This window comes from Corvus cornix, chromosome Z (genome assembly GCF_000738735.6).
Source record: "Corvus cornix cornix isolate S_Up_H32 chromosome Z, ASM73873v5, whole genome shotgun sequence".
In the NCBI taxonomy this organism is placed as follows: domain Eukaryota; kingdom Metazoa; phylum Chordata; class Aves; order Passeriformes; family Corvidae; genus Corvus; species Corvus cornix.
The window spans coordinates 6,658,002-6,789,285 of record NC_046357.1 but is presented as its reverse complement, the minus strand read 5'-3'; the positions used below and the strand labels follow the sequence as shown (position 1 = coordinate 6,789,285).

The following is a 131,284-nucleotide window of genomic DNA, read 5'->3' as shown; positions in this document are numbered from 1 at the left end:
TCATCTGAAAGCATCAGAGAAGTCAGTGCAAGAGCAGAGGTGAAAGGCTCAGTGAGTAGCTCTAATTCAGAAGGAAATTAGTGCAAATTACAAACGTTAATTAAATAATATTTCACAGGGCAAGAAAATACTGGATAGCATTCCATTTTTTTTTGAAACAGGAAGAAAGGTGATGGAAATGATTAGAGTACTCCAATATGAAGATCCTGGATAAACTCAGCTTCGGTCCTTCAGGCTTTCTCAAATGACATGACAGGATATCTAGCACAAAAACATGCTGAGAAATGTTCAGATTCCAGAAACACAGTGACTCATGCATTTCCAAAACAGTGTTACAGCAAGCTGCTGTCCAAATTTCCTGCTGTATTACATGTAATGCATGTTGAGTGGTGCTGCTGACCCACTTCCCTCTAAGTCAGTGTAGAACCACTGCACCAATTCAGAGTTAGGTGACCCCTGCACAGCCAGTGCTTCTGTCATTGCAAACAGATGTGAAACAAATGTCCTGATTCCTCGTAGTCCTCAGGATCCTTTTACAGATGGCAGAGTCTACTTAATCTCTGACAAAGTGACAGTGTACGAAATAGATACTTGCCTTCTACATTTCTGTGCCTTTCCATCTGATTACAACAGTTTTCAGTTGGATTAACATTGAGCTCTGGGGACATGGACTCTAAGTTAGGGAAACAGAAGGGGAAGTTGGAAGGGAGCATTACTTTGTACGTTTTCTCTTTGTTTCAGTACCTAATGCAATGGTATTATGTCTTAATGCTGCATGTCCTTTCCCATGGACCCTCCTTGCACTGTGTGTTTGACAAACTCTTAGGAAGCACAGGAAACCATGTGGAGAGGTGAGAAGGAAGGTTTAAGTGGAGAGAAGGACAAGTACTGGCCTTAACCATATTGACATGAAGGGATTCAGTGATGCCAGGGAACAAAACAATTTGTCTGCTCCACAAACCCTGGAGTAATCCTCCTCCACAGTGATTTCTCTCTGTTCTCTTTTTTCTGTTCCTGGGTCTTACTGCTGAAGAAAGGCCTTTCAGTCTCTGGGAAATCTCGACCTATGTAGGCGTTTACTGCAGCTTGTAAATGAACTAGAGGAAAGGGTAATGATAATGAACAATTAACAGCATTGAGCCTGGACTTAAATAATCATGATCCATCTGTTGAAAATGCAAGAAGTAAGAGACCTGAATGCAGTAATGGGATCTTCTCCGATCTTTAGATGCCATCAAAAAATATAGAGGAAGAATTGCACAAGCCTTGTTTTGTTTTTCATTCTTTTTAATGTACTGGTGGACCCCTTGAACAAATGAAATCACGAGGCTTTACGTGCCTTCCTAGTAATACTTTTGCCCTCTGTAAATGCCACTGTTTCATACCATCTGGAAATCTGGAAATAAAAAATTCTATCCTAAAGGCAATTTATTTGAACTGAAGGAGTCAAGTTTGAATTTCTCCCAGAGCACATTACATGTCTCCTGAAAAAGAGTGAATTTTTTAAAGGTTAGGTGTTGCCCATTGTATGCTGGAAAAGCACCTTTGTAGATTTGCATGGAGGCAAGATGGTATTTGAATCTGGTATGCTTTACATATTCATATGGCCTGAAGGCTGGGAACTTTTTATCACCAGAGGAGTAGCAGAGATGACAGTAAAGATACAGTTCAGTCAATGGAAAATGAGATAAAAGCAGTTGTTGAGACCCAAATTTTCTTCAAAGCACCTCCCTCCCTCCCCCTCCCTCCCCCCCTTTTTTTTTGCATGTGAAAGTCTACATCTCTTTTTGTGAGATGTACTGATTTGCAGGATATGTTGTACTGGATCCCAGGGACAGCTCCAATAAGTACAGTTTGATCCCTGAATGGACTTCAGATGTAAATATGGAAAACATAACAGCTTTTCTTGGCTATAATGAGAAGAGTGACATGCCATGTCCTTACAGCTCTGACTAAGGTAACCCCCTACAACACTTCCTACAGCATTTCCTTTTCTACAGCATTCTTGCTGGCTAGATCAGAATTCATTTTTTAGCAATGATGGTTTCCACAGATCTTACTCTTGGAGATACAACTCTCCCTCCAAGAACCTATCCTGAATGACATGGCAGTAAAAATTAGACACAGTACTGAAGAGCACCCTAAATCTCTTGTCTTATTTAACCTAGAGCTAAGAAGTCCAAGAGAACCAGATGATAATCTGGTTTAGTCCTGTCTTGAATGATCCTGGTAACTTCTTACAGTTGTTCATTTTTTTTGCAATGATTTTTCTCTAACACCACTCTTAAAAATTTAGTTACAAAATCAGACAGGCTAATTTGAGAATAGAGATACTGAAAGATGAAGGAAGGACATGGGGTGATTTTTATATTAGTGCTTAGTTTCTGTTTCTGCAGAAACAAGATCCATAAGGTTTATTGATGTCTGGAGATCTCTGGGTGTGTGCAGCCATACTCTGATGCACACAATAACTGGAAAAATTGCTGTTGCAGCCTTGGAAAAGATGACTTTTCTTCACAATTACAATTAATTTAAACAACTCCAAGACACAAACCTAAGATCACAGCTGACAACACAGCAAATAATTAGGGATGCTCTACCTTGTGGGATATATTAATGAGTCATATTAAATAAAGAGTTATGCACTCACATTACATAAGAATATTCCATTACGTGATATTAAAAAAACCCAAACAGCCAAATAACAAAACACAGAATAATGCAACATCCAAATACCTAGGAAAGGAAAAGAAATAAAAGCTGTAGAATAAATAGTGCTATAAAAAGCAGTAAAACTTTTGCCAGAGACCTTGGTCTTTTGCACAGGTTTACAATTGTGTTTGATCCTCCTTCTTTGGTTTCTCATGGAACCCTTGTCCAGCTTTGTCATTCTTTATTACGAGACTGACATCAGTCAGCTGGTTTGTAGCCAGTGGCACTAATAATAAACTGGCAAGGAGATCAGAAATTACTGGAACTATTTGGTCATCTTGAAACTGAAAATTAAGAACTACTCCAAAATTCTTGAAGGCAAAAAAAGACACTCTTAAATGCCTTTTGTATAATAACTGGTTCACAGCATAAAAAGTCGACAAAGTTCAAATTGTTTCAGTTTATTTAGTGCTATGTTGGCCTTAAAAGTTGTAAGGAGTTCCAGCCAACAGAATCTATCTTCTCCAAGAGAGTTTCATTTAATATTAGCAAATATAGTTGAGGACCTTTAAAACCTTTTTAAACCTTTAAAGCTGTAGAAATAATTTATTAAGGAGAATGACTTTTCGTACCATATTTCCTACAGCATTCTAAGTAACATACTCCATTTGTCTCATAAGGTTTATAGTCTAATGTGGAGCCATTAAGAGACTGGGTAGGCTTTTGAATCAGCTACATGAGCACAGTGTGGGATTTATTTGCATGTTTGACTGCCCCACTTGCAGGTTTTTTAAGAAATTCAGCTCTCCTGTGCTGAGGTCATTCACTTACAACTTTACAGTTCTAACCTCACTCCACAGGAGTATGGAGTGAGAGCTTGGTGAAGTTTGTGAGCATGTTAATAATGTTCTTGTGAAGATGGAAACACGGATAAAATGTTTTTCTCTGTCTTTGCACATCTAGGCTTTTGGGTGGAACTGCACATGTCCTCAGGTAGCTTTTGCTAGCATGCTATCTTTCTATTAATCTTCTATTATTTCTTCTACAGCTTTGGTGTGCTCAGTAAGGCATTTTATCCCCTTTGAAAGTCCCCAAAGTAAGAACAGCAAAGCAGTCTACACAGTTATACCAATTTTAGTGGAGATTATGTATTTGGCAGCTGGAGGGCACCCCCCTCAGTGAGTGTCTGAAACCTGGATACAGCCTGAAGCAGCTGTGGCTGTACCTGTGTTATACCAGTCCACTAGTGATGCTCCCACCCCTCTGTTGGCAGTGTGAAATGCACCTCTGGTATTTGCTCAGGCCAGGATACAACATGAGCTCAATATCCCTAGAGCTAGAACCAGGACGTTTCACTATTCCTGAGAGCCAGGCTGCCAAGCTGACTGCCACCACAGACTCACCCTCTTGGTGGACTGGATATCAGGGTGACCACAGGAAGCAACTGATCACAGCCCAGCATGGCAAACTTCATGACCAAAGAGTACCTCAGGGGCTCAAGCAACAGCAGGTAGGTGCATGTTACTTACGTGTCAGGTATACCCAGTGGTGCCCTCTCCAAAACAGGTCAGCACCAGAAGGTCTTTAGATCTCCAGAAGAGACTCCTTCTACTTTGTTGCACAGGTCAGTAGCTCCGCTGAGAGCCCTGATGGGCCAGATGATGTCCATTCATCTCCTGAAGAACTGTCATCAGGAGTGCCAGAATGGGACAGCTGGTAGTGAGGTTAAGCAAAACTAGACTAGTTACTCTAAAATGCAGTGTGATACAATGAACAAGTGATGGGACTGACGGAGAAGGAAATGGCAGAAAATGGAATTCTGAGTCTTCCATGACTTCATATATACTTTGGCTAAACATTTTAAAATAAATGTGGTCAAAAAATTCACAGCTTCTCTCCAGCTGTCTGTTGGCTTGAGGTTTGTGGGTCTGGTCAGTAATGAAGGCGGTGAATCGCATGGAAATTCACACAGCACTTAGAAGAGGAAAGATCTTTTAAAGCTCTGTGACCATTCCTTACAAGTGTTTTTGAAGAGTACAGAGTGCCCTTTAGTGGGTTTTTTCTTCCCCAGAAATACATGACAAGATCTACACACAACAGATTATTCACCAAATTTAGCAGTGAAGCTTGGTGCATACTTTCCATGCGGTTTAAGTGCTATAAAATACTCCATAGAGAAATGCTACTAACAAATAACTAACATGCAAAGAACAAGTACACAGGGGCCCACAATGCAACTACACACAAATCCCAGAGTGTGAGTAATTTTTTGCCCAAGGAGTTAAGAAAAACCAACAAAACCAAGATCCACCCTGGAATGACATAGCCCGCAGAGGGTACTTCACATGTGTATTCCTGTATGAGTTATCACAGCACCCCTGCCCCGCTACAAAAAAAACCAAGCAAATTCCCTTTCCCACTTACATTCTTACTTTAGTGCTTACCATGTCAGTGAGTTTTTAAAGAAGTAAATTTGTTATTTCATACTCAACAATATAACATGCAAACTGTGATGCAGGTCCAACTGCATCTGAGTAACAGCTGCTGAAGTATACCCAGCTCCTTGCGTGGAAAGCGGAGTCCTGCTGTTTCTGATGGAATCTTCCCTTAACTGCCAAAATCTTTTCAAAAGCAACTTCTCCAAGGGCTGAATCAGTGCCCACTAAAAGCAAAGGGAAAGATTCCTATTGATGGCAAGCATCCCAAGTAAGCCAGAGGTCTAGGTTGCCCTTGCCAGAAAATTTTATGTGCATTTTGATGACTCTTAAAGCTTCTCTTTTTGTAGTTGTCTTTCATATGGATCTCACCATGTGATTTTTTTCTGGACACTTCACTTACTGAATAAAGTGAGGTTGATGTATTTCTATCCCTGACTCAACAGAGAACATAATTTTATCAAATTAATTTTTAAGAGACCTGCTTTATTCAGGGTGCAGGGGGAAGCATATGCAATGTTTAAACATTCTGCTGTCCAATGGCCTGATTTTCCCTGTATAAACACATGGGATGAAGGTAAAAGACTCAGTCATGTGTTAAAGAAAACGATGTGGTGCCCTCACAATAAAACCACAGAAGCCAGGTTATTCACAAGTTTACTCAATGGTTGAAGTTTACTTGCAGTTTGTCCTCAGAGGTAAGTATAGACATTCCAGTGCAGATGGGGATTGTGGAATGAAATGAATATGTGGAACGAAGTCTCCTAAGCTCCCAGGGAAGGTGTGGGAGCCTGTGGTCATGTACATTCTCCTTTGATGCCACTAAATGGCAATTTGTTACCAAGGTGCAAATCAGGTAAATAAACCTGTCTGAAAGGGGTTAATGGGAGCATGAGTTATCTATGAAAACAGACAGGAAAGGAATGAAAAACCGTGCACCTTTAGGTAAAAGTTTATTTATGGAGAAGCTCTAGCCCATCATTTATTGCAATTGCTGTGATGGGGTAGCTGGCTGCCAGCAGGAAGTAATATAAACAAGCGCACGCAGAGAGCAAAAACTGTCCCCTTTTGTTGCTCTTTAACTAAACTCAGTTTCTTCTGTTGGAGTAAAAGCAGGAACAGTACATGCAGTTGCAACTCATATTTTCCCTCTTTTCATAGACCAAGATTGTTTTAGGCTAGATCAGTTCATTTAAAAAAATGCAACACTCTCCTGCTGCTGCATTAAGAATAGCAAATTTTGTTGTATCTTTGATACCACAACTAATTATCCAGAGAAGAAATCACAATTAGTTGGAATTTTGGCTACAGACTCTACCCCTAATTTTGCACTCCTTTGGTATACAGTGTATTGAGAGGACAGACAAGATGACACTTGAACCTGAGCCAACCCTGTAAAAATAGGGAGCTGGTGGCATCATAAAGAAACACTGAAATTATTTCAAAGGCTTAGTGAATCTAGTCTCAGGAACACCACAGTCAAGAATAATCTGCCCATGGCAAGTTTCACAGAGGCAGGATATGATCTTTTGCCCATTGCTGTGACTCTGGCTGTACCCTACATAGCAGCTATATTTCCATAACAGAGGACTTTAGTTATGCAAATCCTCCCCCTTAAGCCCAAGGATGGCAGACAGGGTAGGTGAGATTCAGCCTTCCTTTAGTAGAGAGTGTTGCACTTCTATAGAAGAAGAAATGCAGTGCAACCATGAGCTCTTCTAAATTCCAAACACACAGAGCCAGCACAAAGCATTACTGGAAATCATCTTCACTGTCTCTGCCACTCTGTACTGGCCAGACTCCTTGAACTCTTATGCTGGAAGGTGAAGGGATGTACATGAGTTTGCTTATGCTAACTTGGGCTCTTATTATACAAAAAAAAATAAAACAGGTATTCACTGAAGAGATAAATAAAAGCCTAGCAAAACAAACAAAACAAAACAAAACAAAAGCCTTCAGTTTCTTCCTACGACCAGCCTGTAATTTGAATGCCCTGTGGTAATTTCATAAATCAACCTCCTTTTGCTCTAAGAGAAGAAACCAGATGGGCAGTGGGGACAATGTCTCTCTTTGGTGTGGCATTTGGTATCTAGCCTGGTACTCAAATGTGTAGGCATTTCTCCTCCCCTTGTATTGCAGCTGAATGACTTTGCTGTGTTGATTTGAAATGACCTGACTAATCTCAACTTCCTCTAACAGTTTAATGAAATGTCAGAAGTTAACAAGGTTCATGGAATTGAAAAAAGGCCATTCAAACAATGATGAAAAGAAACACATGGACAGCAGTTTTTAAACAGTCTTTGGGCTATTGGAAATAATTCAATGAGCTTTAGCCAAGCTGCAGTACAAACATACTGAGATGCGACCAAAAAAACCCTGCATTTTTCATCTGGACTATTTAATCTATTTCAGGATTACAAAAAGGAGGTATTTAAGAAAAGCCATAATTATGTAAATTTGAAAAAAAAAGAAAGAGACCCTTTCTGCCCCTCTTGGATCATCTGGTGTTTGGAAATACAAACCACAGAGCAACAGTTACGTGGCGCTTGTTCCACTATCTGAAATTACAGGAGGCAGAGGTAGTGATGATCTGGCAAGTTGAGTCCTGTTCCTTTCCAAGAGAAGTTTAATGGTGTTCTCAAGGGCAAAGGAATTGAATACACTGATCATGGTTCCAATCTCGTAGAATATCAACTCAGAGGAAAAAGCTTACACTGTACTCCACCACTAAGCATGGTACAATGAACTAGACCAAACACATTAGTGCTTCGTCTATCATTAGTATTTTACTTCCTATTAAGAAGTTATTGAAAACTCTACTAAAATAGCATTTCGTCACTGAAGACAGCTCCCAGATTTAGCGAACTGCCCACAGGAATTAATTTCTGCTTCCAGCTGAAGGAAAGAGAGACACTGTTTTGCTGGTACCAGTACCAGTTATGGCCAAGCACTAATCCTTTTCCTTTTTTTGATTTTTCCTCAGGGTAGGTACCTTCATATCTGTTATAAAGGTGACAGAAATTTAGTACAGCTGTCATCTGGAGCACAACATCCTGGAAGGCAAAAACATGCTTTCCAGAGGCTACCATCTCTCTCACATCCCCCACTACCATTTCACTGCAGAACCTGGCCACTGCAGCATCAGTCTGCCTCCTGTACACAGGAGTCTCTAGGACTTCAAATAGCACAGACTGTATATCCTAGCTTCAACTGTTTCAGTATTCCAGGAAGTCTCTTCTCCCTCCCATCACAACTCCAGCTGTGATGTAACTCCTTTATACTGCTGCTGCCACTCAGCTTTCCGGACTTGGATGGATGGATGGATAGAAACTTGGTTCAATAAACTCCACAAAGGAGTTTTATCAACCTTAGGGCTGACTGCATGTCCTTGCACGTTTATTAACACTTGGCCAGAGTTGAGCACTCAAAGCTGGGAGACGCCAGGTTACCGCAGTAATGGGGAACCAACTGCCCTGGCAACCTTCGCACTCTCAAGCTGACTCCCTATGGAAAAAAGGTTACATGAGCATGTAAACAGAAGATAGCCCTTGTGCAGAAGCCTGGTGATGGAGGGAGCAGTCTGGAGGTCAGGCAGGCGAGCTATCAACACAAAGAAGAGTTCAGTGTTGCAACCAAAGGCTATTATCTTCACATATTTTTGCACATGGAGTTTAAATAGCTGAACCTTTAAGAAAACAGGCAATGTTACATAAAATATCCTCCCTGAGACCCTCTGTTTACATGATGCAATGTTTGGATCCCAAATGCTCGTATTTGGTGCACAGATCATCTCAGCTACATGATTTAATAAATTAGCATTACATTGCCAGTCCAGGCGGAACAGGAGAAAATTATTTATGGGAACAGATGCAGCTGTGAGAGACTGGAAGAGCAAAGGCAAACTGAGAACCAGCAAGCATACGAGAAATTATGAAGACCACTAGGAGCTGAAAGGAAGAATCTGGGCCACAATAACATTACAAAATGATGCTAGGCCATTACAGAGGGGTCAACGAGATTAGTACAAGCATATAGAGAAGGTAGTTCTTTCTCGTGTCGTAAGAGATGACAGACTTACAAGCTGTATCATCTGTCCTTGTCTTTAGAAAATACAACTACTTCGGTTCATCACAACGGTCCCGCTGAAAAACTAATCCCTTAGCATCAGCGCTCAGAGTGTGCAATAACCTACAGACATGTCCACAAACTCACCACACAGGCATGTCCACAACTGCTCGTGGAGCTTCCTGGGAATTCCCCAGGCTACTTATGCTTTGGCAATGTCTGAAGGTCATGCTGGTTAACACCTTATGTATCTTGAGATCTGGATTTTAGCTTGATGGTATCAGCACAGAGGATTGACTGCAACTGCTCAAACCTCATGCAACAAGAATTTCAGTTTGCATCACTGAGTTATCATGTAATATGGATGGCTGGATCGTCAGAGTGCAATGAGTTAGGGATGGTGACAAAGAGCCTGGTACTGTTAGGAAGAAAACCTTAGATTCTTAGTCAATGCCCAGAGCCAAAAGTGTTTCACCTCACAGCTTACTTCAGCAAATTCAGTATTTCCAGCAGAGATTATTCTTCTTCTGTGAGAAGGTAATAAATGACATTTCATAATATACTACTGGGTCAATATGTTACTTTTTGCTTTGCTAAATCACATGATGATATCCTGGAACACAGAACCTAAGGAACTGAAATTAGCTGGCCATCACTGCAGGTGAAGTGTGTGTTTGTAAAAAACTACATTTTGTGCTTGCACTAAAAAAGACACTGCAATCCACCTCTGGTCTTTTAGGGCATTTAAGTTGCCATTAAATTTTAAGACATTATTTAACTTAGGATGCTGACAAAGAAGAGAACACCTGAAAATCACAATCTACTTACACAGTCATAACTTGCTTCTGATGCTTGTGAAAATCTCAACTGCATGTAGTAAAATTTAAAAATACTTTATTATAAGAAGGCGTGCTTCAGGAGATGACAGTTTAATGAAATATTTGCTATCACTCTAATGCTTACCAGTCTGTAATTGAAATCAAAGTTTTAAAGGCTTGTGTAAATAAACAGTGCAGCAAGAATCTATCTCTGTGACACAGAGATGAAACAGTCTTTTAAAAAGGTTCTGAATAATTTCCTTCTAAATATTAACTCAGTCATTGCACATTGCACAACTGACAAAAGAGCCAGATACAAGATGCAATCAGGACACTTCAAGAATTCTGTCTTTCTTAGAGATTTCTATTGACTACTAGATCCTAACAGAATTTAATTCTGCTAAAATCAATGGGCATTTTACTATCAGCTTCAATGGCAAGGATATAAATCATGGAATCAAATACAAATGGAACATGGAAGGATATAATCTAATTTAATTACCTGCACTCACTGGGGTTTGTACCTAAGTTAAGCACTGAATCTATAATAAATAAGCACAAGAGCTTAATGTATGTAAGCCAACAGTGCTAGGAAGTCTGTGTCTTTTGTCCTTTCCTTTTGGTTTTTAAATACTTCTCTTGTAAGAGTATACACAGGAAAAAATGACCAGGACAGGGCAGATAGTTCTCTCTAATATAGAACAGATGATGGATGTATTCCCCAATTCTAATTTAAAGGAACAGAAAGTTTCACAAGAAAAGAACAATCATAAATAATCATTGTAGTCTGCAGATAGTATTCCAAACCCATATAATACTGTATTTCTTACAAATCAAAGGATATTTAGGAAAGTGAATGTACTTTACACAGTTTGAGGAGCCTAAGTAAAACAAATGGATTTACATCATTATTTAAAAAATCCACATAATTTCCCAGAGAAGCATGGTAATAACCTAGTTTATGTTTTTCACTGTCCTTCTGATGAAAATATGAACTCTTACCCTGCAATGTAATTATCTTTCCCAACTCATACTTCACAAAGATTGCACCACTCCAACTTTTTTCCTCTTTTACTTACTTTGGAATTTAGCATAGCTCAGAGTTCTCTTTCAATTATTCTATTTGTTGATTATTTTAACGCACTGAAATTCTACACAAAGAGAAGTTTCTACTCTCTGTCCAACCACAAAAATGACATTCCACTAGTGTCTGGCAACTTAATTACTGCATGTTTTGGGTTAAGACACAGACTTACAGAAGGTAGGTGAAGAGAGGTGTCTGTGTGCTTACGCATGCACAGCCTCCTAATTCGTAAACAAGAAGTTAAAAAAAACCCAACCCCACAACAAAACCTTCCCAGATTCTTCCAGCTTCTGTTAGGAATTATTTAAAAGTTAAATTCTTTGACTTCATCCATGATTCTGAAGATGGCTGGCTTTGTCTCTGCTCACATCCAAAATGTCTGGAGTAACATAGTAGGAAAGTGAGAGACCACCAGAGGAAGACCCTACAAGGGAGGGAGCGGGCCTGTGATGAACAAATGCTGTGCACACCATGCATCCATGAAACCACATCCAGCTCCTGACAAAACAACTTCACAGCACATAATAGCCCAGTAACAGAGTTGAACTGAGGTCAAGCCTGGAATACTAATTTTAATTGTCTTGTTCTAATTTTTTTCCTCCTGACTTTTTTGTATTGTAAGATCACAAATAATTTGTGCACATATTGGTTCTGAATAAAACACTGAAACATGAGTTTATTGTTTCTCTTTGTTGGAATTTCCTAGAGGAAAAATATTGCCAAAACAATTTAATAGCGTATTCAAAATTAAGAGTGCATTTTGACCCAAATGACTATAAATTAACCTAAAAAAAAAGAGGAAAGACAATAAAGTCTTAATTTTCCAAACAAATCAAGAAAATAACTACAACAAAAGAGCATTTCAAAGAGTCACTGAACAATACTGAGAAAACATGCCTGCTAATCAAGGTAAGGACAGCTCCTTTGGAGGAAAGACTCTCACAGCTTGAGGCTGGAAACTTTGTATTTGGAGAAATGTGCTGTAAAAAATTAAAATATTTGAGCTTCATTAATTTTTGATGCACCTTCAACAAAACCAGGAGAACTGTATCACTCACATCTGAACCATTCCACTTCTCACAAAACTGTGTTTTCGAAGAAGCAATACATGTTTCCTGTAAAGCACCTGAATGATGTGGTTTGAATTTGTTTGAATTTGCAGCTTTTCTCAAAATCCTCACATTGAGAACTGTTCTCATGCCTAACAGTGTTGCTTAAGGCTGTTGCCAAATACTGAAGTACCACTTGTGACAGCCACGGGAGAAGGGGGAGTTTTCACAATAGGAATTGTGCAATCAGATTAGCCAGTCCAAGGAGGATTATAAAGATGTGAATGATCAATGCTGGGCATGTCAGCTGCCCAGCACGGTGCAGGGAGATCATGTAGATGAGTGATGGATACACGAATACAAAGGCCAGACCACATGTTGCTCCGGAGTATCTGAGGAAAGAGAGGGAAGAGGGGAAGAAGAAGAGAAAAAAAGAAAGAATGCTTTGCATTGATTCTTATTTCTTATTGTCGTTTCCCCTGCCAAACCAATGAACAGTCTGGATGAACACTGACTATCTGCAATTGCTAAACATTGATTTCTGTTCCTTGCCGACTCCACCTCCTTCACTAGCATTTAATGATCATCCTCTGTGTTGTCCAGCCCCCTGCTTGCCTGTACCTGCACTCTGACATGTCTCTGTCCTTTCAGTCATACCCTGTGATGCTGTTGAGGACCAAATCCCTTACTTTGACTTTATGTTTCTACTTTGGGGAAATCTATCAACATGCAACAGAAAGAGACTGGACAGTGCACCCTCTGTTACACATCCTTTACTGTCAGAACTGTAAATCTCATTGCAACCCAGCCACCTGAGGACACATATTAAAACATTTAAATATAGAAATGTTCCTGAATCTGCAACTCTTATTTTAATTTATTTAATGAGCTTATAGAAAATTATTCTCCAGACCTAAGAGGAACAACATGCCCTTCTGGTAACATGATCAACCACAGCAAGGTTGCATTTAACTGTTCTTTTTCTAACCTCTCCCTTGCTTACAAAAACGTTCTCATTATTTTCCCTTACTAAGCAGCCAAATATTATTAAGTAACAATGCTTTTTTTTTTCATATATTTGAACATTCCCTTCAGAGGAAAGACCATAATACATGAAAATCATCTGCAACACAAAATCAGCAAACATGCAAGTTAGACTGCATAAAGACAATTTATCTGCTGGAAATCCACTGTTATACATGTTTGGCTACTATGCACAATATAGACACATTACAAGAGATAAGCACCAGCTTGGAAACAGAGACACGTATTGCACAATGTTTAACTAAATTAGATATTAGGAAGAAATTCTTTCGTGTCAGGGTGCTGAGACACTGGAACAGGTTGCCCAGGCTGTGATGTTCTATCCCTGGAAATGTTCAAGGCCGGGTAGGATGGGGCTCTGAGCAACCCGGTCTAGTCAAACGTGTTCCTTGCCCATGGCAGGGGGGGGTTGGAACTAGACGATCTTTAAGGTCCCTTCCAACCTTAAGGTCCATTCTGTCATTCTAAGAGTCTATAATGACGATTAACTAGACCATCTCTATTACTGGAATACAAATAATTTTACTACAAGGAGAGACAGAAGAAAAAGAGGAAATGGGAAAAAACCTCAAAGATCAGCCACTGAGCGAAAGTAAATTATTTTGCTACCTTGGTCAGACCCAAGCCTGTCATTCTGGTTTTATAATTGCAGATTTCTGTATTTTTAAACACCCCCCTCTCCTGGTTACTTAAGGAAAGATGCAAACCAAGAATAAATGACAATGCATATAAATATGTTGATGTCAAATGTAGAAAATAAGATTATTATTTCCTCTAATATTTTCTAATTATAGAAATCCTAGCTTTTCATCAACATAGTAAATTTAAGATATCATTTAGAGGTACAACTTTGATGCCACTTTTCCGTTTAAAGTTACTTGCCTTCTTGGATTTTTATTATGGAACGTTTTTATTATTTGAACCTTCAAACCAGGTTCAAATGTTAACACAAAACAGAAACTTGAGAAAAAGCACACAATAATGCAGCAACTTTTCTTCAGGCACCATATTCTTTTATGAGTATAGTTATAAGGTCCTCAGATCCAGCTCCAGTAAAACTCAACCACCTCAGACACAGAGGCACAATTACAGATAGCCGCTTGTCAGAACTTTGCAAGCCGATTGTTTACACATCTAAATCATTATTTACAACTTAAGAAGGCATAAGCGTCACAAAATATAAAGGTACAATTATTATTGCTTCTTTTCAACATCAAGACACAAATGTAGTAACACCACAGGGAAGCTGCAAGCAACACTCACCTTATGATACCTCCTATATTTGGATAAAATCTTGCCATTGCTACTCCAGCTCCTACAATGGCTAGGTTCAGGATGAGCACATGGAAAAAGCTAGGGGAAAGTGAGGAAAGAGTTTTAAAACCTGTTCTATTTATTACAAAATACTACCACTATCCTTCATTTACACTAACATTTAACTGGTACATGGGTGGTGTTTTCATTTGCATGACTCTATTAAAACTAATTAATTTCACAGCAAACATATAATCCACTGAATATTCAGAGTGCCAATTTCTAAATATCTCGTATTTTGACTCAAAATATTCTTAAGGAATAAGAATGTGTAATTTGGCAATTCTTCCGAAAAACATCATACGTGATACTCAGCACTGAAGTATTTCAGATGGATATTCAAATACCAAAGAAACAATACTATACAACTTAATTCCCACACAAAAGAATTAGCTTGTTCACAGAATGATCTGAATTGCTCAAAGTGAACTAATGGAAACCAGAAGAAAGGCAAAGATGCATCAAGTGGAAAACATTACAAAGACTACTGGGGGGGAAATAAAACCTTAAAATTTGAACTCTACTGCATTTCGATAGAGGACAAACATTTACAATGTTGGATGTCTTGCGGTACATGAACTGTGCCCTATTTATGCTGAATTTTTTGCTGAATTTGTTTTTATAAATAAATTCCTGTTGCTTTCCTTTTGCATTAAGGATGAGAAAAACAAGTATTTGCTTTCTGCAAAAACAGCTTTTACTGAATGAGACAAATTCAGTTCAGTTATGCACAGAACTGAGACTCAGGAAAGTATCACTTTTCTTTCGAGAATATGAAATGTTGGCATATTTTAGCATAAAGTCAGGAAATATAATAAAAACCTGTGATATTTTGGTCACACAGCTGTTTCTATGAAGGGAAAAAAGAATTCTCACAGAGGAAACATACATACACTTACAGGTTTTGTTTATTCTTCTGGAGGATACAATTTCCTAAAATATACAAAACCTATAAGCCGAGGCTAATTTTTTCTTCACTGTAGAAAGTATGTGTATTATGGAGGATGTAACTAACTAACAACTTTTAAAAAGTGACAGCTTCCATGGCTATGGCTGAAAGGCTGCCTGCCACTTTCCAAGTTAGGAAGATTAGGGACATAGAATAGTGTCATTAAAGCTCAGGGAAATTAAGGCAATTAAAACACAAAGGAATAATTTATGTTATGGACGGTTTTTAACCATCACTCTTAAAAATTGATTTCAGAAAGACAGAAAAAACATCTTTAATTTTATATATGACATTTTAACAGTGGTACAAGAGGGGTACTTTAGAGATTGACAATTGCAGTGAGGCTACAGCAGCTGTTTAAGTTTAAAAAACACTTAATTGGATATAAACCTGGTAAGACCCCGCGAATAAAAAATAAAATTCCAAGAATCAGACTTCTTAGGGACCAAATGTGTACAGCTTCTCTAGTATTGCTAAGGAAAGTTAGTTAACTAAACTGTTCACAAAAAAATGCCATTAAAAACTACTTCCTCTTTCCCCATATATGTGGCAGATTGTAAATCTTACTATCACGCAATTGAAGCAGAAAGTTTATGCACACAGAAAATGACAGCACTTCTTCCATTCTTTTTTTGCTGAGATTATTTTTTTAGCAAGAGGGACTAAAAACAGTGCAGGGTTACTAATTCAAAAATGTTTTGCATATTTGTGTCAGTTTGGAGTATTTTAGCAGAAAACCTGAAAAATTGCAGAAGTATTTTATTCAGGCATGCTTTGAAGACACGATTTTGTTGTTCAAAGCTGCTGTTTAAAAAAAAAATTAATTCTCAATTCTTCTAAATTTTGAAAGCAAGTAGGCATGTCTGCATGTTTGGTATGAAATGAAACATTTTACAATTTCTTGATCTGGAAAAAGATTATTGGGTTGAGGGGGGACACAATGTGTTCTGGCTCAGTTGAAAACAATGGTCCCCATATGCTGAGGCCTCCAAAGTAATTCAGTACTTGTAGAGTATTACTTTGCAGTTTTAATTGTTAAAATTAAACAGAATCCTCAAGAACAATACCAAAATCAGAAGGTCTGAAAAGCCTTTGCATCTACCTGTTTCAATGTGAAAGATTTCACTCCATTTCTCCCCTGGAACTTCCTTGCTTCTTTTTCTACCTTTTGAAACAGCCTGAATTGTAACTATGTCATTGGACGACAGGTGTTTAACCTGCAAACCCTTTCTTTTACCTAGGCAGACATTCACAGCTCAGCTCATCTCATCTCCAGGGTGGGAAAAAAGCCTCAATCTTAATGGAGAGAAAGGCTTTATCATTTAGGAAAAAAACCCTACCCTTCCGAATAAAGTAAAATCTGATACCTAGGGCTACTAGGAGGTACATTATTCGAGACAGTACTTTTTCTAAGACTGTAGAATTCTGTGCATGTGTGTTCCAGACAGGACAAGCATTTCTCATAGCCTGTGACATTTTAACAAGTTCTGAATTGCTCAGGTTTAGGCTGACACTGGCTTACAGTACAATTAGCAGTCACCACACATTGCAAAAGGACAGTCAGAAAAACAGCATTTGGAGGCAGGGGACATAACCATACCACCCTGCTTTTTACAACCATACAAAGAAAAGTACTTTAGAGGATATTAGAGATTAGAAAAGATTCAGCCTGTTTTGCCTAATCACCATGGTCACATATAGATGTTTTCTAAGTGGTATAACTTTCTTCCCCATGGTCAATGGCAGCAGAGTTGGGTGGCCCATGCCAGGGCTGGACTGCCTGCCCGGGCAGCCTGGTTAGGGCTACTTCTCTGAGGCACAGGTTGGGTTGCCTGAAGGAGGCTGTAATTCACACAGGAGGCACACCCATGGCAAGTCTTTTATATTCTGTTCTCAGTCTCCATACTCTCAGCTGGGCAGATGAAGATTCTAGCTCTTTTCTATAAAGGGAATCATTGCTCACCTGCAAAAATCCTGCAACCCCACAAAAATGATAACAGAGAGGAGAAAAAAAAAAAAGATTAAAAGTAAATGCAAGCTTTCCCCTAAGTCTTGCTTTTCTCTCATGGCAAGGCTATCCTTTCAGATTGACAGAGTGGAGAAACAACCTTGTATGCCAGAAGATCATTAAAGGGCTTGCTCCATCAAGTTCTCTCCTGTGGAAGTGGTAGACACTTAAGTCACTGAATAGCAGTGACCGTATATATCTAATTAACTTTGGCATCCTCAAAGTAAGAATCATATCAAAAACAATGAAACCAAACCCTAGCACAGGTGAAATTTAAAGATAGAAACTATTTTTAAATCCTGTCAGCTTTTAAGCTCCCTCAGAAGTTTTGGACTCAGCATGGAGTCACAGGATGAACATAACACAATAAGGGAAACTGGAAAGCCAGGAAAAAAGCAAATCAGGATCATTCAAGTAAGAAATTTTGAGAGGTTACTGTATCTAAAAATGCATTTTCTTCCTGGAAATCTCACTCAAGTGACATTGGTCAAAAGACTATGAATCACAACCTTTAAGAAGCTAGACAGAGACTACGTGAAAAGCAGACAAGCAAACATGCATATAAACAGAAGAAATGTGTTTCATTGCATCAGAAGACATACATCTGTGGGAGAAGGAGAACTGGCAGGTCTGCTGGGCTACCATGGAGTAAAGGAAGGACAATCATTAAGAAAAGCTAAGTGATTTTTGTCCATCAGCTTATTTAAACTCTCAGAACAGGAAAGACGTTTAAAAAGTTTTTTAAAATTATCAGATGACTGTATAAAACACTTTATGCACACCATATAATTAATCAAGGGAATCTCTGTCACAAATAGCACTGTAGCCAAGAGCCAGTAACAGTAATAAAAAAATTGGCTTTCTGGACATATAAGAAGATCCAGAGTCAAGCAAGAAACAGCAGATAAAGCACATGCCTCTGGCCCTAAATCAGCTGTTAAATGATGCCATTACAGACAGATCTCATTTTAGGAAAGAAAGCAGTTACCCAAAACACTAAATTTTGGCCTTCCTTAACACCAGGGAGAGCAGAGAGAATGAACAGTTCCTTGGGGTTTTGTTCCAGTACATCTGGAACAGTACAACAGTACTTTCTCTGTTGTAATCTGTATACTAGCATACATTTTGCAAAATAAAAGAAGGAATTAGGATGTCTTCTCTTGTTTTTAAATCTTCTGTAGGTAGAGAAAGTAGAGAAAGGCTGAAGGATTTGTAGATTGAGTGCACTCTCAGCACCCAGCTGTGTATGATGCAGTGGACATGCTGGAAGGAAGAGATGCCATCCAGAGGGACCTGGATAGGCTTCAGAGGTGAGACCACGCAAAGCTCAACAAGGCCAAGTGCAAGGTCCTTCACCTGCATTGGGGCAGTCCCAGACGCACCAACAGGCTGGGCAGAGAAGTGATGGAGAGCAGCCCTGCAGTGAGAGACTTGGGGGTTATGGCTGATGAAAAACTCAACATGGGCCAGCAGTGAGTGCTCACAGCCCAGAAAGCCAGGGGAATCCTGGCCTGCATCCAAAGAAGAGTGGCCAGCAGGGCAAGGGAGACGATTTTGCCACTCAGTTCTGCTCTGCTGAGACCCCACCTGAAACACTGCATCCAGCTCTGGGGTCCCAAACATAAGAGAGACATGGAACTGTTGGAGCAAGTCCAGAGGAGGGTCATGATGTTGGTAAGATGACTGGAGCACATCTCCTATGAAAACACGCTGAGAAAGTTGGGGCTGTTCAGCCTGGAGAAGAGAAGGTTGTGTGGGGACCTCACAGACACCTTCCAGTATCTGAAGGGGCCTACAGGAAAGCTGGAGAGGGACTGTCTGACAGGAACTGGAGTGGCAGGGTAAGGAGGAATGGGTACATACTGAAAGAGGGAGATTTAGGTTTAATAGATGGAAGAAACTCTACTGTGAGGGTGATGAGACACTGGAAGAGGCCGCCCAGAGAAGCTGTGGGTGCCCCATCTCTGGATGTGTTCAAGGCCAGTTTGGATGGAGCTAAGAGCAACCTGGTCTAATCAAAGGTGTCCCTGCCCACGGCAGGGGGGTTGGGACTAAATGATCTTTAAGGTCCTTTCCAACCCAAACCACTCTATGATTCTATGTGATGATGCCTGTGAGAAGACTCCTGTGTCTAGCATGTATTTGATTTTAAGATAGGCAGAGACGCAGGTGACTGGTACTTGTACATAAGAGCAAGGAGAATCCTCCTTCTTAGAATCAAGGATGTTTTTACTCTCCTCCTGACTGTTGGAAGACAAAACACTCACTTCCTCTTTCAGACAAGCATGCTTCAACTGTTCAGCTTATGCCTGTTGTGAAACCTGAGAGAAGGAAAGTTACATATGGTCTGTTTAAGCTTTTAAGTTTGGAGAGCATGAGCTGCTTCATCACTCAAGACTATGGATTAATAGGATACACTATAGGTACATACAGCAAAGGACTGTTCACAGAAAAACAGCACTACAGAGTATCTAAAAAGCATGGGACAAAAGAGATGAAAATCAAGTTTTCAGACAATAAAAGCTCCCTTGAAGAGGAGTATATAGTTTTTTATTATAATCCAGTTATAATCCATGGTTTACCAGAAAAAAAATAGGATACAAACCATGATGTTGCTTTTGGTAGAATTTGCCCTGGATTGGATCAAAAGTCAAGACTATGAACAGCAAAACAGCAAACAAATATCTTGGTACTTTATTATAACTAGTAACAGATAAATAAAAAGGAGTAAAGCCCAGAGAATGAAATTGATCTGAGCAATACAATCACTCCTAGGAAATAAAAACTATCTGGCAGCCCTGCAAACATGTGCGAGATCAAGCTATCTGCTTTAAAGTTGCATCCATCCAAAATTCTAAGTACTCCATTTAATAACTTAATGGCTATTTGTTAACTCCATCCACACCAGTAGCAGGTATCCACACTTGCAAATAACTGCTGATATGAAGAAGTCTGGCTTTTAAAATCAGTGAGTTTCCAAGTGAAGCAACCAACAGCTTAAAAATGAAGATAGGAAAATTTCTAATGGAGACTAGGACCACAGGAGAAGGTGTTTCTGTTAGACTTTGTTGGTGGTGGTGATTTGTTTGGACAATTATAGCCAGATGGCAAATTTATAACATTCTCTCAGGTGCAAATGAAACTTAATATAGGAAATACACACCTATAAAAAGACATAGGATTTAGCACACAGAATCACAGGGTTAAACTAGGCTAGGTTGCCAACAGAGATCATGCTCTTTTCCTCCTGTTCCATCCTTTGGGTTCCCTAGTCACACAAAAATTTTCTCCAGACACATGACCCAGCATATTCTCCTCCATATATTCATCTTAGACAGACATATTCATCTTACACAGACATGTAAGACTAAAGCATGGATCTCTGCAGGTCAATCTTCTTATTGCCCAAGAACTTACTGCCCTGATTAATGAGAATTTTGAGAAAAGAAGCCAAGTATATACTATTACATATAATCAGCTTATTTTCCTACACAAAAAGCCACAGAACATAATATTTCCAGGTAGGTTCTTCAGAGTGAATCACCAGGCTCTCCAGTAGACATCAGCCTATGTCAGTAAGAGCAACATCTTTATATTTGCAAAACATTTCCCTACAAAAGCAGGTCTGGGAAAAAATAAAAGTACTTAAGTTTTTCCTAGAGAGGTGATAAAGTGCTACTAAAGGAGCTTTGTCAGGTTAGGTGACTGGTGAGAACCAGTCATGAAGATACATTTCACAAGCAGGTAGCAAATCTTTACTATCCTTCCAGATACATGTCCTATGGTTTCTACTAGCCTTCAGTAACTCTTCACTGCATAGAGAAAAATAAGGGCTGACCTTGCAAATGCACAGAAGCCAGAGCCTAAAGGTTAACTGAATGATTTCTGTGCCATATTTGAGACACCTGGGATGCTAGAAAGCGAGTGACAGTCCACTAGGCAGAATGTGCTACCTCATCACTACAGGTTGGAGTGACTTATGTGGCTTCCTAGAAACCATTTCCACTAGGCAGAATATGCTACCTTATCACTACCGGTTGGAGTGACTTATGTGGCTTCTTAGAAACCATTTTTGACTTCTCAGAAGCTTTAAATACCTCAATATATGGAGTCTTAAAAAAAATTAAATTTAAAAAGGAGTGAAGCTACCCACAGGACATCCTGGAGACAAGAACCAAGCAAGTATCTGCATCATCAAATTCGTCATACCATGAAGGCTTAAAACAGCAAGCTGGAATTAACTCGAGAAGAGTCTGGCATAAAGCTGTAGGTTCTCAGAGAGGCCATGAGGGAAGTGAAAACCATTCTGGTTGGAGAGTAACTGGAGGGAGGAGATAGGAAAAGGCACATCCACATAATATAAAGGACATGACTATTTCCCAGTGGCTGTGAAAGCCATCTTTAGCACTTAAATAAATGGCCTTGTTTCCAACAGTAACTTGCAGCAGTTCCTAAAAATCTCAACGTTGAACTGCATACAATTCAGCGTCAAAAAAAGCAGGCACTTATTTCACTGTCTAATTTTAGGCATTCAGTTTCTAGAACTTCTCATACCTATTTTAGGACTCAGAAGAAACCTTAAACTTGGAACAACATCTCTGCAGACCTGAACTGCTGATGCCACTGAGGAAATACACATCCCTTCCTGAGATTTTTTTTCCTTTCCTCCATCAACAGTAATTGAAAATATAAAATAAGACACTTGGAGATAAATGGCAGCTTCTCAACGGTGACAAATTCAGTACTCCAGTACTCCAAATATAAATGTCCTAGGTTTCATTTAAAAAACCAAACTAAAACTGAAATCTGCATCAGCTCTTCCCTGGAGTACAGACACTGTACAAATGCAAGGGTGTGGCTCATCTCTGAAATTAGCATGTGAAAAGCTATTTTTATAAGCATAGCAGCAGCCCAGATAGCACAACTAACAACTCACTTAGCTATTAGCTCTGTTTAAAAACAGATGGATGATTACTAATCATGCACAATCAAAACACAGATGGCATGCTGAAAGGTTAGTATCTGGAGTATATGTCTTTCACAGCTTAAGGATTGCTAGATGAAATGCTTCTGGACTAAACAAATTTTTTTTCCTGTACAACTTTCCTTCTGCCATATAAAAGGGAGTGTGTTGACAAAATTCCTATTTATTGAGAAAATGAAGATCTAAATCAAAAGAAACCCCCTTACCCTGCTCCGGCAAACTGTAGCAGACCTGATCTGCAGGCAAGTTTATTTTGCATGCCTATTCACCCCAACTCTACAAACTGTGAAACTAGCTTATGAAATGTACCTAATGCACAAAGAAAATCCTCAAAAACCTAGCCAAATTTCTGACAACAGAAAGCCAGTTAAGCAAAGTGTGCCAAACTATTGTCAAGAAACAGACTTCTTACCTTGGGTAAGCATTTCCAAAAAACTGTCTTAACAGCTGAACTCGTGCCAGATAGCCCAACAGTGGGTATACCGTCATCATTTGGAACAGCAGGAATATTCTTGCAACAAATGACATGATGTCATCACTGGGAAAGTTATCTAGAAAATTCTAAACATATAAGTAATGTTACACATCAGTGGCGGCTTGTTTACATGTATCTGCTGGTTTTTAGTATCTGTGTGCCAGAAAGAATGGGATAAAATCCAAACAACTACAATTGCTAAATGAACTCCACAACATGAAAAACCCTCTCCCTCTTTTACAACTGCCTTGCCACCAAATAACAACTGATTTTTGAATATTACTAGGCTGATGTCAGTGTTAATGCTAGTATTACATAAGGAATCACTTTCTGATCTTCTGAACATCCTCAAATAATCCAGGCTGTGGAGGGGCCACCTAACCTTTTAGGCAGATGGATTCATATGCTCCTATTATCTGTTATATCATACCTACTAATTAAAAACTGTTATTTAGTAAGTAAAACTGCATCACATACAAATGAGGAAGGGATCATACGCTACAAGTGGAAACATCCAAAGAAGTATTATAAGACTTAAATATCAAGAAATATACAAATGGCTTCATAAGCACTTGAGATAACTACAGAAAATAAATGGGAAGAAAATCACTCATTATGTTATTTAACTGTGGATTTCATCCTGTGAAATTATTTTAGGTGGTTAAAAAATCGTTTAATGGTTTAACATGGTACTAGTTCTAACTAATCCACAGTCAGAGGAAGCCTTTAAATGCTGCTTTATTGCTAAATATTATGCCAGAGTTATAGAATACCTGGCATAAAATGGATCCCCCCCCTCGATAACTGCTATCTCTGAAGCAGCTTAAGGGTGTGGAAATTTGCCTATAAGCAAATAAGAGTTTTTAGCCTTCACACGGTGTTTCATGTGATGGTATTATCTGAAGAACTCTGCTGGCAAGGCTCACCAGAATGTCAGACTGGAGTGTCAGACTCCAAAATACTTGAAGTGAGGACTCCTATCTAAACAAGCTTGTTTTCACATTCTGTTTCTTCTAGAGTCCCAATGAGTCACTGCACACACGTCTCAGGATTAAAGAAGCTAAAGAAATGAAAGGCTCAACTGTTCACTTATTCATTTCAGTCCTTCTTCATCACTTTCACAGAGTATTTATTGAATGTTTGTTTTTCACTGAAATATTGGGAACCATTTATAAATATAAATGAGATAACACAAGCAGTACTCATCTGTTCATGGTAGTGCCCATGAGGTGTCAAGCAACTGACCACAGTCAAGGGCAGATGTGTCTGCTAGAGTGAATCACGAACCAAGAAGCAGAAGCTGGGGTTTATTTATTGCATATTTTTAAAAAAGTTAAGGACAAATATGGCATCTTAATGCGTATTAGGAAGAGCATTGACAGCAGGTCAAGGTAGGTGATCCTGCCCCTCTACCCTGCCCTGGTGGGGCACATCTGGAGTGCTCTGTCCAGTTCTGGACTCATCAGTACAACAGACACATGGAGCTCCTGGAGCAGGTCCAGCTCAGGGCTACAGAGATGATCAAGGGACTGGAGCATGTCTCTTACATGGAAAGGCTGAGGGAGGTAGGCCTGTTCCTGTTGCACCTCATCAATGTATACAGGCATCTAAAAGGAGGGTGCCAAGAGGATGGATCCGGATCTTCTTGGTGGTGCCAAGCAATAGGACAAGAGGCAAGGGGCAGAAGCTGACGCACAGAAGTTCCACATGAACATGGGGAAGAACATCTTTACTGTGTGAGTGACCAAGCACTGGAACAGATTGTCCAGAGAGGTTCTGGAGTCTCCCTCACTATGACAGAGCATATCCAGAGCATATTCCAGAACCATCTGGACACAATCCTGTGCTATGTGCTCTGGGATGCCCCTGCTTGAGCAGGGAGGTTGGACCAGATGACCCACTGTGGTCCCTTCCTAAAAATCCATTTTGTGATTCCATGAAATACATACTGCAGTGAAGTATCTCACCTGTTCAATGCACTCTTTGGATAATGGTGGAGAAGGAAAAGATGCAAAAATTATCACTCCAACATAGAGATACGTTAGTCCAACCAGGAAGTATGCAATAGAGAGGTCTCTCACCTGAGAAAAAACAAGACTTTATTTTGGCCAACACTGACACACAAAACCAGATGAAATAAAAACCTCGTGAGATTTCTATTTCATTTATTACTGTTGCTTTTATATGCATTACTTTTTTATATTTACTACTATCACTTAATACATCTTTACTTTTACTTTCTACTACTTGAATGGAGACTTCAGACCTGGTCCTGATCAGATCAGAAAGGTGCAAGGAGATACCCCAAAGTGGAGCTAGACAAGTATTATTTATCTCTCAACACACAAAAAAGCCACCATGAAAGAGATATACCAATAGATGTAGCATGTTATTCCTGATGCATAAACATACACTGGTTATTAAAACAAACAAGAAACTCCTTCTACTTTCTTACATTCACCTATTCCTACTAAGACCCTTGGGACACAGACACACCTGTCTAAGACAGAAAGCCCAGCAATACCCTATGTTAAATTTCTTGTCATGAATAAAATCTTGCAATCAAAGACATCAGTGTACCCAACTGCAGATATAAAAAAAAGGAATTTAACCAAAGGTTTTAAGGATAGAGTGCTGAAGCAAGGGTCATAAATCCCTATTTAACTATACTACATACACTTAAGTATGGATTTAAACCTAAACTTCAATGCTCAGTTCTGAAAATTTTGGTTATTTTTATAAAATATATAATATATACAAATATTTTCCATTACTCAAAAATAATTACGTATTTATTACAGGAAAATAACCAGCAAAAAAAATTAAGTACTTTATGAAACTACAGAATCCACATATACATCAGAGTGACCTCACAGAAATGTACTTGGTGGGTTATTCTTCTACATCAATTCCTTCCTTTGGAAATAAAGAGGGAGACCATTTGTTTCTAGTTATTAGCTCTATTCTGTATAGGCTTATGTTACAGTACAAAAGACTCATCACCTTACAGCAAACCATTTGTTCAGCTACTGCTAATCATCACTTCTTAAAGAATTACTAGTAATGTTTCAATACATGGCCCTATTTTCTTAAGACTGAGAAGCAAATCTTACTAGTTCAGGGACAGCACCAAATTACTAGGATTATACTGGTTTCCAGCCAGCTCACTGAGCATGAGCAAAGCCTGCTCACATCTGTGCATGAAAATTTTTCCCTATGTGCTTCTTCACACTATCTTGTTGACAGAAGAAGCATATCCTACACCATTCCAGCCTCTGCCAAGGGCAAGGCAATCCTTGAGGAAAGCATAAAATGCTAGACTATGAGTTTTAAGAGAAATTCAGATGGAAGAAGTGGAATCTCCTACTGATTTTGCCAGTGTTTTTGGGGTAGAAGATTGCTGTTTGATAAGGAGTATTATTTGCCCCTTAGAGGCTGATGGGAAAAAGGCATCAGTGTTCTCTGAACACGTCTCCCACGGTGGCCTTCAAGCTCCCAGAAGCTGCACATTTCTAGCTGCAACCTCTTCCTCCTGCTGACCACATGAAAGCACATGAAAGATGATTCCCTAGATTTCACTCTCCTCATACTGGTCACTGAGTAAGGACTATCAACTTTCACCAGAAGCTAAGCAGCAGCATTTTCTTTAAATTATACTCAGACTTTCTCCTCATGACATGTGAAGTTGTACAGCTATATGTTTCTATATAACATCTACATCTTCAAAAGCATCAGTGCTCACCCTAAAAACTGATTTTAAGAATACAAAATCTGAGCATCCAGATTTCTTACAGCTATTTATCAGCAACTTCCATTAACTGCAGGACTCAGGCAGTTTTGCAAAGAGATACAGACTCTCGTCTCTTGAGGACAGGACTTGGACAATTTTTCAAAATGTATCCAAGACCTTCTTAATGCACATAATCTACCAAAACCTCCTTTAAATTTGGTATTTTAGATGTATTCCTAATGCATAAAAACAGCATAGCTACTCACAGTTGTTATTTGTACTCTGCCTACACATAAGTTCTAGAACCAACTGTAAAACTATTTTTGCTGTGACAAGTGCATGCAGTTGTGAGGGCAAGAAATCTGAAATAAAATTCTTACTGCTTCCTTTGGACATGAAAAATGGTAGATAGGTGGTGTGCTATTACTTCCAACTATACTAACCAGTTCATGATTCTTTCTTAAGGGTGTATGATTTAATCTTCACTGAAACTAAGTGCTGAGATAATTTTGATAATTTATTTTCATAGATGTAACACAATAGACTGTTCTCTTCAGGTGCTGTCAGCATACAAAGAGTACGCAGATTTCAATTTCAATAAGCTACTAGAAAAGAAATAGACAACTTGAAAACCTGGATTTATTTTTTTCTCAAACATCCATCAGCTGCCTTCCAAACATATGCTGCTGTGTCTAAGATGGTTATCTTTGTACAACATGTGTTTGCTTACATAACAGGAACATCATTTGATTAATGTTCATTACTCCTCAAGAGACCTGGGTTCACTCCCTAAAGACCTTGACAGTACTGTTTAGACAGCATAATTCCAGATAAAATCAAAGGACACATGGGGAGAGACAAAAGGATTAATTTTAACTAAGAGCAATAACTACACTTTTCTATTTTAAATTTGATACTTGAGGCATTTACATTCAAAATGGACATCGCTGTGGTGAAAGCTGCCTAAGCATAAGAATATAGCGATTCTTACAGCCACAATTTAAGAATCAAATGTAGAAAAAACTATGTCGGAAGCAGGAAGTACTTTGTAGAATCACAGTGGAAGTCTCAAGGTAAGTATCTAAGGTAACATGCAGGTCACAGTCCATAAGGATCACAGACTGATACCTGCCAAACGCTTGTCACATACACCAGAAGTAACAGGCAGATTTTGAGACAGAGCTTGGAGAACCTATGTTAGCTGCAGTTCCTGCTGATCAGGAGCTCTCCTGGTCAGATACACAGAACAAAGTGTTAGAAGTGGCACGGGAAGAAGAGAAAATTGGGTAATCAAGGCTGGCAGCAGCAGTAGAACAAAGGAAGAAACCAGCCTCCTAACAAAAGGATGAGTCTGATAAATCAGGCGGAGCTAGCAAAGACAACCCTGAAAGTACCTAGACAATACTGTATCATACCCACAGACCAGTCAGTACTCAGCTGCTAGATGGACCTGCAGCACAGGACTTGACACAGCATAGAGAAAGCTCTGTGGCTCTGTGGATATTTCTTATGTGGTGCTGCAAAGAACAGGCTGCTTCCAGGCCTTGATTTGCCTGTTGAATGCCATGGAGAAAACAGTTCACTTTCTTCCTCAGTACCAGTGAAAGCTAGCTTGTAGAGTTGCTTCTTGGATGGAGAAGCCTGTATCAGTGCTTAGTAATGGTTACCACATTCGAATTCAAAAGGCACCTTTTGATCATTCCATTTCAGATTAGTGCTTCTCAAGAGAGATGCCGTCTCTGTAATATCTCAACAGGACTCGATCTATATCATAAAACCAGATTTCTGCATCAAGGGCAAGTGATAACATTTAACTGGGTGACAAAAAACGTATTTCACCAGGATGGATGATGCTGTGCATAATTTTGGCTGGAAAAGAAACCAGTGGTATGGCACCATCAATGGAAGCTCACAGTGTTTCTTTCCATACTGCAGAAAATAAGTACCATTTGCAGCTCCATGCCTTCTGCGTTTAATACCTACACAAAAAACATCTCCCCACTCCCAGCCTTTCTCTCAGGTACATCCACAAACAACTCTTAGGCGACAGCATATTCAGCACTAGCATATTCATGCCTGCAGATCATGCTGGGCTTATGTAGCATCTGTACAGATGCTCAGGGAAACTGATCACAGACATGAATCAGGAAAAAAACCAACCAACCAAAACCCACAACTAAGCCCCTTTTTGTGGCTGGCTTATGTTTCCTATGCAATTTGTTTCCAAACCATTTACCTGAGCACTGTACAGAAACTCAGGCTGATAAATACAAGGAATTCTTGGTCTGAACTGCAGACTAAGAACCTGCTCACAGGGCTTCTCCAGGCTGTGCTGCTGACATTTGGCTTACTCTGGTACACTGCTCTTCTCTTCTCACACCCACATCACTGTACAGGAATAGCAGCCAGAAGAATCCTCCCCCATGTGCGTTTTAGCTTTGGGCTGTGATACACGCCTGTGACCAGAATGGAAGCTGCTATTGTTTTGAATTTCTGACTCCGTAAAAGGAACGTTATTGTTTGTCTTACTTTTTTCCACCTCCCCAATGAGTTGTTCTATGACCACTAGTTTCAGCAAGATTTGTTCAAGACCAAAACAGTGTTTTTTCAGCTTGCCATATTCTGTGCCTTTTCACAGAATTCTGATGGAACTGACATGTTAACAGGTCGATCAATAAAATAGTGAAGTTTTTATCCATGGAGTTATATCAGTATCACCCTATCAGATACTGAGAGAAGAAAGCATCTTGTTATAAGTATATGGGAAAAAAACCCACAGAGGATGAGACCCCTATACATATGTAAATCTCCCACTTAGCCCAGCAGCTTAGTGACATAATCACAAAACGACTCTTCAAGAGCATAGGTGCTTCATTAACATTTGTAAAACATTTTTGAGACATAGGTGAAAGGCTCCTACACAGCTACAAACATGAAAAGAAATCTCCAGCCAAATAAAACTCCTACAAGAACTACACAGATTTGATATCCACTAAAAATCTTTCCTGCCATACTTCAAAGGTGTCCTTTCTGAGCAATCTGAACATTCTTCTGGAATGCATAATTTTTTCAAGGGCTTGAGATCCATGCTAGGGCTGACTTGGAAATTCAACTTAAGCTCCAGGGAGGGTATTAGAAAAGTTGATTCAAATGCATGCAGCAGTTTTTTCCTCCTTCACACAGGAAAAGCAAGCTGGAGAACACTCCAGGTCCTGCTTGCTCTGATGTAAATGGAGCAGGAAAATCCACAGAAAAACCTTAAAGATGGAATGAGGGTATTAGGCCACCTCTGCATATAGAGCTGATTGCTGGAGATCTAGCCTTTAGAATTTGAAAGCCACAGCTAAAGAGAAGTCTCGTCCTTCTCCACATCATAAGATTTTCTTAAGGAAATCAAGAAAAAGCTTACTTATCTTTCTTTGTCCAGTCCTCCAGTTGTTAAACTAATTTCTGAGAAGCCTATAAACCTCCAGAAGCTTTCCTGGAGGAGAATTCATGACTCCTTAGCAGATATGGTCATTCACAAGCTGTCTTGATTCACAGGCACAAGGAAGTAACCATGCAGATTTCCAAAGAAGTCATCTCGTAAGAGGTCATCTCATTGCATTGGTACATAATCTGCACTTCACCGTGAAATGATCAAATCTGATATATTTTATCTGATATGTTATACAGGCATCTGACTCTTAGTGGCCGATCTACCCTGATTGAGTAGGGGGACAAGATGACATCCAGAGGTTCCTTAAAACCTCAACCATTCTGGGATTCTATGATTTCGTACCAGTTTTTCATGTAGCTAATACTCTAAAATTTTTGTATGTTATTGCAGGTACCTTTACAGCTAACAGTTTAATGAAGTTGGACAAGAATCTTTAGAAGTAGGGAGGAAAAAAAAAATAATAAAAATAATTACAGTAAAAGTTAGACTCTGTGTACCGTGTTTACTATTTTGTATTTTATAATGGGAAGATATTAACAAAGAGTGAGGTTCCATCTGGAGGAGCAGTGCTTAACTTTTTCAAGGGCAAAGCACCAGTCCAAAGACTACATATCACAAAGCCTCCTGATCCAGGCTTCAACTTTTAGGACTTCCTAAATTGTGCCAAGTTTCTCTATGGACCTTGCCTTGGATTGTGACACAAAACTACTGAAGCAACTCTGAGAAAAGGTATTAGCTAGACCTCAAAACTACTGTTCAGGACTCTGCTAAAATTAGTCTTGTACCAAACATTTTTCACCATTTTTTATTCTAAAAGTGGGCAGTTTTCACTGAGTCTTACAACATTGTCAAGTCACCTGCCTCATCTGCAATTTGGCCATTTAATACCAGCTTGACCAAAAGTAAGTTTGGGGCATTCCTCAGGGCTCTTATGTGAATAAATTTCTAATGTGTCTGTTACTCCCTGATCGCTAGGAAAAGAACGTATAACTTTTTTGTTATCAAATCATAGGAAAAAAATCACTGTTGTCTGGCAATCTAGATACAAATGAGCACAGTCTTGTGAAGTTACTTACATTGTTTTCTTGATTCCTGTTATTCTGAAGAAGTGTGATGACACAATTGTGGATGAAGAAGGCAAGCGTTAGAACCCCTGTGAGCTGAGGGAACAGAATTCTAAACTCTAAAGGAAGAAAAAAAAAGTGTTTTTAAGTTACTTCTTTGAAGCAAGCAATGCTAAAATGCAGATGACATACAGTGCTGTGGAGGGTACTGGCAAACTCATGCACTTCCACCTTGAATTAGAACAATCTATCTCATCTTTGACCATAGCCAATGCAGATATTTAATCAGGAAGTACAAAATGCATGAAGACAGTAGTTACTGTAGAATACACTTTCCAGCAAGGCTTCTCTGATAGACTCCAACCATCAGTGATTGCTAGATTAATTTGACACATCCAAGCTTTTCTGGTCCTCAACAGTTTAACTGGAAATCATTTGTAATATTGGAATTGAAAACAGTAAGGCTGTATACCTATGGGTTCCTGAAGAGGGAGATGGAGGGAAGGAATCATTTGCCCTGTGAGCACTTTTAGTTATTAAGAAGTCACTTATGCTATCAGAGGAAAAATTACATCTGTAGATATTTAAGAGGCTCTGCTTGCAAGCCAGGGCAGAAAGAAAGGTAGAGCAATTTCTTATCATGCTTCACATCATGTATGAAAAAATTTCTTTTTTGTCTTAATGGGAATAGCATTGTTCTGTTTCTTTTAATTGTCAAAAGATGTTCATATCTTAACTTTTTCGAAGGCAAAGCACTGGTCCAAAGACTATATATCACAAAGCCACCTAGTCTAGGCTTCAACCTTCAGATTTTCTACATAGTGCCAAGTTTCTCCATGGACCTTGACTTGAAAAAGCACTGGAAGTGCTGCAAATGGTCTAGGAACTCACCAATGTGTAACATCATTAAAGCACCGTCTTAGTTTGTATTACCTAAGAATGTAATTAGAGACCCCTAAGATAGCTCAGCTTCTGGGAAGCATCCAGCAGTATAGCACAACACTAATCAGAGGTTCAGAAATCCTTACAGAACAAACCACAGAGAGCTCCATGCAAACATATTTAAAACAGACTTCTGTAAAGTGCTATAAAGTTAGAAAAGTAAACACATGTAGCAGGGGGGGGGTCCCGGGAGCAGGGAAATCCAGCCAGAGTCACGACACGGACACCGATACAATTTGAGCATCGTGCTCCAGTTTTATTGTTCAGTTACACCAAGTTATGCTTTTTTCCAAAGTTCACGCCCCTTTCCCATGAGAAAGCCTCTAAGCAGCGGGGGAGCTGACCAGTGTATACCTTTTCCCAAGGCTGTTCAAGGCTGCCAGCCAGCAGGTGCCTTGCAAGCCTGTTTTCAGCCTGAGGCCCCTTCAGGGGTACTTCTGCAACAGCCCTGGGATGCCCAAGCCCTCCTGGGGTATCCTATATTCCACAAGGAATCCCTCTACAAACACACCCCAGGCAACTAATGGAGGGCTTATCCAAGCTGAAAGAATATGCTTTCCCTAGGGCTGGATTCACTGTACCTTCAATACCTAATTAGCATGATGCACTGCTGATAGACTTGAGAGTGCAAGCGACTTTTGGTCTTGTTTTCCACCCACTACTTCAATCTCAAAAATTAAAAGCAAACTGACAGTTTCCGAATCTCTTGTAGCTGCATTTGTACATGTAGTATTAGCTACATGCTTTGTCTATCTCCTAGCAGTACTAGGAGATTTTGCCAAAATAATTGAACTACTGGGTGCTCTACTTCTCAGTGACCTGTGGCACGTGTGTCACTATAACTCATTTTTCTCATTTGTTTCTGAGAACAGAAGAAGCGATACTATTCAAATGTACAGGACACAGCTCCCTGGAGATAACTGGTCATTCAATTTTGCCTATTGTAAAGGATTGGGAAAAACAGCTAAGACCTAACCCTGGTTCTCTTATTCCAGGTTCCTTAAAACAAGAAACTTACCTCTTTAGGCTGTCTGTTCATGCAATAACAAATGCCACTTGCTTATGACTATGGCATCTCACAGTGTAATTTATAACAGTAATTTGGAAAGAACAAATAGCCATCAAACGACTTTCAAGAAAATAAAATCATACTGGAAAGCTAACGTGTGTTTAAAAGAGAAGACCTAAGATTATGGCCTAAAACCTGAGATAGATGGGGAAGTACACGAAAACTGTACTTGCTAATTATGGTGAATGAGCTATTTCATTTAAGTAAGACACTGTGTAGGGAACTTGAAGTACCTTTAACAGTCAGTCTCTCTACAGTTTGTCATTTTTAATTGCTAGTGAAACAGGCATAATCTGAAACTGGTGCTACCAGAACTTAAAATAACACAGGTAAAACAGGACTATGGTAAGCTCTCTGTCACAAGAGGTATGTTGGAGATTCCTCTGACAGGCACTCCTCCTCTTCCCCTCTGTTGGTATCATCTCTTAACTAAGGAACATCGCTGGGAAAGGGATTCCTTGCCACTTTGTCCAGAGGGATCTTTCCTCTACATGCATCATCAGACAGCATTTCCTCACTCAGAGGTGTCTCAGAGGTGTTAAAAGATGAATGAGAAAAAAATATCTTAAACTCATCAAATACGTGCTTCATTACTGCATTTTAACTATCTTACCTGGTACGAAAAATTCATTCTCTGTAAACCAGTTGAATTCTAAGTGTATTCCCAGATGAGCAGCCTTTACTGTAACCATAAAAACTAAGTAGACAACTGAAACTGTACCTGGAAAAAAATGAGAGCCAAACAAATACCATGATGCAGTACAAAGTATTTATGCAGGGTTTCATTTCTGCTCCACCCAGCTAGTTAGTAGTAGTCAAACAGCTATGGTTGGTATTCATTTTTAACAGCAGACTAGGTCTAAACATTTTCTTTACTTCTCTTAGAGGTCAGAGAGAAAAAATAATGCATATGCACACAACATAAACTTCCAGCAAATTTAGTATTTTCCAGGTGCTGGTGACAGCAGAGGAAGTACTGTGTAATCCCTGTTGCTGGGAAGGTAGAAAGATCTTCAGGCACTAACAGACCAGTTCCAGCTTTCACTGCCAGGATTTCAATCTAAGCTGAGACAATGTTGATCACAGTACTCCAGCTATTACAATATTCATCTAGTCATTGGCTTTTTTGAACCAAAGAGCTCCATGAAATGTGAAATTACTGCACTTGTGAACTTAACACTGGAAACTAGAAGCTGATGATGACATTTCAATGCTACTGATCAAAACACTGTGTTAATTGTAACTTTGGATAATATTTATTATAATACTGGATTTGCATTCCATCTCATTGGTTCAGAGGCATCCAGCAGTACTCTGCACAGCTAAAGGACAACAAATGAGATCACAGATGGGTATAATGCCTTGCTGTGTATACCTGTGGAATGGAGTGTATATGGACTTGGGTCGGACCATTTGAAAGAGACAAAGATAGAATAGTAACTACCTAAAAATTGAAGGAAACTGAGCAACAATAATTACGGCTACTGCAATGCACCTCATGGCCAATAATGCTGCTAGTGATCAGACAACAGGCTGTAGTTAACCAAAGACAAAAATCCAGCATTTTTACCATTTCGAATACACATTCAAAAAAGACATCATTTCATTCTAGCAATATCTGCAAAGTTAAAAAATAAACTGAAGAAATTATCATTCGATTATGCAGAGCACGGTCAAGAAATTAGGAAAATAAAAGGTTTTGTACATGAAGATCAGCTAAAATATTCTATAGTTTCCTAATGACTCCTGTTTCCATGGATATCAAGAAAAGTAAAACTCTACTGAGATAAATTTCAGCATCTCAAAATTGCCTTTCATTTTTTCCTGTTCTATAAACTTTACAAAAATTAAGGCAATTTTGAACAGCTTCTGAATTATAATAATCTACTGAAGTGATGAGCAATTAATAATCAGGTTCTTTTATTTCTGATGTTATATCTAAATACATAAAACCCACACCTCTTGCACAGAAGCAGTATCAAGTACCCAAATTCCTATGTGGTACTTATATCTAATGGTTTCAGCAAGAGCAGATCCAAGCTCTGATAAAGTGTTACTATGGAACAGAGGAATAAACTAGACCTTCAAATCCCTGTCCTCTACCTCCTTTACAATGCATCTTCAACTTTTCAACCTCTGATCCCCGTCTGCTTTTCTCTTTCTCTTCACTGTGGGCTTCAGTGCTATCGCTCAGACCTCTCATGCTCCCGGAATCCTGACCAGCTCCACCCATCACGCATGTGCTTTACTCACTTTACCAGCCTCAGCCACCCTGGCCTTCTATCTCAAGACATGGAAGCTAGAAGTCACAATTGTTGCCTCTGCAGCACAGAAGAGTCCACAATACTGGAAGCTGGGACAAAGAACAGCAGCAGGTCATACTGACTGACTGATACTACGATTAATTAATCACCTGATTGGCAGCAGCTGATTTCAGGTCAAAAGCATCTAGTCTTTGGGACTAACTGCTGGTTTGAAATGTTTACCAGAGGAGGCGGAGTACACCTGACTATAACAAGATAGTATGTATCAAATGCTGCACAGCAGTAGGTATGGAATCATTTGGGAAAATATGTTGTAACGGAATTTGTTTCACAGGATCATCAAGCAAGCAAAAGGAAGAAAAATGAACTGCCTATTAACTGTAAGATTCAAGCAAAGCAGCACAGAAAGCCTGTGGGGTTGATAAACCAACCAACAACCCACTTCGAGGCACAATAGGAACTGCCAGCAAATACTGGAAGAGTGGCTGGAAAGCTGCCCAGTGGAAAAGAACCTGGGGGTGCTGGTGACAGCAGTTGAACATGGGCTGACAATATGCTGACAGGTGGCCAAGAAGGCCAGTGGCATCCTGGCCTGGATCAGCAATAGTGTGGCCAGCCAGGACCAGGGCAGGGATTGTCCTGCAGTACTTGGCACTGCTGAGGCTGCCCCTGTGACGTGAATATTGCCAGTTTTGGGCCCCTCAAGACAAGAAGGACATCGAGATGCTGGGAAGTGTCTAGGGGAAGGAAATGAAGCTAGTGAAGAGTCTGGAGCACAAGTTCTATGAGGAGCAGCTGAGGGAGCTGGGGGTGTTTGGCCTGGAGAAAAGGAGGCTCAGGGGTTACCTTACCACTCTCTACAATTGCCTGAAAGGAGGCTGCAGCCAGGTGAGGCTTGGTCACTTCTCCCAGGCAATCAGTGACAGGATGAGAGGACACGGCCTCAAGCTGTACCAGAGAAGGTTCAAATTTGGAAAATGTTCTTCTCAGAAAGGGTTGCCAAGCACTGGAACAGGCTATCCAGGGTAATGGTCAAGTCACCACCCCTGGACATATTTAAAAAATGTATAGATATAGCACTTATGGACATGGTTAAGTGGTGGACTTGACAGTGTTGGGTTAACAGTTGGACTCAATGATCTTACAGGACTTTTCCAACCTAAAAATTATACGATTCTACTCACTGGAGTAGATTTCACTGTCTTCTGAACACTTCAGTCACAATGAACGAATGCTTTAATAGTATTTGTTACCTACCTAAGACATTAAACTTCGCAAAGAAGGATGGAGACTTCAGATTTAGCAGGGGTAGAAGAACTGCAATCAGGTAAAATGGTACTGTTTGTGATTTGTCCCACCATTCCTCAAAGAGCTCAAAACCTGTTCTGTTGCCAGACGAGAACATCACACTCCTGTTCTGTGGCAGGTGACCACTAGCAGCACTTGGACAAATGACTGGAAGAAAGGAAAAGAAAAATATCTTCAGATGAAAAGGGTTTTACTTGCACAGAATATTCACAGCCAAGATCCCACAATTGCTGGTTGTGTTTTACCTACTGAGGATTTCTCAAGTGCAATGTTCAGCATTCAGTTCCTAACTTCTCTTTGTTTTTTTAATCAGGAATTCATTGCTACAATTCCACTACTAGGCACCTTGCACTCTAATCTGACAGTGCTACAGTTCTTCCAGCTGAGCAGAACAAAGATGATAATTTATCTGAAGTCCAAGTTGTGACACAGGATCATCCTTCAAGGTCACATACCTATAACAAGGTCTGTTCAGTTCCTACGTGCACCTGCTGGAATCAAGTCATAGCAATGCTTCTCTGCATCTGGCTGCATATTTAGCATCCTAATCTGTCCCGGCACACTTCACTAAGATCATATCAACACCTCTGTACAGAAGAGCCTGAATTACTGTAAACTGCTCTACAAACAAAGGATTGCAAAAAAGCTACTGGCAGGTCAAAACCTCATGCACTGAACAAAAACACTCTTGTCATCTTTGTGCCATGACAGGGGCAAGTACATCACTGCCAGACAACACAACAAATTTAAGATGCGCTCCAGTAACATTCCTAAGAGGGAACATCTTACATGGAGGTTGAACAATGGCAGCACCTGAACAAGTGACTGGAACAAAATCAACCAAAAAGACCCTGTGCAGAACACATGCCTATGAAGCTCTGTGTTGAAATATAAAACTGTCTTATTGTGCTCATAATGTCTTATTTTAAATCTTGGCCTCCTGCAATACTCAGCAGCCATTATCCTACACTGTCTGCATTCCCATTCTGTCACAAAACCGAAGGTGTAAGAATCATTCTGACAAATTTCTTGCTTAAAAGAGGATTGTTTTACAACCCTTGAAAAATGCTTTTGTTCTTACTGATCTCATTGGTAGCCCTGAATGTCCTGTCAAGAGTCACTTGAACATCTGGCAGTCCTTAATTTTGTGTAACAGTTGCTTTAAATCTTCTAGTTGGTGGAGGATAGTGTGGAATATTGTCTACTTTGCCTCCAAGTTATACCCCCTGCTGCATAAGAATGGGAGAGAACAGCAGAAGCCGGAGAGAGCACAAATTGGTGCCTTGCTGGTAAGGACTCAAGAGAAGCAGGATTCATCACTAGCTCAAATGCAAATCAACTGGTTTTCAGAACTATTTCTCAACTCCTTGCCTGACTCCAACATCTGCTCTCCAGAAACACAGCTGCAGCTAGTGTTACATACAGCTGCCCAGCTGGTAGTGATATGTTTCCCCATTCCTCATGCACTCAGGATAGAGAAAGCTTTCTGCTTCCTCAGAAAGCAGTACAGATTCAGTCACTATTACAGAAGCAGAAAGATTCAGGGGTTGACAGTGCCTGCCTTGCTCCTGTCTTCATTCTACATTAAGAATGTAGAATGCCTACTTAAGAACCCTGAGCAGATCTATGTTCATACTTGACTGAAGTTTCTTCCCTTAGTTGTGTAAATGTCAGATGCTCCAAAAAGCACAAGCGGAGGCTCAAGTAGCCTGACACTTATTTCTTTTTTGCACTCAGCATCATTAAAGCTGTTCTTATGTAAGTTTTTAAAAAAATTATCTTGCTGCAGAACTGGTGAGTAGCAAAGCTGCCCCAGTCGAGATTTTAAACAATGAACAGAACTAAGGTGCCTCAAATTTAGGGTGTGAAAGTTAAAATTCCTTAAGGCAATTCCTCATTGTGCAACTACTGTTAAAAAGTTAACATTCAGGCTTTTACAGAGGATGTATCTGGGCATACAGAAACTTGTAACTGACTTTTTAATACTTATTCCCACCTCCATTTTCTTTACTTATTTTTCCCTTCCCCAATTATTAAGATCTCCAAGTGTGTGGTTATTTGTGGAAGTACAAATCCCAGATAGGAAATTACAGGTTTTTAAGAAACACATAGTTACAACTTACAACATATACTTTGTAACTGGTATGTGGTTAGGCATTGAAACATGATGACTTGCCTTCAAACCCCCACCCCAAAACTGGAAACACAATACTACAAGGGCTTCTTACCTTTGTTACTTCCATTGGTGCCAGGAACAATATCCGTTACATTAATGTCATGAACAAAGTCTGAAAAGAAGAAAATCTCACTATCAATGTCCCAAACCTGCTACTAGGCTTTCACCTCTTGACTTGACTAAAATTAATTAAGAAAATACTTTGGAAAACTACATCAGAGGCACAATACAGCAGCTTGCACTCCCCACAGACCCAAGTGAAAATTTTCAAACTATTGTAAAAGTGTTTTATAGTAGCCCCACACTCTACTACTTTCTTCTCAGTAGCCCTGTCCATTTATAAATTTCCCAAGACTCCCCACTCCTAGGATTCCTGTTCCACAAGCACACCTCCCGTTCTCCCAGCTACTCGGTTGGTAGTGTTGAACAGTAGGCCAGTGACAGATGCATCTTAAATCCAGAAAAAGAGGGCATGCAACCATACCCCTAGTCCAGATGGTGTTATATAGAAAAAGCTTCCCTTACTCATTTCTCTAATATTTTCTTTTTCAAAAGAGGCTCTGTGGGATGCTTTTTCCATGTATCCACAGACAATTCTGGAAAAAGGTTTAAGCTTTACTGTCTACATGCATTTCTAGTACTGTCTTATTTCCAGTACACTCCTGTGCTACTTTACTGCTATACAACACCAGTTACTTCCAAGTTTCTGCAACCTCACCTTTAAGAGGGTATTGGATAGCAATTTCATTATATTTATGCATATATACACAAAGAAAATGCTCCATCAGCTTGGAAACTGAAGTAGCATGTCACTGGTTAAATTTTGCTTCTGTTGCATGTGGGTGTGTTATGCACACAGAGAATCGACTGGGGCAGTTGGCCTCAGATTTTTTAAATGCAATTAAAAGCAGCTTGTTTCTCATAAAGAAAGCAAAAAGTCTTGTGGGAAGAAAACTGTTTCTTCTTTCTTTATTTTGATTTATGACACCCTGAATCACAAATAAGTTTCTCATACTTACTTCTACTAGTTCAGGGTATACACCAATCAGAAGATTTAACTAAAATCACTGATCACCTCCTCACTTAATCACTATTTTGTGTTCACCTCCTCACTTCATCACTAATTGAAAAAAAGTACCTAGTGAGAATCCATCAAAATTAATAGCTCTTACAGAATTAAAGCACTTTCAAAGTAGTTAAAGATGTAACTTTTGTTTCTTCTGTATTTAAAAAGCAGTTTAGGACTAGAAACTGCATTTGTGGATTTCTTTTTTTTCATAAAACAAAAACTGAACAAGACCATGCGACAGCATGTTAAAGAAAAGACATGATATTGCACTCAGTTAACAATTCTTGCATTCTTGGTGTACTACAGATTTCTAGACCATCCTCCCTCAGGAAATCAATTTTTTCCCACATAAATTGTATGTGCAGATGTTTTAAAAAGTCATTGGAATGTATTAGAATTAAATACAGTAGCCTTAGAATACTTAGAAACACATGGCAGGAAGATGCCATTGTGTCAAACCTACATCCTATTACATATTTTATTACCTAGTAATTAAGTATGAAAGTTAAAAGAAGCCAGTGATTGTTATCTCAGACCAAACAACTTAAATAAGAACTCCAAACAAATAGAGGTAAGTGATAAAATAACATGCCAGACCCATGAAAAAGCAGGACTTTTCTCCTAGAAAAGAAGCTCTTTTCACCATTTTGAATTTTGCTTATAAGAATTGGCATTATTTCATTTAGAATAATTTAAGATTTAAGTGTTAATCTTCTTAAAAAAACCCCAAAGTCTAAAATGAAATGGCTGTAACAACATATAAATTAGGTCAGCTATAAAATACATCAGTCATTAACCAACATAGCAAAGTATGTCCTTCAGGGATGGCGGGAATTCTAATTAAACACTGTTTAAGAGGTTTAAGTGTCTGTGCTGTTACTTGCCTCAGAGATTTGTTAACTACCTTCAAAACAGAACCTCTTAAATCTTAGTCAACCTATTCAATACTATGAGTCAGATTTTCAAAGCTCTCCATTCCATCATCCATTCCCAGAACTCTACACTGATTACATGCACAAAGGCTTGTGTGCCTGTGCATGTACCAGGGTATAAAAACCCAATGTGTTTTCTTTTGTAGCAGTGCCACACTAAGAATCATTTTTACTGTGATACAGTTCACTGTTCCCTCATGGACACTTGCAAAAATTTCCTATATGGCAATACTTTCAGCGTGTTTGTTAAAATCTATAATGAAACTATAGTTTTTCATTATCCTGAATAATTTCAACAGTCTAGCCTGTTATAGGGCTGTTGAAATAGATACGCCCATGTAAACAAAGGGGGACTGAGAAGAGAGGAAACAAGCAACCAGGTTTAGGTTGTTTAAACTATACCAAGAAAACCACACTTTGAGAAATTGAAAAAGTGGCTTTGAAAACACACAGGACTTTGCCCATAACACCACACACAGTTACTTATTCTCAACTAATTTTTCATGCAATGTAGCAGGAAAATCAAGATTACATAAATGGACCATCCTGTTTAAGTATAAAGCAGTCTTGATCTTTCTAAAGGTTTGCTGTTAAAACTTAACCAAAAATGTATACTTACTGTATATAAATTTCCCTGTGTTGAACAAAAAGTTGGACATAAGTACCCAATAAACAACCATGGCTCCAACAAGTGATACCATAGAAAATATGAGGCTTGACCATTGACCAAAGGATCCAAAGTAATACTTGCAAACATCTGGGAATTCCCAGTTTGAGGTATCTGTTAAAGCTGAAAAAGATACAAAACCCAAAAAATATATCTAAACAAAATGTTACTCTAGAATTAGTAGAACTATTCATGACAAAACGTGGAGGGTTTTTTTAGAATATTCTGACACATATTCCCAGCACTTTCAAGGACTAAGAGAATTGCCAGTAACTTTAAAATATAGCACTCATAAAGTGTTTGACTGAAGAAGCCTAAAGTAGAGACTTTTATGGGGCCATACTACTACTTTTGAATACTTTCAGAAGCACTGAAATAAGACATGGCAAAAATGCCACCATGCATTTGCAGCTAAAGCCCCTTGCAGGAGTTATAAGAAGGCCAGACCATGAACTATTCCTCAACAGTGCCCTGAAATGAGTCCAGTCACAAACTGAAAGTCTTAATGGCCTTTATTTGAGCAAGTTAGAGGTTAATTTATGCACAAAAGCACCAACCAAACAAGAGCCGCAAGATGAACTTTTGAACAATACAAGTACATTCTAATTAGATCCACTGTCAGTGACTGCTTCAGCTGCTGACTGTACTTAAAGTGCTTTCAACACAGGATATACACAAATATTAGGGCAATACAGAGCCCACCCTGTTCCACTGTGCAAGCTGATCAGATATATAGAGCACTGGACAGTGCTTATGGAGAAAAGATACCTCTAACTCTCCAGGTCCCCAAAAACTTAGTAAGTGAACATCTGAAACCATGCTTGCTGACTGTTTGTGTTTGGCTATAATACTTAGGTCCCAAACAACTGAAGGAATACCTAATAAGGGAAGGCAGGCATTTAGCATACAGAGCTTAGACACAGACTACAAAAATAGAGAGATATTCAATGGAATAGCTTTTATTTGCAGATCAGGTCTAATGTATAGTAAAGACACATACAAACAGAATCTATTGCATATTGGTATTTCACACAATGGAAATATTTGCATTATGAAGCTTTGGATTTCTTACGTATCATTTGCCGTGATTTCACAACTCTGTAACAGCAATAAAGAGTCAAAATGCCCATCAGTAAGATGAGAATAATTCCAGAAGTGAAGCCTGCCTGTTAAGAATGAGAAATACAGTTAATACTACAAAAAAATGAAGAGTTAGCCATGTTACCAAAAGCATTTTCATATGCATACATTTTTCATAGTTTACCTGTTTTATTCCCCATGGGATACTTAATATGGATGTACCCATCATGGTATTCCATATCATAAATCTAGGAAGAAAAAATCCAGTCAATATTTTAAGAACTACTCTTACCTCATATTGTCTTCTTAGTTAACAACAGTTACATATACTATATAGAATATTCAATAATAATGCATTTTGTGGCTAATATATGGCAAGGTGTTTAACATACATTGTCACTAGACTGGAGTTTTTACCATAGCCATCTGTGCAATTGTCAACTTTAAAAGCAGTTCCTAATGGACTGTACACGTAGATTTCATCAGGAGCTGGGAGTACATGATCAGGAGCAATCTAAAAAGTGGATAAAAAACAAGACTTATTAGTAACATCAATATAACCAATTGTCCTGAATACAGCAAGTCAACTATTTTAGGTCACAAACGTTTCCAGGAAATTACATTAAAAAAAAATTTAAAAAAGAAAGAAAAGGTTGTACTATGCTAATTCTCTTCCTGGGGGGAAAAACCCAACAAACAGTTGATAGAATTTCTAGAGAGCAGAAAAATGCATTTTCCTTCTGCAAAATATGTGTAAACACACTATGAACAGATCATGCTAGCTCAGCAGTTCAATTACTGCAGCTACTTAAACTGCTTAAATCTTATAGAAGGGAGAAATCTGGGTAGCCTGGGTCACTCTTATAAAATTCATGTTGTTTGTATGTTTTCTTTTAATGGTGAAGGCATTGCACAGGAAGTAAATAACAGCTTGTGATAAAACAAAACCTTTCTAAGGCACTCAGCTACTAGATACTTAATTCAAAGCAAGCTGCAGAACAATTCTCCCCCAACCTTTATTTCCACTGCTTATATAAATCTAGGCTGTGTAAGACCCAACATGCCAGAGACCACCCAGTTAATGAGGCCCTGTCTTTGCCTTACCAATGCCTTGTCTGCAGGGGATGTGAGCCTGCTATAGTAATGAATTCGCTTATTCATTGCTGAAGCTTCATCAGTGACTCTTTGCATGTCATCATTCACACTGACTATGTTTGTGGGCTCCACATGAAATGGTCTAAAGGAGGGGAAAAAAAGGGAAAAAAGGAAAACCCTTAAAACCGTGGAACACAAGATCTAACATACTACTCAGAGAACAGGTCAGCAGTACTCAGGATGGTTTTGTCATTCACTGACACAAGGCAAATGCAAAAATACCAATCAATGCCATTGACAGAAGCTGCCATCCATGAAAGAGCCATGAGTTTATCATCCATATTAAAATGGCCTCCAGCCCAGATTCTGTAGAGCAACCTAACATCAGACCTAATATCCAACTGTTAGTTTTCAACAATGAATCACACCAGAAATACATGTTAATAAGCTTGGGCAAGCTTATTAGTGCTTATAACTGGTGTTGCCAGAACTACTGCAGAGGAACAGAGGTAGAAACAGAAAGCATAAGAAAGAGGAATGAGCGATGGCAGTAAGAACCACCTCTGAAAAGATTAGGAACTACTAATCTAGCTGAAAACTCTACATAGAATTGTGTTCAGTGGGGAAGGAACCAAGACAAAATAAGTCCATGTGCTCACACTATTTTTAAGCCAAAGCAACAGGGAATGGACTTTGTCTCGCTTCCTTCTTCCCCACCTTAGTTAGACTGCAGGCACGGTCACAGCTGCTGAAGGAGAAAGTGGGCAAACCCACATGCCCCCCTTGTTCTCTCTGCACACACAGGGGTACAGAGCAAGCACAGTGAAAGCTGCTCCTAAAGTTAAAACACAACATAAATCCAGCTTCGTGCAAGGAGCACTACCAGACAAACATGTCTGAATCAAGGTATTGCTGACATTTTCTTTTCTAACTCAAGTATAATTTACTTCCATATAGGCATATTATGCTCTTGCTTAAAACCAATATTGATTCCTGGCACTGAGAGGCTAATTTCTCAAACAAGACAGAGGACACTAGTGGCCTCTAAGCCCTAACACACTGGGTTTTTTTTTCCTTTCAGCAGTGCTTTTAATTTTTAAAACTACCTCAACAGCTTTCTGATCTTCCTCTTCCAGGCTGATGTTTAAATCACTCAAAAACCCATAGAAACAGAGATCACAAGTTTCCAACTACTAGGAACAGGAACTAGGTCACCAATAAAGCCATGCCATTTATTCTGCAATATGAGCAGAATCTATTTGAATTGACTGGTTTTCAATATTAATTTCTGTTTCAGACTACAAAGGAACTTGGGCAACCTCTTCAGCTCCAGCTGTCAATACCATCCATAAAAAAGTTCCCATTCTCTTTCCCAGTTAATCATTAAGCATTTGTACTATGACACCACATTTTATCTGTAAGGAAGATAGGGAACACAGTTCTTTGCTCGGTCTTTGGAAGAGATGAAGATAGGTTCCTATTCCTGTGTGCTTAAGGGGAGACAGTATGTGGGAGCACCTAAGAAAATAAGAAAACTTGAGTCACAAAAGTGGAAAATAGAGAATACAAACTTCCATCTCCACAAATTCATTCTTTCTTTTATCTTAATTAATTCTTACATATTCCTTCATCATGGAAAAAATGGCTTAGACTTTCTAAGTTGTTTCCTACTTACTGAAATGAAAACGAACACTTTTAATTCTCTAAAACATTCTCAATTGACTCTTCTTCCTATTAATATGACATGATGGGGGAAATACGTGTTTTGTGTGTGCTCTTTTGTGGTTTTCTTATAAACAATTAGAGAGAGATCTCAATTTAAGAGAAAAAAATTTTAAGCAATAGCTTTATTACTCAGAACACAGGCACAAGGGGCTAACATTCCACATGTAGATGAAGTACAAAAATACTCATGGACTGTCAGTTCCTAAGGACTTCACTTGTTTTAGCATAAAATTTATTAGGTTGAGCCAATCATTGGACACAGCTAAAATATATTTCATTAGAAGACCTGTAAAATAAAAACTGTAGTTCTGAAAAGAGGAAAAGTAACTTGTTTAAATGCCACCCCACCTCCACTCAGCTCTCTGCTGTTTTCTGTTTGGATCTCTGACATGCATTATATTTAGAACACTTAAAAGTATGTGTTTTGCTAATTACATGGGAGCTGCACAGTGTGTAGACCTTCACCCCTCTCCTCATCTCCATTTAATAATATTAGTACATCCCCATAAAATTCCACTGCAATTGTGGAAAGGTTAGTGAGACAAAGTCTACATTTTGCTTCAAAGCAAGTAGATCTGTGACAAAGATTTCTTTCAAGATGGTGTTCAACAGCTGCTAACATGGATGTTGAAGAAAACTTCCAGAGTGTAAGACAGCGAGATTATTTTTTAAAGCAATTCAGGATGAAAGCTAAGGATGATTTTAAAATTAAAGTAACAGAAAACATGAATACAACATCCTATTTTATGGGGAAAGCAGTGTTGTTAGTCCAGTGACCAAACAAATATAAAGAAAATAAATTATGTGTAGCAAAAACCTATCTGTAGGTAAAAAATTGTTTAAAGAAAGACATTTCATTTTCTTCAGTATTATGAACAGAGTCTGGATTAAACAAGCAACTTATGGTCTAGCACAAAACAAATGGGTATGACCCAGAATCTAATCTATGGATGAGGAAAAGAAAACAAAAGTAAACAATCCCTAAGAAATTCTATATACCTATTGCTTCTGCTTCCTGACTAGAGGAATGCATATGTTTATTGCTACCAATACTTGGGCTACTTCCCCTCTTGATCTCTACTCCTGTGAATCTGTTGAGAATGAAAATTATGTAAAGCAGCAGTTAATTATATTTCTTCTGGGGTACCACTGCACCACTCGCCCTGAGCAAGTGACTGCTAAAACAGACTGACCACCCATCAATTTTATGTTACTTGCAGGTCTCTTTGAAAACATCAGTCTGACTTGGAAGCTGTGTGAGCAGGCTAGGAGGCAACCTTTCTCCCTGATCTCCACTAGGAGAGGGTAGCACCTTGTTTAGGATCAGGGTCAAGGTATTGGTCCCAGCAATACCCAGATCAAAGACTGGTTGTAGGCATAACTCAAATGGCAGTCTGAGAAGCTCTCTCAAAAGCTCAAAGAAGTTCTCAAAGACTGAGAATTTCAAAGCTCAAAGCAGGTAGGATATAATCTGGGATATATTTTGAAAAACTATTTAGGGACCTTATGTCTAACAGGCAAGCACTCTGTACGTGCAAGTATTAGCAGGTACAATACATTCCTACAAAAAAATCTGATTTATACAGGCAATTATATCATATCTCTCAAGTGGCAAAATGATTATGAAAAGAATGTTGGACAAGATGATCTGGGGGAAGGGGAGAGATTGCATGACTGGAGGGTGTGACTATGACGTGAAACACTGCAGATAATTTTCATGCACTGAGATAAACTATAATGTCTCTTGAATTTCATCCACACTAAAAGACACAATTACAATTACTATTTTATCAGCTAGCCTGAAAAACAACACTCTTTTACCAGGGCAAACATACCAGTAAAACAGAGCTGTTTTCCACAGCACCATGAGTATGAAAAACTTGCAGGACCACATGCAGGAGGTCCAAATCTTCCATACATTACACTCTGTAGGGGTATTTCAGAAAACATTCCCAGAAAACCTGCAGCTACACTCATCTTTTCTTACTCACACAAAGGTACAGTTAATAATAATTCTCTAGAGCCGGTCCAGGAAAAGAAAGAAGAGTGATTCTGTCCAAACTTCCTCATGTTTTGAACTTCAGTAGCAATTTTTGCAAGCAAAGAAAATGAAAAGAGATGCTCATGATTAAGGTTTTTCCCAAATACTGTGATAAGCAAAGGAGGGCTAGCAAGAACAGCATAAAAGGAACACTGGCCAAACACATACAATTTTGCATAAGGATGGTGCATTCATCTTACGGATATTTTCAGCAATGTACTACATCTTGCAGGGCAATGAAGGAGTAAGACTAATGCGTATCTCCAGAACTTCTAAATTAAATAATACTGCTTTTCAAGTACCTTTGCTGAAGTATTTTTAAACATCAAACAATTAGTTCTTGAGATCTGATCAAAAACATGGTAAGTATTGAGGTGATTTTTTTTGTAACACTATGTCTTTTAGCTCTACATGATGCTCTTAATGACTTGACATTAGACAAGCTTTACATTTTTAAACAAATAGGCAAAAACCTTCTTTACAGGATGCTTTACAATTTCTTTCCTCCAAAGAGACCACAAGGAGACACTTTAGCTTACTGCACAGATTACTTTGAACCCCACATCAATCACTTACTTTTCAGGGATGTGACAGGATTGTCACACAGAAATAAAGCTAGTAAATTCCTACAGCTTTATTGTCTTACTGAGTTACCAAATTATTATAGAAATGCTGTTTAGGGCAGAGAACAAACTAAGGAGTAAAACTGATTCACTGTATTGGAAATTAAGATAAGGAGAAAAAATAATAAGAATAGGTGGCTATTTCATAATTGGCAACTGCCTATCTGGATAGGAGCACCAGGCACTGGAAGTTTCCCCAGGGAACTGGCCATGGTACCAAGCCTGTCAGAGTTCAAGAAGCATTTGGACACCAGTCTCAGGCACATGATCTGATTCTGGGGGTTGTCCTGTAAAGGGCCAGGAGTTGGATTTAAGGATCCTTGTGGGCCTCTTCCAACTCAGGATCCTCTGTGATTACAGTATCAGTGCGATTCTCTTAAGGAAATCTGTATCAAAGAATTCCCCAAGTGACTTGGTTTCTACTTTCTAAGCTGTCTGAATTTACTGAAGCATTAGACAGCGTGCTTACAGTTATTCTGTAAGATCTTCATTCTCTTGGCAATACGCTTTACCTAAATTTTTCCGCATGGATATCACCATTATAGTAATTACAGCACGATCCCACAAGTTTCTTAACTTGCATGCTGGATGCAGAACTAAAATACCCTTTCAAAGCATAATGTCATTGCTTGCACACTTTAACAAATTAGAAATCACAAGTTTTACCACAACACATTTCAATCACTGTTCCTCTTCTGTGTCAAAGACAAAAGCTATTTTACTTGTGACTTACCAAGAAATATGAAGGTTCTTAATTAAGGTTACAAATTTTTCCAGTTAATAAGAAGCAGTATTAGGAATTCACAGAAGTGTTGGCAAGAGAGAAATACAGGGAAAGGAAGCCATGGTGTAAAATTATCACATTCGTATGGAGTAATAAAGGCATAATAAATGCAGAAAGGATAGATTTGCACAGGTTGCCGACCATTGCCTACCTTCTTCTAAGTTAAAAGAACTTTGAAAATAAAGGGAATCAACCACTTTTGCATGAAAAAGGCTTCTCTGACTGCCATCTACAGACACTGTTTAATTTATAGCTGTTGAATTTAACTTACTGATGCCTCCTACATTCTGGGAACCTGTGGGACTTCAAAAAGAATAAGAAAAAAAGGCAGAAGTCTTGATCTCCCTTTAGCAGGAAGCATTGTCAAGTTTTTTCATATGCAAAATGAAACATCAATTGCTTCTTTGAAGATTCAAGTATTCCCGACTGACAACTGCAGTATCTGTTGACAGTGAACAGATTTTAAGAGCAGTTGGAAGAAAACAAGAAACTCCCTCTTTTGCATACAATAACTACCAACAAGCCACTGCAGCAATGATATGATGTCGCTGTTGGGGCGGTCACCACACACACACACACACACAAGGACAGTGCCCCTTTCAAGGGCCAAAAAGCCGTTTATTAAACAAAGCAGCCTCTTTTATACACTTCTTGTATGTTATCATTCGTGTTATATATTCATTGGCTGCTAAACTACTACAATAGACTCATTGGCTAGTACTAACTACAACATACCTATAGCATAAGCATTCAAGCACTCAGAAAAATTACAGGTACAGATATGTTGCTGTTTTCTCCTTCTATTGTTTAACTTTCATGCTTCTGTTGATACTGCATTCTCATGGGTAAAAACTAATTGTTTTTCTTCTCACAGACTTTTCTCACAGTCCTTCTCTAGCCAAAGTAACAGGCCTGAGCCATAATTTTACAAATGCAACAAGGCCTTCATTTTATAAGGTTTTACTTAAATGCCACAATATTCTAGTTTCCAAAGGGCCCTACAAAATGGGAAAAACACCCTGAATACCGTGTGAGTAATTCGGGTCACCACGAAGAACAATAACATCCTCCTTAAAAGGATTAAAAGTGGCTTTATATTTCCCCCAAATTAGCAAAACAATACTAGACAAAGTAATTTACAACTCCAAAAAACAATTAGCTCATTGTTCTTATGTAAACACTGAAAAGCATTCCTTTCAAAAATCCCAAATCCTCCAAGCTGTTAAGAAAACCAAATAACTATGCAAATGCCTCAAATCTCAAGCAACCCAAACAAAAGTGCAGAACAGCACTAAAACAGACAATCAGTAATTACAGCAAATCACACAGAACACTTGAAGAGCTATCTCAATCAAAGCAAAGTGACCAAGCACCCACTTGGGTCCAGTTTCTGAATAGTAAGTTAAAAAAAGGAACAGAGCAAAACCACACTGCATTGTACTACTGGATTTGCACTGTTTGATACTTCTATGTGTAATAATCCTCCTTCCCTGGAGCTGCTAATCCCTAAAGGTTTAATGAAGAAGCCCTTCAAACTGTCCACTGCTCTGACCATGACTGACACAGACCCCAATGGCCTCTTCTTCCTTATTTCTTCTTTTAAAGTGTGGGGGTTGCCTGTTCTAGTATAGAAATGGAGTTCAAACTTGTTTAGCCCCTCTGTGATTTCCAGGTCTTTCTGATATCCCAGGCCTCATGCCCTTCATCCTTGTGCCTCTGCATACCTGAAAGACAAAAACCCTAGGTCGTAGAAAATGGGAGAATGAACTCAAGAGAGGAGCAGTAAGGACATTTAGGCAGATCTGCAGAGCTAGAGGCCGTGAATGTGGGCACACAATTCAAGTACACACTTCTGCTTTTAGGAAGGGAACCAAATGCCAGAGGCTATGACCTTTTATGAAGCTGAGTATCCAGACTTAAGAAATCACAGGGAAAAAACCACAACCACACAATATGGAAACAATACCTAACCTCACTTAGAAAAGTGAGTCTTAGCATTTAGGTATTTCAAAAAACCTCTCTCATTGCTACTGCATCACCACAACACCTGAAACCCACGGCTCCTCAAACGGAACACATACTTCCTCCAAAACAAGTTGCTCCAGAAAGTCATACAGATTAGCGGTCTTCCTATGACAAGAAGGCCATGAGGGGCTCAGATACTCCACAAAAAGAGAAAGACTTCATTTACGTTCATTCACAGTTGCCTTTTCTACCTGAAAGTACTCTACTGTTTCCTAGCCTTTATACACACAATTCTGTATGCTTCTACACCTGTGCTCCCTTTGTTCCCTCACTCAGACCCTTATCCTCCTTCCTTTACTTGCAGAGAAGAGCATGTAAGTAGGCTTTCATAGCTTTCCAAAGCTGGAGGCTGAGATAGCATCAAAGCTCTATCCTCAAGAACGCTTTTTTTTTGCTGAAGTGGCCTCCAACAACGTGATTTTTTTTGTATGCAACACCGCCATCTTCAGTTCCTTCAGGAAAACTGCGTTACTGAAATATGATGGCTGTAAAGAGGAAAAAAAGAATCATAAATAGGTCCAAGAGGTGCTATGGTGGTATTCCTTCATCTAAAAATGCAGAGCTGATGCCTTCAGCTAGTATTACAAGGGCTGTTCCCAGACTGATTTCAGTTTTGGTTCCATGACCAGCCCACAAAAATCTTAACTGCAGCAGAGAAGGTCTCCGATTCCAACCCCCTTTGTGGAGATGTTAAACTCTTAGGAAAAGATGTAAAATAACAACTTAGCTAGAGATATAATTTTTGAAGGCATAGTAATAAGGCTGGACTGACGAATTTTTCATATTTGCTCAATCTCAGAATGCACTACACTTTTTTTTTCTTAAAAAGCAGTAAAGGTCACTCAGCTCACTTAGTACTAGCAAATAATGTATTTTTCCAGCATCACCTGCAGAATGCATACAGCACCATCTACACATACTGATAGCCATTTATCTACAACATCTAGCAAACTTTCTTGCATAGTCTCAACATTTCAGTTAGTTGTTCTAAATAAAAAAAATCATGCTCTAGTATACACACAATATTCCATGTTTGAAGAGCACTTTAAAAGCCTCATGATGAGTTCTTAATGGAGAACTCTCTCTGAAATGATGGCAATAGAAAAATCTTACCCTTGTAAACAAAATACAGTATCTGTTCACCAGGTACTTGGAAATAAAATATTATCATATAGTGATGAAGTAGGAACTGTTTGTACAGAGATTCTGGTTTCCAAATGTGCACCTTCTGTCTTTGTAGGATTCTGTTGTCAAAAGCAAAGATTAAACAACTCTTTGCTACATAGTAATTCTTCAGGTTCATCTTTCCTCATACCTTTTGCACTTATAGTCTTCTGGATTAAACTGTATATTCATGATTCCATAATTGCTTTCATCACCACCCACAGGAACCAAGATAGGTTTGGTATCCTCTTCCATATTTGGTGAATATGTCTCCTTTTAAATTCTGTCAGTTACTCCAGCCTAAAAAAAAGGAAATAAAGAAATGAGTCAACTGCAGTTAAGCAAAACTGTGTCCCTCCTATAAATTTAACACTGGTAGAGTCCCACAGCTTCAGAAGTTCCTGGGGTGAAAAGCACCAGTAAAGAACTTCAACACACCACTTGAGAATTCTCATTCCATAATGCAAACACCATGAGGCATATACTGTGGGGACAGCATTTTTTTAAAACACACTATCCAGTCCTTAATCTCTTTTAGCACCACAAGGCAGTATGAATTAAATATAAATTTCGAAAGGACCTGTATTTCTAATATGTAATGGTACAGCTGAGAACAATCAGTTGTAAGAGCGTACTGTTTCACTAAATTACTTCAAACTTTGCAGCAGACACATATGCAGTTTATTTCAGTTCCAGTATACTTCCCACAATAAGGATCAGACTATTGCAGTCCACTGTATCCAGGCTTTTTGAATTAAAGGCAATAAATGGTTTAAGAATGCATTAATAATAACTATTATATGCATTTAGACCACTCCTGGCCAAAGAGTGGAGAAGAGATTGCTTTTAAGCTAATGGATTTCTACTCAGATTGAATTACAGGGACTTTCTGTGGTCTCGTGGGCAACTGAACATATATAACGGCTTAACAGCTCTCATCCCTGCTATCTTCTGAGGAATTCCTCAGCCAGGACTCCTTCAAACAAAAATGCTAGAAGTCAGGACACCTTGAAACAACAATGGTAGAAGTATCTGTTCTTTCATCATTTCAGAATGCTTCAGAATGTTAGGCTGATGGAAAGACAAATGACAACCAGAGATGGCACATAACAAGGAAGGGTAGGTGCTGGATGTTTGAAACCTGGAACGGCAGTGGAAGAAGATAAGATAGAAAGAATAAGGCGTGTATCATCCTTCTGCATCCTCATGGAAATACACCATAAGGGCCCAATCTCAGAAATCACACCAATCCAAGTTAAGCACTGACACAGTTCTATCCCCTCCTAGCTGCATATTGTCAATCCTCTTCCATTAACTTATCCTGCTAATACCTCCAGCAAAAAAAACCCCAACAAAACAAACAAACCAAAGAATCCGAAGGAGATGGTGAAAAAGGAAAGTTACCAGTTTTCAACCACATCTACTCTCTGGGGTTGAAAAAACTGAAGGAGGCACGGGAAAACACTGATGAACAATGTGGCAGGAACTGTAGAAGCATTAAGACTGGCTCAACCTGCTTTTAAAGGAAGTGCTTTTTAGAAGATAGATGCAGGTTATGTCTCTCTGCTCTTAAGGGGAGGGGATCACTAAAGGACCCAGTTTATGGAAATTGTACTGAAAGCTTAAGTCCTGCTTTGACAGCTCAATGGCACTTGTGTGATCCCATACTGAACTGGACAGGGAAGACTGACACAGATGAAAATTAACCATTCTTTCTTTTGCTTTAAACCCAGATCATTGTTGAGCTTGGGGCTTGTTATCTGTATGCCAGTATGCCTGTGCAAGGGAGGGACAGTGCCATAGAAGCCATTTCATCTTGCAGTGCTGACAGATTCCTCCTAGTTTCAACATCCATGACAAGAGATTTGAAGTTACTAAGTTTAAAGGCATGGCTTTGAGTTTAAAGGCATGATTGTATCTTGGTCACTTCAGCTCTTTGAGAGGATACAATAAGTAATCAGTGGTAATAATCAAGGGAATCTTAAGAAACTTACTTGCACTTGCTGACAACATCCTTTCTCCTACACTAATTTTTGCTGTTACACTCTCTAAAGCTTTATTCCTTTACCTTTTTCATGCCCAAGGGATCCTGTTATCTCTTTTAACTTACTGCCTTCTCTCCTTTGCCACTCCAGCCCTCTAAAACATCAGTTTTGATCCTCTACCCAAAAGTCCTTCTATTCCACAATACTGCTTCTAGTCCTTTGGCCCAGCTAAACATACTCTTACCCTTCTTAGCTCCTCTGGTGATGCTTAGCAAATAGATTCCTGCTCCTCATGTCCTTTCTATTTTCTGTCTCTCCTACACACTGTCAAAATTGCTTTCCCAACCCACCTTTACTAAGCACTACTTACAAAGCAGTATCTTAGTTCACACCAATATTTTTACTTCCTTTCATGTGACACACTCTTTCTCTCCAAACTCTGTTTGCAGCTCCCCTTTTGCAAACTTCTTTTCTACTGGCTTCTCTAATTTTTCTACAGCTCTAGGGTTTCTCCTTTCTCCCTACCGATGCCCTTCCAGTCAAAATTTACCCTGGTGCACATCAGCTTCCTGCAACAGCAAATACTTCTGAAACAAAAATACAGGCCCCAGAGATCTCATACACTGCTACAGACATGCACCCAGTCCTTTGCCATTCCCATTAAAATATGGTATAACCTTGTTTTAGTCTATTCTATTCTTTCTCAACTGAACATCCTGTATTCATTTTACGAACAGACAAACCTAGGTGTCAAACTTGAATCCCTTCACTTGTTCTGCATTTTGCATCTCTCTTAAGAATTTAAATCACACTTCAGATCTAGCCATAAAAATGCAGATGGAAATTTAAATTCCTAGTGCCTGAATTGAAAATTGAAATACATTCAAATCCCAAGTAGTCAGCGTTTTTAGCCAGAATCTTCCATAAGATCGCAGTACGGACAACCCTTCCTTCTACAGGCCATGGTTTGTGAGACAAATTAAGCAGATAAAATGAGCATCCCTTCCTTAAAACTTGTTAATACTTGTGCTTTATGAGTCAACCTGACAAAGGCTGACAACACTGATCACCAGTTTGATTTTTTTTGCACTACTGCCATAAAGAAAGAACCCAGATTTTATAGGAGTCCATGAAGAAAAATAATCCTTCCAAAATATATCACACACTAAGTTTGGTTTGACAGCATGATTGAGGCTTGTGGAGCTGTTGCTCACTGACACTTTACGGTCACTTAGAAACTGGGTCTGCAAAGACAGCTTTATTTTTTAAGTACTTATTGTTGATAACAATGAAGTTTATGACCAGCAAGCTTATGACCAGGAAAAATAGATGCAGCTATCATACATGTAAAGGCTGGAGCTGGAGCCAGTACAGTTTAAAGGACAACTGTAAGCAGAAGAGTAAAATGAAGAATTAACGTGGTTAATCTCTCTTTTATCTACCATCTATGCCTTTTGACTGGACTGCATTCTCCATAAACATTTTTAATACATAGAATGGAGTGAGTTATGCTATCTGAAATTATTGCCTGTTTCCATTACAACAACTTCTTCCCAGCTGTAACCTTCATAGTGTAGCAGTCAGCTAAAGATTCTTCTGAGTATCTGATCTATGTTCATCTCACTCAAGATGTTTCTTTCAAAAACCTGTGATGGGACACGGAATGTTGTCTATACAGTCTATAAAGCTTATAATCAGGGCTGGGATGCCAAACAGAAAGAATTTACATCAAAAACCAAAGTTGTTTGACAAGCTTCATTCTGCTTATATATTTTCTGATACACCATAGTTACAGCTTCTATGAGACTACTCTTGCATGCAGACAATTACTATGGGTCTCTGGGAATAAAAGTATGGCTGTTTAGAAATTGAGAAGGCTGTTATAGGGGATACCCCACTCATTTGTTGTCAAACTGGATTTTCCTGCAAGTGGAAAAGAGGTTCCTGTTAGCTGCAGTGTAGCAGAAGTTGGAGATACAAATTCATGGTACTTTCTCTTTAGCTAAGTTAAAAGTAGTGCTGTTCATTCTCAGTCCTTCCTTCTCCTGTTTGTGGTGGCACAACTACTGGTCTTCTTTCCTGTCTTGGTAGAGAGCAGGACTGGGGAAAAGATCTAAAATAGATCTAGCTGAAAGTATAAATCTGAAGGGGGAGGTAATTGTTTTGGTGCTGGTTTGGGATTGTCTGGGCTGTAGAACCAGCAGTTTCACTATCCAGTTGAAAAGACACAGGTATAGTCTGCAGAGGAAAGAAGGCAGCACTAGAGCCACAGCCTGAGGGACCACCTACCTCTTAGAGTATGTTACCTCTTTTCTTACCCTGCTGCTTAAAGTCTGCTTCATACAACCCTGGACAATACAAAAGAGCATTTGTGTCATGCACCAGTGAATCATGTTAGCTATTTTGAAAGCAATCAAGTTGGTCTCAAACTGAGCTTTCAATATTTGTGGATTGTTTTCCTGTGTTTTAATCCCTATCCTTAAAATACGGATAATGCCAGTACTTGCCTTAGCTCATGGTATGTTGAGAAATTAACTGTTATATAAAACTTAGTGATCTGTAGTAAGCACTGCAAAAAAACATCCAAGACCACAGTAATGATTTGCTGAGCAGCTGGTAAAGCAGATCACTTTTATGCGCAAGTGAACTGAACACCATTAACTTTGCTGCTCTAACAAAACATTCCCTATGTCTCAAGCCAGACAGTGAGAACTGTCTGGCTTGAGAAAAACAGTATCATAATCCATACGTACCAAGATGACTAAAATCACCTAAGTAACTAATTTTCATTGTTTAATGCTCCAACCTTTGAATAATTGAACTTTGCAACCTCTGTCCTTTTAAACATGTTTGTGTGTTTAATTATCCTTGCACAGAATTGCTTTGTAGTATATCTGGTAGTGAATAGAGATTTTCTCCTCAATATATTGCACCCAATATTCCCCTCCAAAAATCCTTTTTGTCTGTCTGGATCTTCTGCCATTTGCTTGTCACTATTCTACTGTTCTGCAAGTTCTCTTTTTCCCCTTGCAGGGATCTGCCTTCTTCTTTCCTCTACTACAAGCATCATACCTCTCCTAACTTTTACTAACACAGCCGTGGTGAAGCTTAGTATGACCTGTTGCCCTATTTGTAATTCTCCTACAAACACCTGAAGCAGTACGTCAGAAGGGCAAAAGGGAACAAGTGGATTAGAATTTAATAATCCAGGTTTTCTGTTGCTGGTCATAAACTGTGATGCAATACCTTACTCTATGCAAGTTATTTTTCCCCAGTCTTATTTTGGGCTACATGCCACGTGACTTTCAGATGGTAATGTAAATAGGACTGGACCTTCATTAATCCTCACTGGCTCGCCCCTACCCTGCTTTGACTGTCTTCAGGTTCTCTCTCCTGGTTTCAAAGTCTAAAAAGCATGAAGGACTGAAGACAAGGACAGAGCAGATTCAGAAACCTCATTGTAGCCTGGTGGCTGTTCTGTGATCTAATAATGTTGGCACTGAAGGGCAAAACTGTATTAGTTGGCTTGCACTTAGAATTTACCAATGGCAGTTTATGGCTTAGTTACAGACGTGCGTGATGAAGCTTTAAGATGAGAGACCCACCTTGACAGATCACTCAGAGTTACAGCCCAGGCTGTGCAAGAAGGCTACCAAACCGGTTTACCCCACAGCAGGAACAAAACTGTGTTCAGTTACTCAGTCATCCCAACCATCCCATGAGCACAAACTGTGCTTAGCTGGTATTTATCAGAGAACCTCCCACAGCGGGCAGGAGGAGAAAGGCTTAGAGGATCACTACCCCCACACCCTCCACCATGCCATCATGGTGCTGTAAAAAGAGCAGCTGGAGCACTGAGAACTAGTTGTACTTCATTTCCTGTTTAAAGCCACTACTTCTAAAAACCACTTGATCCTCATGGTTTAAATACCAGAATATGCTAATTGAAGTATTTAGTTCAACAAGGAAAATTTTTTTATAAAGTGCCATTTGGTATAATCTGGTCTCCAATTCTGAGGAGGATAAATACAGTTCAAGGCATAACTGTCAAGTAAGCTGCAGTCTGTGTACATATAAATTATGAGAAATAAGCACAGTCTACACTGAAAGACAAGAACTTCAACACAGGACAGCAGAGTTCCTCCATTCCTGGAGTGAATCCTCCATCAGAAGGGACTGAAGGATGTTATACTGGTCATGAAAGTAGCAACATACATTAAGAGCTCCTTAAAACGAGGACAGCATGCTGCCTCTTGTGGCACCTTATAGACACCTTAGCTACACCTCCTAGAACTCCATTGGTTGAAGGCGATTAAAACTGTATAAGCAAGGCAAGTTACCAACTTTTTGAGGAAAAAAAGACTATTGAATATACAAGCTGAACCTCTGCTGAGCTTTTGTGTTGCTCTGACTGAACCAACAGGTACATGGTCAATGCTAAATGATAAATCTAAGTAAAATTAAGAAGAAATGGAATGTTCAACTAGATTTGTCTTCAATGGATAAAGCTTGTGTCATTTATACATTTGTGGGGACTGTAGATAAATAGTTACAGAAACATAACACTATCACCTTAGGAACTAACTTACATTTTAAACACGATTTTTGTTTTTAACTTAACGGGTCCTCCCTCAGGCCCGTGAAAACCGATATCAACACTTCCCTGCTTCACGGACAGCCCGAAAGGCTTCCATGCCGTTCCTGTACCTCCGCCCCCGCTCTGACGATACGCCCGTGTTCCCACGAACACGGCATGGCCGCTCAGTGCCCGCGGCCGATCAGCGCCCGCGGCTCCTGCCCGGCCCCTCCGCCCCGCAGGCCGCGCCCTCAGCGCCGGCAGGCCGAGCTCGGCGGGCGGCGGGGGACACAGCGGGGGACATGGAGGGGACACGGCGGCGCCGCCACCCAGCTCTCTGGAGCCGCCCCGCGCCCCGAGACCCCCGCGGCCGCTCCCGCCGGGCCGCCCCGCCCGGGCGCCGCCGCCGCCCCGCCTGACGCGGCTCGTCTACCTGCGGCTCGGCCCCGGCGGCGCCGCGCTCCCGCCGCGGCCACAGGAAGCACGGCGGCGGCTCCGGGCGTGCCGGGCCGCGTAGTTCCCGGAGCGGCTGCGCCGAGGAAGCCGCCCGGGTGCTGTGGAGCGCAGGACTACGATTCCCAGGAAGCGGCGGGGCGGTGTGTCTGCCCTGGCTGCTAGGCGGGATCCTACCGTACGGACAAACGTGAGCCGAGTGCCGGGAAGAAAGGATTTGTTCTTGCTGGTGATGAGATGCTGCTAGTAAAAAAAAAAAAAAAAAGGGGGGGGGGGGGAAGGAGGATCACTCATCTGCTTGCATGCTTTTGCGGTCAGTGTGCTGACAAAATGCATACATGACCCTTGCCAAAATTAACCGAGCTGGTCTGCACGTGACTGGCTATAGGGTGATGTACCGTGGGCCTCCTGACCTGCTTAGCGAGGTATGAAACACTTGCTAAGCAAAGCACACTAAGCAGACCAAACAACAGGGACAATCTGCCAGCCAATACCTTTTAGAAAATCACTAGTTTAAATCATGGGTTGGATTTTTTTTGTTTTAGTTTGGTTATTTCTGAGTTTTTTGTTTGCTTGTTTGTTTTAATTTGGTACTACTTAAATCAAATTGAGATGATCCTTTTCATAGCTGAAACCCTGGTTAATATCAGAATCCAGGGATATTTATAGTTCATGCTTGGAAAAAACGCTGAATTGCAAGGAAGACAGCAGAGAGAGCTTCCCCATGTGACAATACTACAAAACAAGCTACAGACAAATCACCCCCTGTACTTCCTCTTCAAGTGAGGCCCAAAACAGAATATCGATAGCAGCAGGACTGCAGGACTGTTCTGCAAGAAAATTGCTGTGTAATTCAATTTCAGACTGCTGACGGAAATGAGGCAGCAGAGACTGAACACTGCTCATCATCCTGAAATCCAGCTGCACACAAGCTCATTGGGACCAAAACTCTTGCTTCTGTATCCAGAAAATTCACCATCTTTTGCCTCTAAGTCACTCTGAGAATCCAAGTGTATGTTGTGGGTTTTGGCCATTAGAAGATTTTGGTCGATGAGTCAAAAAGTCCATCCAGCTGCTATCACAGGAACTTGAAATGCAATGCTAACACTGTGTGCTGGTGCTACGAAAGTAAATTAAACTGAAACCCACAAAGGTAGATGTGTGTGAAGAACTTTTTTTCACCATGCAAACTTCTAGTCTTGCTCTCGCAAGCCTGTCTTCTGTGTCCTATTCTGTGAAAGATTTGCCTAAGTTACTACTATAGCAGGCAGATGATCTGTATTTCATTGCATTCTTGGTCACCCACTACTGTTCGCAAGTTACGCATAGGAAAAATGTTTTATTGTAAGAACTATAACCCTAGCAGAAATGTAGCGATTCTTCCTGCTCCCTCATGAAATCTGCTGCCACAGCTGACTTCACAAAAGGCAGTTCAGTCTCTGTCCTGCAGTGTTTGTGTTCTGGCTTTCTATTCTGATGACATATTACCTCCTGGGCAAAGAATGTCTCTTCCTACATGCTTGGACAGGGTCTAGAAAAATGGGAGCCTAAACTAATTTTGAAGCTCTTGGTAAATCTGTAAGACAAAGGGAATACTAAATCCAGCTCTTTAAGAAATTTCCATCTCATGCTATGTTGAATCTTCTTTTTACTGCCTTAAGGCATACTTTACTCTGTACTTGCAGATATAATTGTAATATGCAAATTCATAAAACTGAGGCATTATAGAACATTATAGTGGATGAATTAATAACCTTCCCCATTGTTGCAAACAGGGGCATGGTCACATAGCTAACAAACTTAGATGGATGTCGCATTCTGTTAGAGAAAACTCCAGGTTTTTTTCTGAAAGATACTGAAAATATGTCAGGATAGCATTTAAGATACAGAAACTATGTTACACTCAAAATCTTGTTTGTTGCCAAAGAGAAAGTAGACCTCCTATTTGACTAAGACAATAATTTGTTGAAAGTGTAACCAAAATTCTAGGGGGTCCAATCGTTATTAGTCCAGAGCTTTTACACAAAAAGAAAGAATAACGGGTTTTATGCACACATTTACTTCCTACCCCTGTTCCTGGTGCTATGCTCACACTTCTACAGCTGTTCTGGATCATAAGGTTGATGGTTTAATTCTTGGGCAGTGGTGAGAGGAGAGGACATTAAAGCAGATTGTCAGCATCTGGAGCCCATCTCTCAGCGGAATATGATGTTTACATTGCTGATTTCTTCCTTCTTTTAAGGGGTTGCACTTAGACTTGGGGTAAATTCTTACAGGTTTTTGTAAAATACTTCTATATGTTTTTCTGGTTAGCGGCAACTCCATATTATGTTTCGAAGTATTACATGAGATACTGTTTATGTGTGTTGGATAAAATTTTATTCTGTTTTTGCTCTAGGTGACTCTGCTTGAGTGGGGCTGGTTGGGTAAAATTACCTCAAGGGTAGTCTGTAAAAATCTTGTGCAACTTGTTCACTGCCACCATGGTTTACATTGAATTGTTAGCAGCCTTAGGGGGAAAAAAATTTAGCTCCCCAAAGAATCCTCTGAGTTGAAGAAATTAGTTACAATTACCATGTAATTTCTTGCTATTCACAAAATTTCATAGTTTGGCTTCTCCTGGTGTAGTGGAAAGTAATTTGGAGGCAGTAGGGAGTGTCCTACAGAGAGCAGAATCAAAGAAAAAAAATAACCTTCCAAGTCTATCTACTAGTTAGAGGCTGTGACATCTGATTGTAGTTAAAGTGACCCACCAGTGATTACAGATCTGCTACTATGACTGTATTCATAGTAGCTGCCCATGTCTACCATTAAAAGTATGAAGCTGTACGGAGTGCTGAACATGAAGTTACACCGGCAAAGCTGAGGAAATAGTAACCTGCTCATGGAAAGAAGGGGGAACAATCTGAAAGTTTTCAGTTTGGCTTAGATGTGTCAGAGTAGCACATCTGCCACTAATTTAATTTATGGAAATTTCTCAGGAGAACAGACACACTGCTGTTTTTCATTACGGTCATCCAAAACAGAGCTCCAGTACAATGCAAACAGAAGCCATTTTGGCTCCCAAAGCAGCTGACTCTGTTTCCTTGTTTAGACAAGAAGTAAAATGGTTACCACAGTGGGTGAAATTTGACTCGTGGGATTCCCTGCTAGTTTCAGGTGCTGCTTTGGGAACTCGTAAACAGGTTAATACACTTCCCACAGAGATGCTCCCACTGCAGATTCTTCATCCTTGGACATTATGTGTGTGAATACTTATTGAAAGCTGGTAACTCCCAGCATTAAGCACATCATACACACACACACACACACACACGTATACACACACATATATATAAAATCTAGTCGTGCAGGTTTAACATCACTGTGGGACAGAGAAGCTGGTTATGTCTCTTACTCACTTTGCACTCTAACCTGAGTCCTGTCTTGATGCTCCTGAAAAATGAGCAGCTACAAAGGGTAGGGCTTAATTGATGATGGCTAATGAGAAAATAACAAAAGCATTAGTTCAAAGTCCACTTTCCAAAATCTTCCAACTGCTGAAGGAATTTGCCTTGATGCTCAAAGCCCCTGCTAGACATTCACTGCAGAAATACGGATCCCGTGTCACCTCTCTACAATAGAAGGCATTAAAGTTCTTGAACAGACACACAACTTTTCAAATTGTTTTTCTGATGAGGAAAATCTGTTGAACATGGTGGAGCAGGTTAATGAGTTTTACCATGTTTATGAAATGACATAGGACATTCCTTAATGTTTTTATGAATAAGCATTGCTGTGTTATCTCACAGCATGAAGAGAGGTACAGAGAAGACACACACTGCACTGGTAGCTTGGAGACCCAAGCTGGAGTGCCAGACTACTTGTTACTAATTTTAGTAGATGCATTGAACTGATAGGAGTGGAACCCGTGTTCTCCTCCTCTCCAGCATCACGTCCTGAGCCAGGAATTCAGCTATCTTTCTTATCTATGACAAGTCTGGTAAAACAAAAACCAGCGGCAAAGAGTCATTCCTAAGTTTGAGCTGTCCGGGGAGGTTAAATCTGTTTCGTTTTGTTTTTTAAACATGTAACCTGCCTAACACAATTTAACCTTTTTTTTTCTTCTTTTTTTAATTCCAGCAAAAGCACATGTCCCGTTACTATTACACTAATGCTTGACAAAGGTGTCCGTAGTAAAACGTTCGCTGTGCCAGCTGCGGCTCGGCGGCTCCTGCCCCGCCAGCGCCGACAGCGCCATTCCCGGCCCCAGCGGCCGCACGTGAGGCGCCAGGGCGCGCCCGCGGAGCCCGGGCGGGCCGCGCGCCCATTGGCTGCCGGGCGCGACACGTGACGACGCGCCGGCAGCTGCACGTGTGGCCGCTTTGAGGGGTGTAGGCGCAGCCGCCATCTTCTTTTGGTGCGCAGTGTCGTGGATCGTGGGAAGGAGGTAGGAGAGGGGTTGGGCGCTGTCCTGCGGGAAGCGGGATGCTTTTCAACGGGAGCACCCCCGCCTCGTCCATCCCCACCAGCGCAGCGCCCGGGCCGGGCACGCGCATCCCCGCCTGCAGGCGTTGGCAGCGCCGTGTTGGCGAGTCTCGGCGCGGGGCGCCATTTTCTTTTCGTTTGCGGGACCCTCCGGAGCCTGGCGGGGGACGGGCGCTGATGTGTTCTGTTTCCTGCAGGCAGGTCTGGCAGGGCGCAGCATGTTTGAAGAAGACTGGAATGCGGAGATAGGGGACGAGGCGTTATTGCTATCCCTTGAGAAGGTAGGAGTGGGAATGGGGGGCAACTATGGCGATGTTTGCTTCTTTTCCCTTTCCTTTCTCCAGCCCATGTTCCTGCAACCTGTATTGCTGTTGGTTAGTGGTGTCCCCTGTTCAGTGATTTTTGCAAGTATGGTAGGCAGCCGTAGGAGTTCACTGTTACTGAGGAGTTTTTCTCTGCACTAGCAATTCGCTTGCTGCTGTTTTGTTAAGATATTAGTGCCTGTTTTATGCTTAAGTGGGCTTGATATGTTGGCTGTGTATAATGTGATTTTTGGTAACATTCAGGTGCAAACAGTATGCCACTTAGTATACTGAAATTCAATAAACTGGAGTAAGCAGAAGGATGTGAGAGTTTTAATTTCAGAAGGTGCAGAAGGCAACTTCTTTCAAACGCGTGACTTAGTAGCTGTGTTTGTATTTACTTATTTTGCTAGGCCTGAAGTCATCATGATGTTGTGCCTTTTTTTCTTTCTGCAGGTTAGCTTACTTGAGACACCAAATGACCCCTCATCTGTTTTCAGTCCAGGTGTAGATTCATCTGGTATGTGAAAGGCACTTTTGACTTTACTGATGTTTGGAAGAGTTGATCCCTTGGGCATTGTACAAGATTAAAGGAAAAGACAATGTTATTGTGCTATTTTCATGTGACCTCCATGGAATAGCAGCATCAAATTATATAGAGAGCATTATGAGTAGGCTTTCCGTTTGACTGTCAACCCTTCTTTATTTACTGCAGTTATGTAGTAATGTACAACTTCTAATGCGTCAAAGATTGCTTTGAATTTTAACTTAGTTCTTTTTTTTTTTATTATAGGTACTGATGAATTTGTGAACACACAGTGTCAACCAGTGAGTAGTTTTGGTAGAGGAAGAAATTTTGGAGCCACAGGTAACTTCCAGTAGTGGTTTTCATTCTAATGGCTAGTTGATTATGATACATTAAATTTTGCTGTTCACCAATTTCAATCAGCAGGCAGGTTCAACTCCATGAAAGTAGAGCTCTGTCGTGCATGACCATCATTCTGAATGTTCTCCTCTTCCTCTGTCTTTCCCTGGCTTTATATATTGAGCCTGATACCACATGGGATGGGATCAGCTTTCCTGGCTCTGTCCCATCCCATCTTGTGCTCCCTCTTTCCCTTTGCTGGTGAGGTGGGGTGAGGCATGGAAAAGGCCCCAACTCAGTGTGAGTACTGCTCAGCACTAACTGAAAACATCCTTGTATTATCAACACTTTCTGGCAAGTCCAAAGTACAGCCCCGTGCCAGCTGCTATGAAGGAAATTGACTCTATCCCAGTCAAACACAGCACAGTTTATTCTTTGAAAAAATTCTATACCATTTCTGCATCCTTTGGGTCGAACTGCATTATGATGGGGGAATGCTAGATTTGTTTGATGGAGGGCACTGATGACAAGCAGTTTTACTGTAGATTCTCCAGCAGCAATTGTCAAGTAACTCACAAGCTGTATTTAAGATCGATTGTATTTATAGGTACTTAGGATACTGTCATTTGCATGTGGGCCTTTAAGATGTAATTTTTGTATCTCTTTGGAACTGATGTGGAAAAGCCAAACTGACTGACATACTGGTAATAGACACCAAGCATTGGTGGAGAAGAAGCCACAGATGCTGTGCTAGGAGAACTTCATGGTGTCCTGTACCAGATGGTGCTCTTTGTCGTTACAATATGATAGAGCAGATGTTCAGCTGAAGAAAAAGGACTAAAGAGTAAATCATCACCTAAGCTGGTTGTTTGGATCTTAGACAGCGCCTAAAACTTAACAGTCTAAAATGTGGAATACCTTGTTTATGCATATGACTGTTTATTTCTTTTCTCTTCCCATCAGGAGAGTCACTAAGGAAAGGGATTAGAAGCAGAAATACACTACATACTTGTCTCTGCCAACTGAATAAGCAGTTCTGAGTAAAAAAAAAAAAATAGAATTTGATAGATCTGAAAGACATATTTTCAAGTCCTTGTTTCATAGCAGGCAGCAACTGGCATTGCCACCTTATTCTACAGTACCAGTTAAGAAAACTGTGAAGGGACAAGTGCTGTCAGTTGCCCTCAAACCAGAAGTCTGAATCAATCTGCATCCTTACAGAAGATTTGAAGTTAGTGGCTTGCTTAGCATATACGCATATAAAGTCAAATAGTTAAAAACCTAATGTTTGATTTACTTCTTGAAATTGTACAGAAGAGCAGTATTGTTATCTGTCAGACTTCTTGGCAAAAAGTACTCCCTGTCTTCATTTTTTTCATATGTTTAGGCAAATCGCTTAGTTATATTAAACTTTTATGTGGAGTCATGAAACAAGGACTGAGAAGAATAATTACCAGATATAAGACATTTGACCTGCACATCAAAATTAGGCAAACTTCAATTACTGTGTGCTATGCTGTACTGCAGGTTTTCAAGAAGGCAATGGAAGAGATGCTGTTACACAAAACAGAGGGTTTAAAGGATTTGGACAAAGTGAGAGTAAGTTTTTGTATTGACTTTGTATTGGTTTGTATGATGGCAGCATACACCAGTCATTCTTTGTGGCTTTGCTCGTTCTGTGAGAACTAGCAGTCAAGAGTGAAAGCTTTGAAATGGCTTCTGTTTGTCAGCCAGATAAAAGGCACTTGATCTGCTCATGCAGGAATGGGCAAGCTTACTTATCATGTGCTATGCTGTATTGCAGGTTTTCAAGAAAGAAACACTGTGGATGGTGCTAGTACACAAAGCAGAGGGTTTAAAGGATTTCGTGGTGGCTTTGGACGAGGTGAGAGTAAGTATGATGGTTTGGGTCTTTTTTTTCCACACTGAGTAGTTTGTATGGGTACAGCATATGTTTAGTAGATCTTCCTGGATTTGCTTGCTCCCTGAGAATTACCACTACAAGGGTGAAAGCCATGAAGTGGCTTCTGCTTTTCTGCCAGATAAATGGCATTTGTACACACAAAATTGAGCAAACTAGGTTATTTTGTCTTATGTTGTACTGCAGGTTTTCAAGAAGGTAACAGAGAAGATGCTATTACACAAAACAGAGGGTTTAAAGGATTTCATGCTGGCTTTGGACAAGGTGAGAGTAAGGTGTTTTTTGGTTTTTTTTATTGACTGGTTTGTATGATGGCAGCATACACCAGTCATTCTTTGTGGCTTTGCTTGTTCCGTGAGAACTAGCAGTCAAGAGTGAAAGCTTTGAAATGGCTTCTGTTTGTCAGCCAGATAAAAGGCACTTGATCTGCTCATGCAGGAATGGGCAAGCTTACTGTGTGCTATGCTGTATTGCAGGTTTTCAAGAAAGAAACACTGTGGATGGTGCTAGTACACAAAGCAGAGGGTTTAAAGGATTTTGTGGTGGCTTTGGACAAGGTAAGTATGATGGTTTGGGCCTTTTTTTCCCACACTGAGTAGTTTGTATGGGTACAGCATATGTTTAGTAACTCTTTCTGGATTTGCTTGCTCCCTGAGAACTGAGAACTCCTACTACTAGTTCTGTTCTTCAGCTGTATTGTGGAATATGAGTGATCTCTTCAAAAAACGAGTGTTACTGGGTATAGTACAGTATAGGTTGGAGTTAATGAAGTTGTTGTTGGGACTGTTGCACTGCAGATTTTTTTGGAGTAAGTAGCACTGGCTTTAGTTGTAGTATTTCATTATACTGATTTTATACCTTATATGCACTACACGTTTGTTACTTACAGGTGCTAAAGGTGGGCAGAGGGACTTACCTCAGTCTGGAACTCTTGACTCTAGAGAAAGAGGAACAGTCGCAGATGGTGCAGGTGAGACTTCTTAATAGCAGGGTCGAGCCATACAAATTTCCTTATTGGTGATAAATGACTAAGCAGTTCCTTCCTAATTCTGCCAAATATTGTCGTTTTTCTCCCTGTTAAGAACCTTCTGCAAATGTTAGGTATCTTGGTTGTATGCGTGCAAAAGACATGTTTGTAACTTGTTTGAATTTTAGTTATTTAATTTTCAAAGCTGTTGGTTACATAATTTTTTTTGTCTTGCTGCTACTGGTTCAGTTAATGCATGGTGAAGCAGAGGTGCTAACCCCAGAATTGAAAGTAAGCCTTAAAGAACTTGCCAAGTTTTACGAGTTGATCTAGACTTTTACCCTTCTTCTACACTCTGTAAGCAGAATTACTTTGTCAGTGCTAACAAGTAAGATGTATAGTTCTGACAAGCCACTTCTTCCTGATTTAACTTTATTTTAAAGGTGGGGGTTTTTTTTGTTGTCTGCTAGGGATTTTTCACCCATAGTCCTGCTGTATTCTTTTGCCACTGATGCTGCTGTACTTGGCTACGTGTATGTTGTCCTACCTAGAGCATAGTAATACATTATTCACAAAAGTACCATAATTCAAATTAGGAATGGGATTAAACCATTGGTAGATGGCTGATAATCTCCATGTAAGCACACCTTGTGTGATAATCATTAAAATATTTTTCATTGTAGAGAAGATGGCTAAATGGCTCTTTACTCAGAGGGTGAGTTCCAGTGAAACACTAGAACAGGCTCACCAGAGAGCTTGTGGATACCTCATCCCTGGAAGTGTTCAAGGCCACATTCAATGGAGCTTTGAGCAATGTGGTCTAGTGGAAGGCATCCATCCTGTGGCACGAGGGTTGGATGATCTTTAACATTCCTTCCAACTCAAACCATTCTGTGATCCAGTGATTATATATACATTTTGTGTATACATTTTCAGAAGCGATCCTTAATACCTGAAGAACAGTTGATTTGCCTCTATTTGACTTAGTTCAGCTCAGTTTTTTTAGATTTTTAGTTCAAATAATGATTTTTAGGAATTGAAGTGTTTATAGAGGCAACATGCTAGTGCTCAGTGGACATAGCTGCAACCTTCACACAGAATAGTAATTCCTTTTTCATGACCATAGTGTACTAGTGTCTTAGTGTACTAGTGACATAGTGTATTAGTGTGTTAAAAACTGTTCTGGGTATTGGTATGCAACAGTTGCACCTATCTGTATAGAATTTCATGTTGAAAGAGAATTCTTCAGAAAGAGTGATTTGTTGGCATGGGATGCATGTCCTTGTGCCATAAGAGCGTATGTCTGTCTGGATGATAAAGAAGCCTAATTTAATTTTTGTGAGTAGCTCTTGAAAGTGTGGTCCTTGAGTGAATGTGAGACATGAATGCTTTAGACGTCTGACTTCGTGTGTAGGTAAATTTTAGGTCTCGTAGTATAAAATTAAGTTCTGATAGAACGAACGTATGGAATTTTGTGCCTTCCTGAAAAAGGGAGGGAAATCCAAATGACATCTCACTGAACTTAACTTCAATAGCTCCATACTTAAAATAGTTTATTTTAACTTCTCTTTATATTGCTTGTGAACTTCTAAGTGTTTGTGTTCTTAAGGTCCAAAGGTGACTTACGTGCCCCCTCCTCCATCTGATGATGAACAAGCCATCTTTGCCCATTATCAGGCAGGAATGAATTTTGACAAGTACGATGAAAATGTTGTTGAAGTGTCAGGACTGGACCCTCCAGCAGCATTGATGGTTAGTGAACTGATTAATCTCACAGTTTATGTGAAGCATGATTTACCAGGGTGTGTAGTGGGTTTGATATTTGCAGCTAATGAAAATACTAATAAAAAATACTGCATCTTGCAGACAGTGTGATGGTGGAAGGAAGTGCTCCCCATTTGAAAGATAAAAATTTGAATTCACAGTAACACTAACAAAATGCATAAATGGTCCAGAGAAAGTAATACTGGATATATAGGAAGAAAAGTCATTAAATTGCAGAAGAATACCAGTTTAGATATTGGAAGAAAGAGATCATTGACTGCAGTTTCTGGGTAGGCTGGTATAGTTATCTTACTGAAGTCAGTTACCGGGGGATCTTGAAAAATGTAAATTAACACCTGTTGGGGTAGTATTTGTTTGGACAGAGAGGTGTTTTAAAGTAATTTCTAGCCCTGTTGTCCATGGCTGGAGTTCATTGTTTAACCTATAACTTTGGTTTTTATCTATACTGGGTGGCCAGTGTTTAAAAAGAAAAAAGCTCTTTTTAGGGAAAAGAATGAGAAGTGTAGAGGGGTTAGTAGTACCTGTGTTGAAAGAGTAAGATGCAGAGGTGTTCTCCCCATCCATCTTCTGAAAGGTGTTCTTGCTGAAGTCAAACTGATTTTTGTCACCTGTGTTGCTTATTGGTCCTGGCTAGGAACGTTGTTTTAGCAACCCTTACTGGTTTTAGCACAGAAGGCCATGTGTAGCTCCTGTGTGAAATGAAACCTCAGTGTCAGGGTTTTCATAGCTTGCTATGTGAGTTGATGTGCTTGAATCCAGGTGTATGGCTTCTGAGCAATTTTCTTGTAAGACTAGTAAGACCAGCTGAAAGCATTCACTGTCCTACCAACAATGTCATTGGAATGGCATGAGCAGATTTTAGAGACCTTTGGGGCTTTTACTTGTAGGAGCCTTGGCAATCTAAATGACTGGTGAGACTACCTCTAAAGTTAACACTCTTTAGTATTTGGATGTCTGTATCCTACAGTAAGCATTTTTGGGTTTTAAGCTTATACCTTCCATGATTGTGTAATAACTGTTAATTTTTTTTCTTACAGAGTTTTGCAGACACTAACATCTGTCATACTTTAACTGTGAACATTGCTAAAGCTGGATACTCTAAACCTACTCCAGTGCAGAAGTACAGCATTCCTATTATACTGGCAGGACGGGATTTAATGGCATGTGCCCAGACAGGATCAGGAAAAACTGTAAGCATTTTGTGCAGTATTCATTCTACTGAAAGTGTGTTACTGGACGCATTTGAGGGGATGCTTCGCTGTTTGGCATTTCAGATGCCTGGCTGCTTGTTGTCTCATAATTTCACTTGCACAGCAATGGCAGGTATCAGGCACAGATAAGGATGATGATAGGGTTGTCACATTTTGGGCTTTATTCTTTATTTCAGTAAACTAGTGTCTTGATACAACAGGCCATCCTTCAGAACTACAGCTGTGGATTCGGAAGTATAGGCAGGCATTCCTAGAAACTGCTGATGAGAAGACTCAGCAGTTGAAAGTAGGGATTTTTGTGTTGTGTGGGATTTTGTGGTTTTTTTTTTTTTTTTTTTTTTTTTTTTTTTTGTGAGGTTTTTTTTGTTTGGTTGGGGGTTTTTGTTTGTTTTTTATTTGGTGGGTTGTTTTCTGTTTTGTTGGGGCCTTTTTGTTTTCTTTTGGGGTTTTTTTTTGATTGTTTTTCTTTTGTGTGTGTGGATGAGTTTTGTATGTTTTTAGGTTTTTTTCAAACTTACGCCAGATTCTAACCATGTTGTGCAGGTTTGTCATACTTAGTTTGATGAAGTCTGATCTGCACCAGACTTGATTTTAGGTGATTCACTTTTAATCGTGGAACGGGGTTGAGAATTGATACTAAGTTGAAAGTTGTCTCAACTTTTTAAATCGTCTAATGTACCCAAACCTAGCCACTGACAGCTGGTGGATGGGAATGTTTGGTTATGAGGTGTAGCTTTTTGCTGTTCAGTGTGGAATCCTGGTTTTGTTTTAATGTAGCTTACTAGTTACTTCTTTTGAAAGACTTCTTCCCTTTGCAGAAAGGGAAGTATCCAAAACCTATGCTCTAAATACTTAGTCTGAATGCTTTTGGGACGGCTGTGCAGATGTGGTTTTGTGGGTAGCTAGTCTTACTTGGAAGTAAGTGTGCTGGTGTGGTGCAGCTGTGTTGCAAACTGATCTGCTGTTTTAGTAATCTGGAGAATGTTAGTACATGGTTACTTTACAGACCTACTGATGATAACCTATAGCTTTTAAGTACACATTAAGGATGGTTTTGATCTTGGTTTACTTAATTACCAGGGTATATCATCAGTGTATGGAACCGTATGGAAAGTTAGCCACTGCACGATTGTATTCCTGTGTTACTAGACTGTTAAGATCCAGAGAGATACTTACATACTATTTAACAAGGAGAAAAAAGCTTAAATGTTCTCTTGTAGGTTCAGGTCAATCGTTTTGTAGTCTGATTTCCTTTATCATTGTGTGCACTGTCATTCAAGCTTTAAGATTGATATGCAGGTTTTAATGGGACTGATTAAAGCTTTTAAGACTTAAACAGCACAAATACTACTGTGGTTTTTTTTTCCCCCAGGCAGCCTTTCTTGTACCAGTTGTGGCCCAAATGATGAGGGATGGTGTAACTGCCAGTAGCTTTAAAGAGCAGCAAGAACCGGAATGTATTATTACTGCCCCAACTAGAGAACTGATAAATCAGATCTTCCTAGAAGCAAGAAAATTTGTGTATGGGTAAGTTTTTGCACTGTTGCCTGGTATTGATTATTACTTTGCTTGAATCAGCAGTGCTTTGTTTTTTTCATAAGTACTTGCAAATATTTTTGTGCCAATCAAATTGCAAACATTTGAATTTAGATTGTAATGAGTTCACATTATAATACTGGCTAGCAAGTTTCTTACTATATGACTAGGGTTTTAAGTGCCTAATCTTCCTGATACTGGGGTGGATGAGTGCCTGAATGGAAGGCTTACTCCAGCTTGAAGAGGAGATAAGTATTCAGCTTGTCACTGATGAGAAAATTTCTTAAATTTCTTAGAAGTAGTGTTAAGCGCATTGTCCTGTCTGACCATCCGGGAGCCACTCTAGCAGTCATTCTGACGCCGCCAGGAGGGACTTCAACTGCTGGGACTGAAGTCCCTTTGCAGCAGGTGGCTCTAGTGAGCTGCTGGCTGCCCTACTTGACTTTTTACGCACACCGCTCAGAGAGTCAGATGAGGCTTCCTCACTGACTCGACCCCAGGTTTCCCATAGCAGAATCTCAGACCTCCGTTTCCTTCAAGTAATTTCATTGTTGTGCAGCAATGTGTAACAGCTCGAGCAGGATGTCTCCTGAAGGGACCCCTGAACAACAGAATCACTGGGCTTTTATATGGTCACAGTTTATGTACCTAATATTCTGAGGTCTTTTTACTGAGTTATTTGCTCCTGCGGAGTCTGAGTGTTAGGTCACCTAGTGATGCAGGTCCCTGTGCCCTTTGTTAAGCAAAGGGTCAGCTCCAGTTCATGATCTTTTGCCTGGGCTCCAGCCATTTCCTGCCACTCAGAGGGAGGTCAGTCTGTAGCTTGCACTGCTGCACACTGAGCTACCTGCACTAGATGTATTCAATATGAAGAAACTACTAGCTTGCCTTTTGCAATTTATACTTGCTTTACTTTCATCTTTGCAGAATGGAGGTGGATGTTAACGGGTTTTAGTTAACTTTCAGTGATGGTTTCTAATGACTCTTGCTTCCCTGTGTTTCTGGTCTTGGACAGACACATCACAGCTCAAAGAAACTCTTTGAGCTTTCAAAACAGAGCAAAAGGTTTAAACTTGTTTTTAAGTCCTTGAGTATTGTGGGAGAGTACATTTGTACTAGATTTGTCATTAATGTTTTCACTATTAAGTAATAGGTTTTACCACTGTACAGAAGAGAACTAAATCTATTGTATGTAACAGTTCGTTACTGTTTGGAGGTGGAATGCAGAACATCATCGCTGCAAAATCTGGTGGGATAAATTGTACTTGCTTTTGTTCAAGCAGCTTACACTTGGAGGCTGGCTGTCCTCAGGAGGAGTGATCATGTTATTGAATGATCAATAACTAAGGATGTTATTAAGAACAGCTTCTTAATCTCTAAATCTGTTATAACTTTGTAGCTGATTCTGTTCATTATGCTATTTTAAACTAGATACAGATGATTTTGCCATAAAATAACGTTTCAGTCCAGAACTTTCTGCTACAGCTGGCCTGCAGTAAAAATGAGAACGAGTTAGTGTCAAGATGTGAATATGTAGTGTCTAAAGAATAGCATGCTTATTGATCAGTTCAGATTTATGATCTTAGGCTCTTTAATTTGCAAATAGGAATATGAAATACATATATTAATAGTGGGTAAATATTGAAATTGTAGGATTCCAGAGGGAATTTCTATTCTTGACTAAAGTTTTCTGAAAAGTTTTGATTAACTTCGGTAAAAATTTACCAGGCTTATCTGATCACCATTGTTGCATATGAAGCTGAATTAGTATCTTCAGGAAAAGACCATTTGAATTTGGGTGTGAAAATACTCCTAGCATGCATGTTAAAATCTTAGCAGAAGGTTATAAAGATGAGTTTGTAAACATGCTTCAGTGCTGCATATGGTGGTTCTTGCTTAGAGAAGGGGTTTTCTGCAGAAGAGTATCTGATACAGCTCTACTTGGTAGATCTAACCAAAAAGCCTGCTGGGAAGAACAGTGAGTAGTATAGTCTTTGAATGGATTTGCTCTCTAATCCTTGAGTCACACACTGTATGGCCAGTGTGATTAGCTGCTTTACAAAGATTCCATACATGTATTTTTTTGTTTTGCCCTTTTAAGGTCTGCAGAGTTTACTTCTGAAGCTCTAGAGGCGTATGTGGTGGTGGTTCTGGTTTTTCTGAGTATGCTGTATAAAAAGGGACAAAGTCTTTATACCATTTTGGCTGTTACTGTTAGTAGGTCTCAGTTGAAGGGAGAGGGGAGAATGCAGGTGAAATCAAGTGTTTGTTCCTAGCAAGCCACTTGGGCAGCCTCTGTTACATAGTGTGAGGGTGAACTTTAAGCTTACTTTGAGTGAGTTTCTGGTTTTGAGTTCTCTTTTTGGACCAAGCTGTATGCTGAAGGAGTTAAACCACTCTTTAGCTCTTACTATTTTTTTGAATTTTCATGAAACAATACTGTTTGCATACTTACAAAATTAATCCAAATTTTCTTCTACATAATAGAACTTGTATAAGGCCTGTTGTGATCTATGGAGGTACACAAACAGGCTATTCGATTCGTCAGATAAAGCTAGGCTGTAATATACTTTGTGCCACTCCAGGAAGGCTTCTAGACATCATTGGAAGAGGAAAGGTAAGATCTTAACACTTCATCTAAATTCCCTAAATACTTTTACCTAAAAGATAAAGTACCATCTTTCATTCTTTAAAATCACTAGAAACAGATTGGTGTTCAGTGGATCTATCAGTATGCTGCCTTTGTACAGGCACTGAAATACAAGTGAGGTTTTCTTCTATCTAAATTCCCATGATGGTTTTTGAAGGAGTAGCCTGAGTCTAGATCCCTTCTGTTCCTTTCAGAGTCAGCTGGAAAATATCAGTCTAAATCAAAGTGGCTGCAGTGGTCATGGCAATAAAATTTTATAGCTTAAATACATGGAACAGCTTCTCTTAGTTCTTGTGGCATATTCCATGGTAGATGTTCACTTGATGTCCTGTTTGTTTTGCTACAATGGCTTTTTGTCTATCTGGAACTATATTTTCATACTGATTCAAAATACAAAAAGTCCAGGTTATATAATACTTTATTTGAATTTTTATTTTCCCAGTCATTGTAAATTCGTATTGAAATTGCTGCGTGTTACAGTGGTGACTCAGTGATGTTCACTGAACAAACGAGGTTTGGAAAAGTGCTTCTTGGTGATAAACTGGAGATTAGTTTTCTGCAGTTGTCAGGCTTTCACTAAAAGTGATAGTCTTGGTCAGCAACAGTGAAGTTGTGATAGTCTTAATAATGCTTTCTGACATAATTGTTTTTCAGAAAAAAAAAATTTTTTGAGAATGTTTAAGGGTTACATGAGAGAACCTTTCTAAAACTCAAGGCATAATTCCAAAATAGGTGGGCTGAATTATAGTTGATCTCTAGGCTCTGTGTTTACATTGCTGAACCAAGTTCTGAAGCACTGTGGTGTGTGCCTACTGCTAGAATTAGTGCAGATTAAAAGGTTGAGTAGAGGTTGAGGTGTGAACAAATCATAATACTTCCATTTTTTATTAACTTGAAAGAAATAAGTAAAAGATGGATTTTGGCAATTAGGATATTTTTAAAGTGTATACTGTCAGTGAACCAGTAGTGTTTTTCTTTGACTGAAATACTTGCAGATTGGCTTGCATAATGTGAAATACTTGGTGCTAGATGAAGCAGACCGCATGCTTGATATGGGTTTTGGCGCAGATATGAAGAAGCTGGTATCTTTCCCAGACATGCCACAAAAAGAAAAACGCCAAACCCTAATGTTCAGTGCTACTTTTCCTGAAGAAGTTCAGAGGTGAGTAGAATAAAAATAGAAATATATCTGAAGATGTACTCGTATAGAACTAAATATCTGGGGAGTTAAGAACACTCCTAATTTTAAAAAGCTTATAATCTTACTTGAAGATACTGAAAGCTATGATATTAACATTCCTTGCTTGACTGAAGCAGGGACTCTAAAACATTAATGGCTTAATTTAGGTGAGAACTCCAAAGTAATTTAGAAAGTGGTCTGAAGGCTTTTAAATTCCACTTCTGCAGAAGTCCTCATGTTCCTCTTTTTGGTTTCTTGTTCCTCCCCCATCACATCTGTGCAAGCTGAAAACCAGTGATGCTGCCATTTCACCAGCACTGATGGCACTGTCTTTGGCTAATGAGACATACCAATTATTGCTCAACTTACCAGTGTTTGATACACAGTTCTTATTTATGTAGATAATTGGTATTTATTTTCAGTAGTTTTAAAGTGTCCAGATGTGGGTTTACAATACATCTTACGTATTTACTACTTATTACCTTTAAAGTCTTCTTTCTTAAGGGAGCAGTCTTCAACAGATGGTAGTATGGTTGCTGAGTAACAGAACAAAACAACTAATTCCCTGCATGCGGATGGAAACTATTTAGTATTTCTTCTGCTTTTCAAGACACCAGCATCTGAATACTCATTGTCAAATCAGAAGAGTCTAAACTTCAGTTGGAGCAGTACAAATAATTTTGGTGACTCTTGCAGAGATTACAAAGTGTGTTGGTACTTCCGTGAGTCAAATCCTGACAACTTATTTCCATCTTCAAAAAGTCTGAAAGATCTTTTTTGAGGCAGGGAGAAAATACTTTTCTGTAGTTGACTCTCCTGAATGAAAGAGGGGAGTGGGCTGTTTTCTTCTGTTAGTCAAGTAGTGCTGACTACTGATGTGGAAATGTATCACCTTTCTTAAAGCAGGACTTGCCTGTTGTGGCTTTGCTTCCTTGTCAAGACTTTTTTCATAGGTTCTTTGTATGGAAAAATAATCTTGTAGTGAATTAATAATGATATTGCTTGCTCAGCTGGGAATCAAGAATTCAAATGATACTGTACACAAGTATAGTTTGTGTTCATTCCATGTGTTTACTTGTTTCTGCAGGAATGTGGTCTCACTTTGCAATGTATCCTGGGAAGAGACCAGGCATGTGTATCTCCCTGTAAGATACACAGAGTGCTCTGATTTGCTGAGGTTTTGGGTTTGAAAGAAGAATCTGGGTCCCTTGGTCTCTAGGTCTGTTTTTATCACTGTGATTTTGCCCAGGCTTTTGTTATGTCCTTTTGTTGCACTTGTTGGGATGAATCAAGAGTAGTCTAACTACCAGCATCTGAAAGGAGGAGATTCCTTGAACTGTGAAAGACATTTATGGTCTGCTGCTGTTTAATGAAAAAAGATGTACCTTTCTACTGTCAGTCCTGCAGGATTTACAAGTGCTGGTGGAAGACTTCAGAAACCTGAGTGCTTACATCATGGTTTGGAACTGCATAATAACATTAGAATCATAGGAGCATTTAGGTTGGAAAAGATCCTTAAGCTGATTAAGTCTAACCGTTAACCCAGAACCAGCAAGTCAACCACTAAACCAGTGCCCCCAGGTGCCACATCTGCACATCTTTTAAGTACCTTCTGTGGTGGTGATTCCACTGCTTTCCAGGCCAGCCTGGTCCAATGCTTGACATCTCTTTCAGTGAAGATTTTTTTTCCTAACAGCCAGTCTAAGCCTCCCCTGGTGCAACTTTGAGGCTGTTTTTTCTTGCCCCTGTTCTTGTAACCTTTTGAAACTGAAATGCCTAAAGGTAGTTTTTGCATTTTAGAGTGTGAAAACTCTTCTTTTCTGGAGTCATTTCATTACTGGATTTAATGCTTTTCTGGTGCTGAAGTCAGGAAAGCTAATGATTTCCCATACTCTGCTACCGGGAGGGCTTTAAACAGTATTATTATTTTGGTAGTATTGGACAAGGTGCTTTCTTTGGTCCTCTTGGGTTCAGATAGTCCTGCATTTCTGTTCAGTGAATATAATCAGATCTAATTTTAACATAGTGCTTGGTTTTATACCTGGATTTGTTTCTGCTATTATATAGACCTTTGATCTGATAGTTGTATCTCTTTCTGTACATGTGAGTTGAGAGAACCATGCATTTTTCTAGTTGACTGGAGAACTTCAGTTTAGTGTGTGAGGCTTTTATCTCCCACTAAAAGGCTGTGGTTTAATCCCAGCTGGCAGCTAAGTACTGTACAGCTGCTCACCCTGGAAGGCTACTCCAAGATCTCCCTGAAACCTTCCTGTCCCCAGGCTGAACAACCCCACCTCTTGTCAGTCTGTCTTCCTAGGAGAGGTGCTTCAGCCCTGTTACCAGGTTAGTGGCCTCCATGAACTCATTCCAGGAGGTCCACATCTTTCTTATACTGGAGACCCCAGAGCTGAACAAAGGTGGAGTCTCACAGTATCAGAGTAGAGGGCCATAATCCCCTCCCTTGCCCTGCTGGCCACATTGCTTTTGGTGCAGCCCAAGGTGCAGTTGGCTTTCTGGGCTGCAAGTGCACCTTGCTGGGTCATGTTCAGCCTCTCATCCACCAGCCACCCCCAAGTCTTTCCCTCCAGGTCTAATCTTGATCCATTGTCTGTCCAGCCTGTACCTGTCCTGTCCTATCAGCCTGTGTAAAAGGTTTCTCTCCCTCTTTTTGATAAACCCCCTTTAGGTACTAGAAGGCTGCAATAAGGTTATTCCAGGCTGAATGGCCCCCACTCCTCAACTCTTAGCTTGTCTTCAGAGGAGAGGGACTCCAGCCCTCCGATCATCATTGTGGCCTCTGTGCATCCTCTCTGGCATGTCTGTCTTGGGTTGAAGAAGTCACAGCTGGATGCAGTACTCCAGCTGGGATCTTAAAAAAGCAGAGGTAGAGTCCCTTAACCTGCTGGTCATGTATCATGCAGCCCAGGATGTGTTTTGTGTTCTGGACTGAAACAATGCAGACTCTCCTGGCTTTTTAAAAAATGTACATAAGACTACTTGTACTGTTCCTCACAAGATGGAGGATAAAATTATTTGTTGTAAGTGTTGCTTAAACATAAATGAAAACATGTGATTTTAAAGCAAAAATAATTGCGTAGTATGTTTCACGTTGCTCAATTTTGTCTCTTTTTCAGGCTAGCTGGTGAATTTTTGAAAACTGATTTTTTATTTGTTGTTGTCGGACGTGTGGGTGGAGCATGCAGTGATGTTCAGCAAAGTATTCTTCAAGTTCCTCAGTATTTCAAGAGGACTAAACTGCTAGAAGTTCTACACAGCATAGGTAACTTTCCTTAATGCCAGTTGTTTACCAGGGAAGTCAAAATTGCTTGATTTTAAACTTGTGTTTAAAAGGTTTCAAAGGTTCTATGATTTTATTGTCTGTTACATACTTTACAAGACGGTTGACGAAGCTTGAAGCAGAACTTGGAGAATTGCAGGTTTTTAGGCATATTTCTTCAGGGATATTTCATAGAATCACAGGATAGTTTGGGTTGGAAGGGACTTGTAAATGTCATTGAATTTAGTCTAATGCCCAGTAAATGCCAGTGACTCATCTCTAGTACTAGCAGACAACCTTCCTAGATGGTTTTCTACTTTATATGGTCGGTTACAATACTTCAGCATCTGGGGGTATTACCTCAAGATTATAGGTGTATTAAAATTACTGTGTGAATGTTTGGGCCTGTATTTTTTTAGTGTCTGGGATTTTTCCATTTTTATTCTGTATGTCTTAAGTTTTAGTGCTGAAGACTGAATGTGCGTTGGGAATTAAAAAATTCTGTGGAATCTTGCTGTTCAGTGCTCAGGATAATATGCTGCCTTTAGCCACATTCTGTAGAAAGGGAATGCCTGCTTGTCTCAGGGAACAATGTTTGTTTCCTCCTTTTATTGGGGTAAACAGAATGTGTGTGTCTTCACTCAGTTTCCATATTGATCTAGAAATTGATAGATTGGATTTAATTAGCTCAGAATAGGGTATTCATTACAGTCATACTTTGAAGACTTTACTCAAAATGTCTGCCTGTATTAAGTGTTGATATCTGTAGGTAAGTGCAGCTCTAAGTGGTGAAAGTGCATCATGTTTCAAACTGCAGTGGCTTTAAACTTCTGTTCACCATAGGTAATGAACGAACCCTGGTCTTTGTGGACACAAAGAAAAAAGCAGACTTCATTGCATGCTTTCTTTGTCAAGAAAACATACCAGCCACTAGTATCCATGGGTAAGTATTTTTAAAATGAAAGTGACCTAATAACTGTGTCTTTTAAAAGAAGCTTTTCCTGAGAACTCAAATGTTTGGCCGTATCTGTGTAGTTTAGCTTGCCATGTGTTCTGACAGACATCATAATATCAAGGTTGAAGAAGGGCTAAAGTTGTCTTAGCATGCAGATGCAGGATGTTTGTGTGTATCCCGTGGCTGTTGGATTTATAGGTGTGTGAAAGCCACACAGCTTTGGAGAAGATCTGGCCTTCCATTCCTGGCGAGTCTTTATTGCTAACCTACAACTCCCTTGTGTGGGAGGAGGGTCTTAATACATTTCTGTTGAATTATTGTACTGTGAGTTGAAGTATACTTACATAGAGAATAACTAGTTCAATGGAAGCTGTTAAACTGTAATGAATGTTACTGGTTTCTGATTCGCTTTACCTTTTTGAGTTGAAGTTAGGACGGTTACTCTTCGCTGGAGTAGTGGTCGTACCAGGCTTCACTATATATCTCATGTTGAGATCCTAAAGAGCACTGTTTAGCTTTCTAATTTATTTTTGTATTTGGACAATAAAGAACATGAGTGAAGTTCTGACCCAGTAGTTAAGTACTGGATAATCTGTAAATATTCTTTAAACAGGCAAATGCCACAGCAAATCTAGTTTTCTTGTCATGATGATAAACAAAAAGACAAGTTCTGTACTGTTGACTGGCCACACTTTTTAGTATATTTGAAAAATGGCCTATGCAGGAGTCTAGGTAGACTTTGTCTTTGCTGTACTGGCTCCCTGCTACAGAGCTGTAGGAAAAGCACTTGTAATCAATTAAGCAAGTGGATTTTCTTAGAGAGGCAGTGAGTTTGATGCGTAATTAACTCCAGTTCTTTTAAATACCCTCAATTTCTCTAGAGACCTAAATTAAAACAGTTCCTTGGTCTTGCTTCTCCTTAGTTAAAAATTCAGAAAACCTAAACTGGCAGCCTGTGAGTTGTTTAGGTCTGGTTTTGTTTTTGTCCCCACCAAGAGCTTCTGTCCATGAAACATGGCATTTAAATTGTATTTTAAATAATGCTGTAGGTTTTTGGAGACATCCATTCTAACCCTTGCTTTCTTTGTAGAGATAGAGAACAGAGAGAGAGAGAAATAGCTCTTCAGGATTTTCGCTCTGGAAAATGTCCGGTTCTTGTGGCAACCTCAGTGGCAGCAAGAGGTCTGGACATTGAAAGCGTTCAGCATGTTATTAATTTTGATCTTCCTTCCACCATTGAGGAGTATGTACACCGAATTGGGCGAACTGGTCGTTGTGGAAATATAGGGAAAGCAGTTGGCTTCTTTGATAACAATTCAGATGGTCATCTTGCACAACCTCTAGTTAAAGTGCTTTCAGATGTAAGTTTCAAATCTTAGTGCTTAACTTCTTCTGTTCTTTTAGATTTCACTTGAATGTACTGAGCACCTGTTACATCTTTGGTACAGTTACAGAACTCTTAATCTGAATTGGTAAAGCAGTCAGTCTCTGAATTGATTTTCCTAATTGTATAGGCTCAGCAGGAAGTTCCTTTTTGGTTGACAGAAGTTGCTTTTGAGGCTAAAGGGGGACGACTCCCAGTTAATACCCAAAAGGTAGGTCTGGAAATTAAAAAGTCTTGACTATTAGAACTTCATCTGAGTTTAAAACTGTCTTCATTGGTATATATCCAGAGTAATGCCGCTGAAACTGTTTTGAGTGTAATTGTAACTTTTCTTAGTTGTGTATCTTAAAAGAATTCAGTATTACTGAAACTAATTTCAGACAAGTTGCTTGACTTGGACTCTTACAGTGTGGCCTCTTACTTAGCTGCCTTACTCTTGATCTATAAAATCAGGATTACTCTGGAAGAAAACATTCATGCAAGCATACACAAAAGCTGTAGCTCAGAAATTTCTCTACTGCACATGTAGGATGGGAGCAAATAGTTGCTGATTATACCGTTACTGCTTGTTATGAATCACCCATTCAAATAACTCATTTGACTGAAAACTTCAGCTAATTATAGCTGGATAAATGCCCCAATCTGGTCTGTGTCAAAATTATTCTTAATGTCTGTGATAGGGAGAAGCCTTCTAGTCTCTTAGTGTTGCTAATTTTAGGATTTAAATTCTGTGCGTACTCCTATTTGAAAGCATTTCCTTCCTTCATGTCTTGATTCCATAACAACTTTATCATATCTCAGTTGCTTTCAAATGTTATAAATGTACTTTCTTTGAGACCATAGTAGAAATAATTGCTCTGACTGCTTACACAGTGTCTGGAAGTTTCAGTTCAAGCTCTGACTTTCCTTTCATTATTTATCTTTTCCCATACCATAATTACTGAAAGCATAGGGTGGTTTGGGTGTTTCTACCTGGCTGGCTAGTTCCCTTATTAGATCTGAATCATTTTTTTGGGGGGTTTTCATGAGATCTCAGTTACACAAACCTTGCTTCCTTCTCACACTTGCATCCTCACATTATAGCTGTTGTGTATGTTTGCCTGAACCTTTTCTTGCAGAGTAAGTTTTGACTCAGTGGATCTTTCTTTTATATTCCAGTTCAAGGATGCTTTATTTTTGCTTTTTTATTAGATTGCTTTCAAAGGTGGATCTCACTAGATTGCTTCCAAATGCACATCTCCAGCCTTTGTGTAGTGTCTCCCAGCATTTCATGAAATCCATCATTTCTAGGTCCAAGTCTGTCCATATCCTTTACAACCTCTGAGTTACCAAATCTGACCGTGACTCTTTGTCCAGAATAGAGTAGATTTTCAGGTGAAATCTGTCTGCTTGCATTGGGAATACTGCCCTTAATATTACATACATATAGTGCACCAACTCTTTTGAGTTGGAGATCACGAGGTTCTAGTTCTTATGACACCTTCTCATGTCAGTCTGACAGAAACTCTGCATTTTTAGTCAGCCCAGTTTTTTATGGAAAGGCCGTTTGATAATCAAATGATGAATTTGAAAGAGGAGTCTTCGGAGGATCTTACCTGTTCATTTTGAGGCAGTCTTAGAGATCACTGAGCTTTATTCTTTTTCCAGGGGAAAAGGATTTTATTGGGAAGGTAATGCAGACAGTCAGTCTTAGATATGTAGTGGAGATGGAAATTTTTTTCCCCACAATTTTATGAACTGATTTGTGTTAGGTAAGAAAAGAAGTTGGGATGTGAACTGTGGGAAGTGTTATTCCAACACTTGATAAAATCTGAGGTTGATTAAGCTGCAGTAATTGTACAACAGGGTCAAAAACCCTTGTGCTACAGGAGGTTAATGATTAAAACTTTCTATTTATTTATTTAAAAGCAGCGTTCTGATTACATTGAGATAGATGCATGCAGAAAGCTAAAATTGTTTTGTGGTGACTTACCATTAAATGATTGAGTGTTAATAATTCTAAACTAGGACCTGTTGTGTTTCCTAGAATTACAGAGGCAGAGGCAACATGAACGCAGGAGAAGTAAAGATGGAGTGTTCTGCAAGAGAATTTGAGTCATGGGATTAAACTACTTTATACCAAACTAGTTTGTATTTTGTTGTGCTGTAAGTGGAATGTTGCATGAGAAGATAATCTTGTGAAGGCCTAGTTTGGGAAAGAGCTTTATGTAAGGGTTCGTCTAAACCTTGTTCCTTTTTTTGTAACATGTCAGTTAAAAAGTTTGAATCTTGTGTTATGATGATTTAAGGACTGTTAAACAGCTCTTAAGCAGTTAATAAAAGTTTGAGAAGTGCACTTTGATTGTTGGCTGTGTATCACCTGTATGTCATTGCAGTTTCATTAGCTGGTATTACTTTGACATGCGTGGAATATTTCCATCTGCATATGGAACTAAAGGTCAGTGGCTACACCCACAGTTTAGTGAAAATACGTGCTTTTTACAGAGCCGTCCTCAGAGAAGGATGGAATCCTGTATCGCATCTAGTAGAGTATTTTTAGCTTTGACTGACATAAATACGCTTCTGCTATCTCTTGCAGAAATGTTTGCTTTAGAACAAGCTTAGTGCCTTATATCCTGAAATTTTTCAGGGCTTGCAGAAGCTATAGGAGGTAAGCAGTCATTAATAGTTTTAGGTTTCTGTCAAGTTGCTTTTTCCTTGAAGTTGTTTTTTCCTTATCAATACAGTGTGCTACAAAGATGTGTATCATTGGGTCCCAAAGAAAAGGGCAAGGTCATTATATTTTGTAGTATCTTGCACAGCTGAACAAGCTTACAAGCTTCTCTTCTATTTAGCGCAAAGTGCTGAGATCTGTTTCTTGTACAGTCTTCCCAATCAATCCAGAGAAATAATACATACAACCTCTGCTTACAGAACTGAAGGCTTAGTACCCAGGTTAGTGAGAACCAGAACTGACTGGACAGTACTAGGGAATCTCTCATTGCAGGTTTTTAGGCATATTTGTTTAGGGATATTTCATAGAATCATAGGATAGTTTGGGTTGGAAGGGACTCGTAAATGTCATTGAATCTAGTCATTGTGGAAGAGTGGTCTTTCATTCTTTGTATTACTATCTTTTCAAAACTACTTAAATATCTACTTAGAGAAATACTGTTATTTTTGTAGACTGTAATTTTACTGCTATATATTATGCAAAAAGAGTAAAGTCTTAATTGTGTACTTGGAAGTGAGCTGGAAGGGTAGTATACTTAAATTGCAGCTCATAAGCAGTAGATGAATTTAAGCGTGATGTTAATAATTCAGAGTAAAATACCATGGGCAGTATGACTCCTTTTCCTGAGAAGTATCCTTGTAGCTTTTTGTATCCATTCTGAATTTCAGGTAAACTGAGGGTGCTTTTGATGGCTGGCTACAGTAAGTGCGAGTGAACTGTAACTGTTGGAAGAGGCTGTGAGCTGATAAAACTTGCATGTTTCTGTGAAGAGAAGTCGAAGGAAAGAGTCACTTGTGACCTAGAGTAAACATTTGAAGGGAACGTGGCTTAGCAGTGCTTAAAGGACCACTTAGATCACTGGGTGTTTTTTGTTTTGTCTCCCATCTTACGATGTGTGAGTTGTGGTCAGGTAGCAGAAGGAGTTCTGCAATTGCTAGATTTTCTATAAAACAACTGTTCTGGCCCCATTCTTCATAATCATTTGCACAGAAAGGTGACCAAAAAAAAAAAACCGGTGGCTGTTCTAGCATAGAGCTGCAAGCTCCCATAAAAAAATGGAACCAACAAACCAGTCCATAGAATGCTTTTGAAATAATTCAAAGATGAAAAGTCATGTTTACTACTTTTTATGAGAGGATGAGAGTTGGAAGGGCCAAGTCTGCTGTGAAGGAGAAAGAGAATTAAGAGAAATAAACTTGAGCAATATTTACAGAAAGATAAAATACTCAGTTTTGTTTTAAGTTTTGTGAGTCTTTAAATATTTAATCTGCAGGAAAACATTTCAGTGTGATTTTTCAGCTGGAGGAAAATGCTGACAAGGGAAGTTGGGGTGGGGAATTAAGTGCACTGTCAGGTGCCTGTTTATTTTTGCGCTCAAGTAATCTTACATGGAGATCATGTTGAAAAACTTACTGGAAAATACTGTGTCGATACCTTCTTTATTCAAGGGAATTCTGTTGTCCTTCTGGTGGTGAGTCAGGGTAAGTGTTCTTAAAAGGTTTTGCTGAACTGATTTAAACCTGAGAACACCATAACCACATACCTGTGATTCCTTTTAGGTGATTCTGCTACCTGTAATTTGTGCTAAACTCGGGTCATTGAGTGTTTTTCCCCCATCTTTTACCTCCATGTTTTTGTAAAGATTGCTATTTGTATTGGAACTTTAATTCAAGATTAAGTTGAAGGTTTTTGACAGACTAGTGTTGAGAAATGACATCAAACCTTTCAATGAACATGGAATTTTTTTCAAGTTAAATTCAATTTTTATGCTATGTATAAAATAGCATTGACAGCATGTGTTTTCTTTTAATGCCAGTTTGAGCACACATTATGTCCAATTCTTGCCACTAAAGGAAAATAGAAATTAGTAATTTAGAGCATTTGATGTGGAGCTGTTCATGTGCTATGGACAAGTTGTAAGGAATCTTCAGGTAGTACCTGAATAAAGCAAAGTTTTCACAGTATGCTTAACTTCGCTGATTAAGAGCTGCATCTCAGCTCAGAAATTATGGCTGTAAGAATTGAAGGACTGTAAATGAGTTCTGAAAAACTGAAAGAAAATGGAATGTCTGCAAAACTAATACCAGGTTGATTAAAATCCTCCAGAGTGTTTTGGCAGATAGGAAAGCAGGCTATAGTCTGCTGAAGACATAAACGGTCTATTCCGAAAACATGTCTTTGTTGATAATACTTATGGGAGTTTGCATTCTCCTACAGATTAGCTTTAAAAATGCCAAAGAACAGACCCGTCTCTCTTCATTGACCTCAGTTAAAGGGCTGGGAGCAAAAAGCAAGCTTGCTGAGTATTTTCAGTGTGTTAGCTGGCTTTATGCAAAATCTGTATTCCTCTTTAAGACAAAGTGTAAAGCTTCAATGTTAGGTAATAAGGGTTGTTTTGTTTTTTTAGGGTTTTTTTTCTGTTAGCCAAGATTAGTAGTTTGAAGGTGTTGTCCAGCAGTTCCAGGAAATTCCCTGGTGACACAAGAAGGGAATATTTAACATCTGTCACAACTTTATCTTCAGTGACACCATAAATGGATGGGTCTTGGTCAGATGCGGATGTCTGTACATGTCCTGTGCTTCAGAAACTGTGAAAGGTAAAAATACTATTCTGTCGTTGCTGATTTTACTTTTTTGCGTGACTACTATTGTGTGTGGTTAGTGTCAGTCTTTGGCAATAACATTTCTTAAAAACCCTCAGTTGCCTGAATGTTTTATGGTATCACTGTTTCCATGTCTTAACTCCATTAACTAATAAGCAACAGTAGATGCAATTGTTTGATTATGGAGTATGGACCAAGGACGTGGGAATCTTACATTTAAACACAATCTCTTCAGATTTATCTGGTACTTGTATTTCTTCTAGAGAGCTTAAGGAAAATATTGAAATCCAGTAGAACTAATTCTAGACTGTAGTTCAGTAGTGCTTGAAATGTAAATATTAAATATTTTTTATTTTATGCTGTTTATTTCCTTCAAAGTAACTATGGTACAGTTGTTGGCACTTCTAAATGTAATGAGTTTGGCTTTTACTTCTTTTTATTAAGCAGAAAAAATAGTGAGAAAGGACATTTAGAGGAACTACTTTGTATTCAGGAGTGGAGAATCAGCACTTTGTTCAGAGTTGACTAGACAAATTATTTGGGAGCCAAACTGCTGAAAATGTCTTCTTTATGTTTCTGTATAAATCTGATTTACCTTTCAGAGCCTGATACCATATATAAGTAGGAATAATGTTTTCTCACTGCAAATTTACATGTTGCCTGCTGATACTGTCTTGGAAAACTATGGACAGTGGCTGTAGTCAGCTAATTTTAGTGTTACATGAGCTTGTCATTCTTGCCATTCTTCCTGCAGTGCAGTACTGTCAGGCAGGATTTCCTTGCACTGTTGTCTTTTCCCTCCTTCTGTAGCCAAGTCAGCTAAACCAGTTTTCAATACCCAATCCTTTAATATCTCCCAGCTTTAAAGAATGCTGTTCTTTGCTCATCCTCCACTCTTTAAAATGAAATATGCATGGTCATACGAGGTGGGATGGTTGTTTACAAAGACTTTTTGTTCTGCAAAGATGAATGAGGTTTGTACTGGAAGAAGTTGACTCAACTTTGGCCTCTTAGTGCCTTTCCCTTTACCACTAGTAGCAGGGAGATGAAAACAGGCAGATGACTTCTCAGTAATTCTTCCTCAATAATTATTTTGTCTTCATCAACTCTGCCTTTCCATTCCCACTGCTTAAAAATGCTGGGTTTCTTCCTTTAGGATCATTATCATGTATCAGCTGAAACTCCCTACAGCAGTATTTCATGGGCTTCCTGGTCTAAACATGCCAGTCAAATTAAATTATATTAAAGACCTATGTTTCCTTAAGAAATTCTGTATTTTAAGGTCATATGCAGCAGACACAAATGTACTAAGCAAAGGAACGTTCTTCACCGGAACAGATTAATTTCTGAGCTTGCAATGTAAAATTCTTTGTAGTAGTTGATCAGTTCATTTAGCGATCACTTCTAGAAATTAATGTACTTTATTCACATTTACTGCCTAGACTGGTGAATATGTAAACCACCCTCTGTGAACCACTTCAGGAATTTTTGTGCATGTAGACTGCAAGTGCAATATATACAATTTAAGAATATAAAGCAGTGATTTATTAGAAGGTGTAGATGACTGGTAGCATGTTAGTCTTGACTAAATGGTGATGTACCCTTCATGAGACATCTGACATGTGATGAGGAAAAACCTGACCTCAGCCCACAGCAACAAAAACGGCCAGCCTTACGAAGTGAAGACTTGACTCCTTGGAAGGTAAAATTGTGGGTGGCCAGGTAGGAAAGAGAGGAGCTCACATCATTCTATGAATCCTTTACAGGAATTTCTGAGACATTTCCTGACCTGTTGGTCCTATTCCAGAAATGTGTTGCCTTAGCCAGTACCTGCACTGTCTCAAATTCAGGTTGGTCATGCTGTAACTCCTCTTCAAGCCACAGATGTTTCATTTTATAAAAAGCAGTTGAACACACTGACTGTGTTCTTCAGTCACCAAGATTTACCTCAGATTTGCAGGTTAGAGACTTGTTAGTGAAGTGTTTTACCTCTTAAATGTTTTCCGCTCTGAACAGTTTCACAGAGTACTTGGTGTCATCTACCTGGACTTTATTAAAGCTTTTGGTACAGTTTCCCATAGCATTCTCATGGAAAAGCTGACAGCCCATGGCTTGGACAGGTGCACTGTTCACTTGGTAAAAACTGCCAGGATGTCCAGGCCTTGAGAGTGTTGATGAGTACAGTTACATCCAGCTGGTGGCTGGGCATGGGTGGGGTTCCCCATGGCTCAGTAGTGGGAGCACTTCTGTTAAATATCTTTATCAATGATCTGGATGAGGGAATTGAGTGCACCCTCAGTCAGTTCACAGGTGAAACCAAATTGCATGGGAATGTTGATCTGCTGAAGGGCAGGAAGGCTCTGCAGATGGATCTGGACACCCTGTGGTGTGAGTTTCATCAAGTCTAAGTGCTGGGTCCTTCCCTTGGGTCACAACAATCACAGGCAGTGCCACAGGCTGGGGGAAGAGTGGCAGGAAAAGGATGTGGGGGTGCTGGTGACAGCAGCTGGACATGAGCCAGGGTGTGCCCAGGTGGCCAAGAAGGCCAAGGGCATCCTGGCCTGGATCAGCAATAGTGTGGCCAGCAGGACCAGGGCAGGGATTGCCCCCTGTACTGGGCACTGGTGAGGCCACACTTCAAGTGCTGTGTCCAGTTCTGGGCCCCTCACTGCAAGAAAGACACTGAGGTGCTGGAGGGAGTCCAGAGGTCAACAGAGCTGGGGAGGGGTCTGGAGCACAAGTCCTGTGAAGAGTGGTTGAGGGAGCTGGAGATAAGGAGGCTCAGAGTGACCTAGAAGGAGGTTGTATCCAGTTAGAGGTCAGTCTCTTCTCCCAGGCAGCCAGTGACAGGATGAGAGGAAATGGCCTTAAGCTGCACCATGGGACATCCAGGTGGGGTATCAGGGAGAAGTTCTTCACAGAAGGAGTGATCAGGCATTGGAATGGGCTGTCCAGGGAGATGATGGAATCACCATGCTTGAAAGATTTCAGAAAACACCTGGACTTGGCCCTTAGTGCTGTGGTTTAGTTGACAGGGTGGTGTTCAGTCAAAGATTGGACTCAATGATCTTGGAGGTCTTTTCCAACCTTAATGATTCTGTGGTTTTTGTCTTTTCTTTTATACCCCTGTTATACCTTTTTACCACTTCTGTATTCCTAGTGGTTTTTCCTTACATTCTTGAACTTGTTTGTTAAGCTAAGAGACTAAACATTTTAGAAGCTTCATAGCTAAGGATCAGTGTGCCCCAGACCCCAAGGTCCTCTCCAGAACACATTCTGTAAACCAAGATAGAACCATCCAGGGGAAGGTTCCTTGGGGAGGGGGGCTCACTTGAGCCTCTCATTGGGGAATCTTAGATATGCTGATTATTAAAACCTATAATGTTATACCCGATCTTCAGGGATAGACTCGGCGGGGTGCATTTCAATGCATATGACCTGGACGTGTGCACCTAAGGATCCTTAAAATAAATACCAAGGTGAAATCCCTTTTCCCCTTAACCGTGTATGACTCTTGATTTTAAGACCAGGAAAAGGCATCACTATGACAAGTGGAAATGGCCTCAGGTTGCATCAGGGGAGGTTTATATTGGATATTAGGAAAAACTTATGAAGAGAGTCGTTAAGCAGTGGGTCTGGCTCCCCAGGTTGGTGGTGGAGTTGCAATCCCTGGGATTGTTCAAAAAATGAGTCAACATGGCATTTTGTGATATGGTTTAGTAGGTAGTGGTAGGTGTAAGAGAAGAGTATTTGTATGATAAGCTGTTCTTTGTTAAAGTGTATGTGAGAAACTTGGTTCATTGCAGGTGGTTACTACAAACTGCTGCAGCTCTCCCTTCATAGTGATTCTCTGCCAGGAGTAACTCGTCCTGGTTGTAGTTGTCATAAAGAGTCTGCTCACTGTGGTCTTGGGGTGGAAAATTACAAGAAATGGTGCCTTGTAGTCCTGCTATTATTACATGGGATTTTCAGTAATTCCTTTAGCCTCCTTGTACAAATGGGTTTGATTAGGTTTCTCTGCTTTTGCAATTGTAGTAAAAGGCTTGGGAATCTTAAATTACCATAGGATGAAAACATGTAAAAAAAAAATCTGTAATAAACCTCTAAGACATTACTCTGGGAATAAAACATCCCTTCTTTGCCAGCAGATTAACATTATCTGGCCTTTAACAGATGGCAATTACAGCTGTTTTGATGTTGCAATGCTGTGAAGGAAGATGTGATGGGATGGAGGTATTGCATAATTCTCTATTCTGAAATTGATAATGGCTTTGTGGCTTTCTTAGCAAAACACCTGATTCTTTTCTTGAGGAGTGAATCTTCTGTAGAGCACAGATTAAGAAGATGCACAAATAATTGCACTTAGGCATTAAAACCTTTCAGTGTGTATCAAACATTGGTGGATGCACACTGCAAAACAGTAATTCGTACATTTCTTACGCCTTTTGTTAGATTTGAGCAGTTTGTAGAGTCTGCCTCTAAACCTATGTCAAATTAGTGTCATACAGGTGTTGCCCATTGTAGGGAAGCTGACTTCAGGCACGCAGTGGATTGTGGTGGTCCTTTCTCTCTCCCCCTACCCCTTTTATCAAAAACCCACAGCTGTGTGCTTATATAGTAGGTCAGGAACAAACACCAGTTTCCATGCCAAGTGTGTAATTTACTAATAAAACTTTCTGATTGATTGTGGACCCTTTGACTTGTCGTTCCTTTTGACCAGTGAGCATTTACAAGTCTTAGGTACTTCCTTCCCCCTTCAGAGTTTGTTGTCACACCCATTGTTGTTGCTTATTCAGTGATACATTAGTCATAAGCTTGGACAATGAAGGCTGTAGTCATAAACTGTAGTCAACAGCATTTAAATGAAGGCTGTAGTCATAAACCAGTAATTTAAGAGCATGGTTTTGAGGGTACTGCTGTTGTTGAATTTTTATGTTACTCTAAAATAAAATTTAAGAATGGCATCGTTAATTTTTTTACTTGTTAAATGCAGTCTTGCATGGAGGTTGATACTAGTAGACTTCTAATGACAAGCTACTCACTGAAAAATGGAGTTATACATACTCAGAAATTGAAGTGAAAATCAGACTAGTTTCACTGGATTGTTCTTCCCCACAAATGAAAACAGTAGGGAATAGAAGGACACTCATGGGTTTTGTTTGTGTTTTGCAGTGGTGTAAGATGCCGTCCTCCTTACATTTAGAGGAATGAACTGGTTTGAGTTATTGGCATAGGTAGAAATCAGCCTAATGAGTTTCTCGGTTAAAACCAACTCTGCAACTTCCTGAGGTAAAATTCAGTATATGTTTTCCATCAAACCTGCTTTTGCTAAGACTGCACAATTAAATGCTGCAAGGTCAGTTTGCAGACTGGTCAATGAAAATGCACTTAATTTTTCCACCGAACTACAAAATTCTCTATTCTGTGCCAGTGTTAATACAGGCTCACTGTAATTATACAGTGGTCAATAACTTTATAGGGTGTGGCCATACATAATACAGAAGATAAATATTTTTTGAAACTGAACTTCTACAGATAACAAATGGATTTGCAGTAAGGGTCAGATTTGTAGCAGTAGTTATGCAGTCTTCTGTCTCACCCTGCCAACAGAGGCAGTGGAAATGCTTCCCTTTAAGAAGGGGTACCATCTGGGATCAGGCAATCCCTGGAGCAGTTACCCCTGAATCACCAGCCCAAACAATAGGTAGAGAGGAATCAGCAATGAAAACAGTTGAGTCTTTTCTGTGGAAGGCACTCGTGTTTCAGGAACAGTTACTTCTCTTTGCTCCCACCCTCAGGACAGAAGAGTTAGTTCTTCTAGAGCATTTGTGTGCAAAGTGGATAAAAGTGTCTCTAAGTGTGGATATGGGACACATTTTTTTGGCATGGTTTCTATTGTACTCTAAAAGTTTCCTGTTTACTGTGGCAAATGACTTTGGTAAATGACATCACTTTTGTAAGATGTTTTTCTCTTTACTATTAAATTGTTACAAATGGTAGTAGCTGAAACAGTTACTGATGCTATCATTAAGTGCCTTCTGCATCCTGGAATCTCCTAAGTGCTACTGCCCAGTGCACACACAAATATTTAAGATTGTGCAAGCTTTAATTTAAGCACGTTATGTAGCCCTGAGGCAGGCAGAGGGATGACTCAAGGTTTTTAAAAGTTAAACAAATGTTTAACTAGTCTGTTAGGTCTGGTGCAACTTTTCATCATTTTGAAAGATTGAGCAGTCAACTTTCAGTGTATCAGTAAAAACAGTGTATTAATCTGTGAGAATGGGCAGTTAATCAGACCAAGTCTAGAACAGAAGTTCAATAATTAAACATAATTGTGGGTCTGGTCCTGCTCTTACTTTTATTCTTACTAAAGAAAAAAAAGTCTGCTATACCAAAGAGCATTTAGGTTACAGTTCACATCTGCTGCACAAGTCATGGAAGTTGAAATGAGTCAATCTGCAGCTTCTGTTGCATGTGACACTAGTGCAAGATAAACTATTTGTTGTCTGTAATGGATCTCTTCCTGAATTGGGGCCAAGACTTCTTGATGTACTGATTGCATTATTAAAATTCAGTATCTGTTCGTGGAGGCTGTCTGCTTAGCAAGGACTGTCAGTGCTTAATAGGAGCCACACTACTAGGGACTTTGTATTTCCATTTACTAATTTCACGGCATCTTAATTGCAACGTTCCTTCTGATTTTCAGTCCCATTATTCCTTTTTATGTTGCTTATGGGCTGCAGTCTTCTTCCAAGCCATTAAGTGGAAAACATTTGTTTGTTTTAAAAGGGATCACCACTTGAATTACTCCCTTGCCTGTGCCCTAAATGATGCATGACGTGCTTACCGGTGAGTGCTCCTCTGTTGTTGCTGTTACCCATATGCTTGTTCCGCTGCGTGTGCTTATGCGATTTGAAGACACTCTTGACTTGTTTCATCTGCATCCAAACGTCGCTGCGTACACCCCCGCACGGCCGGCTGATTACCGCCCTTTGAAAGAGCGGCGAAGCTGGTGCGGGCGGGCCCTCAGCCTGCATGGCGGCAGGGCTGTGTCCCCGCTCCGCCCCGTCCCGGGAAGTGGGGTGGCCGCAGGGACGGGCGGGGGCGGTCAGGGGGCGGCTCCGGGGGCGGGCGCCTGTAGGGGCTCCGGGCAGGGCCGAGCAGCCGCCCGCCAGCGGCCGGCGCCGTGCGGGGCAGCTGGGGACATCCGAGTCCGACACCGCTCTTCCCAGCGGCGGGGGTGGGAATTGCTGGCCTTCAGAATTACGGGAAAAAGCGTTACTTGTGCTCAGCCGGGCGACTTCCTATTTTGTCCGTCTCTTCGCCGTCGCGGGGAGGCAGAGGCCCCTGTTAAACCAAACGCCCGTTCTGCAGCTGAGGTGAGTAGAAGAGATGTTTTCAGCAAAGGTCCCTGTGCTCTTTTTCGTTTATATGAAGTGTGGGGGAGTGTGAAACTCTTTCCCCGCACTGTTACACGCGTGGATCTCTAGCAGTGAAGTTTGCTTGCGTTTGCATTTCTCCAAGCGTTTGTCCCAGACTTCGGGCAGGATATGCTTCTGGGTGTCTTCGGGCCAAAAAGCTCCTTTTGGTTTCTTTCTTTCAAGTCCATGAGACAGAAAGAATTGAAACTTTCTGTTTAGCTCATTGCATTAATCTCATTTTCTAAAGAATGCAGTACAGATGCTTGGCAGTGGTTTTCCTTGTGTGTGTAATGTTCTCATTATGTGTTCTCAAAATGTTTGCAATGTATGCAGTCATCAAAGGAAGTAAAAGCTCTTACTTAATTGCTCTCTGCTTAATTTGTATTCATTCACATTTTCTCGAAGTGGTGTATCATATTTTAATGAACTGGGCCTTCTTCAATGTTTGCCATTTCTGCCTTCTGAGGAAAAAATATTTTCGTAATGGGTTTGTGTATATATATATATCACGAGTATCATGTTCATGTACTCATACTTAAATTGGGAAGTGTCAGTTGTCTTCTCACCTGTAATGGACTGTATGATTTGTCTTTTGGAAGTGGAGGGTCTGGAGCACAAGTTCTGTGAGGAGCAGCTGAAGGAGCTTGGGGTGTTTATCCTGGAGAAAAGGAGGCTCAGGAGAGACCTTATCAGTCTCTACACCTGCCTGAAAGGTTGTGGTGAGATGAGGGTTAGTCTCTTCTCCCAAGTTATAAGCAACGGATGAGGAAATTGCCACAAGTTGCACCAGGGAAGGTTAGATTGGATATTAGGAAAACTTTCTTATCGGAAAAGGTTCTCAAGCACTGGAACAGGCTGCCTGGGGAATTGGTAGAGTCACTGTCCCTGTGGGTATTTAAAAGGCACGTAGATGTGACACTTGGGAACATGGGTTAGCGGTGGACATGGCATTGCTGGGTTAATGGTTGCACTTGATGGTCTTCTTGAACCAAAATGATTTTATGATTGTCTAAAATAGTTGAAATCCAACTTCTAGACTCTCTGTGAATTAAGACACTGATTGGGCAAGAGAATGTTTTCATGCTTGAAGGAAGCTTTGTGTGTTAGGCAAAAGAACGGAGTGGTCAGTTCAGATTTTTCTGTCGGAGGCTAATCTATAACAAAACAGGTCTCAAAAGGGAGAAAAAGGGAGAAAAAAGCTTTGGGTTTGTATCACAGAGATTGTAGTATTGAAGATTATAAATTTTGATTTTTTTCTATAATAATCATTTAAACCTGGGGAATTTTTGCATGATTTGGTGCTTGTAGAGGGCATTTTCAGTTCAAAAATGCCATACTAAGAGATGTCAAAACATAACTGTGTTTAGTAGGTCCCATGGAGCCTGATTTCTCACTACTGTGCTGTGTTTTTCCTTGCAATTTTGGCTAAGATACAAAAGTATTGTTAGTAAAGGTAACAGCATAGATAGTAAAGAATAGCAGGATAGATAACCTTTACTATTTGATTTGAAGCAGCAGGGTTATGATGCTGCAGTGAGTCTGAGCTTATAATGTTTTCTAGAATACACAATTAAATGTCTTCTTCAGAATGTTGTGTTACATGTACCAGGTAAGTTTCAGGGTCATGGTCATCTTTTTTGAGTGTGAAGAAAGTATGAAAGTGAAGTTTTGTGCTCATTTTGTTCTCTTTCCTTCTCGTGTTTGTGGGAGCATGGTGTTACCTGCACTGTGTTCTGTGTTGTTCTACTTGCAGCACTGCAGCAGTACAAGGATTATAACTATATTATACATTTTGGGGCTGTAGCTGATTCCATAACAGTCCAGGAAAGTTTTTATTTGCTTTCTTCCAAAACATATTTTGTTGGCATTATAAAAGTAGGTGTGTGTTTTACATCTAGGTCCAGTCTGAGGTTGAGAGACAAGACTGGAGAAGGTGAGCTAATGCTCTGAAGCAGTAGAGAGAATCTTCCTTCTGATTTTATGACAGGTGTGTATTCTGTATAAACTTTAGATTGAAACCACCCAAATCTGACAAATGTAAAAGATTTTGATCTGGCTACCCTCTTTTCAGTGAGAGCTCTACATTTCTTTGGAGTTCAGTGCATGGATCCTGCTACCCTGGCTGTCCATTTTGCTCACCTAGTTGCTTGCCACATGAGAGACAACTTGTTCTCCACCAACACGAAGGGGCATGAAGGCAACCATTGTCTAATAACATCTTATTTACTGAAAATGTCTGATGCAAAATCATCTCTCAAAGTAGACCCTTGCAGTTCAGATAGATTGTGTAGTCACTCAGACAATCAGCCTAAGAAGGAGGCTTGCTCCAAGACCAGATCTGTATGTTAACCTTCTTTAAACCATAGCTTGTCTGTTTTTTCTTTCTCAGTGAAAAAAGAACAGGTAATGGCCTGCTCTGAAAGCAACATTCTGTCTGGTAATATAACCAACATTTAGTTATAGTGATACTGATGGCCTGACCTTTCCTCTAGTGAGTATTATCAAATTGGATACAATCATGTAGTTATAATAAAAGAAATGACCCGTATGTAAAGATAAAGCAAGTGAATCTTGTTTTGTTTCTAACTTTAAAATTTTTCCATAAAAATTATGTTTCTTTTATGAGGTACAATATATTAATTAGTCAAAAAAAAAAAAAAAAAAATCTGTTTTGCAGCTTTTTTTATGTCTGAGCATTTTATACATTAAGAATTACATAGAGACTTGTTTGTTATGCTTGTTTGGAAAATAATGAGTCATATTCTATTTTTCCCTATTAATATCAAGCTTGTATAGTTAGAAATTTGATTTAAATTCCAATGTAACAGCATTTTATATTATAATGAATGAATATTCAGTGTTCTGCTTTATAAGAAAACAAAGGGGGTTTATCAAAACATAATGTTTTGCATCTGAACTGCAGGGTATACTAAGCAAAATAACTGTTATCAGCAGTTATTGGCAGACCTGACTTTTCCTGGTCACGATGTCCTTCAGGATTTTAGAACAAAAATACCTCATCCTTTTGTGCCTACATTCTCTATTGAGAGACTGAAAGAGGAAAAATTACTTTTCTGCTTTTTCCGTTTCCAGTTGATTTGAAGTTTTTAAATTCACAAGTTGTTTGTGTGATGATGTTTTGGGGTTTTTTTGACGTGATGTTGTTTTTAGAACAAGTTTCTGTGGTCACCATACAGAAACATATACATATGTATATGATACAGCGTTTTGACAGCGTCATCATGTGGCTCCTTCAGATATGTCTGTAAGCGTAGTGGTTTTCTCAATAGATATGTATTGTTTGATTTTATTTCCTTTAAGTGGTGTTAGCAGGTTATTAGTTAATAGATTATTAGTTAGTAGACAAAGTTTTTAAAATACATATAGATATCTTTTCCAAATGAAAGTGCACCTAACACCTGTTTAAATCAAGTTCTAGTTAAAGGTAAATGTTTTAAATCCTGTTCATCCTGGTCTGAGGTTCAATTGACTATTTTTAGCTCAGTGAAAGACTGTGGATTGTGAAATCAGTGTGCCCAGGATCTTTCATCACAGTGTCTGTCATTTTTCCCGTGGATGGGCTTGTCAGTGCTTAAGTCATAGGGGTTAAGGAGTTAAGAAAACCCATTAGGTGTCCCTCAAATTTACTGCTTCTTCCATTATGTTTGTGTGTCATTGTCTTCTCCAACCAACATAGAAACCCCTCCATTTTCCTCTTCTGATGCTCACTGGTACTTGCCTTTGGTGCAATCCTGACCTATCATGAATCTGATGCACCCTGTTACCTAAAAAGGATGCTGAAGTACATGTTTGAATCATTTGCCTGAAATGTCCTTTTTCCCTCTAGGATTTGTGTAAATGCTGATGTATTTGAATCTTGGGGTTCTTAAAATTGATGGTTATTGCTTTTCCTGGTGCATTTTGCAGAACATCACAGTTAGGTGGCCCAGTGGGCCAGAGTGGAGGCTTTCAGCATTTGCTGACTGTGTATAGGGTGAGGTCTGTCTCTCCATATGGCAGCTATCATGGGAGAGCTATAGCAATGGGTAGTAAAGACTAAATAAAAGGAGAGTTCAGCTTCTTTCCTCCTTCATAGTTGTTAGATGAGTGTCAGACTTGGTAGTAAAGAATTTCCTGTCACATTCCAGCAAAGATGTTAAAAGTTCTTGAAGATGACTGGAACGAAGAATGGTGCTGAGTGGTGCCACATTCAGTTGACAGCTGGTTGCTAATGAGGTTCTCCTGGGCTCACTATGGGGCCCAGTCCTGTTCAGTATCTTTATTACTGATCCTCACAAGGGGTTCAAGTGCACCCTCAGTCAGTTTGCAGATGAAACGTGGTTGGGCAGGAGTTGATCTGCTGGAGGGCAGAAAGGGTCTGCAGACAGATCTGGACAGGCTGGATCGATGGGCTGAGGCCAATGGTGTGAGGTTCAACAAGGCCAAGTGCTGGGTTACAAGAACCCCAGGCAGCCGCACAGGCTGGGACAGAGGGGCTGGAGAGGACCTGGGGGTGCTGGTGCCAGCAGCTGAACATGAGCCAGGGTGTGCCCAGGTGGCCAAGAAGGCAAATGGGATCTTGGCCTGGATCAGCAATAGTGTGGCCAGCAGGACCAGGGTAGGGATTGTCCCCCTCTACTTGGCACTGCGCACCTTGATTCCATGGCTATGTTGCAAGGAAGACGAAGGTTAGGGATAATGTGGGCCCTCTTCAAAAGCAAATGGGAGACATGGATACCCTGGGAAAAGAGAAGGCAGAGGTTCTCAACAACCTCTGTGCCTCTGTCTTTGACAACAAGTGTTCCAGCCATTTCAATCAAGCTGAGAAAGGCTAATGCAGGGTTGGGAGAATGAAGACCCTAAGCCCACTGTAGGAAAGGATCAGGTCTGAGACCATCTAAGGAGCCTGAATGGTTGTAAGTCCATGGGATCCAATAAGATTAGTCTGTAGGTCCTGAGGGAGGTGGCAGAAGAAGCTGCTAAGCCATTATACATAATTTTTGAAAAATTGTACCAGTCAAATAAAGTCCCTGATGACTGAAAAAAGCAAACTATAACCCCCATTTAAAAAAAGGGGAATGCAGAAGCCCTGAGGAGCTATAGACCAGTCAGTCTCTCCTCTGTGCCAAGAAAGATCATGGAGCAGATTCTCCTGGAAACTATGCTAAGGTGCATAGAAAACAAAGAGGTGATTGGGACAACCAACGTAGCTTTACTAAGGGCAAACCATGCCTGACAAATTTGGTGGTCTTCTATGATGGGGCTACAGCTTTGGTGGACAAGGGCAGAGTAACTCTGAGGAAGGTATATTTTCAGCTTTTTACCAGCTAGCACTTGTATTTCAATGCCTCAGAAAGCGTTGAGCAACCCAGAGAGGTAGCACGGGCAATCTGGCACTTTAGTAGCTCTAAAATCGGTACCTGTATCAGCTGCAAAGCAAATACCACCAGCAGAAGCAAAGAGGGAGAAATATAGCTCCCTGCTCGCTCAATTTCCCACAGTTAGGAGCTTTCAAAAGAAACAGACGACAAGATGTTCGCAGAAAACATAGCAGAGCCAAGAGAGGGCGGGGCCTCCCTCGATCGTCTCTTGTATCCGGAGAAGGGGAAAGGGGAGGACTGGGGGCGGACCCGGGGTGACCGGACAGTGAGACACTGCTGAAGAGTCTGAGTTACATTTGGTTTTGCCCATGCTTGGAACAAAGGGGTCCAGAGCACATGTTCAGAGCAAGTGTCTTTGGGAGGGGGAGGGGAAGCTCAGAACAGGTAGCAACATAACTCCCCTTGTCTACCTGGATTTATGCAAAGAATTTGACATCGTCCCACTTGCCATCCTTGTCTCTGTATTGGAGAGACATGGATTTGATGGATGGACCACTTTGGATAAAGAACTGGCTGGATGGCAACACATACAAAGTTGTGATCAACAGCTCATTGTCTACAGAGACCAGGGATGAGTGATGTCCCTCAGGGGTTGGTCCTGGGGCTGATGCAGTTCCACACCTCTGTCAGTGACATGGACGGTGGGATTGAGGGCACCCTCAGCAAGTTTGCTGATGACACTGAGCTGTGTGGGGCAGTTGACACATACTGGAGGGAAGGGATGGCATCCACAGGGACCTGGACAGGCCTGAGAGGTGGCACCAAGCAAACCTCATGGAGTTCAGCAAGGCTGACTGCAAGGTCCTTCACCTGCATTGGGGCAATCCCAGACACATGAACAGGCTGGGCAGAGAAGTGGAGAGCAGCCCTGTGGGGAAGGACTTGGGTGTGATGGCTGATGAAAAATGCACCACGAGCGGGCAGTGAGTGCTCGCAGCCCAGAAAGCCAAGGGAATCCTGGGCTGCATCCAAAGGAGAGTGGCCAGCAGGTCAAGGGATGTGATTCTGCTCCTCTGCTCTGCTGAGACCCCACCTGGAGCACTGCATCCAGCTCTGGGGTCCCCAGCATAATGACAAGGAGTTGTTAGAGCAAGTCCAGAGGAGGGCCAGGAGGCTGATAAGAGGACTGGAGTACCCTCCCTGTGAGGGTAGGCTGAGAAAGTTGGGGCTGTTCATCCTGGAGAAGAGAAGGTTGTGTGGGGACCTCACAGGCACATTCCAGTATCTGAAGGGGCCTACAGGAAAGCTGGAGAGGGACTGTCTGACAGGAACTGGAGTGGCAGGGTAAGGAGGAATGGGTACATACTGAAAGAGGGGAAATTTATATTAGACACTAGCAGGAAATTCTTTATTGTGTGGGCGGTGAGACACTGGAAGAAGTTGCTCAGGGAAGTTGTGGATGCCCCATCCCTGGAAGTGTTTGAGGCCAGTTTGGATAAGGCGTTGAGCAACCTGGTCTACTAGGAGGTGTCCCTGAACATGGAAGGGAGGTTAGGATTAGATGGTATTTAAGATACCTTCCAACCCTTAACATTCTGTGATTCAATGACTCTATGATATGCTGTCTTGACATTTATAGATGTGGCATGCTCTTTATTCTTGGTGTAACATCTACACTGTATGCAGAGGTGTGTAGTTAAAAACAATCTTAGAATTGGATCTGAATGGAAAATGGTTTCATGTCCTGAAATGGGGGAGAAGGGCAATTAAGAAATGGTCTTAAATACAATATGGGGAAAAGTTAACTTTGGGTAATTTTTTCCTCTGACTTTAAAGTTTTTAAATCATAGCTCTTCCAAACGCGGTAATTTAATCAGAAGTATTGAGACATTATTCATCAACTGTGTTACACAAGTTTTATTTATTTAATGTGACCCTTACTGAGATTGCATCTTCCTACAAGATATCTGGCCTTGCTGAATCAATTTTTTAATCAACTGAAGAAGACAGTTCTGTTCATATTTGTTTAGTCATCAGAATTGAGCTTTTATAGGCATCTTTCAATTAAATACTTAAATACTTAAATTTTCACTCAGGCATGTTCTTTCATCACTTTTACATGTACAACCTCTTCAGTAAACAGCCAAAGAGCTATTTTGTCACGTATCAGTGTCCTGACAAGCATATAAGATTTGAGCAGCACTGTAACCTGCTGAATCACCCTGGTTTCTGGCATGTAGTAACTAGCAGCTGGCATGTCAAATTAACAGCTGCTAATTGATTCTGGAGAAAAAGGAGGCGGAGGACTGAACCAAATTAACAGCTCACGTCTGGGAAAAGTCATGGAGGTCTCACTCCCCAGTTCTCTCCTCTGTTTCACCAACTCCTGTGCCTGTCTGATCATGTAGCAAGTTGCTTAATGTAGTACAAATACTTTTTTTTCCTTAGTTTTCTGCTGTTTTGGCAAGTGGAAGTGACTTACTGTATGGTTGAGTACTAGAGAAGCACTAGAAGAGGGGGAAAGGGTACAGGATGGATACAGAATGAGGAGCATCCCCTGGATGTGGATGGGATCTTAGGCTATTTAAGCTTTCTGGTGTGCATGTCAAACTAGAATTTTTCAAATCCTTCGTCTGGGGAGGTAAAACCCCAGACAGCAGTACAGGGAGCTGGCCAGGTGGAGGGCAGAACATGAGCCAGCAATGTGCCCCTGTGACAAAGAATGCTGGTTTCCTGGGCTGTGTTAGGACTGCAACCAGCAGGTCAAGGGAGGTGATCCTGCCCCTCTGTTCAGCACTGCTGAGCCGACACTTGGAGTATTTTGTTCAGTTCTGGACTCCCGATGTCAAGAGAGACATGGGCATACCAGAGAGAGTTCAGGGAATAGCCACAATGATGATTAATGTACTGGAGCATCTGCCATATGGGAGCTGGAACTATTCAGCCTAGAGAAGAGACAGCTCAGAGGAGATCTCATCAGTACCTGAGGGGAGGGTGCAAAGAGGGTAGAGCCAGAATCTCTCCAGTGATAGGACCAGAGGCAGTGGGTACAAGCTGAAACACAGGAGGTTCCCTCTGAACATCAGGAAATACTTCTTTGGTGTGAGAGTGAATGACTACTGGAGCAGGTTATCTATCCAGAGAGTTTGTGGAGTCTCTGTCAAGGGAGATCTTCAAAAGCTGTCTGGACATGGTCCTAGGAGGCCCTGTGTAAGCAGGGAGTTTGGATCAGATGGTGTGTAGGGGTCCCTTCCATAAACACATTCTGTGATTCTGTAAGAGCTGACAGCAGCACTTGAGGCAAGAAGAGTGTTTGATTTTTGTAATTTTTTCTCATGGAATCCTAGATTCAGCTGTCCTTTTGGAAGAAATCAGTCTCTGCTTTGCTTTCCTCATTCTTAACATAGAGTTAAAGGTTTTTCGGCTGCACGGTAGTTCAGTTCTTTTCTTCGAAAAGAATGCCAGAGAGAGGTGCTTTCCTTTGTTTTTGCGGCGTGTACTCAGGTCTGTTGCCAGGTACACTTGGCCAGGATAAAACCAATATGAATTCATCCTCTTTTGGGTGAAAGGCAACCTGCACTGTTGTCCACTTCCTGAACAATTTCTTTATTAGGTGGTGATGCACAAGATAGGCAGATCATTCCTTCTCCTGCAACAGCCTTAACTTTCAAAAGAATTCACTAGATGAATCTGCTTAGGAAAGACTAGGCAGGCTGCATGTCAAGTGAATGGAGATACATTTCTTGCCAGTTATTTACATGGTCTTTGGAAGGTAAAACCCTTGTGTGAATTGGATTGCCCTTACCAGAGTTTTAGGTACACTTATCTTTCTCTTGATTATGGGAAATGTATGCAACTTATCTTAGGAAAACTGCATCAAATTTCTCCATTGTTCAGGAAAGTAACATTTAAACAAAGCAATACTTCACTTGAATACAAGAGAGAAAAGCTGAATAACATTATTAACTCTTACACAAATGCTAACAAGGTGTTAAAAGGGCATCTTTAGTTGAATATATTATTTTTATTTTATGACAGCATTTTCTGCCTATACTTACTGAGAAGGAAATGTTCAACAGTTTGATTTGGATGTTTGTCCTGCTCTGCAGCTCTGTAGCAGGTATGCTTCTGGATTTTTACCACCTGTCTTGCCATAAGAAATTTTTCCAAAAGGTAACATTCTCCAAGTGAAATTTTGAGGAGTTCTGAAAGCAGGAAAAGTATATTTTAAAAGTAGAAGTTAGTAGGTGATTGACTTAGTGTACAGTATATATAGAAAAATTAATTTATGGTAGTTTTGATGTCTTCTTGTTGACAGATTTATTTATGAAATTTATTTATTTAATAATTTTAAATTAATGAAATTTGGCTTCAAGAAATAAGTAGCACCAACCCCCCCTAACAAAAACAGTTTGTTCCTTCCAGGACTCTAATGGATGATTCTTGCACTGTTTGATAACTTTGTGCTCAATTCATTTATTCAGCCCACTTGTGTGTTCTTCTTTTACATGTGTTTTGTAGCTGCACTCTGTCTGGGAATATAAATTCTAAGAAGTATTGAAATATATTGCAGCTTAGTTGTAAATTTTAGTCTTACTGTTTTAATGTATTTTTGGATATTTTAAGTAGTAATGATAAATGCATATAAATTACATGCATATCTTTTACCTATAGGAATATTTTATAGAAACAGGCTTGAAATACAAGACTTTCTTTTCTTCATTTAGGGTTATTAAAAAGGTTTCTGAATGGAAACTTCCTCATTATTTCTGTGAATTTGTTGAAACATTACTCTAATGTAATACCTATTGTAATACAGTAATTAATGTGAACTGAGTTTTCAAACAGCAGTATCTGATTTGAATAACTAACTGGGTATTTTATTTGAATTCTGTATGAAAAAAATTAATTAAATTATCTGTAGACAACAAAACAACTTATCATTTTTCTACTAGTATTTTAAGAGGAATTTGTCTATGAGATGTCTTTGATTTTGTTTCTAGATGAAAACTCTATCACAGATGCTGACATTTTTCCTTCATCTCCTAAAATTGAAAGAGGATCCCCCCTGAAACTATTCTGTGTTCTTAGAAAGAGCTACCTGCCTCAGAGAAATGCAAGCCACATCATCTGGAAACTGAATGATGAATTAATTGCTTCAGAAAACTGTAACATTGTGAATGAGACTGTATCTAGTGTAACCATCCGTAATTTCACGTACAACACAGCTTATGTGAAGTGTTTAATGAACTTGGACAAGGAACAACTTTTGGCTCACACAGAAGTTAAGTCTGGCTGTAAGTAGAAAGGCAGAAAAAATAATCTTAACACTTTAAAATAATTTACTGTAATAATTTTACTTTTAAAACAGCTACTTTTGGTTGTGGCATTTTAAAACACCTGTATTCAAGTGCATTTTTTTTTTTTTTCTGAAATAAAGCATGAAATTACCAGTATTTTATACTGACACAGGTCTGTAACCTCTCTGACCCTGACTTTCGCCTAGCTGAAGTTTTCTGTTGAGTTCCAAAGGTATTGGGTCTGTCCCATTGGTTATATCTCCTTTCTAGCCTAGCCAACTTCAGCTTTCTCCAGAGAGATTTCCTCGCTAATCACTCTCTTCTGAAGAAATGATAATTACACTCTCTCATGGAGAACGTTAAAATATGTATATGAATTCTTTAATTTATTGAACAGATTAAGTCCAGATTGTACTAACGTATGCCTGGGGGTCCCATTCTAATAAAGAAGTAATAAAAGCAAGACATCTGTAGAAAAAAATCCAGCAAAAGGTCTTGCTTGTCTGCAAAGTTTAATGTGCTGTAAGCTTATTGATAAAAGAAAGATCTTCTGAGAATTCTATTAGATGGGACAGAAAAATACTATTTTGAAAAGAGGGCTTTTTCAACCAGTTTATTTCACTGGGCACAGTTCTCTTCCTTTCTACTCAGACTTCTTCTAACCAGTGATGAAATTGAGCTGTAACAAAAAAGTCTTTCAGGGTGTAACATTTTTATGGATGACTTCAGACTATAGAGGAAGACTATAGAGATTGCAGAAGATTGTTTCCTTTGTGCTATCTTGCTTATAAGATAAAGAGAGCCCAGAATTAGTGATCTCTTTGAGATCACTTAGTCACGTAGATCTGTTTCCCAGGAACTTGTCTTCTGCACTCTTGAGGTTGTGCAGGTTTCTCAGATTCGGGTTTTTCATAGCGTGAACAATTAGATAATCTGGGAGATAACCAAAAGGAGTTTTATCTGTCAGAGAATGCCTTTTTTGAGGGGTTGCTTTTGCTGTTTCTTTGTTTTCCTCTTACTTTCTGGACTCACCTTAAACTACAGGTGTGTTGCAGGGGGGAGACTGTGTGTGTGTATACTTAGATGTTCAAGGCAGTGTATGCAGTGGTTTGATACATGATAGTTAAAGAGTCACTGCCTTTAGGCACACTTAGTAAAGTATTTCTGAGAAGTGGTTGGAGAAAATCTTGTTGTCTCCTCAGGATAAGAAAGAGTGGCTTTCGTTTTGGTTTTGTGAGGAGTTCTCAGGGCAGTGAAGAATGATAAAACGAAGTGCTGACTGACACTGAATGAAGTTTGCCATAATCTGCTTTTTGACCAACAAAATCAGGTGTATGTTAAAATTACTTATTTGTACTGAATTTTTTTTTTTTTTAAACCTTTGTCATTGTAGTTCGTCCAGACAGGCCAGAAAATATTTCCTGCATTTATTTCTATAAGGATAACCTTACCTGTACCTGGAATGCAGGAAGAGAAACAAGTTTTACAACAAACTATACTCTTTACCGAAAACTGTAAGTACAAGAGATGCTGGGAACTGGGTTGCTGGGGTGTGACAACCAGCTCTCTTGCTCTCTCATCCTGACTTCTTTTTAAAGAAAACTTGAAATCATCATGGAGATTGGAGTCTTGGCATTTCTCGGTGAATATTGATTAATTCAGGGTTGGTAATTGCTGATAAAGTACAGTCTGATATCTTTTTTGTATGCTGTATAAAGGAAATGAGTATTCTCAACCCAATATTCAGTAGAGAAATATTTATATCAAAGCTGATATTCACTTGTTCCCTTGAAGTAACATTACCAATAAAATTGGAAGTTGAGTGACCTTATGCACAGATGAAGAATGGAGGCATTTTATGGGTGAGTTTCCCAGAAACTTTCTATGTAATGAACTATCCTCATTTTGAATGAGTATAAAAGATTGCTTCCTCATCTGCTTTAAAAAATTCCCTGTCAAAATTCATTAAGCCACTGATTTACTGCAGTATTCTGCTTGACTCCAGTAGCATTTAACCTAGGGACCCTGGGAGTCATGAGGTTTCAGTGAAAGAATCCGGAGTTGTCCTTTTGGATTGCTTGGGGATTTCTATTCACAAATTAAGTGGTCTCATGCTTTTCAGCAGAGAAGCACAGATACTTGGTTCTTTCAATTTCTGTTAGATTTTAAATATTGGTTAGGAGCTTGCTTTTTCATAAGTGACTGTGAAAATGGTGAAATCAGTGTTGTTCCAAGGCAGATCTCAGATAGCACAGATTTGTCCCAGATGCACTTGTCAATCTGTCCTTCATAGTGCTGCTTCTAGTAGTGTTCTTTTTCTGCCTAACCAAGACTCCAGGTAATATTGTTTCATGAAGAGATTTCCAAAATGCCTGAAGTTATTCTTGATAATGGGAAGGAATTCAGACTCTGGAGGGCGCTTTTTCATATTGTACTGGTGCATACTATATTTTTTATTTAAGTTGTAGGGTAGGAAAACCTCTTTAGTTTTATCTCCATTTTAGCTTTGGCATTTTAGGCTTCCACCTTTTTGATGTGGGACTTTCTTACTACTTCTGGTGTTTCTATATTTTATAACTTAGCTGAGTTTATGAAGCCAGAAGCTATAACAGCCATTGAAAGCACATTTCAGTATTATTCCTTCCTCTATAAGTACAAACTTTTTATTAACCACAGAGTGAATTGGATTGCAGAACTGTTTCCAGCCAAATCTAAACATTAGTTTTAATCCAGATATCTCCCTAGCTGAGTTTAGCATATGACTACAAAAGCACTGGTACAAGGGAGCAGGGAAATTAGGAAAGAGTATTCGTTTACACAAACATGTCATCTAAAGATGTTCACTGGTAAAAAAGTCTTGCAACCTCAAAGGTATATAAATAATACCCTAACAATTTGTTTGAATTATTGTAAGAAAATCCTCTCGTTTCTAACTGCTTTTATTTTTCTCTTTTTTAGGATGAATTCTCCAAATACAGTCAGCTCCTGCCAGAATACAACAGAGTCATGTTCATTTTTTTATCCAAATACTCCGTATGATAGGGATTTTTGTTTTCAGGTGGAAGCTAAAAATGTTTTGGGTAGCTCTTCATCAGACTGCATTCATATACCTTTGATAAAAATAGGTAGGTAATTAAAAAAGAGGTGATAAAGATTTTATTTATGACCTTTCCATGTAAAATTCTTCAAACTGGTTGGTGTTACAGCAGTAATTTTCAGCAGTTTCTTGATCTTTCTGCGAGGTGGTGAAAAATGACAGGGTGTTGTTTTCATGCTGTGAAACATCTAACTGCAACAATATTGTTTTAAGCTAAAGGCTGAATATTAAAACCTTTTGTCAACCTAATTGGTACTCGGACTGTACTTCAATATTTCTGAGTGCTACCAAGCATCAATACAACACCTGGCTGTAAATGAATAGTGATATTATAATTTCTCAAGGGCCACCCATCATTTACTCTGCTTTTCTATATTCTGGTTAGGAATGTTAAAAAAATGCACTTGTTCTAATGTGCAATAATAATTCCACACAGGAGCAGTAATAATATCTTGTGTACCTCTTCTCCCTCTGTCCTGTGCTTTTCTTCTGTTCATTTTGGTGGTGTAGTTCATCAATAACCCTTATAAACTGACTGCTTTTTGCTGCAGCACTCGTCATCAGTCATATCCTTTATTCCTGTTTTCAGACCTGCTGTGACTCCTCATTACTCTCCACATTCTCTATGCCAGACATGTATGTCTTTTCTCATTGCTAGTCCATTCTTTTCCCGCCATCTTCTTTACACTTCTCACCCCCTCAGATCTTTTTCAGCTGAATTGTTTCCTCATTTGCAGTTCAGTCTTGCCTTTGGCATCCCAGCTCTGCTTCATTTGTTTTCCTTGCTGTTGTCTCTGGGTACTATTTTTGAGTCCTGATGCAAATGAAAGACATCTGCACGTATATTTGAGGGCAGGTTCACAGCAGAATCACAGAGTCATAGAAAAGCTTGGGTGGGCAGAGACACCTTCCCCTAGACCAGGTTGTTCAAAGTCCCATGTAATTAAATCAGTTATTTATGCATCTCTTACAGATAACTTCCTATATGTAGAATTATGTTTATAAAATAAAAATCATCACATGAATACTCTGATAGGGAGTGTTATTGAGATAAGGATTTAACTTCTTGGAACACACACCGACAGAAATTCTGAACTTTTATAGAAGCGTTTTGCTCTCTTAATGTTTTTGTTTCTTCATTCTAGAGAAATTTGCTCCTCCTGAAATACTTTCAGTTAAAAAAATCCCTGGTATAAAGCAGTTACTTACGGTAACCTGGAAAATGCCTGAGAAGATTTTCCCTTCAAAACATTTAATTTGCCAGGTTCAATACAGAAACTTGTATTCAAACTTTACAGTAAGTTACATCGTTTTTCTTCTGAATGCCAGTTTCTTTTTGACTAACTTCTTAATATTATAAGAATTTAAGTAGAAAAAAAGCAACAAGTTGTTTGAAATAGTGATTATAACCTTGTTATTTTTTTAGTGGAATGTTATCAGGGGTGCATGATCTTAAGATGCATGATCCTAAGAACACTGTTTGGTTTTCTAGGGTTAATTGTCCTCTTTCTTTTGGTCAGTACCTGTTTTGGTACGTACCATGCTTCTCAATATTATTCTGTGAAAGGATGAGGTATGACCCTAGACCAAGGGATTACACAGGCAGTCAGTCACAATATTTTATTTTTCCCTTGCATTCTGGTGGTGAAAACAGCACTCACTCAGAATCACAGTATTTAAATCTGATTAAGATGGAATAATGTTACATTTATTTTAAAGTGAATGAAAATACAAATTTTGCAGGATGGAAAGTAAGAGAAGTTATTTTTCTTAGTTTGTCTTTTTGACACTTGAATGGTTGTAAAAAACCCCAGTATTTGCATATTTCAGATGATCTATTTCTATGGTCCTCAGTATGGAAGGGATTGTGTTTATAGTTTTACTGTTTCTTCTTCCAAATTAAAGAATTGGCCAAGTTTATTGGATTGTCTTTTTAAATTTATTGAACTGAGATGTCTACCTTGATCTTACTGTTTTATGCACTATATGTATAATTTTGGGAGAGAAAAATTCATCAAGGTAGTCTTCAGAGCTCTAAAAGAGTTTCTAACACTAAAGGTGTTTCTGGCTAGCATCCTTCTCACATTCTCAAGCATCATTATTGTAGATATGACATACTAGTTCTTGGATTCATGATACAATATTCGAGATGATTGGATGGGCAGGATGGCTCAGGTCCGGTTGGGGTATTAGAAATGGAACTAATATTTGTCCAAAAGATCTGTTTGAGATGTTTATCCCTTCGGAGTTGTCAGGATTTCCAGGATTGTCCTGGGATTAAAGTATGCTCGAGATGTCACTGAGATGATTTATTGCTGAATCAGTCTCATGCTTATTGAAGGGTGAGACAGCAGAGTCCTTACGAACAGCATCTCCAATATCAAAGGCAGTAGTTACAGTAGCAATAGCAGAAGCCGTAGGCCTGGCAGCTGCAGCAGGTACAGATGCCAGGTAGCAGCAATTCAATGAGGTAGCAGCAGCTTGCTGAAGAAGCAGCAGCCCGCCTCACTATCTCTACAAGGCTTTTTATAACTTTTTTAGCCAATAAGCAAATGCCACAAAGCTTGCTACACATTTGTACCAATCAACACTGTATAATTTGCCACAATGTGTACTTTCTTAACCAATAAACATATTGCTATTATAGCCTATTGCACAAGCTTACACTAATACATCTTAACTTTCTAGGAAACTTTATTATTAAACTTATTATTAAACTCAAAATTCTTTACTCTTTTACTTATCACTATTATTTCTTGTATAAAGTATATTTTTACTACATTTCTATTCGTATAAGGAATATTTATTTCAAAACTACAAAACTGCATTTGCTTTAGTTTTGCAAAAGCTTATTGCTCTAAGTCAGGCAGTTTTTGCCAAGGCAGCAAATTGAAACATGTATCCGTTTCTATCTGCTCAAGCACAATGTCGTTTATGTATTCTGTCGGCACCTGCGGGCTCTCTGTGAGAGCTCCCTGCAACTTCATTTCCCACACGGAGTCAAGGCACTGGTGTCCTTGTGACACTTATATGCTATGAGGTCCTTTCCAAATGTTGAAAACATTCACCTTCTTGGAGGTCTATAGCTTTATTGTGTATTGTGTCTGTTTTTCAGCACCTGCATTAGAAATCACCTGTCTGGTTTTTTGCTATCAAATACAGTGTCCATTTGCTTCCTCAGATCACACCTGCATTTTCCCACAGACATTCTGGAAAAAACAGTAGCTATCCATGATTAGTAAAGACATAGGAGCTGTTTCTCTGTCAGCACATATATGCAAAACAAAACCCCAACATCAACCCCCAAAAAAACCTAACTAAAAAATGTTTGAGCAAATGACAAATATCTTCTTGTCCTTTAAAGTCATCTGAGCAAACCAGTCTAAATAGTTTGGTGTGAACTGTTTTTACTGAGTGAAAAATAAGTGATCTGTTTTTGTACTTGCATATACTAAGTTTCTAATTATAATGCAGTACTGGTAACTGCCCTTTGGCAAATAACTAAAACTTAATATGAGGTGTCCCCAGTTCTGTGTCAGATTCTGACACAGGCTGGTAATAGTTTTGGAGCCCTTTTTATTGTATGTTTGTTGTAGAGTCTGTTACCGACAGTGGTTTGGAGAGTCCTGAATTCATTCTCATAGAAGCAGCTATTTTTTGACAGTGAGTTTCTTGAGATCAGATCAGACTAAAGTCTCCAGTTACATTAGGCAGTGCACTTCCCATTATGGTGTTCATACGAGTGGGTGTCTGCATTTTGTATTGTTATAGACTGATGCATTTTTCATTGGAAGTTTCAACTGGTGGAAGCCAAGAATGTCTTCACTGTGTTTTAGCCCTGTTATTCTAAGTGTTGAAGTGAGTGAGATTCCTTTTAAGACAAAGAAATGACTCACATTGTCATTACTTTTCTGAAAAGATACCGCATCATTTATTTCTCATATGCCTGTTTTCCTTCACCACTTACAGGCTTCATCTTATTTTTTACCTCTTGGTACCAGAATTTTGACTTTTCATTTGCCTTTTCATTTTAATCCTATGCTGATAATCTTTGGGAAAGCCCACAGCCACACTGTTGGATGGCTAAAAGCAAGAAGGCCCTGTAACTCAGGAAAGATATAAAAGACAGGAAACAAGTACCCAGCTGACTCACAAACTTCTTGAATCACTGCTTCCCCCAGGATGGTCTTGTGGGACATTATTGTAGTAATGGCTTTAACAATAACCAGTTGCTTCCCACCAGTGGGATCTGCATTCTTCCAGCAGCTCCTGTGCACAGCTGCTCTAGAATCACATGTGAGCTGCGCACTGTTCAAGCCACAGGTCAGTCAGTACAGACCTAGTTTGGAATAAAGTTTTTCAAACCCTGGAGTTTTACAGGAAGAACAAAGGTCCTACACAGAAAAATGAAGTATAAAACAAGCAATCTTGAGTTTCAGAGGAGTGAGGTGGGATACACAAAAACTGCATCTTTTGTGGTTTTTTAAGAAAATAAGTCATATATCTGCATGTAATTTTTTATCAAATAATTTTTGCTCATGTACCTTTTTTCAGAAATTTGTCAATGTCTCACTGAATCTAGAAAATAAAACAGGGTCATGTAATCTCACAGGTCTGTGGGACTCCACAGACTATTCTGTTGCCATTCAGTGTGTCAATAATGGGTCAGCATTTTGGAGTGGATGGAGTGGAGAAAAAAAAGGAAGCACAGAAGAAAAAGGTAAGCTACCTACCTGTAATAGTTTTCTTCTGTTACACTTTGAGGCATTAGGATTTAGTAGGGAAAAACTGTGTTTCAGCATATTATCAATCTATTGAATTTAGAATCCCGTTGCTTAAACAGAACATGTGTATTTTGTTTGAATTTAAACTGAAAGATGAGCAAGTAGTGCAGGTGATTTGAAAAGTGATTCAAGCAACATAGTGCTAAGGAAGAAAACATGAATAGACAGACTGAAGAGAGGGAAAATTAAGAGTGTAGATGGAGATTTAACAGTGAAAAGTAAGATAGTAGCAGAAAAGTAGTGCAGCATATATGTTCAATGAAATAAATTATAAGTAGAGAAATTAAAATGTCAGTTATAAAACAAGGCTAGAAAATCTCCTCTAGGAGACTCTAGGACAACAAATAAAAGTGAGCAGCGGGAAACTTATGAAATTAACTAAATTAGGGATTAGGAAAAAAAGGGCATAGCACTACAGAAAACTTACTTTCAGTAAGTTTCTCTTAGACTCTATGTTTGAAACCTTTTGATTGTTTTCACCGTATTAGACTGTCTTTTTAATACAGCAACAAATTGCAAGTTATTTGTTTTTGTTTTTAAATAGCTCCTTCAGGAAAAGTGGATTTGTGGAGAGTAATTGAGCCTTCACACTCATCTCAAAATAGATCTGTACATCTTATGTGGAAGGTATATACAGTTTTTGTGAATTGATAATTGTATTGGTATCCTGTCGCTGATACTGTGTTTAAGTATTTTAGTGTTGTAGGACACATAACTGCTAGAGGCATTTGCTGTTACCAGAAAAAAACCCTCACTGAACTAAATGAGAATTGAAAAGGCTTTTGTTTAGTGAATGGTAAATGAATGGAGTTTTGTAATCTGTGTGGAAAAGGGAGCATTTAATTGTGTTCAGATCACTGGAAAATCTCATTGAAAGTCCTTAAACTGCATTTAAACAATCCATTTTACCAAAGCTGTGTTTAAATTCACTTTAATCTTCTAGCAAAGTGTCCAAAGGCTTTTTGCATTTCAAATCTCAGTATTTGACTTTTGAAATCTGTCAAGGAAATTGCCATGGCTGTCTGTCCTAAAGATGGGCCTGAAGAAAATACCTTGCTTTTCTAAATACAGTATGATAGTTTTGTAATTTGGCCTTTAATGCAGCGTATGTTTTGGCTTGTCCAAATAACACTGTGAAACACTTACTACTGTATATTTTTTTAACAGCCATTAAAAAGCTTTCCACCTTCTGGGAGAATTCTAGGCTACAAAATACAGTATTTTCCAGAAAAAAAGACTGCTCTTAAAAGGACAGACAACTCTACTGAAAAGAAAATCACTTTACTTTTAAATGAAGAGGCACATATAGTATCTGTCACTGCCTGTAACTCTGCTGGAGAGTCTCCTGAAGCCATTTTGAGGATTCCATCCACTGATGAAAAAAGTAAGATTTCTCAATGTCATATTTTTCTCATTAATGAAAAAGTGGTTTTCATTACATCTGTTTAAGTTCTGATATAGTGGAAGCAAAACTGTGCTAAGGGCTTCTGTCATAAGTATCTATGTATATTTTGCCATCATGCATCATGTAACTGTTACAGACAATTATTGTTGGGGGTTTTGTTTTGAGATACAATTGTTAAGATATGAATACTTTATGATGTCTTACTGCATTTCTATTGTATTACTTTCTGAGGGGTTTTTTGGTCGGTTTAGTTTTTTCTCTAACTTTGCACCTCCCAAATAAATTTATGGAATGCTCCCTTTGTTAGCTCATAATACCTGGTTACCACAGGGTACTAGTGCAGAGTATTTAACAACGTAATTCAAAGATATGATAAATAGAAGTCTCTAAGTTGTGTTAGTGGAAGCAGAGAGAGAAGCCTTGTGTTTAATCTTATTTCATAAGCATTCCCAGAGTACCCATCCCACCCACTGCCTGGGTTAGGAAGCTGGTCTGCTCTAGCACAAGAGTTGCTCTTTGGCTCTTTCGTTTAATTCTGATACTGCTTTGAGCCTTGCATTGCAACATCCTGCTACCTGCTATGATCTGGCAGAGAGACTGTATTTGACACACTTGAATCACCTCTACATCACTTGTTCATGATGTAAGTGCTAATGTTCCCCTGGAATTGCTCAATCAAATTTCATTTCTCATCAGAAGACTGGATACGTAGATTTGATGTAATTTTGTGCTAGAGTTTGCTTACTACCTCCCTATCCACTTTTGTATCTCACCATAGATTTTTTCTGATTTTTCCATGCTGTAATATGCTTTCCTCCCACCAAACACATTTCTTTTTTTCCTCTGCTTTGTCAGGTCTTTTTTGCCTCTGCTTTGCCAGGTTGGGTTTTCACTCAGACTTTCATTACTTCTATTCTGCAGGCTGATGGTTCACTTCTGCTTCAGTGTCATTCATGACCTTGCTGACTTGCCTTATTGTTCTCCTATTACCTTTGTCATCTCAATCAAAATTGCTTATGAGCTACCTGCAAAATTGGTAGTAACTTGGTTTATAAAATTTTACACACTATGAAATTTGGATTCTAAAAGAGAGACTGGTTCTTGAATTCTGTATGTGTTTTTCAGGTGTTTATGAAGACAGAATTGCTGATACTTTCTGTTAAATTTTTAGCCTTTCAGGTGATTGAAACAGTAACAACCTCTACAACAAATGAAGAAGTGGTTGTGCAGTGGAAAACCTCTGAACCAGAACCAGCCAAATACGTGGTTGAGTGGTATGAGGAATCAGAGATGGACCCTTTTGGTAGATCATGGCAATATGTATCGAATTCTACAAAGTGGAAAAATAACAAAAGTATGTTTATCAGTTACAGCTGTAACAATGTACAGATGTACATATATTTATAGGTAGATTGGAAAGAACAAACAAGGATGAACTCATGTAGCTTTCCTCAGACCATTTTAAACATAACAGTATTATTGCATGTTTTACTGAAATCTCTGCAGGTAATGTAATAGCTTTTTTTAATCTTTCAAATTTTCATGCAGTGTACAAGGTGTAGTGTTTGATCCCATATAAGATTAGGCTACCAATTTTGTGTTAAAGCAGTTCCATGGCTTGATCTTATCCCAGTAGGGAGGCCTGTGACTGATGTCAGTGATGTGACTCTTTTAGCAGAGAAATCTAGAACTAAAAAGAATTTGAATATGGGAGAAGGTCATGCTCCTTCATGTGTTTTAGAGAGAGAACGTCATAGTCCTCCATGGGCGGCAGGGGGATGGCCTGCTTCACCATGATCTTCACTACAGGTGGCAAAGGAATCTTTACATCCCCTGTTCCAGCATGGGTTCCCACCCACAGGAGACAGTCCTCACTGAACTTCTCTGGCATGGCTGCAGTTATTCACAAACTGCTCCAGTGTGGCTCCCCTGTGAGGGCACGTTCTCCACGTGCTCCAGTGTGGGATCCTCCACAGGCTTCAGGTGGATTCTCCATTGTGGACTCATTCACACATCACAGTCCCTTCAACTCAAGTTCACACTGGAGTTCCAGCCTGTTGAGAACATCAGCACAGAAACAGCAGCACTGCCCTGGCCAGCCCAGGCACATCCCCATGGCTGTTATCAAAATGTTCTCAGGCACAAATCAGTTAAGCAGTGCATCACTACAGCAAACAGCAAAAGCAAAAAGCAGCCACTAACTAGCACTAGACTCTAATATCCAGTCAAGCAAGCGAGCCCCATAGCAAGCACAGGAACCTGCTTAACACTAGCTGAACAGCACTAACAGCTATGAGTTCAGTCTAGTACATACCAATCAAATCTGTCATCATTTCAATGGTTCGACTCCTGCCTGGCTCCCCAAAAAGGATGGCTGTGGTTTAACCCCAGCCAGCAGCCAAACCTAGGCAGCTGCTCGCTTACTGAGTGAGATCAGGGAGAGAATCAGCAGGGTAAAAGCAGGAGAACTCGTGGGTTGTGGTTCAGACAGTGTAATAGGGAAAAAAAAAGCCCCACACACAGGCAAAGCAAACAAGGAATTAATTCACTGCTTCCCATGGGCAGGCAGTTGTTCAGCCATCTCCAGGAGAGCAGGGCCCCATCACATGTAGCAATGACTTGGGAAGGCCAACACCATCACTCCAAATGTCCCCCCATTCCTTCTTCTTCCCCCATTTTATATGCTGAGTGTGATGTCACATGTTCTGGAATATCCCTCTGGTCAGTTGGGGTCACCTGTCCCAGCTGTGTCTCCTCCCAACCTCCCGTGCACCCCCAGCCCCCTCACCAGTGAGGCAGTATGAGAAGCAGAAGAGGCCTTGGCTCTGTGTGAGCCCTGCTCAGCAATAGCAAAAATAACTCTGTACTAGCAACCCTGTGTTCAGCACAAATCCAAAACACAGGCCCACAGCAGCCACTGGGAGGAAAATTAACCTAGCTAAAACCAGATGGGGTAATGTGTATATGATGGCCACCGTAACTCTTGCTGCACTGCAATAGGTGTAAGGGACTGAAAGAGCAGCAGAAAGCTGATATAATGCAGGGATCTGTTGATAGCCATTATTCGCAAGCTGCAGAACTTGAGAGGAGTGACCTAGGAAGCCAGTTTCATGCCAGGGAATGTAAAGCTACAGATACGTCCTCTCAGGGTCGATGGGAGCTGTTGTAAATAGTGGGTACAAACCCTGTTGATTACATAGCTTGAACTGTCTTGAAACATAAAATTCTACTGGAGAGATCTCACTTGGGACAATTGTACCCTTGAGTCAGGCTGGTTAAAAGTAGATCTGCAGTTGGCATAACTGGAAAATCAGTGTAGAAATAATAGAATAATGGAATATTCTGAGTTATAAGTGGCCCAGAAGGATCACTGAAGTCCATCTCCTGGCCCTGCACTGGACACCCCAGCAATTACACCATGTGCCTGAGAGCATTGTCCAAACACTTCTTGAACTCTGTCAGTCTCGGTGCTGTGACCACTTCCCTGGAGAGCCTGATCCAGTGCCCAGCCACCCTCTGGGCGAAGAGCATTTTCCTGATATCCAGCCTAAATCTCCCCTGACACAGCTACTTGCCATTCCCTCAGGTCCTAAGTGTTAAGAGCTGGGACCCCACTGCTTTTTAATCTGTTTGATGCATGAGACAAAACTGTCTCTTGTGGAGCAGTAAACATAAAGATATGTGAAATCAAAAATACTACCTTTAAGTGTAATGTCATACCAGTTATTTGAAGATAGAGACTTTCTCCAAAACCATAGACTGTTTCGAGATGAGCAAGTGGATTCATGTAGAGAAGTTGTATGAAACTGGAGTATTATTACCCATTCAAAGTATTTCTAGTGAAAAATGAGTCAGAAACCATGTGCTATTACAAATACTACTTTTAACTAAATGTGTTAAAGGCAGTAATGAGCATTCAAGTCAATAATTGCATATTGTGCTTGCTAAAGAGTTGAGTAGTCGGTAACTGTATGTTTAGAATTCCCTTGTGATTTAGTCTGTTTTCATTGTATTAATGTCACACAGAGATTGTATGTAAATATTCTTTTCTTTCCTTCACAGAAAACTTTAAACCGTTTATATGCTATAACATCTCAGTGTATCCTCTTTATGGAAATAACGTAGCAGCTCCATCTTACGCACAATTCTATGCTCAAGAAAAAAGTAGGTATTTTAAAGTAATCATGTTGTGAAAGATGTGTTGTAGTCTGTTTCTCAGGATGTATTATCTTTGAGTGATTTGGTACTATGATTATTTGAAAGAGAGATGAAGATGGTGGAAAAACCCCTAGGTTTCAGGGTTCCTGATTTCTGTTCTGTTCAGCCACAGAATTGGTTTATAAGAAAGTATTCCTCTTGTGATACAAGTACATTGCTGCTTACACCCACTAATTTTTTGTGAAGTTTACATATTGTATACAAAGCACTTGGAAAGAGTATAGCTCCAAACATGAAAGAGTTTTTTAAACTAGCTATCTCTTCAGTGTTACAGCTCACTTAGATATACAATTATACTTGATTTTAATGCTTGACTACATTTTTCAGTCTTAATATATGAGTAAACTCTACTCATAAAATAAAATGTATGGTTTGAGAAGCTTACTTTTTTAATACTTTGTTGTTATATTTTATAATGTAATAAAATATTTGCAGTCCTGCACATAAAAAATGATAAGAAGACACAACATTTGTAATTGTAGAGAAACTGTGGATGAAGTAGTGTTTTGCAGGGGAAGGGGTAAAGTTTCTTTTTTTGTATAAGTTTAATGTGAATTCAGTGATTTATACAGCCATTTATAAGAATGCAGCTTACCAGTAATTTTAAGATTCCATGTGAAAATGTTGATTTGTGTGTGGGCATAAATAGGTCTATGTAAATGGGCATGCAGACATACTACAGTGCACCACTAAAGAGCATTAATTACTGGGGGATGGCAATGGAGTATTTTTTATTTGAGTAATAATTACTAGCAAAGTTAGAATGTGTTTTGAGTGCCTTCCTGGTTATAGGTAGCTGTGACAACACTCAAGGTTGTTAGAGAAAGGGAAGTAAGGTGTTTTTTTTAAACTGGAACACAGAGAACTCTTCAAAGTGATGAGGAATATGTCTGAGGTGGTATTGTGTCAGTAGAAAGGCTTTCTTTAGTGTGACGGGCAAGGCTGAGGATGCTGGGGGTGCTGGAGATGTCATCTGAATCCCAGCTCAGCTAGAGACCTCCTGCATCAGCAGTGGCCTTGCACCTGAGTCCCCCCATGAGTGCACAAAGGATACTTTTGATCTCTCTCTGATGTTATAACAATAGAGCCTTTTAATGATCTCAGGATATTTGAATACAGTAACACCTAGAACTATGCAAATTCCAGAATAGATGAGGGGAAGTTTAATCAGAAGAATTCCCACACTAAGGAGGGTGAGAAAAGTTAAGGACTATGTCAGAGCACTGCGGTTACGTATTTTCTCATGCTTATGTTTCCCCTAATGTTACTGGTACATGTGAAATAACAGGGGCAGATAACATTGTGGTACCTTGACTATTTTACTACTTTTCCTATCTTATAATGCTTCTCTGTAGAGCCATCAGAAGGACCTCTGGCTGATACAGGCTTTGTGGGGAAAAATGAAGTTACAATAAAGTGGAATGAGATTCCAAAGGATAAAAGAAACGGATTTATCACTAACTATACGATATTCTATAAACCCGAAGATGGAAAAGAATTGAGTAAGTATACATTAAGCAACAGTGCTTTCAACAGGGTTATGAAATTTTCAGTCTCTCTTCCATCTTGACACACCTTTGAAGTCAATGGCAAAGGTCATGACAGGAGTAGAGGAGTTAAGTATATTGGAGAGTCATAGATTCTATGTAAAGTCACAGATCGTGAGGGTTCAGTGAGTTTCATGCATGTCCTTGGAAGGATTTGCCTTCAGTTTCTGGAAAAGTATGGTGGAAATTTTCTGTTAAAATATTTTTACTGTCAATTTTATATTTTTATATAAAATTTTATATATAATAATTTTATAGAAGAAAATAGGAAGCTGCCAAGAAATAGTTTCTTTGGACATAGTTTTTAGATCAGTTCCTTCAGAAGTGTTTGATTTTCTGTGCTTGCCATTGCTTTTCTGGTCTGGAGGCTGATAGCATAAATTTGAGCATATTCCTAACCTCTACCTCAGGAATAGTGTCCAAACAATCTGGCATTGTAATGGTATCTGTTCAAAACTTATTTAGTTTAAATCTCAGCAGAAGCTTTCATGAAAAGTGTTGGGGTGACCTAAACTCTTCTTCCTGTATAGTTTATGAAGAATGCTGTTGGATCATTCAGTGCTTCAGAGTTTGTTTTTTTCCTCCCTTTTTTAGACATCATTGTTATCAGGCACCTAATACAATCTCTTTTCAAAGTTTGCAAACTTAAAAATCTTGTGATGCTTGTTTCTTACGGATATCCATTCGGACCCAGGGCAAGAGTATTCCTGGTAATTTTTAAATGTGAAAGAGAAAGCTTATTATTTCTATCACATTTAGTCTTCTGCATGTAATTTTTCCTACCATGTTGGTTTCTGAGTAATTTAATGCTGACTGCTTTGTGTAGGGTCATCCGTGAGACATGTTACAGGCCCATATTTCTCCATATTACTTGTAATGTAAAGCAGGCTGTGTCCTTTTTAGGACTTCAGATTATTTTCTTTAGAAAATTAGTTGTAAATACCAATGCAAGGGAGTTAAATTTAAATGGAAAAACATGCTGTACTGATGTTTTCTGAGGCTTCTCTGATGTCATGTGTTCTTGATAAGAGTAGAACATGGGGTGTGTGCCTAGGTGACTTTGCTGATGGCCTTTTAACACTAGAACTTCACTTTCCCAGCCTTAAGAGAAAGTCAGTTTATTTTAACTTGGGGCATATTGCAGCATAACTATTTCCTGGGTGTTTCTTGGCAGAACTGACTGATGAAAGGAGTTGACCTTGACTTTATGCACCAGAAAATATTTTAGTGCCTGTAATTTCTAATATGAAGATCCATTTGGTATTGTTAGTAGGCATAGGGATGATAGGATACATGCCCTGCTTAAAAAAATGTAAAGATGAAGCATGTTACACTAATTTCAATGTATTGGAAACACTGAGTTCTGTTCATAAAAGCATTTTTAAACTTGGAAAAAAAATACCTGTTGATTTTGGCTTTCCTTTGACTTTGTTGGGGTGGTATCCCAGTGCTTATAGATGGCATTCTTTTGCATGATACGTGTCTAACTGCATGTAGTAGAAATATAGTTGAATTTCACAAGCTACAGAAACTATTTGAAGTTCCTAATTTCTGGGCCAACTGCTTTGAGGAAATAAAGTTCTCAAAGCACTGATTTCAGTGATAAACTGCAGAAGATCATAATTCACCTATCTTTAATACTAGAAAAAATATTTGTATTTATTTTTAAAAGCAAATACATAATGGTTCAGGTTTTTGCCTCAAACTTTTAAGAAGTGTTGATAGTTTAATGATTTCGTTTTTCTCTTTAAAAGGACTGGTGAGATTGCTTTGTATTTCAACTTACCTTTAAAATAGTTTGTGATCTATTATTGTAGAAGTTGCTAAATAAGTGTACAGCTCCCTGATATAACATGTCTTTTGTGTGTTTACTGACATAAATATTCTCCTAAAAAGACGAAACAGTGAACTCTGATGTTCTGCAATACAGACTGAAGTCTTTACAGGCTAATACAGAATATACTGTTAATATCATGGCAAGCAACGGAGCTGGTGGAACCATTGGAGAGCCAAAAACCTTCAAGACTTTGAAATTGGGTAAGTAGTAATCCAGGCTAGTTATTACTATTTCAAAAAATGGGTGTGGGAATAAGAATTACAGGACATTTTTGTTTAGGCATTTGTTAACTTCTATTTCTTTTTTAAGTAGTGTTGAACAAAACAAGGAAGAATTGGCAACAGTAGTTGAATTCAACTTAATTTCACTAACCATCTCACAGACTAAAAAAAGAGCTCATAATTGGAAGTCAACCCCAAAAATCTTTATTTTCTTGTCAGTAAAGCTGTGGAGTACTATGGTTGCTTGTGGAAGCAGTGGTGTGTATGCTATCAGCTATGGGATGGGATGGTTCATTAAAAAGTAGACTTTTCCATCTGAGAGATTTACAGTAAGCACACGTTGTGTTGCACCTAATAAATGAGTGCAGAGGTTGTGGCCAGTGAGTATGTAGGGAAATACCTTTTCCTGTCTCTTACTATTTGTTTTAGCCAGATTTCACAAGGAAGTTGATATAATGGCAGCAGATCAGAAGGTCAGACATTTCCTCATTTCAACTTCTGGAAGAATGTTCTCAGTACATTCCTAAATACCTCTGGTACTCTGGTACATGGAAGCTAGCTCAGAAATTTGTACAATGTTTCAGTCAGAGTAACTGTATTTTTTGGGATTTAAAATCTATCTCCTGAACTTAATTTGCAATTTATCTTTTTGTAACTGGTGGAAGTGGCACTGACCAGCAGATTTAGGTGAGTGTAAAATAACAGGTGACCAAGAGGTGGTAGTTTTCATCCTAGACTCCTTTCAAAGGTTGGCATGTTATGGCCCTAAGCAGCCTGATCTAATTGAAATGTTGCATGAAGTGATTTACAGATATCCCCTCCAAGCTAAATTACTGTGTGATTCTATTAAGTAAAGGAAATTTTTAAATGCGATAAATCTGTCTCTGAAACATCCTGCAAAGTCTCATTGTGAACTGATTTTCTGGCTCAGTAACAGTGGCTTGTTGAATTCAAAATACTCATCTTTTGACTCATCATACAATGGATATCCTACAGTATTCTGAGTAATTTTGGCTAGTTTTGACAGAACTCTTTAGAATTGTGCTAATTGAGTGACTTGGATGTTAAAAATTAACTGTCTTAAGGGAATACCTGAAGAAATGACAAACACCTGTGGACTAATTGGTGTTTTGGTTTTTGTTTGTTTTTGTCTAAAGATAAAGAAGATGTCTTTTTTATTGCTATACCAGTTGGGATAAGCATGTTTTGTCTGATAGGCCTTTGGATAACGTGCATTTTGAAAAAACATGCGTGAGTACATTTTCTACTGTCTAAAACTCAATGCAACCACTTAAAATTAACTTGTAAAATGGGAATTTTTAATTATTTTATAAATGCTTTTATTGTCAATGTCAAAACCAATGTCAAAATAGAAAACAAGCAATTGGAGCAACAAATAAAGTGTACAGGTTATACTTTAACGGCAGTTTATGTGCTATAGCCCAAAAATAAATACTAATTTTAGGAAGTTTAATAAATGAAAACAAAATAAGTAAGAGAAACAGATTTACATATCACCTACATAGTTTTATGTAAAATGCTGTATATGTGCCATTTGCAGTTCCATGGTCATTTAAGTGAGGGGAGCAAACTTCAAGCCAGTTTCTGAAAATTAAGAATGCTAAGAAATAAAACTTTCTAGACACTTTTAATATCCTAGGATGGTACTTGGACATATTTCACATAGTTCCTATTGCTTATCTTACCCATAATAATATGACTCTTGTTGGTTTGTGATGCGGCCTGTGAGCTGCAAAGGAGTGAGTAATGAAAAAACTTACAAATGACATTGTGTGAAAACATTTGGATGCTTCATCCTTGAGTATGGATCCATATCCATTCATTATTCATAATCCTTTCATCTGCTGTCACAGTTGTCACCTGACAGATTTTAAATTGCTTTCTCTGAGCATATCCCAAAGATGACAATGAGTTTTTTTTAAGGTTATAAAATATGCTTTTTTTTCACAAGAAAAGTGACTGGGTTTTTTGGCTGATGAGAAGGTTAAAAAGTTGAACGATTTTGGGGCATTCTAAGCTGTTGGAACCAATATTGTTGTCAAGTGAAGCATCAGCTAATAAGTACAGCTGAAGCAATAATTTCCATCCCTTTTACATCTTCATCTGTGTTGAGCTTTCTGAACTTTTACAATAGTAAAAACTATTTTTTTATTCTGAATAATACTTTGAGATGCAGTAGAACGTTTGTTCCTGTGTAGATCAAATTGCCATGTGAAAAGTCAAGCTAAGGACTGGTTTTCATTCCCTTACATCTCTACCCAGTGTCAGTAAGTGATTCAATGAGTGAGCATCATTAACTGCTGTTAATTTAGGAACTCAGCGTAGGTCTAATGTGGTGTAGTGCTAGGGACACTTTCCTTGAGCAAAGGTCACCTGAGGTGGCTTTTCACTGAAGAAACACCCTGAAACACGATCACAACAGTTTGTATACAGTCTTATTTTGGCATGCTCTTATTTAATATACTCTTTAATTGGATAATATTATATAATAATACATAATATATAATATAATAAAAAATTGCTTTTGTGAATTAGTAGTTTTTCTGCAATGTCTCTGTAACCCAAGAGATCTTGTTGAGATCTTTTGTAATAAAAATCCATGTATGGGGAAACAATTTTATTGAAAAGCATTGTGTTGATATAGAAAAGACTTCCTTTGTGAAAGTTTGATAGTTTAGCAGTATCTGGAATTTCTGGTGATTTGTTAGTTTTATTTTTAATAATCTATTTCTTTCATAATGTGGCTAAAATTCCATTCTCAATTATAGGCTTAAAAAGGTTTGCTGGCCTGATATACCAAATCCTGAAGAGAGCCTTGCAGTGGAATGGCCTCTTGCTTCATCTATGGTAATAGTTGCAATTTTATGCATTAAAGAAGGGGTAAAATGGAGAGAAAAGAAATCTTTTTCTGGGAGTCATTTTATGAATTAAACCCTCCCCATACTGAATTTTATTCTTCTTTTTAAGTGCTACAAAATGCTCTTTGTAGTATTCCAAAACAATAGAGAAGATGCATCTTCATAAAGTATATTCATCTAGTTCTTATAAGATATTGAGAAATAATGTTTTGAAGTGAAAAAGTGGCTGGTGGACATGGTTCATTTAGTAAAGTAAATTAAATTTGCACAGGCTATTGAGTCTACTACATCAGATTTCCACATCTGTATACCTCCTCCCTTCTCCACAAAAAATTTATTGCAACATATATAGTAAGATTTGGTATATGATTGTATTAACACTTCTGTCTTTTATTTGTTGAATATTTAATCCGTATTAAAGTTTTGATGTTTATTTGAATGGAGATGAGTTGATCAGGTTTATGCAGAAAGTATAATCTGTGGATAATGGGATTTAAACTTTTTTCTCAAAAATGTCTGATTAGACTAGATGGACACAATCCAAACCTGATTCTGAACCTTCATTGAAACTTGCTATTTCATTAAGCACAGAAAACCTAATATGAAAGTGTTTAGCAAATGGACAGAATAACATTGCCTTTTTTAGTACTCATTCACATGTAACTGCATCCTGTCTGAAATGCATGTGAACTCTTTTCTAGTGCATGTCTGAAATTGAGTCAGAGCTCAAATAGCAATAATTTACTTATCCAAAAATAAACTGATACTTTATCTATACCTTTATAACTCTCCAGTATATCTCTTTGCATTGACAGAATAATTCATTTTTGAAGAGAGTGTCATCTGAGACTAAAACTGTGGACTTCGAAGACATAAATGTTTTGGAATACTGTTTTCCTGAAGAAAGTCAGGAAGGATCACTACTAATAAACTATGAAAACCATGTTTCTGAATGTACTGATACTAATACAAAAGGCATAACTAACAGAGATGAAAAGATACCGAATAATGAAGAAAATGAACTTGCTAAATGTTTTTCACCATCTATGACTTACATAATTACTGATCAATTTACCAGAAGCCAAATGCATTCAGCTTCAGTACCAGTGAAGGAAGTCCAACCCATAGAGATGCTGGCAAATGATTTGTGTGGATCCCAACAGAATCCAATTAAAAATGAAGAAAATGATAGTGAAGAAGTTTTAAAGCTGGAAGATTTCAATGAAGAAGCACTGTTCAATCCATACCTTAAAAATTCTGTTAAAACAAGGGAATTTCTTGTTTCTGAGAGCTTCCCAGAAAGCAGTTTGGATGAATGCAAAAGTCAGTCAAGTGTCTTACCTCCTTTTCAACCAAGTGTTCCAGGACAATCCTACGTAACATTGGACATATTCAGGGTGGCCAAAGCTCAGTAGTGTGAGAAAACTCCATTGTAAAATCCTGTGAGAGATCCCTTGGCACTGCTGCTCATTGGCATTCATATGTTCTAACGTGGCTGATATCAGTTAATTTGGATGGGAACACCCTCTTCCTTCAAATAGCTGTGAAGTAATTTTTTTCAGTGTGTGTGTACATGTCAGAGTTCACTTTCAATGTGGATGTTTGGGTTTTTTGTTTTTTTTTTTTTTTTTTTTTATTTTGTTTTGGTTTTATTTTTACCAGACATGTTCATAGTGAGGCAAAAGAAATGGCTTTTGTTATTTCTTCTTAGTTCTCCTGTATCAGCCTGCTAAAAGAAACTGGTATTTGCTGCAGAAGCATCCAGCAGTGCAAGTAGCTCGTCTATTTCTCCCCACACAACCAGTTCCCAAGGCTCAGCTCTGCTGGGGAAACATGGGCGGACTTGAACGGAGTTGGAAACTGCCGAATCCCTCCTTCAGTTACACGAAACAGAACTACTTTCCTGTTATTATTTCCCTTGATTGTTTTTTTGTCTGGTTTTATATATCATGTTCCTCTTGTTTTACAAGTATTTTGTAGATTTCAGTAGTTGTCTTTTTGTATCCTGACTCTTGAATTAATAGTTAGGGTTATAGTTTCCTGTCTTTAATGACAGTATATTTGTTATGTTATCTGCATTTTGGAAAATGTGTTATGCTGGCTATGTTGCTTCCTTTCCCTTCTCATGTTTTTAATTGTCATCAGCATTTTGTGCTGCCTGCTTTTGTTTCTCCTGTTTGTTTCCTGCCTTTTAAAACTGCTTACTGAAGGATAACTTCTTATCTTCTTGTCCCTGTGCTTCTAATTTGCTTCAGTTTAAAACTGTGTTTCCCAGTTGAGATTTTGATATTTTGAGCTGAAAAAAAAAAAAGCAACTAACTATGTCATCTTGTGCTGGAATAAGCACTGAGTTAGGAAGTTATTTTTCAGGGAGGTAATGAAAAAACACTAAGTCTATAAAATCTTCCCAGATTCTCTCTGGTAGTTGATTTAGGATTAAGTATTTATACATGAAGGATATACGTTTTGTCATTTGTTTTATGATTTTGTTAAGTCATAAATCTAATTGCAGTTTCCATTTTACAAATCAGCAATTAAGCAGTAAAGCATTCGATTATACTAATTTTTTAACAAGAAAGAGACCATTGTGAAACTTACTGAAATACTTATTCTGTTAAATAACAGGTTTAAAAAGATGGAGAGTCTAAGTAAACTGTGTTAGAAGGGGGTGTTCAGTATGACACGTATTGGGGATATGGTAATTTTAAGACTTTGAACTATTTTTACAGTATTTAGAGGCTTGATGTCATCAGTCTTGTTTGCACAAGACTGTAGTTTGCACAACTGCAGATTTCTTCCAGGGTAAAAAAAGATACAGGAGTTATGGGGATAGAAAATGAGAGACAAATGTGAATAGGAATAGAAAGCCTTTCTTTTCTGTGCAGGAAGAAAGTGGATGAATGGAAAATATATTATCTGGCATGAATGAGGAGGCTGAGCCTTTCCTTGGATGCATTGGCTATTACTTGCATTGTGTTGGGGAAAACAGTGTAAAGTTTTGCATTTAGGATCTTTTTCTATAGTTTGGAAGCTGCTTTAACTTAGAACAATGTTCCTCTAGTTGGCAAGAAAGAATGGGAAAACAATTTCTGCAAATGTTCCTTATCCAGCAACAATGATTTCCACCTCTTGTGTTTGTTGGATCACTTTTGCAACCACAGTGCTCTAAGCCAAAGTGCATGTACGTATGCTCTTATAAGCCCTTGCTCACCTAGGTAAGTCATACTCTGAAACTGGGACAAAGCTTTGGTTAGGTCACTGCTTTTTTCCGCTGCTTCAGTTGGTTCTAGACTTCTCACGTACAGCTACATTGTTGTTTCCCTAGGCTCAGAACTCACTGATTCCATCACAGCATTTTTTCCCCTTATATCTCAGTATTTGTTTTAATAGCACAATATATAAAAATAAACAGATGTAGAGATATTGTGGGCCTTTCTAGGAATTTTTTAGCAGCCATATGAAAGCTGCATATTCTGAGTTGCATGTTTGATACAGGTAAAAAGTGAAAATAATGCAACATTTAGAAACCATTAGAAAGGGGAGGTTCTTGCTTGGTGGTTATCCTTTGGTAGGTTATCCTTGTAACAACTCTTAGCTTCTGGAGGGTAAGTATATCCTTCTTTTTTATCCCATTTTATTTCCTTCCCTATTGATACTCTGCTTTTCTCTCCTCATTTTTCTGTTTCCCTTGCTCATTATTTTCTCTGAAAAAGCAAAATGCAAGAAGTGGGCTCAATACATTCCAGAAAGTAAGGCTGCCTTTTGCACATGCTTTGGAATGAAAGCTTCTTGCACTTGGTTTTTTTTGCATTGGGAGTTGTACTCTTCCTTACCTTCTACAGTTTGTCTTTCAAACGAACGCTGTGAACCATTAAAAAATTAAAACTGAGAAAACATGTAAAAATTTTTTTTATTGATTTATACTAAATATACCATTTAGATATTTTATCTTTTCATATTCACATAGAATAGGTCTCACTTTGGACTGCTGTTTATAGGGCCATAAGAGAATGGGCTTTAGTCATAATAATTTTCTGTGGCCGCAGTTTGAGTCGGTAACTTTCCTTGAATGTCAAAAATATTATTTCACTTGGGTTGTTATTCAGGCAAGAAAAATAAGTTTCCAAGTCAGTTTGTTAAAAACCAGGTACTTACTGGACAGCACTAATTCCTGGGAGCAGACAGTGATTCTGAGTACATGAAGAGAAGCTCAGCCCAGATGCTGTTTGTCAAGGCTGAGGCTTAATGAGCATTTCTCAGATAATAGTGTGGCTGGTGGGGGAGCGTGGGATGCACCACCACAATCTGCCCTGTGACTAAAGTCAGCTTCTCTGGGCACACTACCCCAGGCAGCACTACAGCCTTGGGACAGAGTGGCTGGAAAGCTGCCCAATGGAAAAGGACCTGGGGTGCTGGTGACAGCAGCTGAACATGAGCCAGGGTGTGCCCAGGTGGCCAAGAAGGCCAATGGCATCCTGGCCTGGATCAGCAATAGTGTGGCCAGCAGGACCAGGGCAGGGATTGTCCTCCTGTGCTGGGCACTGGTGAGGCCACACCTCGAGTGCTGTGTCCAGTTCTGGGCCCCTCACTGCAAGAAAGACATTGAGGTGCTGGAGGGAGTCCAGAGAAGGGCAATGGAGCTGGGGAAGGGTCTGGAGCACAAGTCCTGGTCCTGTGAGGAGCAGCTGAGGGAGCTGGGGGTGTTTAGCCTGGAGAAAAGGAGGCTCAGGGATGACCTTATCACTCCCTACAACTGCCTGAAAGGAGGCTGTAGCCAGGTGGGGTTTGGCCTCTTCTCCCACATAACAAGTGGTAGGACAAGAGGAAATGGCCTCAAGTTTTAAGGGGGAGGGTTTAGATTGGATATTAGGAAAAATTTCTCCACCAAAAGGCTCATCAAGCACTGGCCCAGGCTGCCCAGGGAAGTGTGAAAGTCACCCATCTGGGACTATTTAAAAGATGTGTGGTTGTGGCTCTTGGAGACATAGGTAAATGGTGAACTTGGCAGTTCTGGGTTAACAGTTGGAATCTATGAAGTTCTACCTCATGTCATAATTAATCTAGTTTGTTTTGAATGTGCCCTTCTGCAGAGAAGGAAGTTGTTTATGTGATTTATATTGCTGCATGCTGTCATTCACCAGAACAGATGGCATTACAGGCTGCTTCACTGCTGGGGTCCTCTGTTTTGCATTGTTCATGGAGTCTGGTGTAACAGCCTACAAGGTTGTGGCCCTTGAGCAGAAACCGTAGCCTGTTGAGCTTTTGACGGGGTACCCTTCCTTCTCAGAACAGGGTAGAAGAGCAGAGGAAGCTGCTGTTCCGCTAAGTTCTTTATTTCATAGTCTCACAGCTTTCTTGAAGGCAGAGTTCAAGGGGGGGGGGGGGGGGGGTTGGTTACATGATAAAACCAAGCAGCAACAGCAGGCAGAAGACAGCTGCTTCTTCTAATTCTAGTTTCCTCTATATTTTTTTTTCTTACGGAAGTGTGGATTATATTTGTTAATTGACCAATAAGGTTAACACACGATTCTAGTTTTTCTGTTCTTAACCTATCCTGGTCTAATTCTAACAATCGTAAGTCTTACACAAGTGTTACACAGGTATCACACAGATTTGGGTGTACAGTTTCTATCAGTTCTTATTGTTTATGTGAACTCTATCTAAAAAATGTGAACAGTATAGTTCTATCTGTATTTTGTCTGAAGTAAAGAATTCTGTGAAAAGGTAACACTGCTGCAGTAAGAACTGTGTTTAAGGTCTCTGCTGCAGCTTTTTAATGTTTAAGGCACTTAGCATATATTTCTACTAAAAGTTAAAAAATCTGTATTTCTATTTCACTTTGGTGTGGCTTCATGTATCTCAGCTTGTCCAAAGGTTTTAATTCAGCCCCTGTGCTTTGGCTTCCCTGTGGGCCTGAGTCCAGAGAACCTTTCACTCCAACACTAGCCCATGTTTGTGCTGTATCTGTTGCTGTGCTTTTAGATTGAGGCTCCTTGCTTTTGAGTTTCCTGCATGAGGAGGTGACTGACTCCCTCCACCCACAGTTCAGTGCAGACCAGCACTCGGACAGTCTGGATGCTCAGGAAGCTTTAGACACATGGAGGCTCAAGTCCAGAACTACATGGTGGGAGTATCACCCATTGCTCCCATGATACAGGCAGTTTTTAAGATCAACAGTAAGATGGTCCTATGGAGTAGGTGAAGACTCTTGAGTTTGAACGTTTGCTTTTTTGAACGTCTGTTTGAACGTCTGAATGTATCTTTCTCAGCCTCTTAGGTTGCCTTGATTTCCAGGCACTGCTCAGCTCCACACTGATGAGCAGCAAGCCTGCTGAGCCAAGTAGTGTATT

At 39.4% G+C, this 131,284-nt stretch overlaps 3 protein-coding genes across 11 annotated transcripts; 2 read left to right on the top strand and 1 right to left on the bottom strand.

Annotated features, from left to right (window-relative positions):
• Positions 1-10,029: 10,029 nt before the first annotated feature.
• Positions 10,030-59,166, bottom strand: SLC38A9 (solute carrier family 38 member 9). Of its 4 annotated transcripts, none has more exons than XM_039567201.1 (15): positions 59,069-59,165; positions 52,226-52,374; positions 43,722-43,854; positions 43,010-43,131; positions 42,802-42,865; positions 42,610-42,703; positions 41,490-41,660; positions 38,922-38,981; positions 36,643-36,840; positions 33,735-33,842; positions 31,123-31,229; positions 24,845-24,958; positions 22,815-22,963; positions 14,411-14,500; positions 10,030-12,495 (listed from the first exon to the last, which is right to left on the bottom strand). In XM_039567201.1, exons 2-15 carry the CDS (start codon positions 52,327-52,329, stop codon positions 12,330-12,332), a joined length of 1,680 nt encoding a protein of 559 aa, XP_039423135.1. In that variant the 5' UTR covers positions 52,330-52,374; positions 59,069-59,165; the 3' UTR covers positions 10,030-12,329. The 4 variants fall into 4 exon arrangements, with proteins under 4 accessions (XP_039423135.1, XP_010393577.1, XP_010393579.1 ...); XM_010395275.4 differs by lacking the exon at positions 59,069-59,165 and adding an exon at positions 58,649-58,855; XM_010395277.4 differs by lacking the exon at positions 59,069-59,165 and having other exon boundaries at positions 43,035-43,131; positions 52,226-52,341.
• A 4,241-nt stretch (positions 59,167-63,407) lies between these two features.
• Positions 63,408-83,929, top strand: DDX4 (DEAD-box helicase 4). Of its 3 annotated transcripts, none has more exons than XM_039567109.1 (19): positions 63,408-63,517; positions 63,753-63,836; positions 64,314-64,377; positions 64,651-64,725; positions 66,250-66,321; positions 66,527-66,607; positions 66,830-66,907; positions 67,120-67,200; positions 67,533-67,613; positions 69,220-69,362; positions 70,433-70,585; positions 71,979-72,133; positions 74,630-74,759; positions 75,788-75,954; positions 79,107-79,252; positions 80,093-80,192; positions 81,295-81,565; positions 81,719-81,799; positions 83,615-83,929. In XM_039567109.1, exons 2-19 carry the CDS (start codon positions 63,774-63,776, stop codon positions 83,693-83,695), a joined length of 2,022 nt encoding a protein of 673 aa, XP_039423043.1. In that variant the 5' UTR covers positions 63,408-63,517; positions 63,753-63,773; the 3' UTR covers positions 83,696-83,929. The 3 variants fall into 3 exon arrangements, with proteins under 3 accessions (XP_039423043.1, XP_039423041.1, XP_039423042.1); XM_039567107.1 differs by having other exon boundaries at positions 66,527-66,613; XM_039567108.1 differs by lacking the exon at positions 63,408-63,517 and having other exon boundaries at positions 63,527-63,836; positions 66,527-66,613.
• Positions 83,930-86,574: 2,645 nt separating this feature from the next.
• On the top strand, positions 86,575-128,823 carry IL31RA (interleukin 31 receptor A). 4 transcript variants are annotated; one of them, XM_020584300.2, is made up of 18 exons: positions 86,576-86,898; positions 93,694-93,753; positions 96,224-96,312; positions 103,685-103,766; positions 104,650-104,943; positions 106,340-106,460; positions 107,905-108,071; positions 109,189-109,340; positions 112,598-112,763; positions 113,372-113,454; positions 113,995-114,211; positions 115,404-115,586; positions 118,295-118,396; positions 119,806-119,952; positions 121,894-122,034; positions 123,213-123,306; positions 124,845-124,923; positions 125,750-128,823. In XM_020584300.2, exons 4-18 carry the CDS (start codon positions 103,715-103,717, stop codon positions 126,347-126,349), a joined length of 2,598 nt encoding a protein of 865 aa, XP_020439889.2. In that variant the 5' UTR covers positions 86,576-86,898; positions 93,694-93,753; positions 96,224-96,312; positions 103,685-103,714; the 3' UTR covers positions 126,350-128,823. The 4 variants fall into 4 exon arrangements, with proteins under 4 accessions (XP_020439890.2, XP_020439889.2, XP_020439888.2 ...); XM_020584299.2 differs by lacking the exons at positions 86,576-86,898; positions 93,694-93,753 and adding an exon at positions 94,048-94,283; XM_020584301.2 differs by lacking the exons at positions 93,694-93,753; positions 96,224-96,312 and having other exon boundaries at positions 86,575-86,898.
• The last annotated feature ends 2,461 nt before the right edge of the window (positions 128,824-131,284 follow it).

Excerpts from the sequence above, each read along its gene's own strand:
- DDX4 (XM_039567107.1), top strand. The coding sequence starts at position 63,774 with ATGTTTGAAGAAGACTGGAATGCGGAGATAGGGGACGAGGCGTTATTG. Across the intron at positions 67,614-69,219 it reads AACAGTCGCAGATGGTGCAG|GTCCAAAGGTGACTTACGTG; the intron begins GTGAGACTTCTT and ends TGTGTTCTTAAG. Across the intron at positions 69,363-70,432 it reads ACCCTCCAGCAGCATTGATG|AGTTTTGCAGACACTAACAT; the intron begins GTTAGTGAACTG and ends TTTTTCTTACAG.
- SLC38A9 (XM_039567201.1), bottom strand. The coding sequence starts at position 52,329 with ATGGAAGAGGATACCAAACCTATCTTGGTTCCTGTGGGTGGTGATGAA. Across the intron at positions 43,132-43,721 it reads CCCCTGCAGACAAGGCATTG|ATTGCTCCTGATCATGTACT; the intron begins GTAAGGCAAAGA and ends TCCACTTTTTAG. Across the intron at positions 31,230-33,734 it reads GAATGAATTTTTCGTACCAG|AGTTTAGAATTCTGTTCCCT; the intron begins GTAAGATAGTTA and ends TTCTTCCTTTAG.
- IL31RA (XM_020584301.2), top strand. The coding sequence starts at position 103,715 with ATGTTCAACAGTTTGATTTGGATGTTTGTCCTGCTCTGCAGCTCTGTA. Across the intron at positions 103,767-104,649 it reads GCTCTGCAGCTCTGTAGCAG|ATGAAAACTCTATCACAGAT; the intron begins GTATGCTTCTGG and ends TTTTGTTTCTAG. Across the intron at positions 112,764-113,371 it reads AGGAAGCACAGAAGAAAAAG|CTCCTTCAGGAAAAGTGGAT; the intron begins GTAAGCTACCTA and ends GTTTTTAAATAG.